The sequence below is a fragment of the Juglans microcarpa x Juglans regia genome, chromosome 4S (genome assembly GCF_004785595.1).
Source record: "Juglans microcarpa x Juglans regia isolate MS1-56 chromosome 4S, Jm3101_v1.0, whole genome shotgun sequence".
NCBI classification, from domain to species: domain Eukaryota; kingdom Viridiplantae; phylum Streptophyta; class Magnoliopsida; order Fagales; family Juglandaceae; genus Juglans; species Juglans microcarpa x Juglans regia.
The window spans coordinates 20,024,432-20,168,610 of record NC_054601.1 but is presented as its reverse complement, the minus strand read 5'-3'; the positions used below and the strand labels follow the sequence as shown (position 1 = coordinate 20,168,610).

Genomic DNA, 144,179 nt, shown 5'->3' with positions numbered 1-144,179 from the left:
GTTTTTAAACGTTTGAGGTTTCATTTGATCCGGCCACCGTGACTTTGTATTCATATGAAACTTTTATTGAAACATGTATTTAGCATTAATGAAAAGGTGTTTTTAATATTTGAATAGAAATGTAAGGAATATTGAATAATGAAAAGTACTTCCACCTTTTCCATTGAATAATGAAAAGTCAAGTGTATGTTCGACTAGTCATCGAACGGTGCCATTATAAATATATACAAAGAAAATAGATTCTCAAATAGATTAAGATATAAACCAACATAACGAATTCATAATTAAACTTGTCCAATAATATTGTAGAAACTGTTGATAAGGTCATGTTAATAAAAGATACAAGGAAATCATAATATGTTATGAAAAAATTTAAAAAGAACGAAATGCAGTACTATTTAGTTCTCTTAGCACAACTGATGCTATTACTACTCCTACGTACGATATTAATGTAGTACTATTTCAGACTAATCATTTCCTGAGAAAAGATGTAAACCTTTAATTCGGAAAAGTCAGCAAATATATATATATATATATATATATATATATATATCTGTAATGAATTATATATAAGTCTACCTACTATATGTAATATCTCATGATCAAAAGATGAATATAATGAAGAATATGAGCCTTAAGAATTTGAAAATATAAGTTTGGGTAACTAATGCAAAACAATCCAATTAAGCAATTGTAATACCGTTCCCACTACGGCCATGGCCGGTCCAATGAAAATATGAACCTTTATCTTAATTACCTGCGTGCACATACTTTTTTCCAACGTCTCGAGCGATATATATATAATATATATATATATATATATATACATATATATATATTTATATGCAGCCTTTTTCAGATCCTGACCTCGAAAAGAATTGATCATAATCGCTAGCTAGTAGACATCAACTGTAAATAATTAAAAGAAATTTAGAACTTTATTAGGTTAAATAGAATATATAAGCAATCTAATACAAAGAAGAAACCCTAGTGTAAGAGTTTTTACCCAATCTAATACAAGGATCACCACGAGTTAATTAGTGGCAAGAAACAAGCGCTGCGTCAGTCACAAAGGGTGTTATCCCATCCTTCTAAATTAAATTTGTGATAGATAATATGTCAGTGTGGAATGTACGTGGGTTAGGTACGTCAAAAAATCGTTTGTGTTAGCTGGTGAGGAAGTTTAATGTGGCTTTTAATTGTTGCGATCTCTGAACCCTTTTCAGATGTTAGTAAAATGGAGAGGATGACCAGGTTGCTGGGCTTATCAAAATATTGCACCAATGCGAAGTTGGGAGGTAAAGTATGGGTTTTTTGGAGTGTGGAGTATAAATTTGAAGTCTTGTGTATGTCTAACCAAATGATTACTGGGAGGGTAAGGAATGGTGCTGAGAATTTCCTGGTTACATTTGTTTATGCTAAATGTAACCAGTTGGAAAGAAGGGAGTTATGGGATAGCTTAAAGGAGGTTTGTATAAAGGGGCCCTGGATGGTAGTGGGGGATTTTAACATCTTTCGCGACGACATGGAGCGAGTTGGTGGGAATCCGAGGCCATTGAGCTCCATGGCTGAGTCTAATGAGTGTTTGGACTCCTGTGGGTTACTTGACCCCGCAGTGGAAGGTAGGTGTTTGTCTTGGTGTAATGTTCATGATGGGCGAACGTGAAGCTGGGCTCGTTTGGATCGAACACTCATAAACTCTTCATTTGGGATCTCTTATTTGTCTGCTTTTTTTGAATATTTGAAAAGGAAATGTTTGGACCATTCTCCTATGCTGATTCGGTTTAAGCGATCTGAGGTAAGTTATGGTCCTTGTCCTTTTAGATTTCAAAATATGTGGTGTAATCATGCTGGTTTTAAGCCTTTTGTTGAGGCGATTTGGTGTGAACTGGTGTTATCTGTTGGGCTTAACAAACTGTCGGAAAAACTAAGGAAAGTGAAGATTGAGCTGAGGACGTGGAATCAAAATACTTTTGGGCATGTGGGTCAGACCATCAAAGTGCAAGAGGAAAGATTAGAAATGTTAGTGTCAGCTACAAAATAGTTTTGATGCTGAAATAGAAAGTGATTATCTTATTACCAAAGCAGAGTTGGATATTTGGGAAAATAGAGAAGAAATCCGCACGTCACAATTGGCCAAGAAAAAGTGGTTGAAGGTGGGTGATCAAAATACTAAGTTTTTCCATGTTAGTGTGAATCATAAGAGGAAGAAATTTATTTCCCAAATTGTTCTAGATGATGGTACTACCTTGGGGACTCCGAAACTTATACATGAGGGGGCGACTAAGCATTTCCGAGAGTTCCTCTCTATGCCGTATATGGTGGAGCAAAGGCAATTATCCTCATTAATTGCAACGGAAATTTCTCATGAGGAAAATTTGGATCTTGTTCGGCCTCCAATGTGTGAGGAGGTGGCAGCAGCTGTGGCAACAATTTCGAAGGAGAGTTCACCTGGGCCAGATGGTTTTGGCTCTGCCTTTTATGTTCATCGCTAGGATTTTGTTAAAGAAGATGTCGTAGAGGTTGCGGGTGAATTCTTCTCGGGTAATCCTTTAACTCGTTTTTATACTGCATCTTATATTGTGCTAATTCCTAAGGTAGAGGACCCAAAAAGTTTTGATAAATTCAGACCAATCAGCCTATGCTCGGTGGTTTATAAAATTTTTTCAAAGATCTTGGTTAAACAGATGACTACTTTCCTTCCTCAATTGAATTCTTGCGCACAAGGGATCTTTGTTCCAGGTTGGAGTATTTTTGAGAATATCACGTTGGCTCAAGAAATGGTGCACTCTTTGAATAAGAAAGTGCAAGGTGGGAATGTGATGCTAAAGATCGATATGGCCAAGGTTTATGAACGTGTGGATTGGTCATTTTTGGAGAGTGTTCTAGCTAGCTTTGGTTTTTCCTCTTCAGTGTGTAGGCTGGTGACGAACTGTGTGAGGTCTCCTTGGTTTTCTATAATGATGAATGGGACTGATATGGGCTTCTTCCAACCAATCCGGGGCTTAAGGAAAGAGGATCCCCTCTTGCCGTACTTATTTATAATAATGGAAGAGGTTCTCTCTCGACTTTTACCGAAGGAGTTTGAGAGTGGTGGCATACGTTGTTTTTCTCATCTGGTGGGTGCACCATTGGTGTCACACCTTCTGTATGTAGATGATTTATTGATTTTTACAAATGGGGAAAGGAGATCAATGCGACGTTTGGTTCAAACGTTAGAAAAATATTCAAAGTGGTCGAGACAGCTTATAAATAAAGAAAAGTTGGCTTTTTTCTTCTCAAAACATATTACAGTGGCTAGACGGCAGAATTTGATGAGGTTAATTGGTTTTGTTGAGGGGAATTTCCCCATGACATATCTAGGTGTTTCACTAGTGTCTGGTCGGTTAACCTCGAGAGATTTAGAACCTCTAGTTCGGAAAATAAAAAATAAGATGATAGTTTGGAAGATGAGACTACTCTCTCAAGGTGCTTGGCTGGTATTACTTAGGCATGTTCTCTCTTGTATGACTACTCATCTCTTGGCAATTCTTCAGGTGCCAGTGGTAGTTATAAAAAAATTAAATTCGCACTTATCGACATTTCTTTGGGAAGAATTAAAAGGTAAACTAAAAAAGAAATGGTGTGCTTGGGATCAGGTATGCAAGCCGGTCGAGGAAGGTGGTTTGGGTTTAAGAAAATTTTCAGAGGCACAGAAATCGTTACATATGAAATTCGTATGGCATCTACTATCTGGCGATTCCATTTGGATGAGGTTTTTCCGTGCGAAATATTTAAGAAATGGACACGTGAGGCTAGCTGAAGCACGGCCCACGACATCCCAGTTTTGGAGGTCCATTATTTGCGTAATTCCAGAAGTGGTGGACAATGTGGTAGTGAAAGTAAGGAATGGTGTTTCTTCATTCTGGTTTGACAATTGGTTGGCTGAAGGTCCTCTATGTAGCAGGTATGAGGTTCTAAATGAGGGGATTAAAATCAAGGATGTATGGATTAACGGCGAGTGGGATAAAGATAAGTTAGTGGAGTTGGTTGGTATAGAACAAGCTAGCGTGATTATAAGGGAAATTATGGCTGGGAGAGATGGGTCGGACGTCTTAATATGGAGACCTATGGGAGATGGTTGTTTCTCGACGAGTAGTGCATGGGATTTAATTCGTATAAGGGGCGTTGAACTACTGGAGTTGGATTGGGTTTGGCATAAACTATTGGCAAAGAAAATCTCGATATGTATGTGGAAAGCTAGATTTGGCGCATTGCTGATTGATGTCTGAATTCAAGCTCTAGCTATACCCATGGTGTCACGGTGTGACTGTTGTGTGGTGGGTGAGGTAGAGTCAATTGATCATGTGTTGAGATTGGATAGTATCACCAATCAGGTATGGGACATGGCATCCGTAGCTCTGGGCGTCAGTTGTATGGAGGGTCGTTCTTGGTGGGGAATGGTCTAGGTGTGGTTTGGGTATGCCAAAAAAACTTCCCATTGTGGCACGCTACTTGGACTGCTACTGTCTATCATCACTTGGAGACTATGGATTAGGAGGTGTAAAGCAAGAATGGAGGGGGTGAAGGAGTCGGCAAGGGAGTTGTGGTTTGCTATTAAGGTATGGCTTAGGAATGTATCTTCTCTTTTGGCACATAGTTGGAAATTTCAGATTCTGACCAGGCAATTCTAAGGGCTCTTAAGGTGCCTTTTATCAACAGTCTGAGGAGGAGACTGTGTCTTATTACCTAGAAGAAACCAATAAATAGGTGGGTAAACTTGAATGTAGATGTTAGTTGCCGTGGTATTCCGGGAAATTGTGGTGGAGGGGGGGACTCATAAGGAACTCGAATGGGAGTTTTATGTCAGCTTTCTCGTCACATTTTGGTCATGGAACCCATAATGAAGCCTTAATTGTGGGGGTGGGTGTTTGTAAAGAGATGAGATATACACATGTAGAGTTAGAATGCGATTCTAGTTTGGTGGTTAAATGGCTAAAATGTCAAAGGTGTTCGACATGGTATTTATGGGATTTTTGGGAAAAACTACTAACTAGTTTACAAAGAATACAATTTACTATCGGCCATCAATTCCGAGAAGGTAATTTTCTGGCAGATGGCTTGGCTTGTTTAGGCGAGCAAGGTCTGAATATGAGATTTAATTCTTTCGCTTCTCTACCTTGGTTCGTAAAAGGCATGATTCGATTAGACAAGGTAGGACTCCCTAACATCCGTATCTAGTTCTTTTGATTTATTAGGCCTATTTAGTTTCATTATATTTAAGTTGTTAGGTATGATTAGTGTGTTTTATAGGCAAGATTAGTTTTGTGGTATTTTTGGTTCATTGTTTGGGGTAGCTGAATAGTCCTGGTGTCTTGCTTGTAATCACAGTAATCTTCTGCCATATGTGAAGATATATGAATAAACTTGGGACGGGGCTGATATTTGGGTGGCTACCGGTTTTTTTTTTTTCAAAAAATAAAAAATAAAAGAGAATAAACTGCCAAAATTTTTATATATTGACCAAATTAGAGTTCGGGAGTTTGAGTCAAAACATGATCTCCATTAGTAACAATTGTAAAATCCTAAACTGTTCGTAATCAAGACTATTTGAGAGTTATTGATCAATGACGTGCTATAATATAGATATGTTATGCAATATATATATATATATATGTATAATATCTAATTAATGGCCTATATATAATCAATGTTCGATCAATATGCGTATAATATATTAAAAGCAACAGCAATACATAGCAACAAGCTAGTTGTATTTGATGTTTCTTCGGAGACGATAGCTAGCCCTAGTTTTAGAGAGAGAGACTCATCTTTCTATATAGAAACCACCACCAAATCAAAATCTGGGTAGAGGAGCTGGGGAGGAGCTTCACTCTCCCTCCTCCCTCCATCATTCCTTTATCTCCTCTCTAGTTTTCTTCTTTCCTTTTCTTTTTTTGATTTTTTTTAGAGTTAAGTATGGCGGAAGCTGGTCAATCTGTTGCTCTTTGGCATCTGGCAACCACCACGTGCCCTACCGTAGGTTTTCCAAGGCGCCAATCCTTTAGACAGGCGAAGAATTTCTCTGAACGGTGTTACGTGTGAGCCACACACGCGGTCCAAAGTGGGCGCGTGAAATCTACGAGCCACCGCTAAGGGTGCTCGTCTGCTGCCAACGCAGCTTTTCTGGATTTAGGACCACCGGTTACTTCAGACCTAACTAACCGCTATACTCCCTATAATCTTATGTACCTATGTGTGTGTGTGTATATATATATATATATATATATATATGTTATATGCCTTTATCATATATTCTTAATATACCTATTTGTAATTAAATTCATGCATATACATTTATGTGTACTTGTGTGTGTCATGTATCACTTATTTAATTAGACATGTTATTGGATATTTATTTACAATATATATATATATGTGTGTGTGTGTGTGTGTGTGTGTGTGTTTTACTTGTGTGCTTGAAATAGATATAATTAAAAAGATATACAATTCTAAAAATGAAAAAAAGGATATTTATTATTATTATTATTATTATTATTATTATTATTATTATTTTACAAAGATATTTAGTGTCTATACCCATAAAGCATATAATATAAATTAAAGCACGTGTCCAATGATTATATAAAGATACAATATTCCATTAACCGTGTATACGATTACGATGCTCTCCGATGAACATAGCTATCCCCGTCTTCCGTATCTCACCACATGATCATAGCCAGTACTACTGCAAACAACATCATTCCATTAACAACATCGAATATATATTAAACAAATATTCCATGTACCGGCTATGATCAATGTTCATGTTAATGTAATAGTATGGTTAACTATAATATTCAAATATATTGATTAATATTTTTTAACCAATAGTACCTATATATACACACTACAAGAAAACTATTTATTAATTTGTGACTAGCTATTTTTCGTGAAAATGACTATCTCCTGCTAAATTAAATCTATTTTCGTCACAAATAATCTATCACAAATGTTTTTTTTTTTTTTTTTTTTTTGTAGTAGTAAATAGTCATATATAGGCCATTAATCCATCACAAATAATGTTGGCTGAGAGATATATAAGCTATTGATCTGTCGCAAATTGTCATTCTCATCATAAATAATCCGTATCAAAAAATCATATATATATATATATATATATATGTGTGTGTGTGGGGACACATAATGCTTTTGACATCTCTGCATAATGCTTTTGATCTGTCATAGTTTCTCATGTAGTGAGGGTCATCTAATTAGTATTATATATATATATACAATATATATATATATATATATATAATAGTATTATATAATATGCAGTCTTGTTATCTCCTAGAATTAATTTTTTTGTTGTCCTCAAAATTCTCAGATGTCTGAGCCAACCAGAGTGACAAAATGATATATATATATATATATATATATATATATATATATATATATATATATATATATATACCTTGCTTTTATAAGCAAGCAAGCAACCATTTACATGTGCCCACTGATTAGAGGTTGTCTGTTTCAGCTAGCTGGGGCCAATAGCCAATCGTAATTCAGGTGTTCTAAATACTTTTAAGCATTCCAATCTAAATGACAGTTTATTGATGTTTGCAAATAATAAAAAAATAAAATAAAAAATGAAAGAAATTATTGTTGTTTATAGTTTATATATTAAAAAGAAAAAAACTTTTGTCAAATTAAGATGTAATATTCGTTTAATTTCTCTATGAAAAATAATCATCATAGAATGAATTTAGATCCATAGAGAGAGTCACCTGTATGCAAGTACCGTGTTCTCTATTTGAAATAAGTGAATAATTTTAAAATTACTTGAAAATATAAATAGTCAATTTTTATTCTTTATTTTCTTCGTTTGGTTTCTCAATTCACCTTAATTCATCTCAACTTATCATTACAATTTTTTCAAATTTAAATATAAAATATAATAAACAATTCAACTTTTTCAAATTTCAAAATAATAATAATATTAAAAAATAATATTTTAATAATATTTTATCATCTCAACTCATCTCAACTCAGTTCAACATTCAAAGACAACAACAACAATTCCAGGAAAAAGATCCCCAGTCTCCACCACACTCGTACGTCCCTTTATTACATTTCCAGCTAACTCCATTAATTATCATTCATGCCTCTTACTTATCTGATTTATAATAATAACAACAACAACAACCATGATGTTGAAATGACATTGTAACTCATAGATCTATGTAATTCACTAAGGTAGTTACTAGTTACCTTCCTAAGTTTTTATCACATGATTGTTAGAAGAATAATTTGAGATACACTTTTAGAACGTGAAAGTTTCATGCATATTTTTTTTAATAAAAAGTAGAGTCTATTATTAAAAAATTAATTTTTTATGTGGTTCTCTCATATTTATCTAATTTTTTTTTTATAGAAAGTATACGAAAATTATACATCTTAAGAACGTAGAATTATGAAGAATAAATAGAAACAAAATTTAGCAATATGGTGACACTCTCGTGAAAGTATTTGTCTCATAAGTTAGAAATGGACAAAAAAAATTACGTGAATGAATTTGTGCACCAATAAATCCTATTTATAGACTCAATGGTTGGCAAATGACACAACCTTTTGACTAAATTAAAATGTTGTATCTCTTAACACTTCTTCAACTATCACTATAGAGAGGATGTCATTTCAAGTAACACATCGTTTGATAATTACACTTCTTAGAATTATAAAGACGGTATAAATTAGAATAATTATAAAAAAATAAAATAAAAACTCAATAAAAATAAATTTATTAAATTTTCGCTAACCGGTGTGTTGGCCCAAGTTCAAAAGGGGCTGAACTAAAGGAATAGTCTTGGCCCAACAGGTTTAGCTCTATGCGGATCCTACTATATATAAATTATAATGTACGTACACAATTTACAAAGGTGCAAATGAAATTATAATATGTCATGAATTAAATTATGCCCGAATTGCTTTGATGTAACAGCTTGGGAGACTTTGGCCAATTTCATGAAATTAAAAACGTTGGACGACAAAAAAGTTATACTTGAAGTTTACAATATTAGTATTAGAGCGGTGCAACTCAGGTCATTTTTTATAATTTTTTTATTTATAATTTTTTTATCATTTAAAAATATTTTTAAATATAAAAAATATATTAATATACTAATAGTCATTTTTTTAATTATTAAGTAAAGAAAAAAAAATTAAAAATATTAAAATACATGAGATATAAAAATGAGGAGGCAAGTTGAGTGAGCAAAATAGTATTTTTCTTAGTATTATATTTCAATAGAGAAATGATATTTACAGTTTTAAAATGATAAGTCTCGCGTACTCTCTTTTAAAAAAAATAAGTAAATTTAAGATCCATATAAAAAAAATATTATTTTTTAAATGGTAGACCTGTCATTCTTTTAAGGGGAGTACTTACACTCATTGAGTCTATGTATAGCATTACACGTTCCGATACGAAGTGGTTCATATTTTGGGAATATAACACAACTTAAGACACAGGGAAAAATCCAAAATTTAATTAGAGTCTAAGATTTAGGTTAAGATCATATATACAATGAATAAGGCACCTTATTTGGATTTAAATCCACATTCAAGATTCTCTTAAAAAATCTTAATATGAAAATATATAGTGGGAAACGATAGACATATAACACTTTTTCTTTTTCTTTTTAATGTGGCGTTTACTTGAATAATCATCACATATATAGATAAAAACACAACCAAAATTACCCATGAAACGATTGGTGCTAAAATTAAGATTATAGTACATTTCATTGTCCTCACAATAATTTGGAAATCTTTAAAATATGCGTATGATCCTCTTGGAAAAAATAAACTTATAATTAAAAAAGAGAAATATAATGTTTAGCGTTAAGCTGCAATCTATTTCGGTAGGGCTCGTTTGGTTGTGCCGAGTGTATTTTATATTTAGATATATTTTAACATCTAAACATTCAATTCTTAAATTACTAAATTCATCTTAATTTAAAACTTTTTTATATGTGAGACTCACAAATTTTTCAACTTAATACTTTTTTACATGTGAGACTCACAACCTTTTTTAACTTCTCATAAATATATCTAAACTCATATTAACATCCAAATACATCTAAATTCATCTTAGGTGAACTCCACACAACTTATTCTACCATCTCAACTCACTACTATTCATAGATAACTCAACTTAACTTAACATCCAAACGTAACTTTAAGTCTCCTTTTGTTTAGGGCAAAAAATGGCAGAAGTGGTAGTAAGAGGTAGACTCCCGACATGATTAATTATAGTAACACCCTTTCTGTTGAGAACTAAATTGGAGAGACCTAAATAGTAGAAAACCAATAAGTTAACTTTAAGGTCCCGTTTGAATTTAGAGATGAGTTGAGATAATTTTAGATGAGTTGAATAAAATATTGTTAGAATATTATTTTTAATATTATTATTATTTTAGATTTAAAAAAGTTGAATTGCTGATTATATTTTGTATGAAAATTTAAAAAAGTTGTAACGATGAGATAAGATGAGTTGATGAGAGTCTCGAATCCAAACAAGGCAATATATTTATAATAATCTTAATTAATACTTTAAACTAAAAAAACTTAAATGTTGTTGTTCAAACATCTTGACTCTTATATTTTCTAAGACATGTTAACAATTCACTCTTATCTGGTTAACTTAAACGTAACTTATTTCATGCAAATGAGTTGAGCTTATCTTTATATCTATTTTGATCCGATTAATATAATTTCATGTATAGTATAAAGATAATTGTATAAATAATTCACAACTACAACTAAATTCACGATGAATTATTTTATATTTTAGATGAATTATTTCATGTATGAAGTCTGGACTGCATTAGATCGAGTGAAGGGACCTCAGCCTCAGCCTGGCAGAAGAGGCAAGAGCAGTGTTTAACTGCAACCCCGCACGGTATCTCATCGGGACTTGCGTGTGGACCCGCCGCCGGTGCGGCTTCTGTTTCTACAGTAGTTGGACAGCTATTTCCATGGTTTAATTTATTGGGAGGGGCTAGGAACCGGTTCTGGTGTTGTACCTTTACACCCTCCAACGAAGTAATTGACACATCATCATTGTACGAAACAGTAAATGCAACCGGTCTCTCTCCCCCTCTCTCACCGAAAAACCTTGGATATTTTCTCGATCTCCCTCTCTTCAACCCGAACCGCAATTTCTCTGTCCTTCTCAATCCGAGAACGTCTAGGTCGTTGTTGATTCATTTTGGCCCGAGGGGCTAATCAGATCATTAATATTGGATTAATCAAATATTTTTTTTATTTTTAAATTTAACAAATATTATCTATATTTACTATACATTGAATTAACTAAATTATTTTCATTAAAACTATAAGTTACAATAAATTCATTCTTTCTTTAAAATATGAAAAGAACTATAACAAGTTTAAAAGTATTTTTTGAGATTATTATATTATAGATATGAAATTTTTATTCATATGAGATTTTACCATCTATATACATATGAGATTATTATATTATAAATTGTTAAATTGTGAAAATAAAAATGAATATGATTTGTTGGAAGTTATTGAAAATTATGAAAATAAAATAAAAAAATATAAATAATAAAAAATAATAATATTTTATTATTATAGAGAGTGTGATGACTAATCCAATATAAATTTCAAGTTTTGAATGATTAGCTAAAGGTGAAAAAGTTATATATTAGTCAAAATTTGAAGAATATGATGACCAATTCAATGCTAATGCTCTCAGACTGAGGTATGCAATGAGAGCCAAAATGCTGAAAATTTTTATAGATAAGTTAAAAATTAAATAAAATATTATTTTTATTTTAAATTTAAAAGAATTAAATTATTTATTATATTTTAAATAAAAATTTGAGAAAATTATAATAATTATATTAGATGAGTTGAGAGTTACAACTATCTTTATAAAAAAAATCTATACACTATATTAATATCTCACTTTTATCTTATTATATAAGATGAGATATATTTATTATTATTTAATAATTTTTATTAAATAATTCTTGGTGATATAAATATCATATCTTTTAAGTAATAAAATAAAAGTGAAATATGTATATCATTATTTATCTTTGTATTCAAAACCAGCATAAATGATCTTAAATAACTAAATAATCATCAGCAACTTTGTCATGGTTGGAGTTCGGCTTGAGAGAGAGAGAGGACCCAAGGTTTTTGGTTAGGTGACAGAATAATGATGTGTCAGCTGCTTATTGGAGGGGTCCTTACACTGGAATCGGTTTGAAGTTAACTCTTCTTTATTAACCTATTTTGTCTTTTCCTTGTATCATTTTTATTTTTATTTTCTTCAACTCCTTTATATAATGAGCAAATGGGGGCACCAGTGTTTTGACCTCGAAAACCCCGTTCGCCATTTAGCTCAGCAACAAAGTCTTCCATGGTTTTTTGGTGCCCATAAACTCCTCCACCAAATTCAAGGGCCAAAACTATTCCTAGAAGGCAATACGGGAAGAACCCATCTTTCTTTAGCTTCCTTGTTTCTTGATCTGATCTTTGTGTTGTAGTCAACTGTAGTTTAAGACTTTGAAGGTTGGTCCGCCGTGGTGGCCATGGCGGACTTTGTGAAACAAATCTTGGCAACGCCGATCCAATTAGCTGACCAAGTCGCCAAGGCCGCAGAAGAGGCCAGTTCGTTCAAGCAGGAGTGTGCGGAGATTAAATCCAAGACCGAGAAGCTTGCCGGGCTTCTCCGGCAGGCTGCCAGAGCCAGCTCCGATCTCTATGAGCGACCCACCCGGCGGATTATCGACGACACCGATCAAGTCCTCGAGAAGGCTCTATCCCTCGTGGTCAAGTGCCGCGTCAACGGCATCGTGAAGCGCGTTTTCACCATCATTCCCACCGCTGCCTTTCGCAAAATGTCCGCCCAGCTCGAGAATTCGATTGGGGACTTGTCTTGGCTGCTCCGCGTGTCAGCTCCGGCCGACGATAGCGGCGACGAGTACTTGGGTCTGCCTCCTATTGCAACAAACGAGCCAATTCTGTGTCTCATATGGGAACAGATTGCCTTTCTTTCTACGGGTTCGCTCGAGGACCGATCCGATGCGGCGGCTTCACTGGTTTCCCTTGCCCGGGACAATGATCGGTACGGGAAGCTGATCATTGAGGAAGGTGGGGTGGGACCCTTGTTAAAACTGATCAAAGAGGGCAAACAGGAAGGGCAAGAGAACGCTGCCCGGGCGATTGGGCTACTGGGACGCGACCCGGAAAGCGTCGACCACATGATCCTCGCGGGTGTATGTTCGGTGTTTGCGAAAATCCTCAAAGAAGGCCCCATGAAAGTCCAGGCGGTGGTGGCTTGGGCTGTTTCGGAGCTCGCGGCTAATTATCCCAAGTGCCAAGATCTTTTTGCCCAAAACAATGTAATTCGGTTGCTGGTGAGCCATCTCGCGTTTGAGACCGTTCAGGAGCACAGTAAGTATGCCATTACTAGCAACAGAGCAACATCCATCCACGCCGTTGTAATGGCAAGTAATAGTCCAAACGCCAAGAATATGAACAAGGCAGTTGACGAGGACGACAAACATTGGCAGAATCAAATTCCCCATCCCATGGGGAATAAGACCCCGAGTCAGATGCACAATGTGGTAACCAACACCATGGCCATGAGGTCTCAGCCCAAGCCACTCCAACCGCAAGGCAATGTTTCGACTCAAAACAACCACAACAATGCCACGAACAACAACCATAACAATGCGAAGCAGAATCACCAACTCCACCATCAGCATAACGTTTCTCTTTCAGGGGCTGCTCTTAATCTCAAGGGGAGGGAACTGGAAGACCCTGATACGAAGGCCGACATGAAGGCAATGGCTGCAAGAGCTCTTTGGCACCTTTGCAAAGGAAACTCATCCATCTGCCGCTCGATCACTGAATCGAGAGCATTGTTATGCTTCGCAGTTCTCCTAGAGAAAGGGCCCAAAGATGTCAAGTATAATTCCGCCATGGCATTGACGGAGATCACTGCGGTGGCTGAGAAAGATGCTGAATTGAGAAGATCTGCCTTCAAGCCCAATTCACCTGCCTGTAAAGCTGTTGTTGACCAGTTGCTAAAGATCATTGAGGAAGAAGATTCAGACCTCCTCATCCCATGTATCAAGGCTATTGGGAATTTGGCAAGGACATTCAGGGCAACAGAGACAAGGATGATCGGCCCCTTAGTGCAGCTTCTCGATGAGAGAGAAGCTGAGATATCCAAGGAGGCTGCAATTACTCTCACAAAATTTGCCTGCAAAGAAAACTATCTCCACCTAGATCACTCAAGGGCAATCATCAGTGCCGGAGGACCAAAGCATTTGGTCCAGCTGGTGTATTTTGGAGAACAAGTTGTTCAAATCTCAGCATTGCCACTCCTATGCTACATTGCACTGCATGTCCCAGACAGCGAGATACTTGCGCAGGCCGAGGTGCTCACCGTGCTTGAATGGGCTTCCAAACAATCGTACCTGACCCACAATGAAGCATTGGAGGTATTGTTAGAAGAAGCCATTAGCAGGTTGGAGCTTTATCAATCCAGACGTTCAAGGGCATTCCATTGATTCAATCAACAAAACCTGTAACTTCTTGTTGAAGAAGAAGAAGAACAAAAAAAAAAAAAAAAAGAATAATTTCCCAAAAGTTTTCTCATTTTGTTTTTTTTTTTTTTTTTGGGGGTCTGTAATCATTCTCATGGGGTGTACATACATTTAATTTTACTGCATTCTATAATTGTTAAGAAGCATTTTCAATCCTTTAGATTGCATTCTCTTGTTCCGTTTTTCGTTTCCTTCGGATTTATGTTTACCCACGAGGCACCCAAATTAATTGACATTAAGTTGGATGTTCTGGATTTTTGTATTATCCCCTACAATGATGTAAGAAAATCGAAGAGAGGTAAAACTCTGGGCCAAAACGTGAACCATGAAGGGTCTGGGTACTGTTTGCATATATCAAAGTATTTCCTCCCCATTTCCCCAGTGGTGTCGTCTTATAAAAGTTAGAACAACCTCAAATCGAGTAGTAAACTAATGCTAGGTGAACAGACTAATCTGTTTTCTTCGAACCTTCAACCTATTTGTCTTGTACTCAGAAACAGACACACTGTCAATCTAAAGAGGGATAACCAATCTAAAACCTGAAGCCCAAAAAGTGGGTTATGAGAAGTTTGGACACTTGGCATATCAGATACTCTGGGCGTTCTTTACTTTATATTTTAGGAGAATCACATTTAGCTGGTTTTAGCAGAAGTAGATATACTTGATTTGTTCAAAGTGGTTGCATTATTGGTTGGAAATAATTTTGCTGAGATGGAAGGAAATAATTTACGTTGAGATGGAACAGCAGGAAAAGAAAGGTGGTGGGGAAAAGATGTCTCAAAGGTTATTATCAAGACAGAGAGTGTTGGATTTGAAAGTACATCTATATAGAATATAGCATGCTTCAGAATGAGACCTTGAAATGGTACACACGGAGATTTTCAGCATCAGGGCTCAGGCATAATTCAAACTTGCTAAATATAGATTACATGTCCTTTGTTTTTTTCCCCTGGTATATTCAACCCAGATTCCACACTAAATGGTTCTTATCCTACATCCCATCCAGCAGGAAAAAAAAAAAAAAAACACATTTTGCAGCCAAAATCCATAAGTAGGTTTCTTTCTCTCTCTTTTAGGGAACTGGGAAAAAGAATGGTACAGCAACATGGCTATACAGTCCAGGAAAATAAAATGTAAAGGATCTGCAACGAATTCCTAGGTAGTGGTTAATATTCGTTTCTTTTCCCAGAGTTAAAAAGGGAACAAAGGAGAAGTTAGAACATCTAATCCAAGGAGGAGGGGCCGAGGGGTGTGTGAAGGATAAGAAATTAAAATTCTGGAAATGGAAATCCTTTCTATAAGATTGTGAGAACTGCCCAATTAGTGGTGATGTCCTACACATGGTGGAAGATTCTCCAATCGGTGGTGATGTGGCTGTGCTAAATGGTCATGATTACATCAAGTGAATCGTCTTCAAGATGATGTTGCAGATCGGATCTCCTTCGAGGATGATGATGTTGATTAGTGGCTAATATCCTCCTCCCTCGTCTACATCTAGCAAGATCTTATTTGGGCAAGCCTTGAGGGCAAATGACAAGGTAAACATACCTCAGCCAAATGTGTACTGCATAAACCTCGTCCAACTTTTAAGGTATGGCAGCATTATTCTCCCAAAAGCTGCATTCCATGATGACAATAATGGTGCTGAGACCCAGTGATAAAGTGGAGTATCTGTCATAGGAATCTGATATATGACTTTCCTGGTCCTCAGGACCCTGTAATCCTCCTGAACCAAATACTGCAGTAAATGAATTATGAAATACTTTAAGCAGCCATGTATCGTTATCAGACTACAGTGTGAAGCATTTCAACATACAATATAGTGAGTAGACAGAGATGTGCTGAGATCAGACTATGCCTTACCGATTCAAACCTTCTTCCTCTTTTCTTCTTCTTTTGCCTTCAAAGACAATGTCAACACCCTGATTATCCATCCTTGGCATCAAGAAAGCAATTTTTTTTTTTAACTGGTCTACTAATCAATCTTAAGACTTCTTTAGCAGGTCAACAAACGGGTGTTAGACTAATTCAACATAGACATTTAAAAGTGCAATCAACTTTAAATACACCCCTAGCATCTCTTCCTACAATATTTGACCAAATGGACATTTCATTCAGCTAGGTTTGCTAATTCAAGGAGCAAAGGCAGGAGATCCAAAAGGCATATGAAAGTGAAAAAAGAAAGTTAAGATTCAAGAACTCACCCTAGGTAGGATGCCCAAATGCCTCAACTTGGTCATATTACAGAGTTTGGACATTCTACCAGATATTACAGCAAAATTATTATTCAGAAATTATCATATTATTAAAAGTACATTTGACAAAATAATAGACAAGTAAATTTGTTGATAAAGATCAACCATCTATAAAACTTATTGGGAAGTAATCATCTTGCAGAAGAATCTATTTCGGCTTTTATCATCCTATGAGATAAATACCAATGCCCGAAATCAAACTTCGAAAACAATCAACATCATCTCCAAAAAATGCCACCCACAATACTAGTGATAACCTATTGCTTTTTTATGTTACAATTTGGGATTCCATTGTACCATCAATCCAATTCAGCTATATATCTTGATGATATGTTCACTTTTTCTGATCAGAGAGTAACATGCCTCCTCATTGATGCAAACATGAGAATTGAGACACGAATTGACAAGTCTAAGAAAGATTGATGCACCATTCATCCACAACTTGAATTGGGAGTTGTTGTCAGACCACCATATGGGAAAGCCTTGCTTAGCCCCACAAGTGCAGGCAGAGAGGACGATAGTTTGCAGGTTCTATACATGCAACTTATATAATTGAAACTAAAGTGGAACCATATGCTTTACAGAACTGAACTACCACGTGAAGCTCAATCTTGGCAGCTGATAGAGCTAACCAAACACATCACAAGAGCTCTGAGAGTTCACTCTCGTTATAACTAAGATATATCAAACTCTATGTAGAATGAAATAATTCCATATAAGATGATGGTGACATATTCATAATTCATCTTCCCAATGGACCAAGTCTAGTACCCCACCATCCGCATCCATTACCTTACAATTCTCATCCATTTTGTGTATAGTTAGGAGAATTCAAAGGATACATTCCCTATGAAATATGCAAACTTCATGAAAAAAAAAAAAGAGTAAAAATATATAATTGTGCTTAGTCAATTAAAGTAGTCACAAGGATATACAATCAATAAGAAGAAAATAATTTCTTATGTGATGATATGCAGAAACTGATCAAAGCCATTGAAGCAGCCTTGAAATAGCTCTTTAAGCTCTAATAATAAACCCTCATATAATGTAAGCGGGGGAAATCTGCAGCTCAGAGCAAAACGTGGCACTGATACATGATGAACCTGCACAAAACAGCATATCGATAGTCAAATTGTAGGGAAAGAAGTCATGCAGTAGAGTAAACATGTGAACAGTAAATAAGATAATGACATGGAATATTATTTATTCTAGCAGTCTCTGTCATCGGCTCAAAATGTTTTAATGTCACTGTAAAAGTTTGATCAGGTTCATAGTGACTGATTAATCCCTCTCACCACCCCTGCAGTGAAATTATAATTTCACTGGCTTTTCCGTATGTCTTTTGGTGGCATTCTACAATCAGTACATAACTCGCTTAATCAGTGGATTGATCAATGTCTTTTGGGTGTGAAGTGAAAGGAATGGAACATCCCTACTTTAGCACAGTATTAATACTAACTTTCTGCATTATCTGTAAAACTATCTATATGCAATCCACTGTTTTTAGCTAAAATACTACTGAAGAAAGTACATGACTTGCAAGAAAAGTGCTGCAAGCATAATTGGTACTAAAAGAAATAATATTGGAATGGTATACATACTAATGAGAACACAATAAACTATTTCGCAAGTTATAGAAGCTATGCGTTTGCCATTGACATCTGCACAAACAGTAGCATTGCATTCTCCAACTCCACTTCATGCACAATTGGTCCCTCTTTACGGTTTCGCTGGATATTGATGAAGAATTACTCTTCTAATCCAATTTCAGACCAATACCGACATTGATTTTAAAACTAACATCTCACCCACCATCCAAAGCATTGGGGAGAAAAGTAAAAGTTGAACACACAAATGATTACCATAAACAAAAGAATAACTAGAATAATTTAAAAAAACTCATAATAATACTTGAATCGAGCATTATAAGATCATGGCATTGATGTAAATATTAAATGAGGTAGAGATAGCAGTTTTGTTGACTGAAATGGGATGGAATCGCTTTCTTCTAAATATCTTTAATGGTTAAACCGCAGCAAATCTAAATACAATACAAATTAAAAGATGTTATAGGTATAGGCACCAGACTATCATTCATATCTTTCACAAATAAACATTATGAAAGAAAGGGTTTAAAACAAGTAGAAATGAGAGTTGATGGACATACTTAAGAATTGATATATTTATATATATATATTATATATATATATATATATTTTGATACAAGAATGCTGTCTTTATCTAATCTCTCTGTAACGCCCCATACCCAAGGGTTTGGAGAGTTAAATTCTGTCACCTACAATCATATCTCCCAAACACAAATATCATTCTCAAAGACTCCAAAATACGAAAACATAAATTCATCTACTTCAACTTAAAGCATAAATTTATCCACAAGATCATCAACATGAAAATCCAAGAAACACAATTCTGCGTTTTCACAATCTCTAGTAACCCCAATCAAAAATTTCAATTAATTATACAAATCTCAATATTCTAAAACAAGTAGAGAGCAGTTTTGTAGAGTGAAATGGTGGGATGGAATAGCTTTTTCCTAAATATATTTTTGGCCTAAATTGCAATATACCTAAATAAAATACTAATTAGAAGACAACGTAGGCATAGCCAAAACCACTAGACTATCCTTAAATCTCATATGATAACATTCAAAATTCAAATGAGAAGAAGTCTAATATAGAATCACGCATAGAAGATATGGAGCCTGATTATTCTGCAAAGAGATTATATGCCAACTTATCAGAATCTCAGCAAAAGTCATAGTGCTGATTGTTTTCCTTTTATTTTGCTATATGTTACCTTGTATAACGCACATTGTTGCCTTGTATATCTCAACATACTGTACACAAGTTTAATATATATACAATATGGCTCCCGCATTTTTCTGTATGGTGAGATTTCTCATTCCATTGATGTCTTACTTTCTTCTTGGTATTAGAGAATCCAAAATTGTGAGGAGGGCTCTCTCTCTGTTTTTTTTTTAACCTGCAAACATGTCTTCCACTTCGTTAAATGTTGGCAACTTTGTCACATTGAGACTCAAGTCTGAGATTTATCCTCTCTGGCGTGAGCAGGTTCTTGCTTTAGCAGAGAGTCAAGAGCTGGTTGCCTATCTTATGGATGGTGCTATTGCCCCTGCTGCTGTACTTCCAGTTTCAGAGGGTTCAACTTCTCAACCTGTGCCTAACCCAGAGTTCCAGAAATGGAAAACAATCGATCGCTTACTTAGAGGCTGGATCATTGGGACTTTATCTGAAGAAACTCTTGGAATTGTCATTGGGTTGGATACCTTGGCACAAGCATGGAATGCTCTCAAGGAAGCTTATGCTCAAACTTCTCAGGAGTGCCAGTTTCAACTCACACAACAACTTACCTACATGAAGAAAGATTCTGACATGTCCTTGAATGATTATCTCCGCAAATTCAAGGGTGTGTGTTAGCTTGTCTGCCATTGGTTACCCTGTTGCTGATAAAATCAAGGTGTTCTCTCTGCTCAATGGCTTAGGTGCGCGGTATGAGCCTTTCACAACTTCAAAGCTCAAACCTCCCATGCCGAGCTATGCTGAAGTTGTTCCTTATTGCAAAGCTATGAGACACGTATCAACTTGCACTCTCCTAAATCAGCAGCTTATACTGCATTTTATGGTCAAAGAAACAATTCAAAATTCAACAATAGGGGGCCTTGGCAATCAGGTGGTTTTTCATCAAAAGGTAAAGGGTTTTCTCCTACTAATCAAGCTATTGTGAAGCCAAATACTCAGGGTTCTGCTGCTGTGCCTACTAACAATCCTCATGAATCCAACCGTGATCTTCTATGTCAAATTTGTGACAAATGTGGGCATACTGCAATTCGTTGTTGGCAAAGCTTTAATCACTCAATTCAGCCTGACAATCTACCAAAGGCATTTGCAGCTCTCAACCTTGATTCAGAGGCCAATAATGATGAATGGTCTTCGGATACAGGAGCTTCTGCCCACATGACCTCTCATGAAGGTATTTTGCACAACTTACGTCCTTTTGTTGGATCTGATCATGTTCTAATAGGTAATGGTATTTTTTACACATTACACATATTGCTGATGCAACCATTGGTTCGGGTTCTTCAAAAATGGTTTTACCTGATGTCCTTTCATTTCCAAATTTAGAGAGACATCTTTTATCCATTGGTCAATTAACTACTGATTATCCAGTAAACTGTGAATTTTTTTATGAGGATTTTGTGATAAAGGACCAGGTGACACAAATGGTTCTAATGAAGGGCATCAAGCAGGGTAATTTCTATACCATTCGAGCTTCACCAACTGCCTTCTTCTCCACCAGATTTTGAGCAATGACAGAGGAATTATGGCATCAAAGGCTCGCGCATCCTCAAGTAGCTGTTGTAGCCAATCTTCGAAGTAATGGCCTTATTAAAGTTTTATCCAATAAGTTAGACACTACTATTTATGAAAGTTGTCAGTTAGGGAAGATGTCTAAACTCCCTTTCTCAGTTTCATCTTCTACTACTTTTAAACCTTTTGATAAGCTTCATATTGATTTATGGGGACTTGCTTCTGTTTCCTCAGTTAATCATTTTCGTTATTATGTTGTTATTGTGGATGACTTTACAAAATTTATTTGGCTCATTCTCTTAAAGCTAAAGTCTGAACTTTTTGCTCAATATTTTCTGTTTGAGAAATATGTGTCACGGCAGTTTGGCGAAACTATTAAAGTCGTGCAAATAGATGGAGGGGGAGAATTTAGAAATCATGCTTTTCTCACTCATTTGCAAAATTCTGGTATCATCAAGTGTCATGTCTTTATACACTTGAGCAGAATGAGACTGTCGAGAGGAGGCACCGAAATATTAGAGAATTGGGGCTTACCGTGATGATCCATGCCAATATTCCTAAGTGTTTTTTGGTCGAAGCATTCACTACAAGTGTGTTTTTAATTAACAGGTTTCCTACTGTTACACTTCAATGAGAGTCACCATACTATATGCTTTACCACAAAAAATCAAATTATGGATCATTACGTGTGCTGTGTTCAAGATGTTATCCATATGTGGGGGATAAAAAAAAGAAGCAAGTTTGATACTAAATCACTCCCTTGTGTATTTTTGAGATATAGTGATCGCCATAAGGGATATCGGTGTTACTATCCACCTACATGACGGTCTTTAATTTCACGCCATGTAGTAATTGATGAGGGAGTCATTCCATTTAAATCATCGGTCCAGAATCACCAACCACAGCCAGAATTTATGGTGACCACGTTTTAGGAGCTCGGTTCACAGAGTTCTTCTCTAAGTCCACTACATTCCACACCAGCCAATCAACAACAAGAGACTCCAACTCCAAATACTCCATTAAGCAAATCAATTATTTTATCTAATTTGTTATCTAGTGCAGAAAATTCAGACTTGACTCCCACACCAGATTTGGTGACCGAAACTCCAGTTCTCCTTGCTGAATTTGAGGCATTTTCCAACTCCAATTGAAGTCTCTCATGTTTCGGATGGTTATTCTACACCAGTCCAAATATGCCATTAATCTATTGGACCGTGCCTTGATGGATGAATTCAAACCAATCCCTACTCCAATGAATCCGAAATTCAAGACAATCCAGGACTCTGCTGCATATCATGATCCACATTGTTACTGTTCTTTAGTTGGTGCATTACAATATTGAACACTAATGCGACCTGACATTTCTTTTAGTGTTAATGATGTCTCATAGTTTATGCATGCCCCAACACAAGATCATTTCACCATGGTACGAAGGATTTTATGCTATGTTAAAGGGATTGTCAATCATGGCTTTCATATCCAAAATTCCAGCACACTGGATTTGTATGCCTTCTCATATGTTGATTGGGCTGGATGTCTACAAACAAGGCGTTCCACAATTGGTTTTTGCACCTATCTTGGTAGTAACATTATTTTTTGGAGTGCAAAAAAAAAAAAAAAAAAAAATGACTGTCTCATGCTCAAGCTCCGAAGCTGAATAGGCCATGGCACAAACTACTGCAAAGCTCACATGGATCACCTTTATTCTTTGTGATCTTCATGTTCCCTTACTGACACCGCCACTTTTATTTTGTGATAATTTAAGTTCCTTGTTCATGATTGTCAATCCAGTGTTTCATGCTCGCAGCAAACACATTGAACTAGACTATAACTATAATAGGGAACGAGTTTCTCTTGGTTTGTTGGTTACTCTTCATGTGTCAACCTTTTCTTAGATTGCGGATGTATTCACCAAGCCCCAAATTACAGTTGATTTAGAACAGTTCAAACACAAACTCTGCCTTGTTGCCACGCATAGTTTAAGGGGGGATGATAACATTTAAAATTCAAATGAAAAGAAGTCTGATATGGAATCACGCATAAAAGATATGGAGCCCGATTATTCTGCAAAGAGATTATATGCCAACTTATCAGAATCTCATCAAAAGTCATAGTGCTGATTTTCTCCTTTTATTTTGCTATCTGTTACTTTGTATAGCTCAACTTACTGTACACAAGTTTAATATATATACAATATGACTCCCACATTTTTCTGTGTGGTGAGATTTCTCATTCCATCGATATCTTACTTTTTTCTACATATACATAGAATGTTACAATAGAATAAAGGTTAAATACGGTAAAGAGAACAAATTTACTTTGTTAAATGGGATGGAGTAGCTTTTAATGTATTTGTACTTGCAAGTTTTACTTACATAATAATACGTGCTGACGTGTCAAGTTTTTATATGTTGAAAATTATCAAATTTGAAATTTAAAATTTGAATTTAAAAAGAAAACTGATAAAATAAGTCTTATAAATCAAATTGTAAATACATGTAACCCTACTTTGACTTTATACTCTTTATATGTAAAGAGTTTATAAGGACTATAAAGTAAAGAGTTTATACCTAATAAAAAGGGAATTGCCAGATACAAGAATTGAATTTTACGCTACAATAAGAACACTGCCTAGTTCAATTCACTCTCTAGGCTTTATAAGAAATAAATGAGGTAAAAAGATGAGTTTTATTGAATGAAATGTCATGAGTTATATTTCACCCAAATATATTTAAAGGCTAAACCACAAAATATTTAAAATACTATACAAATTCAAAGAAAAAAACTGCTCGGGCACCGTACATACATTTTTTTTTTGAAATAGCCGGTAGCTCCACACATAATGGCCCCGTCCCAAGTTTATTAATAAATCCTCACATATGACAGAGGAAAACCGTGAAAACAAACCAATAATTTGGGAGATTACAAACTCCCTCCCAAATCCAAATCAAAACAAAAAACAAATCTAGAAAAAATTAACAACGACCAAGCTATCAACAATCTGACCATATTAAATACAGGATTTGGATCTAAGATAAAAGCAACCAGACTTATCCAAATCTAATACTCATGGCACCCAGCCGTGGAAAGCCATCCGCCAAAGAATTAATCTCCCTATATACATGGCAAAAATTGTAATTAAGACCATCAAGGAGCTTCATCAATTCTTCCCAATAATCTTCCAAATACCAAATACCAAATACCACATCTTTTCTTTTTCATCCAACCAATCACAATCACCAAATCCATTTATATCTCAATATTATGAAGATCTAGAAATCTTGCTATCAGAATGCCTTGAAGTAAACTCAGAAACTCAGCAACATTATTGGATTGCATACCTGTGCTAATAGCAAAACCCGATATGAACTCCATTGGAGTCACGTATAACTCCTCCTACACTCGACGGTACCAGATTCCCCATGGAATTTTCATCCACGTTGAGCTTAAACCACCCATCTTTCGGCTTCATCCATCTCAACAACAAAACAAAAGATGATTTTTGCTTAACAGGAATATTAAACAAATTCAGAATTTCTTCATCCCTCTTAGACAAATTGATAGATGCTTTCATCTTTTCTCCTACAATAACCACCCAGTACTTTATGTAGTTCCACACTGACTGAACCGATTCCATCTTTCCCTCCATTCTAGCAGTACACCTCCGGGTCCATAATCTCTAGGTAATTATACTCGGCAAGAGACCAAATAATTGTCCACTTTGGGTTGTGTTTTTTGCACGTCGAAACCAACTCTCAATTCTTTCTCTCCAATTTCGGCCACCCAACATAGGTACAACAAGAGCTGAACAAACTATGCCCCAAATGTGTTCGGCAAAATTACCAAGTGCCAGAACATGATTCAAGTCCTTATATTCTCCAAGAGAACAGCAGTCACACTTAGAAACCAATGGAATCCCTACACATCTCACCCAATCATCAATTGACAAATTATTCCAAGCTTTCCACATCAATAAAGAAATTTTTTCTGGTAAAGCAAGGTGCCATAACCAGTTACTCCAAGAAATTTGTGGTGACCGAGCTCGGATACATTCCCATGCGGATTGAGTAGAGAAATTCCCTTGAGCATTTGGCAACCAAATAAGAACATCCTTCCCTTTCTTTACACTTCTCAATTCCTCTAGAATTTTTTCCGATTGTTCCAATCCTACAAGCTTGTCAAATAAATCAACATTCCACCCATATTCCTGCTTACAGTCCGCCAGCATAATATTCGGCATTTCTCTGTTTTCCTGGTTCTGAAAAAGATGACCATCCATTAACCATTTATCATGCCAAAACGAGAGATTCTCATCTCGCACCCTCCACTTAGACGAATTCAAGACATCCGGAAACACTTTCACTAACATCTTCCATAATTTTGAGCCTTTTGAGGAGTCCACACACGTTATGTGTTTTCTTCCAACATATTTAGCAATCAGGAATTTTGCCCAAACCGAATTACCTAGCACTAAATTCCATACTAATTTCATATGTAATGAAGACTGTACCTCATGGAAATTTCGGATCCCAATGCCCCCCTCAGCCACAGGTTTACATAGATCATCCCACTTCTTCCATTTCTTTTTAGGCTTCCCTTCTTTAACACCCTAGAAGAAAGTGCTCAATAAATTCTTAAGCTTGGCCAAGACCACCTTCGGCGTGTGAAGAATAGAAAGGCAATGTATACGGATACTTTGTAAAACATGTTCTACTAACAAGATTCTAGACCCATTAGAAAGGAGTCTTGCCTTCCACCCCTCTATCCGACTACGAACTTTAGTAATCAACCCCTCAAAATGATGCACAAGAAGCCTTCCCAAAATAATTGGGACACCCAAATAATTAATGGGGAAACCACCTTCACTAAAACTAGTAGTCCTTAAAAGAACTCTACGCCGAGATAGAGGAATTTTTTTAGAAAAAAAAAATGGAAGATTTCCTCTTGTTCACCTCTTGTCCCGACCATTCTCCATACTGATTAAGGATCTTAGCAATATTCTTAATAGTTGATTTACCTCCATTTGCAAAAATGACAATGTCAGCTGCATAAAAAAGATGTGAAATAATAGGCGCACGCCTTGGATGATAAAAAGGAACCACAACCCCGGAATGGATTTTTTGTTTTAGCATTCTAGACAGAATTTCCTCCACCAAAATAAATAAGTATGGCAATAGGGGATCACCCTGTCTCAAACCTCTGCCACCTTTAAAGAAGCCTTTCGGAACACCATTCATGACCACTGAAAACCATGGAGAACAAATGCATTGTAAGAATCCTGCAAACCGACTTCGAGAAACCAAAGGAGCAAAGAACATGCATAAGAAAGTCCCAATCAATGCTATCATAGGCTTTAGCCATATCGATCTTCATTACAACATTTTCCCCCTAGTAGGCTTATGTAACGCATGCATCATTTCTTGCATTAAGCTGATATTTTCAAAAATACTTCTACCCTTAAGAAACGCTCCTTGTTCTGGCGAAATGATGTAGCTAATATTGGGGACAAGCGATTGACTAGGATTTTAGAGCAAACCTTATACAATACCGAACAAAGACTTATCGGCCTGAACTTGTCAAAGCTATTCTGATTTGGAACTTTTGGAATAAGGACCAAGAAAGACACTGAATAAAACCTTGAGATTATAGCACCACTGAAAAACTCAACAATCGCCTCTACCACCTCCTTAGAAATAATATGCCAACATGAACGGTAGAACCCCGACCCAAATCCATTCGGACCAGGACTGCTATCTATCGAAATAGAAAAAATAGCATCCTTCACTTCTTGCTCATTCGGTACCCTGCATATCTCCACATTATCGGTATCAGATACTTCCTTGTTAACTAAACTAGCCAAGCTCGGTAAAGCATCCCTTGGTCTAGCATCCAAGAATTTTGTAAAATGAGACACAACACCATCATGAACTTGTTCTGGAGTGTTGAGAATAGAACCATCTTGAAGCTTCATCTCTTTTATTTCACTGTGATTTCGCTTATTGACTGCTTTGAAAAAACCAGCATTAGCTTCATCTTTACCATGCCAATTTTGTTTTGCTTGTTGAGCTAACCTTTGTTCCTCCCTATCCAACCATGTTTTCAGCTCCAACTGTGAAGTTATAAGATCCAATTCCTCAACCGAAGAATGAGACTCCTGTAGCTTCTTTTCTATTTCTTTTATACACAATTTCAGTCTATTAATATGTGCCTCTGTACTACCGAATACCTGTTTGTTCCATATCCGAAGTGCAGATTTAACTGATTTAAGCTTCACAGCCAGTCTGTCCATGGGAGCACCCCTCACTTCAACATTCCACACCTGAGAGACACTCAAAAAATAAATTATGAGTAGTCCACATTTGTTGAAATTTGAAAGATGGAAAACCATAGGACTCCTCCACTTCGACCAACTTAAATAATATTGGGGCATGGTCAGAAGAAGAACGAGGTAAATATTTAAGATAAGCACCATTAAACTGATTGCAACCCTCAGTATTCAGCAACACACGATTCAGACGAGTCCAAGAATGCGTGTAATTATTATGACCATTGCACCACGAGAAGGTTGCCCCACTAAACTGCATTTCCATTAATCCACAAGCATCAATGGTATTATTAAAATCATCCACAGCCACTTCATTTCTAGGCCTTCCCCCACGTCTTTCCATATCATTCCTAATAATATTGAAGTCGCCCACAACAATACAAGGCATATTATTAGTATTCAAGTCTTCTAAATAATTCTAGAGCCTTTGCCGTTCTTGATAGTTGCATTTAGCATATACAACAGTTACTAAAATAGTATGCAGATTTTCCAACGTACTAAATGTGATGAATTGGTCCCCCATATCATGCACAACAAAATTCACTTCCTGCTTCCACATTAACCATAATTTTCCACCCATATTTTCATTCGAAACACAATCATCAAAGTTAAGACGCTCTCGCCATACCTGAATACGGGAATAAGAAATCATAGGCTCAACAATCATAAGAACTTTCAGCTTCAATCTCCCAATTAACTTCTTCAATCTAATATTTGATGTGCCCAGTCCATGCACATTCCAATATAGATAGGAATTCATCATAAATCCAATCGAGAGGTTTTGCTTTTAACCCTGGTTGAACCCCATACTTTAAGACCCTTTTTCTTTATATTATCAGGCTTCTTATGCAAATCTGATTCCGAAAGGCATCCCTTTTCTTTCGCCAAATGCTGTGAGGTTTCATCTGATTCCAACTTAGAGCAGATTTGGATTTCACCTTTTTCTATTTCAAGAACATTCACCTCAATATTCATCATATCTGTGGGATTCCCATCTATCTCATGATTTTCCAAATGCACGTTCCTAATCAGAATCTCCGATGCTGTAGGAAAGATATGGTACATTTGCTGACTCCTCTAGAATATTAGCCACCATTCCTTGTGTTCCTGATATCTGTAAATTCTCAACAGCCAAGTTTTCAACCATCTTAGCCTAGTCTCCCATTTCTGAATTCTGCATGTCTTGAACGTCCCTTAGTTTTTTCTTCATGGGGGTATCTTCACCATCTATAACTTCAATTTCCTTAAGCAAAACATTCATATCTTCAACATGAATTTTCTCTAAGCCTCTATGCTTGACTGAATCCTTCATAAAATTCTCCAAACGGCTAGATTTACCCTTATGTAAAATCACGACTTGTGTATCTTGAGAGTTTTCTTTATCTTCTTGAGTCTTCTGCTGCTCTTTACGAACCCATTTATGATCTTTCTTCACATCCATTTTCGGAATCTGATCAACAACCTTGTTTTCAACCTTCCATTTACAAGTTTTAGAATTATGTTCTTGCATACTACATTTAACGCAATATGCCGGCAATGTTTCATACGCAACTTCTTGAATAAAACTATTCGGTTGTCTAGGCATACCAACCCATATAGCCATTAGCGGCTCCTTTGAAACATCCATATCAACACATACCCTAGCCCCTTCAGTTTGGGTAGCGCACCGTGTAGGATTATGCCTCTTCAAGTATTGTCCAATCGGAGCAACAATATTCCGCAAGAATGACTCCAGATAATAGTTCGGGGGGAGCCCGGGTAAATTAATCCAAACAGGAGCATACACTGGTTCTCGATCTTCCTTAAAATTAGTATTCCATCTAAAGACACGATATATCGCACCATCAATATTAGACGCTTCCCGGGTTAAAGCTTTGAAGAAATCTTCCTCATTAGTCATCCTTATGAAAACGTTTCTTGGCTTCAACATCGACGATACAACCGATTGTTTATTAAGACCCCATCTGGATTGAATGAATGCCCTTATAGCATCAAGGGAAGGTCTTTGTCTTAAAAACTTGAGAACAATCGAGTATCGGGAAGGCAACGCTGAGTTCTCAATTTCTTCTTTGGAAAACAAAACACACACTTCTCCATCCACGATTTTAGGTGCACGAATGGCCTAAGGAGTGTCCAGTATTAGGTCTACAAAAGAACGACCACGAACCCTAGCAGTGGGCCAGGGAAAATCGCCTCCAAATCGTCTGCAAATCAAGGCTTCACAAGTCTCGGATCTCGTTTATTAGAACTTCGTTCATCACCATGCATACATATATATATATACATACATATATATATATATATATATCCACATACTCACATATAGATATTACAAAAGGAAGATTTATTGCTAATAGAAATGAGAATTGATTGACACAAGAGTTGAAATCTATGCAACAACCAAGATACTACTTTTTACTTTGTAAGAATAAAACGAGGTAAAGAAAATATTTTTATTGAGTTAAATGGGATGGATTAATTTTTTTCAAAAATATTCGAGAGTAAATTGGAGTAATATCAAAATCTAAAACAAATTACAAGATTGGATAGGAATATGTGTTAGACTATCATGCACATGTCTTATATATAAGCATAGTCAAAGAAAATGTTTATCTTTAATAAAAATGCGAATTAACGAACACAAAAATTGGAATCAATGCTACAACAAGAACATTGCCTTTATCATTCCACTCTCTTGACTTTGTATAAACCTAATTTTGTTTAGTAAAATGGAATGGAGTAACCTTTTTCGAAATACATTTAAGGGATAAATCGCAACAATACCTAAATTGAACATAAAGTAAAAGGAGATAAAATCAACTTGAGACCAAACAATCATCCACATTTCTTACATATAAGCATCATAAAATAAAGGGTTTTTCCTTGATAGAAATGAGAATTGATGGACACAATAATTGAAATCTATGTTACAATTAAAACACTATCTTTCTCTACTCGCTTTCTCAACTTTGTAAAAACAAAATAGGGTAAAAATAACAGTTTGTCCTAAACTTTTTCTCTCATTTTTTCAAACCTAATAAAATATCTCAACTCAAATTCAAACAATTTTACTACTATTTACAAATTATTTCACTATTATTCACAGAATTCTAAGATACTCTAAGGGCTCGCTTGGATAAGGTGAGGTTTGGATAGTGAGTTGAAATGAGATAAGTTGAGATGAAAATTGAATAAAATATTATAAGAATATTAGTTTTTAATATTGTTATTGTTTTAAGATTTGAAAAAAGTTGAATTGTTTATTCTATTTTGTGTGAAAATTTGAAAAAATTGTAATAATTAAATGAAATGATATGAGATAAGTTGAGATCAACTCTGAATTCAAACGGGTTAAAGTATCCCAGGATTCTATGAATAGTGATGAAATGTTTTATTGAATTTTGGAAAATGAGAGAGAATGTTGAACAAAAATATTATAAAGTTAAAAAATTGTTTGAATATAATTTTTGTTCTGAAGTTTGTAAAAATTGTATTGATTTTTGTGTTTTGTTTTAAAGTTTGTAAAAATTGTATTGGTTTTGTGTTTGAATAATGATTAAATAATAATTAGATGAAAAAGTTGAAAATTTAAAATTAAAAAATGTTTTGTATTTGAGTGATCTTTTGGAATGAAATTGTGAGAAATTTTAAGAATTTTGAGAATTTTATATCGTATCTCTATGTTGAAACGTCCATCCAAGTGAGTCATAAGAAATGTCATGTTGAAATCCCTCTTTTACTATCATAAAATGTTAGGAAAAAAGTAAGAAAATGTCATAAGAGATGTTAGAGAATCATCATCTGAAATGTGTGGGATGTTGTACTAAGTTTTACAGGCATCACCTGCTTTCACAAGGTTAAGTGTACCATTTGATTGAGTTTTTTTTTTTTTTTTTCCACATGGATATTTCATATACCAAGAAACTAAAACGAAACTAGAAATCTAATTTAGGGTAGGTCAAAATACATGCAAAAACTTGAACAAAAGGCATGACATAACTCCATATGTTTAATAAAAAAATACATGTTTTCTAAGTACAAGTTTGAATATATAAAATGAAGTAAAATATAACCAGTTATGCTAATTGAGCTTATCGCTATTTCACTAAATAAAATTAATCAATTATGGCATCCATGCTAAATCTTTGTACAATTTCTTTCATAATGTAAACTGCCAAATAATCTCCAAGAAAGTCATCCTCCATTTTGTTTCGAAACCTTGTCTTAACGATGTTTATAGTCGAAAAAGCTCGTTTAGTAGTTACCATTGAAATTGTAAGTATTAAGATAAGTCGAATCATTCTATCAATCAGATTATAAGCATTACAATTTTTAGTAGATTTTACCATCTGACATAAATCAGAAACTGTAGACAAGTAATGTAGATCTGGATAAAAAGCCACATAGTGCTTTTAATGTTGCAACTAAAATTTTAAATGATATTTTTCTTGTTTAGTAAAGTCTTTTGAATAAAACTTATTTACAAGATCACATATATTGTTAATATTAAACGATTGATAAGGGTTTTTGGGATCCGAAGAAGAACTAAGCACAACAATCTTCATTGTCTTTTCACTAAATCTACTATTTAACTCTTGCAATTAAGAGTCTATAGTGGCAATGGATATTTCCACTCTATAATGATAGTTAAATATCATTTCTTGTAGATTACGATAATAGCGACTAATAGTAAAACGAGCATTTATATTAGGAATCTCAATTTTGTGACATTTACGAAATAACAACAGACTTTCAAATAATGTATTCCAACCATTGTCTCTCATCCTTAACATGCACAAGTTAATCAACCATTCTCGAATAAATCATTCCCTATCAACAAATTTTAAAACAGTAGTCTGTTTTTTAGTCATCACGAGCTTCATCAATAATAATACAAATTTTGTATCTCCAATATCACCAAGCATTGCATTTCAAACCTTTCTCGTAAAAGTAGACAAGATATCTTTCTGAATTTTGATGAGATATATTTAGCATTTGTGGGGCATTTTTCAAGACAACTTCATCAAGATCTTTTTTATATAAGGCTAAATGTTTCGACATTTCAATAAAATTACCTCGATTTTTGGAATTTAAGCTTTCATCCTGATCTCTAAGGGGATGAAAGCTTAATACTTAACTCAAAACTCAATAAATACTTAACTCAAACTATCTTACTACTATTCACAAATCATTTTAGTACTATTCACAAAATTCTCATGTCATCTAATTTTCCAAGCATCCTTTAAAAGCACATGTTTGAAAAGTGAGCTATCAAATAGCATTTGTCGAAACTTTAAGCCGAAATTGATTATTCAAAATTTGTTGTATTGTTTGTCGATGCATCACTTTGTCAATATGCTACGATTGGTTTATCAAATCTTCACAACCTTCGGTAGCAATATTATATGAAGAACTAAAGTCTTCACTCACATGACACAAAAATGCAAAATTTTCCATTGTTAACTTTTTTCCAATTGCGAAAACCATCAACCGAAAACGCATTTGAACCGTGGCATCCATTTGTTTTCTTGTTAGAAAGATAACATAGAAGACAAAACGCAACATCTTTTGTTGGTGAAATTGAAATCGAAGAGGATGGTTAGCTTTTTTAGAAAATAGATATTTTTTTCATATGAAATTGATATGGGTTAGATTTGATATATGCTTGCCTTTTTTCATTACGGTGATTTATATGATAATCTCATATTGGAGGATCTAAACCAAGATCATGTACTGATATGAACCTCCCCATGTTTCTACAGGCATCTCATAATTCTTCATTTTTAGTCACTAACTGATCCCACCAAATAATAGCATAATCAGTGAACTCAATCACCGCCAACTTCACTTTCTTCTCCTCAAAGTAATTATGACAATCAAACACTAACTCTATTTTTTTCTCCCGCTCTAGATAAATCTAAGGGTTAGTTCTACATTGGAAATATGGTCTTTTCATTTTGATGCTCCCAATATCTCTATCTATACCATCCCGATCCCCTAGGTTCCTCTCAAGTCCTCTTTCACGTCTAATTCTTCTATGTCTACCTGACCCAACTTCAGATGTTAGGTCTTTCTCATCCTCATCATCCTTTCATTCTCATACTCATTTTCAACTCTAGGCTCATGTTGCCTCCAGTCTCTCTCACCTTGTAGATTTCTAATCGTTGCTTCTTGATGATCCATTCTATTCCTCACTTCACCTAACATAAAGTTATACTTCTCAAACTGTTGTTGCATGGCTTGCAACATAAAGGATGAGTTATCTGTCATCTCCTTTGGTGATGAGTTATTCATATGAGATACCGTAATATGCTGCACAAAAAGAATGTTAGTGAAAAATCTCACACACTTCCCTACGTGTTTACACTCAAATAATGACAATTCACTCGCGTTTCACTCTTAATTGACTTTTTCTTCCCATAATAGTCTTACACTCTCTTGCCTTTTACCTCAAGAGTTTTTCCACTCAAGTTCTTTAAGAACTAGTTGAACTCAATCAAGACAATGCAACCTTGTTTTATCCCAAGTAGTAATTAGGTTCAAGAAACAAGAACAAGAGAAACACGGAAGGAATAAAATGACATGAAAATCAAGAAAATTATAGGAATGAAACAAGATACCAACTATATTGAAGTGTGCAGCCTCTTTGATGATAAGGCTCAAGAAAAAAAAATTTTGATTTCAACTTTTTTTTGGACGATTTTTTTTCTGAAGATTGTTTTTTTTCTTTTCTTTTTCACCAACTGATTTGATCACAATAAAAAGAATAAGCAATTGACAAAACCCTAACAAGAACTCAAAACCCTAGAATAAATAATATACGATAGTTTTTTTTTCTTGTTGTTTTTGCAACCCTAATCAAAGAACAACGTAACCATAATCAAAGAATACAGAAACCCTAGAAAACAATAAGAAATTCCGCAGCCCTAGGATGAGTAGGATACTTCTGCACTTTTGTTTTTGCAACCCAAAATAAAGAACAAGGTAACCCTAATCAAAGAATAAGGAAACCCTGGAAAACAATGAGAAATTTGGCAGCCCTAGGATGAAGGAAATTTCTGTACTTTTTTGTTTTGATAAGTAATGCAAGAATTAAAAGATAGAATACCTAATTGAAAACTGAGCTTTGAATACCAAATGATATGAACCCGTGGGAATGGAATCCCTTGAACACACAATCAATTTGAAAACTCACCCAAGAAAGCCAAAAATCAAGTCAATAGATGGAAAATCTAGACTTGTTGGGAACTCGTTTCAAGAACCTAGATTATATTAAAATCTAGACCCGTTGTATAACCTGTCTCAAGAACTCAGATTACAAGGAGGAATGCCACACAGTTATGATTTATCTTTGATAAGTTCAAAAGTTCAATCAAGAACAAGATGAGTAAACTCAACTCACAATGAAAATTCAATATTGTCTAAAGAGCTTGTGTTGGACAGCTACAAGGTATTTAAATACCTAAACCCCAATTAACCCTAGGCCAAAACAAGGCCTCTTTTATCCAAAATGCCTCTGGATGAATAGTATCGCGGTTACAGTAACTCTTGAAACCCTAGTTTAAGAAAATAAAATATATGTGGGCCAAACATCCTCAAGCTCGATTATTCTAGACTAATTCTTATAACTAATAAAATAAATCTTTTAAATGATTTAAACAAATTGAAAGTCTTCAATAACAATAGGCTCAAACAATAAATCTAAGTCATGTCTTCCACAGCTTGTATCAAATGGATCAAAATTGGTTCTCATTCTTTCAAGCCCATCATGAGTGTTGGGATCTTGCTAGCTTTATCTCAAGTGGATTGCACTAATCATTGCATTGCTTCCTTGATCTTCTTGGCTCTTAATTTTGTAATTGGTCCATCTGAAACTTGTAAATGATCTTTAAGACTAGACTCACTTTGGTTTCCATCATGTACTGATCTAGAAATATCAATTTCTTTAGGTTGAACTATGGTTATATTTGGAGAAAGTTGCATAGGACTTGAAGCATCAAACATTAATAGTAAAAGCAGGTGCAACTTGTGAAGTATCTACATCTTTTTTCTTGAAAAATGATTCAATAGTTTTTTGTTTGCCCATATCCTTAAGCCTAAATTCCTCAAAGTAAAATAAATAAAAACAACCCATTAACAAGAAATAGATAATGAAATACCAATCAATAATTACAATGAAATAGATGTTTTGAATGTTCTATTTGGCATAGGTTAATTAAATGAACAACAAGAATAATTAAATTAGGTAAAGACATGAGCATATTTAAAATAAAATTATATAACCATTCCTCGATAAATAATATTAAATAAAGACAAGAAATATCAATTCAAAAGTAATAACTCATTATAAAGATTTTGAGAATACAAACAAAATCTATAAAAAGAGTCTTGCCAACTAATAAAATATAGAAAAAAAAATATTTATATCATTCAATTACCGTACCTTTCATTTAGGAACCTGCGCAAGTAGAATTTCTTTGTATTCTTATTTATGATTGATTCACAATTGAAGATAATAAAATATTGAACAGTGAGTTCCTTATAGTAGAAAGGAGTGAGGCACAGAAAATCTAAAGACACGAATCTTGGTGCAAGAAAGTATAAAATGTAAGGGTTGGTTTGGTTACACAAAACAAACTATCTTATTTCATATAATCATTATAACTTTCTCAAACTCTTACATAAAATATAATAAATAATTTAATTTTTTCAAATATCAAAATAAAAATAATATTAAAAATTTATATTATAATAATATTTTATTTTATTTTTAACAAAATATCTCATATCATCTCATCTGAATTGCGTAACTAAACGGGACGCTAATCTTTCGTCTGCCTATTTTTAAAATTTTTTTTAAGTTGTATGTAAAAATTGGGCCCAATTGTATATCTCATTCTATATTCAGACATCCCACGTTCAAAACTTAGTGCCAACATGTCATGGTGGTTGCTTTTTATTGTGAAGACTTTGTGGTTATACCAATACCTACGTAACATATCATTTCACACATAAAGTTGATTACTTTCTGTCTAAAGAAGTTTTTTAATCAAATTTGTGGGAGGCCTTGGCCCACATATCTTTGTCAAGAAATGTAACTACTTGATGAGGTACCTTTATTTACATAGGGTATGCAAATATTTAGCCACTTGCATGCAATATATGGCGTAAGATTGCAATTTTGGAGATATTGGAATAGATTGAAGTTGACAATGAAAAGCTAAGGGGATTTAGAAATCAACAGAAATTAAAGTTTCTCCGCACATGTAATAGTACTATATACAATAGTTGCTCCAAAATCACTTTCATGTGATTTGATCTGTAATCCTTTTTCTCCATTATATTAATTGGGGGTGTAATCAGTCCGAATTGATTTAGTTTTAGAAAATTTTATAAGAAATTTAAAAACTAATACCGGACCGATTCACCCTCGAAATCGGAATTTCTGGTTTTTTCAATTTTTCAAATAAATAAAATCATACTCCAACAAAATTTTAATAAGTGATTCACCTATATCACTCATTTTATGTTGTGTTAATGTTATAATCATCTTATGTTATAAGATTAATACACATGATTAATAAAATTTTAAAATTTCACGTTATATTAATTAGCAATTTAACATATAATCTATAAAGGCTAAATTATCTTTGTTAAGTAAGATGAACTTGAGTAATTTTCTCTTAAATATATTTAAAGGCTAAATTAATAATATCGAACATAAATTAAAAGATAAAAGCAGTTTAGGCATTACACAATCATCCACATATCTAATATATAAGCATTATGAAAAAAAAACAATTTATCCCTAACAGAAACTGAAATTAATGGACCCAAGAATTGAAGTCTATGCTACTACAAAAATATTACCCTTGTTCGTTTGCTCTCTTGACTATGTAAGAACAAAATGAGATAAAGAGAGCGGTTTTGTTGAGTGAAATCAATGCTACTACAAAAGCACCACCTTTGTCGGTTTGCTCTCTCAACTTTGTAGGAATGCAATAAAGTATAGATAACAATTTTGTTGAGCCAAATGAAATGGAGTAACTTTATTTGAAATATATTTAAGGGTAAAATTTCAACAATGAATAATTCTACTCATCATCCCTTCACTACACACCACACATGATTTATTATCCTTTCATTTTTTTTCCTTAGCAAGTATGTGATGTAAGGATGATGAGTAGAAAAAACTCATGAATTAGTTTAGTAGGAATAAAACAAATAATAAAAAAAAATATGTGGTATGTGGTGCAGGATGATGTGTAGCAAAACCCTTTAACAATACCATAATACAACATAAGTAAAAGATAAAACCGGTTTAGACAACATATAGTCATCCACATATATCACATATAAGAATCATAAAAAATAGTTTATCCCAAACAAAAATGAAAATTGGTGGACACAAGATTTTATACTACAAAAAGAACACTTTCTTAATTTGTTCGCTCTCTCGGCTTTGTAGGAACAAAATGAGTTCAATAGAGCAATTTGTTTAACGAAATGGAATGAAGTAACTCTCTTCAAAATATAATATTTAAGGGTTAAATCGCAACAATACGTACATACAACTTAAGTTAAGAACTTCTAGTTTTTCCGATTTTTCAGATTAACAAAATCATACTCTAACAAAATTTTAGTAAGTGATTGACGTATATCCCTCATTTATGTTATATTAATGTTATAGTCATCTCATGTTATAAGATTAATAGACATGAATAATAAAATTTTAAGATTTGATGTTATTAATTAGCAATTTAACATATAATATATAAAATATAATATATAAAATCATATAAAAATCTAAATTATATATAATATATGTACCGGTCCAGCTCATCGGTTTCTCGATTTCTTTAAAGCCCTAATATTAATAATGACCTATTATATCATATTTATTATCAGATTTTTCCCTTTTTTATCACAACATTTTCTTTATTGACTTTTTTTTAATCGTTGATAAATACGAAACTACTATAGACTCACATATAAACTTGGTGGTGCTTCTAAAATGCCGATAAGGTAAATATTGTGATGCTTATTTAAAACTCAATTTATGATCGCAAATATTAGTGACTTTATTATTTTCATTTTAAAAATACCGAAAACAATTAGATCTAATCATAATTTTAGTAAGTTGGCGGTACCTCAGGTGTCGAGAAGAAATAGCTAGTGGCATTTATACAAAGAGTTGGCAACATTGTGCCGTTTAACGCAATTAATTTTCACAAATATCGGTGATGAGTTTTTCATGTTCAGGTGCTTGAGTAAATGTCGAAATATTTAAATTGTAACTTTCTAATATCAGCGTTGGTTTGCACCATTAAATAAACGCTAGGAATTGCGTATCAACATTTATTTAAATGTAACAACCGGGCTTTAAGCCCAGCCCGTAGGAGTCAACCCGTTCTTGAAGCCAGCCCACGTGCATGTTCTGAGGGACACGAACGACGCCGTTTTGGGTAAGTGATCCCTTTCTTTTCTCTTTTCCTTTCCTTCCGTCGGTTTCTTCTCCTTCCCTTTCTTCTTCTTCTTTCTTTCTCAACTGCCCTGCGTCCGAAAACTACTCCATTCCGTGTGCCTCGTTCCCACGCTAAGCCGGTTTGTGCAGTTTCTCCACAGAAATTTTCGTTCTCATCACATCTGCATTTTACTTGAATCACCCAGAATTTTTTTTCCTCTCTACAGTTTTCGGTTGGTGCTGCGATTTCCATGGATCTTCAAGCTCCTCGCCTGGTTACACGGTAGTTTCCTTTTTTTTTTTTTTTTTTTTTTTTTTTTTTTTTTTTTCTGTTTTTCTTCTTCCACCCATTGTTTTCTCTGTACCTCTTAGATGATTTTGTAGTTTTTTTTTTCTTTTCTTTCTTGGGTTTCGGCTGTGTGCAGTTTCGTGAGTTCCGAATATTGTCTTCATTGGGGCTATCCTTTGGAGTATTTGTTCATCTCTACTTTCGGCAATTAATCCGCCTACCCTTTAATATTACTCTTAATTTTATTCTTATACTTGCAATCACACATTCCATAAGCCATTGTGATTCTTCCCTTCGGTTTGTTCTATCACACACACACACACTTGGTTGGCCGTGCAACACACTTGATCATTTTTCCCTTTTGTGCAGACCATTAAATTCTTTCAATAGAAAATTTTGTGACTTTTATTGTGGGTTGATGTATTTTAATTGTTGGAGCAGTGGAGTGTGTTAGAATAAAGGATGTTGAGGAGTATAATCTTAAGTGTTTTGTGAGTCAATTTTGAAATATTATTTGAGACTTTTTGGTATAAAATGATGGATGTTTTGGAACTAGTTGTATTGAATTTTGTGTAAGTTTTGAATTGTTGAATGATTAGAGTATTGATGTGTGCACTGAAATTGTTTTATTCGAGGATTGGAAGTGAAGTTTGGGTTGGATTATATTTTAATTATTGGAGTTGCTGTGGTTGGTTTTGGGAATAATTATAGTTGGTTGGTGTTAATAGAAAGTGGTGGCTGTTTTGGGTTTTAAATGCGAATGATTTGAAGAGACAGTTGTTCGGGTTTAATTGTTAGATAGTTATGGAGCTGTGAGGGGACTGTTTTGATTTATTATTCAATAAATAGCTGTCTACTAGATTGGTTATTAAATGTTGGATATATGTTCTTTTTGTTTAGGTGGTGTTACTATTAGAGTTCCGGCTCAAGGTGTTGATAATACGAAGAAGTCAGGTAAGCGGGGTTCATATACTAGTTTTGCATAAAATAAATAAAAGGAGGTTGACTTTGAGAATAAATGTGTTTATTTTCTTTTGAAAGAGATGATCTGAAAACAACCTCAGATGTTTATTCTGCATATGCATAAATTCTATATAAGAGAAAGTGTTTTTCTGTCATGACTGGTGTAGACATGAGCTAATTTTGTATACTGTACTTCTGAACTATTTAAAAGAGCGAATAAGAAATTCTAAAAGTTTTGTTATGAACAAATGAGAATACTTTGTTTATGTTTATCTCGAACATGTGAAATGATCTGAAGTTTTTAGTGATTTGTTTTGATATGATGTGTCATCTGAAAATCTTGGCATGGAGTTCTAATTCTGTATATGTGTGTAACTGGATTTTTGATGAAATCCGTTCTGTTTCTGTTAAGGCCCAACCACGGGTATTATGGTGGTTTATAACCCTACCACGGGGTGAAACATGGAATATGGCCCAGCCACGGGTATAATGGTGATTTATAACCTTACCACGGGGGTGAAACATGGAATATGGCCCAGCCACGGGTATAATGGTGGTTTATAACCCTACCAAGGGGGTGAAACATGGAATATGGCCCAACCACGGGTATAATGGTGGTTTATAACCCTACCACGGGGGTTAAATATGGTATTGTCCCGATGTGATGCTAAGAGATGATTTAATTATAATATTTCAGTTTGGAAATGTCAACGGATGTTCTTTTTGGAATAAGTTTATTTTTCTGAAAATTTCGCTCTAAAGTTTTTGTACAAGTTTTGTTTTTGCATTCTGAAAGTAAATGTTTTGTTCGGCTTATGAAATGATATAAATGCTCATGTTTACATGCTGAAAGCAATTTTATTGAGTGAAATGAAATGATCTTTATCTGAAATATATTTAAGGGCTAAATCAGAATAATGTTTGAATAAAACATAAATTAAAAGATCAAATCATGTTAGACACAAACCAATCATCAACATATCTCACATATAAGTATTATAAAAGAGACTTCTTCTTAATAGAAATCGGAATTAATAGGCGTAAGAATTCAAGTCTATACTATAATAATAACAGTCGTCATTGGTTCGCGTTCTCAACTTTGTAAGAACACAATGAGGTAAAGAGAGGAGCTTTGTTAAGTGAGATGGATTGGAATAATTTTCTCTGAAATATATTAAAAGGCTAAATTAATAATATCTAACATAAATTAAAAGATAAACTCAGTTTAGGCATTACACAATCATCCACATATCTAATATATAAGCATTATGAAAAAAATTCAGTTTATCCCTAATAGAAACTGAAATTGATGAACTCAAGAATTAAAGTCTATGCTACTACAAAAACATTTCCCTTGTTCGTTCACTCTCTTGGCTATGTAAGAATAAAATGATATAAAGAGAATAGTTTTGTTGAGTGAAATCTATGCTACTACAAAAGCACTATTTTTGTCGGTCTACTTTGTCAACTTTATAGGAATGCAATAGGGTATTGTAACAGTTTTATTGAGTCAAATGAAATGGAGTAACTTTCTTCGAAATATATTTAAGGGTGAAATTTCAACAATGAATAATTCTACTCACCATCCCTTCACCACACTCTACACATGAGTTTTCAACAAGTACGTGATGTAAGGATGATGAGTAAAAAAAAACTCAATTAGTTTAATAGAAATAAAAAAAAATAAAAATAAAAACATGTGTGATCTGTGATGTAGGATGATGTGTAACAAAACCCTTTAATAATACCATAATACAACATAAGTTAAAAGATCAAACCGATTTAGACAACAAACAGTCATTCACATATATCACATATAAGAATCATAAAAAGAGTTTATCACAAACAAAAATGAAAATTGGTAGACACAAGATTTGAAGTCTATACGACAAAAAGGACAAAAAGGGTTAAATCGCAACAATACCTACATACAACTCGAGTTAAAAAATAAAATTGGTTTAGGCACTAGACAATCAATCAAATATCTCACAAGTTAAAAGATATTACAATTGGCAGATGTACCAAATTATTATACTTGCGTTTTAACTATAAACAATATGAAGAAAAGCGTTTATCTATGATAGAGATGAAATTTATTGGACATAAAAATTATAGTAGTTTATACAATAACAAAAACATTGTCTTCCTCTAGTCGCTCCCTCAGATTTTTAAGAGTAAAAGAACAATAACGTTGCTTTTCATAATTTTCTTTCTTGATTTTGTAGGAACCAAATGAGGTAAAATATAGAATAATTTTGATAGAATAAAAATGAGAATTGATGAATATAAGAATTAAGGTCTATACCACAACAATAACAGTACTATGTATATTGGTTCACTTTTTCAATTTTGTAGGAACAAAATGAGTTAAAGAGAAGAGTTTTGTTAAATGAAATAGAATAAAACAACTTACTTTGAAATATATTTAAGGCTTAAATCAGAAAACTACCAACATACAACACAAACTAAAATATAAAATCATGTTAGATACTAGACAATCATCAACATATCTCACATAGCAACATCATAGAAAAAAGAATTAATTACACTTTGCCTCTTGAACTTTCATTCAATTCACAATGTGCATTCGAAGCTAATAATTGCATCAAAGTGGACCATCGAACTTTCAAAACTTCCTAATCCCTCTCTTCTGCCTACTAGCAGCATTAAATCTAACAGAAATTCATTGCACGTGTTGCTCATATGCTAACATTCATTGCAAATATGTAATTTTCATCTAATTTATTATCATTAACTATATAAAATATAAAATAATATATACTATCAATTAAAAATAAATCATAAATATATTTCAAGGTAAAATCAAACAATATCAAAATACAATATAAATAGAAAGATATAATATGTAATGGCACCAGACTATCATCCACTTATCTTACATATAGACATTATAAAGGAAAGGGATTGTCCCTAATAAAAATAAGAATTAATGGACACAAAAATTGAAGTTTATGCAACAACTAGAAAACAAATACATTGTCTTTCTTCATTCACTCTTTTGACTTTGTAAGAATAAAATAAAGTATAAGCCGCAATTTGAATATATAGATAAGACACAAATCATCTCATATGAGTTTTATGGCTTATTTTATTTGTGTATCCAATCGCCCAAGCAACAAGTTTTAACTCATCTTTGTGTATTTGTACATTGTACATTAAGGTAACCAGATTATGAACTTTTGACCGGCCTCGATTTGAATGCATAGATAAGATACAAACCATCTCTTCTGAGTTATATGGCTTATTTTATCTATGTATCCAAACACTCAAGTAACAAGTTTTAACTCATCTCTATATATCTGTACACTGTACATTGATGTAAAGATCATGAACTTTTGACTGCCCTTCTGACAGCCCATTGTTCTCCTTCACACCTTCCTTTTTCCCTTTTTTTTTTTCCTCTTCGCGCAGATATTACTTAATTTTTTTAATATATTCATAACTATTACCCAATAATTAAAAAATAATTTTCAATCATTGGCAAGACTCACCACTTTATCAAATCTCCAAAAAATTAAAATCATCTCATCTCATTTCACTATCCAAACATACAAATTTTTACAAACAATCTCATCTCATCTTAATTCAAATATCTCATTACTATTTTAAAAAAATCTTATCTCATTTCATTTACGTAACCAAACCAGGCCTTAATGGTTATTTTTAGATAAATGAAAATGTGTGACTTTCTCCCCAAAATACAATACAAGAATTAAAGTCATAGGCATAAGAATCTCATTCACATATCACATATATATAACCATTACAAAAGAAAGTATATATTTATGCCAAATAAATTGGGAGTTGATGAAGACAAGAAGAATTGAAGTGAATGCTACAATTGGAATACTGACTTTTATTGTACACTATCTCGACTTTGTAACCAAAAGATGAAGTAAAAAGAGCATTTTTTTTTTTTTTTGAAAAGAATGAAGAATTTCATTAATGAGAAAGTATACAATACTTATCAAACTAAATAACAGACATAACTTCCTGTGGTTCATCCTCAATCCACACAGACTCATGTTCTAAATACAAGCCTATTTTTGCAACCTTATGAGCAGCCTAGTTACCACCTTTTTTTACAAAGCATTGCTTTCGGTCAATGTAAGCAGTCATTAGAAATTGAATATTATCCACCAATTCATCCTTCCAAGTGAGATCATTACTACTCTCATTAACCCCATCAATGACTAGCTTTGCATCACCCTCGAATTGCACCTTAACTATATTCAGCTCCTTGCATAGTTGAATGCCCGTAATGAGAGTATAACAGTCTGCAGAGAATACAGAATAGACATGCCTCCTTGGAGCAGACACCACAACCTCTACTTCACCTCTACTGTTCCTTACCACAATGCCAATGCCCATCCACCTCTTCTCAGAATCATAAGCAGTATCAAAATTTAATTTGTAGAAGGAATCAATAGGAGGCTTCCACCTAATGTCAATTGCCTGTCGAGTAGAGCTATCAACATTTGACAATAATCTCTTATGAGTACCATGAAGTACCTCGTGCAGATCTTAGTACTTGTTATTGAAAACAAAATAATTCCTTCTGGTCCACAACTTGTGAAGTATGACAGCAACCTGATCTAACAGCTCCTCATCCAGTCTGCTAAATAAATCTCCCCATAACAGTTTGAAGTCAAGATATTCTGAATTCCACTTCCTTAAAGGATTGTCCTTATCCCCCCCCCCCCCCCCCCCCCCCCCCCCCCCCCAAACATCCATTGATACATGACAAATCCATAAAACATGAATAATGGATTCCTCAGCCCTCAAGCAAATAGAACATAAGTCATCCTCAGCTACCTGTTTTTTCCTCAGTAATTGCTTTGTAGGTAATATTTCATTTAGTGCCTTCCAGAGAAACTGTTTAACCTTCCCTGGAATTTACGGCTGCCATAGCTTCCTATGATCATAATCCTCCCCATTGGATGACTCCCCTTTAGCCTGCTTTGACAACACACAATCCAGAAAATAGGCACTTCTTATTGTGAATATTTCCTTTGTATTTCTGACCTAAATCAGCTTATCATTGATAACCCTCATATAGAAAGGGATGCTGCAGATAAGCTTTGCCTCTTCTGAGTTGAAAACAGCTTCCACTAGCTCATTCTTCCACCTGCAGGTAACCCCATCAATTAACTCAGCAGCTGTAGAGTCTTCATTCGAATGATTTATAGGGGTCTGAACTTTATAAGGAATAAAGAGCAACAAAAGAGCAGTTTTGTTGAATGAAATAAGATGGAGTAACTTTTTCCTAAAGATATTTATAGTCTAATTAGTCACAGCTAGCAATACCTAAATAGAAGACAAATCAAAAGATAATATATACACAATTAAGTATCACATTATCATCCACATATCTTGCATGTAAGCATTATCATTAAAGGCAAGGGTTTGTGATCCCTAATAGAAATTGGGATTTATAGAAATGTGAATTGAATTCTAGGCAACAACAAAAATGCTGTCATTTTCTATTTGCTTTCTTGGTTTTGCGAGAACAAATTTTGGTGGAGAGTGTTATTTTTTCTTTTAATGAAATGAGATGGTGGAGCTTTCTAGCACCACGATATATTCTAAAGCTAAATCACAATAATAAACATAATAAACGTAAGGTTTTTCATAAAATAATTAATGTTTGAGAGAGTTAAAAATCATGACATTTCATACATATGTTTATGACATGCATGACATAGGAATATCTTCTTGTATCTTGACTTATTTGATTGTATTACATACTCAAACCCTGTGTCCAAAATTGTGCACCTATCCTACATTTCGTGGCCACAAAGGGAACCGTTGATAGTATCATAACATACTGTATTGGTAGTCTACGTTTAGGTTTGTGGCTTGCACATCCACTCATGAATTCATTTGTACCATGCATTTCTATGGTCATCTTCTTAATCTTAATCTTCTTTTACATTTGATCATATGAAAATTTATGTGTCTTATGCAACGTAAGTCCATGACATATATTATACATAAATAATTATAAAATTTAGAATTAACCACAATCATATATTATGATAAATTGCGTGATTGCAAATATCATGACATGTGTGGTACATGTAGTGCTACTCCAAATTCTCACTTCATAGCTCGTCACATATACGACGTAATGTACGTCACTAAATTTTCTAAAAAATGTTTCATAATATTCTATTTAATTAAATACATCTTATACAAAATAATTTAATAATTATTCCATTTTATACATAATTAATAAATACTAATGTCATATAAATATCCTTTGAGAGGCCCTCCAAATTCGATGCGGTGCAAGAATAGGATTTACATACTCTAATGAGAGGGTGACACATTTGCAACCTAGCATAATTACAATAGCAACGATTAAATCAAAAGTCTTAAAACATAGCCCACAATAAAGTAAGTTCAATATAAATCAAGCCTAACATAAAGTAAGTCCAAATAAAGCCCAACTCAACGCAAAGAAAACTAAGTCCAAAATATATTCAGCCATGGATTACAAATAAAGGCGATAACGTAATTGAGTTCAAGGTTGCATTTGTTTTTGCTTCCCATGACAAATTTTCATTGGAAAAAGGGAAAATCAAAACCATATTTGCCGGTCTCGTTTGTTTTTAAAGATAAGATGAGATGAGATGAGCTAAGATTAAACTTAAAAAATTAAATAAAATATTGTTAAAATATATTTTTTAATATTATTTTTGTTTTGAGATTTGAAAAAGTTGAATTGTTTATTTTATTTTGCGTGAGAATCTGAAAAAATTGTAATAATGAGATGAGAGATTTTCAAAATTTTAAATTTTAGTCTTAAAAGCAAACCAGGCGCTGATCATACTTTCATATATTTGAAGGCTAAGTAAGATGCGACAATACCTAAAAACTACAAAATAAAATCGGCTTAGGCAGTAGACAATCATCCATATACTCACATATAAATATTGTAAAAAAGTGGTTTATCCACGATAGAAGTGAGAATTGATGAACACAAAAATTGAATTAATAATACCCAAATAAATTTAAAGATTAAATAGGAATATATATGCATAAGACTGTGTTTAATGTTTAACATATCTTATATATAAGCATTACAAAATAAATGGCTTATGATCTTTAGTAGAAATGAGAATGAATGAATATAATAATTGAAATCTATGCTACAACAAGAACACTACTTTTATGATCTGTTTGCTAGCTCTCTCGACTTTATATGAACAAAACGACAAGTTAAAGAGAACAGTTTTGTTGAGTGAAATTGAATGAGGTAATTTTCTCCAATACATATTTAAAGGCTTAATCGTAACAATACCTAAATATAACAAAAATTAAATGATAAAATTGGGATTGTTTTCAATATATATATATATATATATATATATATATATATATATGATCTGTAGTTTGAACAACTATGTGGCTCTCAGTATATAATTTTTCGCTTGAGTTGATTAATTAGGATTCAAGTTATTACATGAATTCTAGGATTTAAGGTGTGATAGTTCAAGCCTCGTACAATATTTATAGGAGTCTTGTTAGGTACAAGTGATTTGACGCATCAAATTGCGCACCATATTGACAGGACTTTTTTTATTAAAAAGAAAAATAAAAGAAAAAAAAATTTTGAGAGAAGAAGAAGTTCTTCTGTTTCACAAAAATCATTTCCCTCTTTGATTCGCACCTTTTTATTAAATGGATGCTTTATATGTCAGCACTGGTAGGCGGGTTGGTGCGCAAACTCGCTTACAAGAAATTTTTTTCTATTTATAGACATAATTTCTTGGTCAGCATTAAATGCTTAATAAATAATTATATATAAGATATATTTTACATATTTATTTCTCTTACATTCCAGCTCTAAAATTTAGATAAAAATTTTAGAAAAATTAGAATCCAATTAATTAACTTACCATAAACTTTCATCATGAATATTGATCAAGGAAAGTGATAATCACAAAGTTAGCCAAAACGCCAATATGATAGTTCTCTTGTCCTTTTATTTGCATTCAAACTTAAGTAGACTTACACATCATGAATATTGATGTGTAAGTAGACTTCTGCTACCTTCAGTAGACAAGCCCTGGTGACTGGTTTGGCTCCAGTTTTGGTTGCAAGTGAAGTTCACGCTGTATTAAGCCCAATATATATATATATATGTATATGTATATATTTGGAGGGTTTACATTGCCTTTGCTTGTTCCAGGCATCGAGTTAGTAAGGCCTGCACTATGATATCAATAGCACAGATACAATGGTCTTGGTTGAATGTTCTTCTCCTTCGTCAGGCTTTTTGTCCCCTCCTTTTATTTTCTGAATCGTGTTAGGTTGATATTGCTTTAGAACATTAGAGCTTGTAGACTTATTGGTTGATGACAGAAAGAGGGTTTTTCAATATACTTAAACTTTAAGACCATTGCATCATTTGATAGTTGTCCCCTGTTATTAGTAGGCAATCCTGTGTGGATGTTGCTTCTGTTCAGAAGTAAGTTCTACGATTGGCTTCTGGCTCTTGATTGGTATTCCCTTTAGTTTGTGAAATCTTTTACCTTTATACATTTCTTCCATCTTATATTTCTTTTAATCGAACTCAACTCAAAATGGACATATGGTTTCTTTTTTACCTAAACTTGTTACCTTGAATATATGGGGATTTTAATCATGGTATGGGTTAGGATACTCTGGTTATACTGAATGCACAGGTCATTCAACAAGGTTAAAATATCAAGCTACGAAGTAATAACCAGGAGCAACAGGATTTCTTGACATGCAATGAGCAGGTGAAATTGCTGGACTCTGCACATGCAACATGGTTACATTACAGGTAAGAAAAAGTACTTCTCTAGCCTGGGCTTGGATTTTTCCAATACCGCTGAAACTTTTGGGAGGTGGCAATTTATTGGAGCTACATGTTATGTTCCAATTTTACGAGTTTATGAATTTTGGATTTAAGTTCATAGATTTCATTGGGAATCAATTTATGTCATTTGACATCAAATGAACAAATTGGGGCACTGGCTTTGCCAAAGATATTTTATTGAAGCAACCAAAATATGGCTGTCTCTGATCTTGTGTACTCGTTCTTTCTGTTGGAAAAAAAGGCCATCGCACTGCTGTGATTATGATCAAGTTAGTTTCTAACCAGAGGTTTGTTTTGTAAAAAATGCAGATATTCCATCTCCTAATACTTTATAATGGGTTTGTCATGCCATTGAGGTTGGTGTTGAAGTCGTGACTGTACGTGCCCCATTTGGTTGATAAACTCATATGAGTTTAACTCAGTTCAGTCTAATTTTAAACTAAATCTAACATTTAAATACTCAACTCTTAAATAAATAATTTTGGGTGTAGTCCTTATTCAAGGCCTCCCCATGCATGACTATGAAACGGAGCGTTTCACTTAATAAAAAGGATTCCGTTTCATCCCTCCCCCAAAGGAGCATTGTTACAACTCCCTCCCTCCTCCAAATTCTCCTTGTCCAAGCACTACTCAATGGTGGTCTCTCTCTCTCTCTCTCTCTCTCTCAAATCGGAGCCCAAATTACCCAAGTTTTCATTCTTGGCTTTCATTTCTTCAATTCCTTCAAAACCCACTTGGCTTTCCGCAGTTTCTTCAAAGCCCAGTTCATGTTTAGCAGCGAAATTGCCAAGCTTAAGAAATGGAAAAATGGACATACCCATTCTAAGAGAAATTTCTGTCGCCCTCCCCAGTTTGCCTTAGCACTGCTTCTACTGCTAATTATTTCTAGTATAAGGACTCCAAAACTATAAAAGTCGGCTTTCATGGTCAAATGACCACCCAAGGCATATTGTGGTGGTAAATAGCCACTACGGAAAGCAAATACAAGTTATGCATCTGGAAAAAGTCTAGTCAGCCCAAAGTCTCCAATTTTTGGGTTAATTTTTTTGTCCAGAAGTATATTACTAGCTTTAATTTCTCGGGAAAAGAGGAAGAAGATGCAAAGGAGGTGGAGATGGATGAGAGAAGAAAGAGTTGGAGGGTGTGAGAGAGAGAGAGCTATTGGAGAGATCTAAGCATTCTATCATTTGAGGCAAGAGGAATCGCCGGAGGTAAAATATGTTGTGGACCTTTTTGACATTTCAAACCAATTTGAGGAGTAAATGACCAAAAGTCCATTTGTCTGCATGCAGGCCTCCCAACGGGGACTGTACCTAGCAATGCTCTACTCAAATTATTAAATTTATCTTAACTCAAAAGTTTTTTACACGTAGGATCTATAACTTTTTTCAATTCAATATTTCTTTATATATGAGATTCACAATCTTTTTTAACTTCTCATAAATACATCTAAACTCATTTTAATATCTAAACACATTTAAACTTATCTTAAATAGATTCTACAAAATTTACTCTATCATCTCAACTCATTACTATTTATAAAAAATTCAACTCAACTTATCATGCAAACATAACATGTTACCCAAAAATATTCAGAATATTTTACTTTTTGCCGGATGCATCACTTTGACTTGTATTAGAAATCTTAATAGGTTCAATACTTGATCCCTATCCCTGCCGGAACTCCATTACACAACCAAATTAGTGCAGGCCGGTAATCCTTTTCGACTGTTCCTTCAGCTTTAGCATCTTTGACTTGGGCAACAAGCCGGGGTTGCAGACAGCAGTTGTCTCGTCTGTATTCTGGAGTTCTCCAGGTTTATCCGGCTGGACCCTTTGGTTACATAAAAGGACACATTAATCGACCGACTCCCCCACATTAACGTCAGCCCACGACTGGGTTGATCAGGACCGTTTTAACAAAGAAAGATTGTCAAGTTCTTTGCTTCCAGTTTTGTTTGTTTAATATATCATTAACATAAAACTTGAGGGAAACCAAAACCAACGTAAGCAGCCTCTTCCATTCCTCCAAAGGGCAGAGACACAGTTTCAAGAATTATGTGTGCTGGAACATCGTTCAGGTTATGGTTAGGATTTTTACTGTCCTCGTACACTACTATTTAAGATTTGATATATTTATTATTATTAAATGATCTTTTATCAGATGTAATAAACGTGTCATATCTTATATAATAAAATAAAAATAAGATGAAAGTATGGTGTATAATATTATTCATTCTTGCACATCTAGAAGTAACTTGAAGTAGTTTTAAGAACACGTGTCATCAAGTAAATGGACATGTTGTGGACTGGCAATGTCCTTGCTGTGTATTATGGCCAGCCCTGGCCTTAATTAACTTAGAATTGCGAGGGAGAGAGAATATTATAAATAGTTTAGAACACCCAGTAGATCACTAACTCGAGTATCTAAATTTGTAACCGTCCAAACCGACGAGAGGTCGGAAGAGATTAGGGTAATCAATAGAATAGAGAATCTCAATGTCAACCTTTCAGCAACACTAATCATTCCTTTTCTTCATATTCTGGCTTTTGCGCCAGAAGCATCTTTTGACCCCTCCTAAATAGCTGCAACCTTCAGACTACCAACACAGGAAAACATATGCCATCCAAGTATAAATTATATATATATATATATTTAAAATATTTTTAAATATTTAGAAAAAATTAATATACTAATAACTATTTCCTTAATTATTAAATAAAAAAATTAAAAAAATAAAAGAAAAAACATGAACAAAAAATTTAAAGGGCAAAATATCATTTTCCATAACAGTAAATAGAATTTGGCGGCGTGGCTGCATGTGCTGGCTTAGGTCCCAATTCTCCCCGGCTAACCAGTATTGTCAGGATCGACAACGTCACAACACCATGCCCCCTCACATACCCTATAACCTTCTATAAATGCACTTCTTCCTTCTGCCAACCTGTTTACAAATTCCTCCCACTCCAGCATAGGTTTTAAACTATTTTTTTTTTCCCAAATACCCAAGTTTTAGCATTCCAAGCTCTTTCCGTTTTCTATCCACAATGGCCTCCTTCAAACTTTCTATCATTCTGCTCTCTCTGTCTCTGCTCCAAATTCCATCGGGTAAGACGAATCTTGTTTAGCTTCTGCGTAGTTATATAAAGATCGGATCGAGCTTCTGAGATATAAAGTCCGAGTTAACACTAAATATATTATCAGGTCGTTTTCTTCTCTCTGTTTTTTAAGTTTGGTTACAACTGTTTGATGTTCTGGCAGGTGTGTATTCAGCAACATTCACGATAATAAACAAGTGCAGCTACACAGTTTGGCCGGGCATTCTATCTGGCGCAGGGACCTCACAGCTCTCCACCACAGGCTTCGCCCTCCAACCCGACGAATCCAACACACTCGATGTACCGACCTCGTGGTCAGGCCGTTTTTGGGGTCGAACACGTTGCGCTCAGGACCCCACCGGTAAATTCTCATGCGTCACGGGAGATTGCGGTTCCTCCACAATAGAATGTGCCGGTAGTGGAGCGGCGCCTCCAGCCACCTTGGCCGAGTTCACGCTGAATGGCGCCGGTGGGCTCGACTTCTACGACGTCAGCCTCGTGGACGGATACAACCTCGCCATGGCGGTTGTGCCCCAGGGTGGAACCGGAGGAAACTGTACATCGACGGGGTGCGTGGCGGACCTGAACGGTGCGTGTCCGACGGAGCTGAAAGTGATGAGCGGCGGTGAGGAGGGCGAGAGCGTGGCGTGCAAGAGCGCATGCGGGGCGTTCGGGGACCCGCAGTACTGCTGCAGTGGAGACTACGGGACGCCAGCAACATGCAAGCCTAGTTCTTACTCGGAGTTGTTCAAGGCTGCGTGCCCCCGCGCTTACAGCTACGCCTACGACGATGGTACCAGCACCTTCACCTGCGCATCTGCGAATTATGTAATCACTTTCTGCCCTTCACCATCCGCCAGGTATTTATTTGTTAATTTATACGATGTGTATTTAAAATTAAGGGGCTTTATTTGTAGTCCCGGATGAGATGCTCCTCACGTTGTATTTTTCCAATTAAAGAAATTGTTACTCTTATCATCTGCCATACAAATTAAGGTGGTATTTGTAATATTGGCGGTGTAATGCAGTGTCAAGTCCACGAATGGCGAATTTCCATCTGCTGTCGAAGTCTCAGCTGGCACACGTGAAGCATCGGCAAGGTTCATTGGCTGTTTCCTCGCAGTTATGGCGGTTATGGCAGCTGCTTGGACTCTGGCAGGACACTAATCAATTCTTTTCAGGCCCTACCTTGGAATTAGTAAAGTTACCTTTGTGGCCAGACTGAACCTTCGGCGGGACCTGGTGTAGGGCCTGAAGTTTTGGCGGAGAGAGAGAGAGAGAGAGAGAGAGAGAGGGTTGCAATTTTGGTACTATGTGTTGGGGGGTTAAAATTAGGATGTGGCCCAAAGGTTGGTCCTCATCGTTGGTCAGCTGCTGTTTTGTTTGGTCCGGTGTCTTTTCCCGACATCGAGAACCCAACTTTCAGATACATGCAGATGGATGATGGGGAGTTTTCATTCGGAGGAATGATAGACCGAAATTTTGTATACATATTTTGTATGGAATTTTGTTTTTATTTATTTTTATTTAATAGTTAAGAAAATGTTTTTTTAAGGAGGTTAAAAAATATTTAAAAAAAAAAACAATTTATGTGACCTAGAGGCTAGCACTGCCCGTTCATTTAGGGATACCCCCTATATCACCCTCATCTGTTCCGTCTTGTATTTGCATGTAATACAATAGTCATCTTTAAGCAATGTGAGATTTATTACTAAATCTCACATTAGTAAATCTCATATTGCTTAAAGATGACTATTGAATTACATTGGCTTCCTATATAAAGGTTAGTTTAGGAGGTCAAAACAATCCAAAATCTAAGATTTTGTTTGGAAATATAATTCATCTCAACTCATCATTACAACTTTTTCAAATTTCAGCACAAAATATAATAAACAATTCAACTTTTTCAAATCTCAAAACAATAATAATAATAAAAAATAATATTATAATAATATTTTATCAACTCAACTCAACTCACTTCAACATCCAAACGCACTCTAACTCTAATGAGTTTAATTTTTTTTTGTATTTATAAATTTAAATTATATTATAATTTTAGTCTAAAAAAATCTTTTTTGACAAAAAAATTTTTTTTTAGACCCAATATGTTGGCCTAGGTAGGAGGCGACGCGGATGAGGTTTTTTCCCCTGCCCACCCCAGCCCCTGCCTCCTGGGGGCGGGGGACAAGGGAAAAGACCCCACCCCTGCATGGTGCAGTGGGGTGCGAGGAAGGGTACCCCTGCCGTGCACCATGCGGGTATCGACCCTACTTTCATTTGTAAATACAGAAGATCAACACAAATATGGATCCAACTTTTATTTTGGAGATTTGAGAGCAATTGTTTAAGCATGTTATAATTTAATGACATAAATTTAATAAAAGAAAATTATATTCATCATCCATACACATCACACATCATTTTTTTTCTCTTATCAAATGTTTGATATATGGATGATGTGTAGAAAAATTCAATAAGTTTAAGAAGAATAAAATAAAATAAAAAATATAGTATGTAGTGTATGAAAATGATGAGTAGAAAAACTCTTTAATAAAAGAGATTTGCTAAGTACAAATGGTTTGGCGCACCAAACTGCCTTCCGACGACTTTTTTATTGAAAAGAAAAAAAAAATTTGAGAGACGAAAAGGTCTTCTGTCTCACAAAAATAGTTTCCGTCTTTAATTCGCACCGTTTCATTAAACGGATGTCTTACATGTCAGTATCAGTACGCAGTTTTATAAGCGAACTCGCTTGCATAGGGCTTGCATTCTCATGTTTTTCTTATTTCTAATTGCCACCGAATTTGGAGTGACTTTTTCTTTTCATACATTTAACTTTCTTCCTTTTTAAATCCGAAAATTCACTCAAAATTTCTGTTCTTTTGTTTGCTTTGTTTTTTCTTCGGCCATTTGCATGGTTAGATTTTTCTTTTATTTGATGGATATAAGTTGCCATTTTTTTTTTTAAAGGAAGCTCTTATATTCATTCCATTATAATAAATATGAGATACATGAATATGAGATACATGAAGGGAACTCGGAAAGAGTATCTTTTGTCAACAAGTAAGCTATCACATTGACATTTCTCAGAAACTTTCCACTTGACAAAACTTTTCAAACATTGCTTTGCTTCAGCCATATACATGCCAGCAGTACTTTTCCAAGCTTTTATTTTCACTCTTCAAAGCATTTAAGGATGGCCTTGGTATTCTAGTATTTTTTTTTCATTGCATGGTAGACAACCAGCCAAAATATACTTTGAAAAAATAAATGAAAAAAAAGGGATTAATTTGCATTCGTAGAACTCTCTCAATGCCAGCTTATAATACATATTAAGGTCTCGTTTGTTTTCGTAGATGAGATGAGATGAGTTGAGATTAAAGTTAAAAAATAGAATAAAATATTGTTAGAATATATTTTTTAATATTATTTTTATTTTAAAATTTAAAAAAGTAAATTGTTTATTTTATTTTTTATTAAAAATTAAAAAAATTATAATGATTAAATGAAATTAAATGAAATAAATTGAGATGTTTTTTTACAAATAAACGAAATCTAAGACTTTGTTTGGCTTCTTGTGTAAAACAAACGAGGTTTTACTCACCTGTGAACAGTATTACAAGCTGGCAGAAATCGACTACATCAAATCGATCGCTTTTCTTTTTTTCTTTTTTCTTTTAAATAAAAAGTAAAAGATCAAAACCTCGTCATTAACATCTGCAAGCTGCTGCTTCTATCTCTCCCATACATGCAGCATGCTGCATATCTTACAATTACATTGCAATTAACTTAGATCTCGTTTGTAAAATAATTTATGAATATTAATGAAATAATTTGAGATAAATATTTTATTATATTTTAAAAAATGATAAATAAAAAATTAAATAAAAATATTATTAAGTGAATATTGATAGAATATAATTTATTATTATTATTTTTGTTTTAAAATTTAAAAAAGTAATATTATTTTTTGTATTTTATTTGGAAGTTAAAGAAAGTTATAATGATTAGGTAATGATTAGATGATTACCACATCTTTGGTGTGTTCTGACTTAAATTAAATGTCATTCTTTTAGCCGGGTACTTAGACTATATGAATATAATGGTTTTGATACCTGGGTTATGAACTTCATAGATTATATGTACCTCTTAGGTGTCGTGTTTGAAACCTCGGTTTTCCTCGGCCACAAGTGAGGACAATCAATAAAATTTGGGATACCGTCCTCTTTTTTAAAAAAAAAAATTAGATGAAAAAGTTGAAGATTTGAAATTAAAAAATATTTGTATTTGAGTGATGTTTGTGAATGAATTTATGAAAAATTTTTAGGTAGATGAAATAAGATGGTTTACATTCCCAAACAAGCTCTAGAATTAACAGCCATTAATCTCGAATCAAGAACCCTAATAATCTTGCTGTTTTCCTTTCCTTTTCTTTCAATAATAACAGCAATCAATTAATTAAATTAGACTGCATGCATGCATGCCAACGTTTTATGCAAACCTCAATACTTTCCTTGTCTTTTTCCACCAGTTTTATATAATATGCCATGAGTACCTTAAAGATCTTTAACACAAAGCTTTGAACCATATATGCAAACATGACATACATACAAGTGATATTAATTGGTCTATATTATGCTTTCACATGATGATCTTAATCTAATTAATTAGTCCCCAGTTCATGCTGTATGTGTCGGATTTCACATCATCAACATGCATGCTGCAAGTATCCTTCAAATATGCAGATTCTCCATTTGTGACTACAAATCGTCTAACACATATGTATACCGTACTAGAAGATGAAATGCCTGTTTCAATGATGACTGCAGCCATCATATATATATCATGTAGTAATCCTGGCCATATATTTTGTGGATAAGATAATCATGATTATCATACATACATATATATATATATATATATATATATATATATATATATGCATGCTGTACTCATATTGCTGATGATCAGGCTAAGGCGCGCAGGACCATCCAGTACTAGAAGTAAAACAAGTACATCAATCGGGTTGGGTGGCCTTGAGCGTCGAAAGTTATAACATGATGTAGATATATAGTAACGTCAATTCATAAAACCTTACTTTTTATGAATGAGTAGCATCGCTTATTGTTACTGATAATACTGTATTTTGCAAATTTTTTTTTATTCATATTTTTTTAATATTTTTAAAAAATAAAAAAATATATCACTACACTTAAAATCACTTCTATAATCACTAAATAAAAATTAAAAAAAAATTCCAAGCACTCACCTAAAGCAGTAACCTTGAGACGGCAAAACAACTTTTTACTTTTATGAAATTTTTTACAAACTCAACACTTCCTTTGAAATATATAGTTGCTAATAGACAAGTTTTTTCTCCATTTTTACGTACAAGAGTATATATCCAAAGTAATTTGTCCAACCAATTTCTTCGACACATGCAATCCCACCATTGAATTCGAATATCTCGATGGGTCCGGCTGGTTTTGCTAGACAAGAGGATTCCAAAAGGATTATATTAGATATTGAGCAAGCAGATCAGTTTAATTTTGTAATATCTCAGCTCTTGTATATTATAAGAAGCTGATGGTGAATCATGGATATTGGATTCTACGTGTACACATTTCTTGAGAATGAAAAATTCTGATTTTTCAGAGCATAGATCCATACGGTACTGGAGACTACTTTACTAAGAAAGAGCTGTTATATTAATAAGTGCTTTACGTGGATTAACAATAGATGAATTTAATTAATGGAAGTTTTCATGATCAATTAATGTAGTCAACAAAGTTTCCCAAGTACTACTGCTGGGTGTCAGCTAGCTGGTAGCTAGCTTGCTTTACCTGATGATGATGATGAATTCGTTCTTAGCCAATATTCTACTTTACTGATGACCATTTCTTTTTTGAGAATCATGTAATATAGGCCGGCCAAAGTGCCTTTTTCTTGATCCCCAGCTACGTACGTAGACACCAGCTAGATACCTTACTCATGTCATCGACGGCTAGGGCAAAATCCTGACTATCTATCATCAGGTCATTATCTAGATCCTCACTCTGTACGTCCACAGCGGTGGATTTCCAACTCATCGCAAGTAACCTTATCATAGCTAGTAGAAGTACCGCACTTCAGCAATTAAGCTGCTAGCAAAGCTTTGATTCTGATCTCTCTCGATCATCTGGTATATATAATACGTACGTACGTAGGTGGTGGTGTTTTTTTAGCAAACATTACAAGAAAAAAGTCCTTTACGGATAATTTATAAATCGCTGTAAAAACAATCATTACAAATGGATATTATTTACAGTAATTTTTAACTCGCCGCACGTTTTTAACACCAAACTAGTGTTTCTATCCAGGACTTCAGTTCAAATATTTTTTGCAGCGATTGTTTTGATTTTAGTAGCGAATGTGTGTGTCGGAAAAGGTTTTAACTTGTTACGACGCTGTAATTTACGTCGAAATTGATTCTAGGGCGCCAAAACACGAAAATAGATAAATTTCCCCCTAAGTATTTTCCTCCCACGGCCTGTTCTTCTCCACTTCGACGAAACCCAAGAAATATGAAAACCCACTTCACCAAATACATTCCCAACACTTCCATCTCCTGTTTATGCTGACGGTCACTCCTGTTTGCAACGGACGGAATGCCACTTGAAGGTCTCACTGCCGAAACTCCTTCGTTCACCTTCGGAGTTCTATTTTCCCACGCCCTTCTCTAGCTCCCCCTATACTTTGATGCATGTGTCATGCATGCATGTTTTTTTAAGTCATGATTTGCAAAACCCATATCGAGACAATAATACTACTCTTTATAGTTTGTGGAGTTTGTTTATATATATGTACTAGATTGTATCATGTATTGATCTACATGCACATAAATGATGTGATCATCATGCGCATGATCAAAATCTTGTGCTTGAAAACAAAGAATTAGACATGCAGTTTTGTTAATGCGATAATCAAAAGGGCTAGGCTTTTGAATATTAAGAACAAAAGCACAAATTAAGAAGGTACACACACACACACACACACACACACACACACATATATATATATATATATATATATATATATATATATATATATATATACTTTCAACAAGTTAACCATATCAGCTTGATAAGTTAGAATATAAACTATAAAGCTAGCTAGCCATTCCAGCCATTTTGCTAGCTTTTCCTTCTCCTGCATGCATGTTTGTTTGCTCTTCCACCTCATGTACTACTTTACCTTTTCCTTTCCTTTGACCTTCTTTTCTTATCTTCTGTCATATACACACATATATGTATTATACATATCCTCCTATTCTTCCCATATATATTTTATCTCTCTCGTTATGCCAAACGTCCTTAATGTGATCAGACCCTCTTTTCATCATTAATTATATAATACAAACCCTTAATTTTGCCTTGAAAAACAAGTACTAACCCTCCCGAAAAAAGCTTAAGAAACAAGAGGTTTTCAAGGCCTAGCCTTTTTCACAAAGAATATTGTTTTTGCTATCAAAATTGCTGAAGTGGGGTGACGCAAATCTTAAAAAATAAATAAATAAATAAAAAGAACGGTCATATATATGGAAAATTGAACGATCACACGTAGAGAGAAAAAAAAAAAAGGAAAATTAATGGTGGAGAGGTCGATCGATGCTTATGGAAAAGCTATATAAAGTCATAAATGTTATCCATATGAGTACTTTACACGGCCATATACAGCATCAATTGTCATTGCGATGTTGATGGGAGTATAAGCTTTTGGAAGAGATAAAAAGTCTTGATAATAGGATCATCACTTTATCCATACGGACGTACTCACAAGTTACAACTAATTTAATGTGAACTTTTTGATATTTTTTTGTAGCTATCATCATCATCATTTTCTTGGATAAATTATCATTTATTGTATCATAATAAAATAACAAATTTCTACCACACGTTAAGTATTGTCGATCATTTTTATTAATTTGATCTTTAATTGTTGATGTAAATATTTGTTGATATATTCCTGTGAGCTAGGGGAGTAATCCCCAGGGCCGAACTCAGGGAGTAGGTTCAGCGCACAGGGCCCGAGGTGAAGGCTTGGGCTGAGCCGAGTCGGCCCAGGAGGCCTAGGAAGAGGAGCAATTGGGCATGACACATTGACAAGAGGACGAAAGGTAGGACAATCTGACACCACTTTAGGCAGACATTTAGGGACATTCATTGTCCCTAAACCCTGCATATGGACAATGTAAAAAGATGGACGTACCTAACCAGAACCACACCATACTGGGGCAGGCACGCCATGACAGTTGGTCACGCTGCATTTAATGTGTCCCAGGGCTCGGCACGCCACGACGTGCCCCCTGGGGCATCAGTAATGGTTGACTACTAGGTCTGGCAAGCCTGCAGCACAACAGGGAGTTGGTAGGGACACCTAACCCCAGTGCAAAGCTACACACCGACTACCTTCACCTTGGGAATCGCTCCGGCCAGGTATAAACACCCCTCCCTCAACCAGGGGAGGGGTTCACACTCTTGAATCCTCTAACTCTCATTCTCTTTGACTGAATATTTCTCTCTCTCTCCTTCCCAATCACTAACTTAAGCACCGGAGGTATAACAGCCCCTCATTCTCTATCTCAACAGGAACCAGGTCCGGAACTCAACATTGTGGAGTTGTCCATGCCGCGAAACACGTCGTCAACAGTGATGCCGTCTGTGGGATCTCTTTATGTATATTTCATCGAAATAAACCTTAAATTCGTTCGAGAGTTATCAATCCGGATGAACGGTTGATTGATAACTCTTGAATTGTTCAGAGTGAACAGTTTGAGATTGTAAGATCAATCTTGCAAACTATCCAACTGTATCTGTTAGCGTCCAACATTATGATTTTGGTAGAGTTATTTCTTCTTGTTCTCTGGATATGCAGTTTCGGTGATGGTGCCTCGACGTATTACTCGTCGGTACACACGACCAAATGAGCATATTGGAGAACTATAGGGAGATGTTGCCGAGATTTCGTTGGACGTGACAAATAATAGTTAATAGGTTGGCGACTATGATCTTTCAATCCCGAATGGGATAGGACCAACTACTCGATAAAAGGAAGAAATTGAATAATATGTTAGATACATGCAGCTTGCTCGTTGATGCCTTTGGATAGTCAATTAATGTGGGGTTTTATGTACTCAAATTCCAAATTTATATCATATATACATGATCATCAATATTGTATATATAGATTTGGAAGATTTACAGTTTATAACATGGCATTCATATTGAGATCGATCACTTAGGGGGACAGATCGACACATGAATGTCCCACTGAAAAACACTACAAGGTTCAACAATTTTGCCAGCGATTATGTATCGCTGGCTATACACAACAAATCGCTGGCATAAACATATCCCAGCTATTTTTAAATCGCTGGCAAGTCGCCAGTATTAACGCCCCACTTTAGATCAACTGCAACGGAAACCAAAACTCGCTGCCATATATTAATCTCCCGGTGAATTTTTTTTCGCTGCTAATTACAAATTAATCGCCGCGTATTCAATATAGGATTCTGTCATTAAACGCTGCGATAGATTATTAGCAGCGTTTACTATTCGCTACTAAAAATGATTTTCTCGCTGCCAAATATATTTGCCAGCCACTCCACAAAATCGCCGCAATGAGAAAATCGCCGTATATTACCATATAGCAACGATTAATTATAGCTGGTTTAGGGAATAAGCGGCGATTTTTTATATTTACAATATTATTCTGACTATTTCGCAGCGATATAATATTCGCTGCTATATACTATTATACGGCGAATTTTCACTCGCTGCGAATTGGTTTTCAAATCGGTAATATATGGCGACGATTTAATATATCGCCACCATATATTTAGAGGCAGCGAGTTTCCAAGATCGCTGGCAAATTAATTCTGGTATATAAATTTATTTGCGGCGAATATTTAGTCGCCGGTATTGATATTTAGTAGCGATTTGTACATCGCTGCGTTAGGAGATTTAAGTGTCAGTTTATAGCGGCGAGTAAAAATTCGCCGCTAAACCTGCATTCCGATTTTAAATTTCCTGGGCTTCATTTTCTTTCTAAGCCTGGTTTTTAGTTGTTCCTAAATGCACCATTCATAATCCAAACTCATTCATTCAAGTTGCTAATCAATATAACATGCAAAATAAATACATAAAGTTCCATCCAAGCCCATCAACAAAATCCAAACTCATATGTATTACAATGGAGTGGTGTATTAATGTATTCTCATATACAAACTGAGCTTTTATCCTTAATAATAAATAAGCATCACAATCATCCAAAGGATTAGTACCAAATCATTGGTTGCAGGAAGAATTACACTTGATCAATCAGGCCGTTACATGGGCACCAGACACAGCACAACAGAAGACATTAGGAAACCTGGCCAAGGTCATAGCTGAAAGATATCCACCATAACTCCACCCATACAACCCAATATGGCCAACTTTAGCAAGCCCTCGTTTAAATGTGGGGTGCAGCTCCAGTCAGCTGATCATCAGCATCAATCTGGCCAGCCTTGTATTTTAAAGAGCATTCATTAAGCCCACGTCGAGCAGTTCCTCTATTGTCCATCTGTACAAATGGTAAGAATATATAAAAATCATGAGCATTACGCCTATCAATTTTCCAAAATAAGTAGTATGATGTTGGATAAGACCTGCTCGAGAAGCAGGTAGAAGATAGCTTTTATCAATATGTTCGACAAAATGAGTGGAGCATCCACTATCCACTCCAGACTTATATTTGACACCTCAAACATGTTTGACACCTCAAAACATGTGAAGGAAAAGATACATGTGCAGACACCTACTTAAGCCTAAAAGTTCAAGTATATAGAAGGGAGCTGATCATGTATCAACCCTTTTACTTTAAAATTGTGCAACTCAACACTCACATATGTACCATAACAAGGTCAATAGACCTGGAAAGAAAAACAACTTAAACCAGAAAATCTATGGAAAATCTAGCTAATACTAGCGCTCTTTATTATATGATAGATAAAGCCGAAGGAAACTTTTAGAACTGAGCATTACAACAAAAATCTTAAAATTGACTGAAAAAACTAAAATCAAATATCAATCAACAAAAGCTAAATTCATCACGTCGATTCAACATTTGCAGTAGTTTTCCAGCCCAACTTTCTGCATCCGATGCTAAGCATGCAGAACACAATAATATATCACTACAAGAAAGGAAGTAGAACCCAACATACCTCATCAAATTCCATCTGAAAGAACAATCGTGCCCTGCTGCAGCAATGCCTCCAATCTTTCTAATTAAATTAAAAGTCCAGCTCCGTTGCTGTTGCTAAATAAAGAGCGGTAGTATACTTCATAGGCTCAACTGATCCATTCCCTACGACCTCCTCACATTTTCTTCCAAAATAGTTGGATGTTTGGGAAGCAGAAGGGAGAAAATCATCATCAGACGATAAAAGCTCCATTACTTGTTGTGTATAGAAACCAAAATACATATTAATACCTGCATGGTGTTCAGCTCTAGCAACCATCCCCTTTGAAGCTTTTGACATAACAAGGAAAGCCACTGCTACACATGACAACTGAAGTTTAATGAGAAACTAGATGATAATTTGTCAAGGAAGAGGCCCAATGGCACCCCCTTCCTCTTAAAAATGAAAAATAGTAGAATATGCATTAATGTGAGAAATATTAAAGGGAAATTGCAACGCCTTACAATAGCCGTCACAGTAACACTCCTACTTAGCAAACCATAACAAATTGTACATAAAATTATAGATTACCATGATTGCTATTCCAATCAATTTTATTATAATCCAATAATTCTCTATACACCCAAACCATAGCATCAATACACCACAATACGGTCCAACCCTCAAAGCCTTTTAATAAGCTGTACAGATTCCATTATGTTATTACACAAATGGTCAGCTCAATGAGAGAGAGAGAGAGAGAGAGAGAGAGTTCAGTGCAAAAGTAGTCATATTTACTAGAATTTCCAAAGCGACAAAGCTAGTTAAGAACCAAATGATTAACTGTAGAGGATCAATGTCATTTTACACGGGAAAAAAATAAAACACAAGTTGTAAGTAAACTTTTACAGAGCAGGGAAAAGGTGTCGGAACTTACTCTCTCTCTAGCCTTAAGCTTCTCTTCCAACACAAGTAATTCCAAGATCCTTCATCTCAAGGAAGCTTCTCAGAATGTCAGCCTTCTGTGTATCACATCTTACAAAAAAAAAAAAAAAAACCACTTATGTATAAAACCATCAATGAATTATTCATCGGTTTGGGAAACAAAGTTGCTAGAAATATATTTAACACTTCACTTGTACAAGTACATTTTATGGTGGATAACTCCAAATGATACTAACCTCATTTGCAGACCATGAGAGATCCAAGAGATCCCCGGTGTAGACATAGATCCAAGATTTATATAAATATATATAATACTATATATATATTTATATCATATAGCCCAGTGTCGTATAGAGTAAGTATAAAAACCACCCAAATGGAAAACACGTCGACACCCTTGACTCCTCATGCCTCCCCGGTGTCACAAAAAACCACCCAAAAAATGTGCCCTTTTATGAGAAGCCCCTTATGGGCCGGGGGAATCGTTACACTGAGTCTGTCGAACTGACTCAGTGAACGATGGGAAAGCCCTAAAGAAAGACTGCATCACTTTGTCATTTTCTATCTGATGCTCCCTCAGCTCCTGCATCTCTGTCCTCATTTCATCCAGCTGACTCTTGTAAGCTTCAGCATCCTTCTTATATTGCTCAGCATCCTTCTTATATTGTTCAGCATCTTTCTTGTGCTTTTCAGCCTCAGACATGTATTGTTGCATTTGAACTTTGTCACGTTGTCTACTTGACTCGGGGATGACCATTTCCCCAAGTCCCCGTGCATATCCAGGTCGATGGCCAAGAACCTCCCTAAAGACAGTCGATGCTGCCTCATCACTACGTTGCTCTGGTCCTAGGCCATCCAACCTACCTTGCATCTCCTTCTGCACATTGAGAAAGCAACGATTATTAACAAATAATCAGCTAGTGCTATATTAATGATTTTACTACCGTATAGAAAGAAACATAGATCCCAACGGCTGTTTCTGCACTACTCACATAAGTACTTTCTGTAGCATCTGTGACAAATGCATTCTTTTTCTTCGACCAACGTGTCTCTTTGTAGAAGTCGACCAAATTCTCATTCTCATTGTGCTGTCATGTGTATGAACCATTTGACATTTGAACAACAAAAGTTATGAGTAACCACCTTTAGTGATAGTAAAGTAATATTGTCACTAAAATCTCCAAGTAAAGTGCATTTTCACTATTCTATTGAAATGAAAAGACTGTTTTCCCTTAGACATACCTTTTGCTCAAGTAATCGGACGAATGATTTACGTCCTGATGTGTGATTAATGGCCTGCTTGTTTCGGTTCTCCCGATTTTGAGCTGAAATTTTCTGTCATACACAATAGGGAACAATTACTTATAATAGACAAACAGATTTTCCACCACAATATTTAGACATATTAAATATATACATATTATATGGTTGTATGTAAGAAAGACTATCTGTACCTTGAAGGCATCGTTGCCCCACCTTTCACACAACTTCACCCATACAATGGGTCCACCAGACTAGTTCCATTAGCCAATGCTTCTGCGTGGCTTCCATAGGATTCATAAATCTTGTGCAAGTCATGGTGGAAGGAGTTGAAGCGCTTACGTAAGGCCTTTGTCACCGTCAATCGGTGGTTTTCGCGATTCCAGTCCAACACAAAGTCACTCTACATAAGGCAGCATGCAAACAATCAATGTGTCATCTGGTTATTTAGGCGATGATTATACTACATAAACAACACCCCAAATAAGGACAATTAAATTTTTTACTTACCCGAACACGGTCAATGAGCTCCTCTTTAATCGCTGGTGGGACATCCGACCAACCCTTGTAACTCATGTCACAGTATTGTTTCACAATCCACGATACTCGTGTTGTGAACATAGAAGCGTGTTCACAACATGGGGCTGTCTCACCATCGTTTATCTTTAACTGCACTTTCCCGTTCTTCCTTAGCTTGTCAAAGAAAATGCATCTAGATGGCCCACGAGTTCGTCTCCTCTATTCTTGTGTTCCTTCGGTCTCCATTGGGGCATCTGCAGCTGTATTTTAAGGTGCAATATATTAGTATTTTAAAGTGTAATGTGGAATATTCAGACTTAATAACACATACAAACATCCAAATGCTTTCAAAATTAAAGTATTGGAAAAATGTGCACCAGTTTGTTCTCCAGTAGGTGATTGTTCCCCAGCAGTATTTGGTTGGGGTTCTTGAATATATTGTACCGCGTGAGTTGGCATAACGCATGGTGGGGGACTTGGGGCCTGTGTTGAGTCATCCGAGGAGGATTGATTACACTCCTCCGTGCTATGATATGAAGATAATTTCGCACCGCGTGGTCGACAGTGACGACCTGAGTATGGGATATAACGCCTTCCACCTCGAAGACCTCGAAGTCTGCCTCCACCTCTTGAACTAGGTCCCGGCTGATTACCTGCACGAGTACAAGTTAATAACATAGTGGGATAAAATTGATGCCCTAATTGATACAAAATAATCTCAATATGCACAGACAGGTTCGTAAACAAGCAAATTTATCTACCATTTTCAGTTACTTTTAGGTAGACTAACCCTTACACTATGAGACTTTAAATAGATAAACGAATAACTGAGAGTCGGCCGTATATATACCTTGATACGGCATAGTGCATCCCAGTTCACACAGCCTCCCAATATTGAACGTAACTTGAAGCAAATTAAATCACATGTTAGATACTATTTAATTTAGGTATAGATGTTGTAAAACTTGAATACTACTCTCAAGATTGTTTGCTACTTGCATAATAAGAAAATATGAGTTTGCATAATAAGTAGTTCGAGCCAGGTAAAATGATTTTCTTCATGGTAGTAAGAAAATAAATCAAAACATATATTTCACCCAAACACATATTGAACTATCTATATACACATACCAATTTCAAAGTCAATCTCATATTGTCAGATGTCTATATACCCATGGAAATTTCGAACAAGAATTCTAATATCTCAACCTTAAATGAACGAAGTTCCTGGGTTATATTTATAGGTCGCCAGACTCATCAGATGTTGTGTGCCCATCCTCATCTGAATGTTCCCCTCATTTGTTGATAGGTCCTCTTCATCTGAATATTCCCCCTCACTGGCCGCATTTCCAGACTCAGAAGTGATCATGTCATCATTAATAAAGCCTGTTGAATCTATGCATTGACCAACCGGATCCATGATTTCTCGTGCATCTACATGGCTAGGTAGTATATCAGGCCTATTCAGTTGAGTTGCCACTTGATCTGTGTTATCACACTGAACTGGTTCATAATAATATGATGGCTCATCTTCTTGATCGGCATCAGGAGTACTTGATTCTCCATCAAGTACTTCAAGAACTCTCGGCCATGGCGGAATGTTGTATACATTCCTATTTGCATAGTTCTGCACAACACCCCAATTCCCTTTCGCCCTTAAATCTCTTATGTAGAAACATTGATCAGCCTGACTCGCCAACACGAATGGTTCATCCTTATACCAAGTCCTGTTCATGTTGACACTAATCATATGGTCATCCACCCGCACCCCTCGTTTTCGATCACCAACATCAAACCAATCGCATTCAAACAGGTACACCCGACGCCACTCCATGTAGCGTAACTCTACAATATTATTAATAACTCCATAGAAGTCCAAATTATTTGTGGCCTCATCACCAGTTACCACCACTCCAGAATTTTGTGTACGACGGCGAAGTTCACGCTGTTTCGTATGAAACCTTTTTCCATGTATTATGCAAGCAGCATATGTTGCAACCCAACGGTCAGGCCCGCAAGCTAACGCGTACAGATCAGCGGACACATCAAGTGTATACGAGGTATGATGTTCCTGGATCTATATATTTAAAAAAGCAAATTTCATAACGTTTATTTTCGATTAGATCCAAATCATATAAAATGAAAGCTATAGCAGCACATCTTAGATAGGAATGGATAAGAACTTACACGTTGCTTAAACCAAGTTGGGAACTCAGTTTGGTGCATGCGCTCGATGCAATCTGGGTGTTGAACCTTACATTTCTCGTAGTGTTCCCTGCATTTGGTGCATCGAGGCGAAGCAACATATTGAAGTTAGATGGTATTGGGTTCATCCCAAATTGTATAGAATGAAAGATGATTTTTAAGTAGACTCGTTAATGCTTACTCTATATAAGGTCCAATCTCCGCACAATTATTGAGCACGTACCAGATGGCTGCCCTAAATAGTTTATCCTCTAATTGCACGTTCGAAGGCATACCCAAGGGACGAACTTTCTGGTTGAAAATTTTGAACCCATCTAACGTTTCCTCTTCGTCAGCATCAATGTTGCGGTCCGGTCGACTAAACCTCGTCTCAATATCTTTGAGATACATGGAGCAGAATGTCAAGCATTCGGTGTGAATGTAAGCCTCGGCTATTGAACCTTCTGGGCGGGCTTTATTCTTAACATACCGCTTGAATTTGCCGAGATACCTCTCAAATGGGTACATCCACCTATATTGTACTGGACCCCCAAGTCTGGCCTCACGGGGTAAATGGACAGCTAGGTGGACCATAACATCGAAAAAGGAAGGAAGGAATATCATCTCCAGTTTGCATAGAATGGTGACAACATCAGTTTGGAGTTGGGCCAGGCGGTTGACATCGAGTGTTCGAGCGCACAACTCTTTGAAGAAAGTACCAAGTTCAGTCAAAGCCAAGCCAATGTCACTTCTTAAATACCCCCCAGCAGCAATAGGGAGTAGTCTTTGGAGGAAAACGTGACAGTCATGGCTTTTCAACCCTGAGATTTTGCAGTCACGTCGAGATACACAGTTCGAGATATTGGAAGCGAACCCATCTGAAAATTTGATATCAGACAACCACTCACAAAATTTATTCCTTTGCTCGACGTTTAATGTGTACTGTGCATGTGGCATTGTTACACGATCACCATGCCATATCAAGTGTAATTCTTTTCTATAGCCCAAAAGCTCTAAGTCACGCCTTGAATTGATGTTATCCTTACTTTTCCCTGGACTGTTCATTAAAGTGAATAAGATGTTGTCGGCAATATTCTTCTCAATATGCATAACATCTAAATTATGCCGAAGTCGAAGTGTTGACCAATAAGGTAACACGAAGAATATGCTACACTTTGTCCAGTTCAGCTCTTCAGCAGTGCGTTTTTTCTTCCTATGAGATTTGCCAAACTGAACATCCCCAATCATCTGCAATTAATTTTGAATCTCTTCAGGACCAAATTCCCTTGGTGGCATGCGATGATCTTCTCTACTGTTGAACAACCATTTCTTCCTTCTCCATATGTGATCTGGGGTAAGAAACGACGATGTCCCATGTAACAATGTTTTCGGCCATATTTCAACCAATTAGAGTCTGTGTCTGCATTGCAAGATGGACAAGCCAATTTTCCCTTTGTTGACCAGCCAGACAGATTCCCGTAGGCAGGAAAATCGTTGATTGTCCACAATAAGGCAGCATGCAACATAAACGTCTCCTTAGTTGAGGCATCATATGTAGGTACCCCATCTACCCAAAATTCAAGCAGTTCATCGATCAACGGCTGCAAGTATACATCAATCTCATTCCCTGGTGACCTTGGGCCAGGAATAATCAGAGATGTTATGAAGAATTGGTCTTTCATGCATGACCACGGCGGCAAGTTATAGGGGACAAGGATCACTGGCCAAATGCTATGAGGTTTAGCCAAGTTGTTGAATGGAGTGAAGACATCACTTGCCAGACCGAGCCTAACATTGCGAGGATCTAAAGCGAACCAGTCATGATCTTCATCAAATTTCTTCCAGCACTCAGAGTCGGCCGGATGTCTCATACAACTATCTTCTTTCGTCTGTTGCTCTTTGTGCCATCGCATATCACCTGCTATCTTTGCAGACATGAAGAGACGCTGCAATCTTGGTTTCAAAGGAAAGTGACGCAACACTTTTTGAGGTACCGCGCGCTGTCCGTGTGTATTTGGTATCCACCTCGAAGCCTTACATACAGGGCATTCATTAAGAGCTGCATTTTCCTTCCAAAATAAGATGCAGTCGTTGGGGCACGCATGGATTTTGTGGTATTTGAAGCCCAAACCGCGCTCCAACGACCTTGACTCCTCATATAATTGTGGCAATAGGGCATCAGGAAAGGCAGACCTCAACAAATCAAGTAGAATGTCAAATGACTTAATTGACCACCCACTGATTGATTTGATGTGTAACAACTTGACCACGAATGACAGTTTTAAAAATTTTGTACACCCATCAAATAACGGACGTCGGGCATCCTCTAGTAGTTGCTGGAAAGATAATGAATCTACCGTCTCTCGTGGCCTGTTTGCCGCAGGAGTGCTATCTTGGGGCGCATCATCGAAGGTGCCTGCCCGGATGTCATCCAACATATCCTGCATGTCATCTATGTAATCGTCTTCTTGGTTGATATCATCATCAATATCTTCATCACTCATGTTCCATGTTGTATCCTCCTCCCGATGAAATATCCACTGCGTGTAATTTGGGTTGATCCATTTCATAAACAAATGAGTTTCCACCTCAAATATAAGCAGCCATAGATTGTTAAGGCATGCACGACATGGACACCGGATGCGATCCCTTCCACTTGCATGGTTTCGTGCTTGTGCGAGGAAATATTTAACGCCTTCGGCGTATGCAGGTGATACAAGCCTATCGGGGTCATTCATCCAACTTTTGTCCATCTGAAGCACGATATGGGAGGGGAAGAATAAAATAATTGAGGATGACATATCAAATAGAATGAGATGAACTACACAAAAAAGCTTGAAGATGTATTCAATATATTAATATTTCATGAATAACATGAGGGGCCAAGGTCTTATAAGTCGGTGACAAAGTTAGGGAATCACATCCAAATGATTATTAATTGGATCACCCTACGTACCAAGAGAGAGGGGAGAGAGAACTCTTTGGAGTACTGAAGATGTATTTATCTACGATGCTGACAGCTGGACACAGTAACGCTAGTTGTACGTGGGTCCCAAGTATATAGTGGTTCGGATGGTGGCTGTTACATGGTTCAGAATCTAGTGGCTCTTTGTCTCTATATATATGTTAGTGAAAATGGGACAAATACCAGTCCAAACTGACAAGGTTTTCGTCCATGATCATGATGTCAAGAACCAAAAATCAGTCTATTAAGTAATATCTAAACAGAATATGGGTAGAACCAAATATATATATATATATTAATTCATGAATTTAATATTTGTTTTTCATTAGTACTAATTAATTAGGAGGATGATCTCCTCATCATTTAGATATTTAATTGGTGAATTTTTTAATTAATCACTCACATGTGTATCACACAAGTACTCATCATGTGAAGTTAGATGGAGTAGAATATTAACGTGAAAACATAATCCATATATTCAATAGTGATTATATTTCATGCATTTCGATCATTTAATCCATATATACACACACCATATATGTTGCAAGATAATCCCCAATATTATCCCTTAGTATATCATGAATCTCAAAAGCAATTTGCGATAAGTGAGGGAAAAACAGAAAATAAATTAACTCGAAACGATATGAATGTAATTCGGGGGAAAATATTGAATTATGAGCTTTCTACAGAAAGAAATGAGAGGGCTGTGGACTAACAATCATCATGCATGTAAGAGATCATGCATAAACAATGGGGCTAACATGAAAAACAAACAGTAATAATAAGAAAAAAAATACTCCAATAGCATGATCATATTGGAAGTGCACTTAATTGCTCAATTAATATTTCAGAATGGACTTGGCTAATATTTAGGGAGTACTATATAATTGATACATATACCCAAATGGAAGATAAAATCTATTGTGGTGATATTTTTCTCCAAAAAAGAAGTCATTGTAAGCAAGTTATCAAACTCTCGAGAAGATAATGTATTGCGGAAGAACAGAGAGAAGTGTCGGGGGAAAGAAATCGGGGGAAAAACAAAATATTTTTAGGGGAATGGCGCCACTTACTATATTACGGCGAAATCGAGCGTTGCAACATGTTTTTTCTTTTACCGGCGAAATAAATCGCTGCTAAAAAGACTATTTTCGCTGCAACTCGATAAGTAACTTGATGAATCGGTTTTCTCAACGGAATTAAGCGGCGATTAAAAAATCGCCGCAAAAACTAGTCTAATGCGGCGTTCTGTTTTGCAACACTAGAAAAATCGCCGGAAAAACCCTTTTTTCTTGTAGTGTAAGATCAGACAAAATCTAAATTACTTTGTTTAATTTCCCATTTCTGCAGGTTCCTTTTCTATTTTTTTTTATTTTTTTTTATTTTTTGTTATCCTTTTTTTTTTTAGCAGAAAGTGTGCACGTTCTTTTTTTTGAAAAGAAACCTCAGTATATTATAAAAGTGTTTCATGTATACATCTTCTGTCAAAATCCAGACTATTAATTGACTATGAAGTTTGGAACTTCTTCTATCCAAACATGCATTTTCCTGATCTAAGTGTAAAGCAGCCTTGGCCAAATTGTGTGCAACAGAATTTTTTCCCCTATAATCAAACTGTAAAAACCAGTCCTTCCTAAGCTTAAAGACATTTCTAATATCATCTATCAAAGGACCAACAAGAGACAAAATTTCTTCATCGCTTTTCACAGCCATGATGACTGTCTTCGCATCCCCTTCAAAGATGACTTTCTGAATATTGAGATCATTACAAATCTGCATTGCCTTCCACAGAGCTATACTTTCTGCAACTTTCAGAGACTATACATTCATTCTACTATCACACACCCCAAGCAGTGCCTCTCCCTCTTCATTTCTACTGATTATCTCCATCCCCATTCTTCTATTCTTCAAGTCCAAGGATGCATCCCAATTAACCTTCACAAAATCTGCTGCAGGTCGAACCCATTTAGACTTATTAACAAGCACCATAGCCTGTTGATCTTTAGTAATAACCCTTCCATTTTCTTTCTTGAAATCCTCCAGTGTCTCAATGGCAGTGGATAACAGTCTTCTTGGGCATGTGAGTCTATTATAAAAAACAAAGGTGTTTCTTCTCAGCCAGACTTTCCTAAGGATAACAGCTGGCTCTTCTAACGTAGCTTTCTCGAGTACTTTCATCATCTTTCCCCGTAATGTTAGCAGATCAACACCCTCCCTCTTCCACTTGTGTATACCACTCAAGCCATTTGCCCATACATCGTTTGCTGCAGGGCATTTCCAAAGTGCATGTATAACCGATTCTTCATCTCTGAAACAGATAGGGCATAGAGGATTCTCAACAATTTTTCTATGGAACAAATTCCTCTTAGTAGGTAATAACTCATTTGCTGCCTTCCATAGGAAAAACTTGACCATATTTGGTACTTCTAGGTTCCAAATACACTTCCACCTGCTGTCCACTTGATTCTCCATAGAGTATTCCCCTTTTTACCCATTTTTCATTTGAAGATGCAAGAAGTATGCACTCCTAACAGTAAAAACCCCTTTCTTTGAAGGCCCCCAGGATGCCCTGTATTCTATCAAGTGGAATGCTTAGAATCTGTTCTACTACCTCTTTTTGAAACACAGCAGTAATCAAATCTTCATTCCATTCTTTTTTGTCTTCAAACAGCAGTTCATCAACTTTTGAATCTTCCCTGAGCACTGTGTTTGGTGGTTGCATTGAGAGTGAAAGAGTGGAGTTCAACCATTTATCACCCCAAATTTTTATCTTCTTTCCATCTCCAACCCTCCACCTTATACCTTCCTTAATAAGGTCTCTTGCACTCCATATACTCACTACAAGGTTCATCTATATCTATATATATATATATATATATGTTGGATAATTTATTTCATCACATCTTAATATAAGAGTCATCCCTATTCTTGATCATTAGTAGCATTAGGACTACATGCACTAAAACTAGTAAAAAGAGTTTTTTCTAGCACACATTTTGGTATATGAAGTCTGTTGTGGGTAAATGAGGCATTTTCTATCTACATTTGGGCAACAAAATTTGCCCAAGAGGATGAAAGAAAAAAGGCCCTAGCTAGCACAAATCCAATTTGAAGAGCACAGAAATATGCATTAATGTTCAGTCTATTATGAGAACATTCTGTACATTCTGTTATGAGAACAGGTACACTCCAAAAACAAGTAGGACTATAAAGTTGAGATTATCTATAATGTGTTTTGACTAATTAGTATAAGATGTATTGGCAAAATAGCAATTTTTTACTGGGTCATTCAATGTTCGAGTCATGGACATGAGTTCTGTGAAACACAAAATGCAGATATTGAACGCAAATTTCGTGAAAAGAAACCCTAATTACTGGTACATTTCACAACTGCACAGATAGAAATTAGTCTAGCAAAATCCAAACTCCTAATTTTGTAAAGAAACCCGCGCTTCAAATCGATTCATTACCAAACTCCAACTGAGTTGCAGCCATACCTGTGGTGACAGAAGGACCCACGCTATCCCTCAATTGAATCTCGACCAACCTCAGTTGGAAGCAGCTGACCCAAATCCCACAGATTCAAAGAGACGAATCGCACGGCTCCTAATCAGCTTCGGGGATACTATCTCGACCGTAGCTTCCGCGGGAGGAAAATGTGGTAAAGGAGCAAACTTTGGGTGGTTGGGCGAAAGTGGAGATGAAATCGTTGGGGGGACGTGGGTGGAGTAGCAGCTGATCTCTCGGAAAGGGAAATGGAGATGGAATATTGCGGAAGAACAGAGAGAAGTGTCGGGGGAAAGAAATCGGGGGGAAAAACAAAATATTTTTAGGGGAATGGCGCCACTTACTATATTACGGCGAAATCGAGCGTTGCAACATGTTTTTTCTTTTATCGGCGAAATAAATCGCTGCTAAAAAGACTATTTTCGCTACAACTCGATAAGTAACTTGATGAATCGGTTTTCTCAACGGAATTAAGCGGCGATTAAAAAATCACCGCAAAAACTAGTCTAATGCGGCGTTCTATTTTGCAACACTAGAAAAATCCCCGGAAAAACCCTTTTTTCTTGTAGTGAAAGTTTGTACGTACGTAGGAGAATCCGACCTAATTAAGGAGCAACGAACTTAATTGGATATGTAGAAGTTGCACATGATGCAAATCATGTCATGTGTTAGTACTCTATGATCACTAATTTGTATATATAAAGCATATTAATTCCCATAAAATTGAGACATTTGCATGATATAAGCGCACGCTGTGCCATTATTAATAATTCAGATATCAACCACATGGTTTTGTTCACTCCCATTGATCTACGTCTCTTTCTTTTTGGATTTTTTAAATAGCGACAGTACTTGTAATTCCGTTAGCTAAAGTTGATGCTATCAATCACAATATTATTATATATTAATTATCATGTATTAATCGGCAAAAACGAAGAAATTAGTACTATATGCATGCATGGTGTTCGTGCGATAACAAATAAAGATTCCTAGCTGATTAATACTTAAAATAGTTAATTTATTTATATAATATGGTTAGGTCCAAATTTATAAATTTAAAATATTCATATAAAAAAATATCTTGTTTTCTTTTATGGACTAAAATCCCCTATTTAATTGAGACTATATATATATATATATATATTATATATATATATATATCTAGCTTAGAGCTGTAAGATTATCGGTCCAGACCGAAAAAATCGACCAGATCAGACTGTACATCCCCTAATCTAGCTAGAGAGAAAGAGATACTTGTAGCGATGATGATCTAGTCGTATTAATGCAAGATTTTTATACGCTCTATGGAGATAAATCGAACCCCTCCAATCTCACCAAAATATATCATAGCCGGCCATAGAAATGAGTTGGAATATCCATCAATCCATGTCTCAAAAATATATATATATATATATATATATATATATATATTCACTCCATGCATGCTTATATTCAAAGAGTACCCCAAGTCGACCCATGTTGATCAGTACATATATAGTACATGATCAGTTAATAGCAATGATAATTTAATTAGTTTCACATGACTTTGCATGGATTATTCGAGACCGACCGGCAACCTCAAATAATGGTTAAGCTAAGATAACGTTGTCTTCTATCAACACTCCTCGTAACATGACTCAAGAAAATGTACACCACTCCTCGTAAGATACCGTACTGTCATGATCACCAACATGTCGACAAGATCGAGTGGCCGGTGCTGACCAACGGTCGGATTTGAGTTTTCTAACAATTAATGCAAGTGATGATCATCCCATTTTTAAAAGGAATTAATCCAAACGTAGTACATATGGTGAAAAAATTTGTTAATATATATGTATGATATCGAGTAAATGAATAGACAAAATTAACTATAGTTTGCAGTAAATAAATAAATAGATCGATTCCATGATCCCTCTAAATTTTAAATCATACATTCAATAAATTCTTTTTTTCATCGGGAGACCCGACGTTCCTAGTACTATTAAGTTAAAATACTTAATCCGTGATAAATAAATATATAGATTTCGTCACTCTATTTTTATAATATGGAATGTCATACACTACCTTTAACGTCGTTTATCGAATCATCATGGATGATAAAATTAGGAAGCTAATCTTACATTTTGCTTAACAAAAACAAAAGAAAAAAGTGCATGTAATTATTAGAAATTAATGCAATTTATTGTAGGGGAATATATATATATATATATATATATATATATATATATATATATATATATCATTGTGGTTAGAGACGGATACAAATTAAGTTACGATCCAAAATTGCCGCCCTAATATTTGGGTACCACTAGAGATGTGATTCTTTGCCAACTTGTGTGGCCGGGAGGGAACCACACATGACCAAGCAACACAAGAAACAAAACTACTTTACTTGATCTTTAAGATAAGAGTATGACTTCGATCCATTTTTTGTGGTTCTTTTGAATACCAACTTGTAGGATATTTTAACGGATGTAGCAAAAAATAAAACGATAGAATGCGAACCGAATGTGTACAACATAAAGGATATTTTGCATCCAACATAAAGTTAAAAAAGAAAAAAGAGAGAGACTCTGGGAAAAAAGAACACAAGCAAACAACCTTGAAAAACAAAAGGCTAATTCAGAATGAAACCAAGAATAAGTTATATTCTAAAGAAACAAAAACACACAAAAACTAAAGATTTATTTCAGGCTTCTAAATTTTGGTATTGTTTAATGAGAATTAATATTTAGTCTACACAAAATTCTTACACGAGAAAGTTTGCATACCATCAAATGAAAAATATAGTTTAATATGTGAAATGTAGTTTAATATGATCCATCAGATTGCAGAACTATTTTTATTATAAAATAGATCTAACATATTACATTAAGCAACATCAGTATATAAACTCTCTTGTATAAGATTTCCTTGTTAAATACATCTACTAACCAAAAAGAAATGATCTTGACATCCCCGTCATACCAGACATGATCCTGCGCTTTATATATGTAGTATAAAGGAAGCTAATAATTAGGAGTGTTAATATGTAACACGACCTATGAACCCAACACAACTATGGCACGAAATTAGCGGGTTTGGATTTGATATTAATGGGTTTGGGTAAAAACGGGTTGACCCGTTAATACACGATTTATTTAACGGGTCAACCCGCTTAACACGAAATCAACTCGTTTTGTCCCGTTTAGATTTTATTTCAAAATTAAAATTTTATAATTGTTAAGTTGTAATATTAGTATTTCTCAGTATGCTCATATTTTTAATTTTTTTTTTGTTTGAATTGTAATTTTAGACCTATGCTCATATTTTTTATTGTATAATTTGAAATATTAGTTTTATTATATATTAAAATTTGAAAAATATTGATATATATATTTTTAAGATATTGTTGCTACTAATAAATATAAATTTTAATATTTATGTGAAATTATGTTAATCAGGTCAAATGAGTTATGCATGTTAATTCAACGTACCCAGTTACATAAAACAGATTTAAATGGATTGTGTTGTGTTAACTAATTTTTAATTAAGTATTAAACGGGAGACACGACACAACCCGTTATCTAAATGGGTTGGGTTAAGATTTGAAAATTTGACACATTTAGCTTAACGGGTTGAGTTCAGGTTGATCTATATAGTCGAATGTTCATGACTTGACACGATACGAACACGATCCAAAAACACGATTTGCCACCCTACTAATAATAACATGTCACATGCAAGTTCCCATTTTATTCTAAGGCAACACGGGAAGATATATAAAGGTTATATGTTAAGCGTTTCATTATCAAAACTCAGGAAAAAAGAAATTTCCCACGATTTGGGAGGAAAAATATGGTTATAGAGAGACAGCTATATATTGCTATTACAAATACAAAATCCTGCAATCTTGTCGTATGTGCCAATTACAACTGGATTTTTAAAACCGGGCAGATACCCGTCCAAGTAAACCAGATTACAACCCGGGCAGGCATCCGATTTTAGAACCGGATTGTAACAGGTAACCAATTTTAACTCCACTTTTTTTTAACTCCATTTTTTTTTAACTCTAGTTTTTGTACAAAAACGATGTCATTTTGAAATACAAATTCTGTTAAAAAAAAAAAACACTTGATTACGGATAACCGGATCCGGATCCACCTGGATGTCCGAATTCCGGACTAGACCGGAAAAAAATCCAGTCCAAATGCACACCCCTACAGTATTGTAATTAATTCAATCATCTATTTGTGTATATTCCAGAGAGTGAAACTTGGATACATTCACCAAAACGATGCAGGTTTATGATCAATGACATCCTACATTAATCATTTTGAAAGCGAGAAGCTCTCATCCTTTATAATAATTCCAAACAGTCCAAATTAGAACATTTCCTAGTCATTTTGATGTACAGGCCTAGATACGACTTGAACTTTCAGTTTCATAAATATATATATATATCCATGACTGGAAGCTTAGCAACACACTGAGTGCAGGGAAATAATTATTTACATTTCGTAACAGAAAAGAATTGAAGGCAGCCAAGACATGTTCATATATTCACCATGGAAGTGACATGTTCTATAACATACATATAGTTTAATTGATCCACTTAGTATCTGATAGCTTTAGCCTTTTGATATTGTCGTGCACCCATCCTGTGGGTGGAGAATAGTCTTTGTTTAATCATGGACGGCTAGCTGTATATATCTAAAAGCTTTTTGGTTTCTAACTTTGATGCCTATATGAAGATGAGGAGAATCTTCTTCTCCAAAAGTGTACGCAACCCCCCACCCCCATTTTTATGTCCCTATATAACATAACCAATATAAATTACATCAATCAGAAGCAGTATCTGTTTGCTTTCGTTTCCAATTGGCAAACACCAAATCAGCGAGGACCCCACAAGTGTGAAAAGGGGAAAAAAAAGAACAAAACAGTGTAATTGGAAGGTGTCTGTAATGGGAAATTTCAAAAGTTAGACTAGAGTTGACGAAAGAAGTTCATACTAAAGGGCTAGCAGGGATCTTTATCATAGCTGGGCCAGGGAACCTTTGCCATGTGAATGAACGCTTGATGACGTTTGTTTTAATTGTCTCAAAAAACTTGTCCAATGAATCGCCTCTTTTAGGACTGAAAAATATAAAGCTGCTTTCTTCAGAAACAGACTCTGAAATTCCATAAAGAAAGTGTAGTATGAATGACATCAAATTAATAAATGTTAAAAGAAGACAAACTTGACATGAATAAGAGTTCCATGTTTGCAAGTGTTCATGCATTACGCAATGCAACTAGTGCCCTTTCTGTCAATCAAATGAAGGAAACTTAGCTATCTAGACATCTCCAGGTAATTAGAAATTGTAAGCAACCAAATTTGGAAGGAAAGAGGCATCCACCAGATAGATAGATAGATAGATAGATAGATGTGGAAGCTGTGCGAGTGTCATGCACTCTCAAAAGTGGGACCCACAAATGACTATCACAGGCATCAGAAAGTACTTGAAACAAACGCACTTTATAGCAATTTGAAAATATAAAATCACCTCAACCTCATTTGATGATTATCCTCTCTCTTTAATGGTGGAAATCCAATCGAGTTAGATACTTTAGAGACATCAAACTTCTTTTAAACTTACCAGTCACTTGCAAATATGACATCAAAAGAACTAGAGATATTTGATATACCTTCTTGATTCCAATGCAATGTCATAGAGTTCACTATTGTAGCACCAAATGCTCCAGATCAGTTTCTATGTCACGCTGAATATCTGGATGTCAAGGAACAAGCAATCTGAATCCTGATAAAAACAAGAAAGGAGAACGAACAAAAAGGGACGAAACTGAGGGGAGGCAGGTTGCTTGTAGCTAGAAATATTATTGCACAATGCGTGTTGTCAATTTGAGAAGAGCAAAAAAGCAAGAAAAGAAAAAAATAAAAACTAAAGGAGGAGATGTTACTGACAACAGCTTGATAACAGATATATTGGAAAAACAGAGCTAGGAGCATTTGTGAGTTGAGGCAGTCCATGCCCACCCACAGACCAACTCTTGAGCAGGCCTGAGTCTATTCTAGGACCACTATTTAAAATCAGGCCCAAACAACTTATAAGCTTAACAGTTTCCTGTCCAGAAAACTCGCGTCATTCATGATTCTCCTCTAACAAACCCCTTAAGCAGACACAAACAAGCCACAGTGCCTCACACAGAAAGTACTTTTCCTACACCAGCATCAAAATTTCCCACCAGGACAATAGCCTTCCCATGTGTACCCAAGTTTTCCTACCCAGTCATTCTATCTGTCTAGGCAATTTGTGTAATTAGTCCACAGCTAAGTTGAAAGAAATGTTTCGAAGATATTCTCTAGACTTCGAAAGAATTACATAGTAGACAATAACAACACCTATTAACCCAAAAATGCCATTAGACTAGATAAAATAATCAGAATTTCCCCCTGCAAAAACCAGTAGCATGACAAAACCAAAAGGGTAAAATAAATAAACCCATGGGTGAAGATAATCCCATGACCAAAAATAAAGGATACAATCAACTCCATGAGGATTTCCATCCCTTATTATAATTTGTGACACCTCAGTAATGGCTGCAATAACCAGATCCAAACGTCAATCTCTCTTTTATGCCTGGAAAATTAGGGAAACTGCAGATGAGTTTGAAAGAAAAAATACACTAAAATGTTCAAAAAACATGCAAGCAACTGACAGAAAATGTGTATAGATTCATCACTGATGCATACGTCTTGCTATTGGCTGCATGACCATAATTAAGCTAAAAATTGCTGCGATATCATTTTATAAACCATAACATGTCTGCATGTGACGAGCAAAATAAGCAAGGGTATCTTCTGAAGGCCAATCACCTGTACAAGAATTGTCAAAATTATAAATACGAATTGAAAGCATTATTTTAAGTACAAATAATGAAAAGAAAAATATAACAACCGTAACAAAAATAAAGTCAATGACCGAGTATATCAGTGGATGTTATCAAGCAAAACCCATGGTAGCATAAGTAATGAAACTTGTGGAGTTAAACAGAGCTGGAAAGACTATGAAGAATCAAAGCTAGGAAGATTTCAGAGTAAATTCCACTATACTTGTATTGTATTTACATTTCTGCACCAATGGCAAAGATAAATACAATTCCTATTCTGCTGCTGCTGCAGCTTCTTCTTCTTTTGGTTAAGATACTATTAATACAGGAATAAATACACTCACAGAAGTGGGCAACCGTCCACTATGACCCCTCCAACCGTTGGACAAGAAGCCAGTGGACATCCATCTGAATCACTGCCCCACCAGTTGAGACCAATATGTTCCATCCCAAAACAAAAGTATAATAATACTCCCATGAAGGCTAATCCAGCATCAAGTGCCCCGGATAGCACATAGTTGTGGCGGCTCCACCACTCACGGTAGTATCTGTAAGCAATAAAGCCCGACGTGAAACCAATAAGAATCCAGCTGGTGTAATTGACAGCAGTGGCAGGGGGCATGTTCAATGTTGCCCCTAAGAGCACAGGCATAGTGATGAGTCTAATCCACTGTCTGTCAGGGAAGGCCTTGTGTGCGAGCCAAACTAGGACAGGAGCTATAGCGCCAGCCAGAAAAAACCAGTTGATGGCAGAGTAGTGCCCAAGATCTCCAAAAATTCTTCGAGTTCCAATCAGGCCCCATATAACAGAAGCATCATAGAATACATGATCGCCTGGCAAGTCCATGGGCTGCCAGCTGGAAGCAATTTCCTGTCACATATGTTTGGAATGCTATCCATAAGCCACCATGCTGTTCCTAAATGCACCAATGCTGCTACTACAGTACCTACAACCTGAAAAAGAATTGTTGCTATTGTGATTAAGGGATCAGAAAGACGATCATAAATCTTACTGTACAGTAATTGATGAAACACTTCCATTTCTATCTGGGAAATAGAATGCACAGGATCGTTACCTGCACCACAAACATGAATCTTGGAGGAATCTTCATATAATGACCAAGCTTGAAGTCTTCCAGAAAGGTGATTCCCTGTTTCACACTTATGTTGCCATACACTTTGAAGCATATGTTGGCAACAGGATATCCTGGATATAGATACCCGATAATATACTCTGTGATCACATTCAAGGTCAGCATCTGCTCCCAAGTGAAAGATTTAATCGTGTTAGAAGACTAATAACTGTATGCAGGAGATTTTGTTCTCTCAAACAAGAATTAAAACAATGCATGTCATGCTCATAAGTTTACATTTAGTATGAGTGCATGGACCACAGTCAAACATTTTCATGACTTTTAGATACACTTGATGATAGAATGATAAACCACCCCCAAGCCTGCACTTAAATGTGAAATGTGCTTGAGGGAGAGTGCATATTGTCCAGAGACGTACCTGATTTGTTGTGGCCTTGATGACTCCAACAGGAAGAGTGAAAAATAAGGCAATACAGCATGCTAGCAAGACGCCCCACCATGGCAATTGGAGTTGATCGTTGTAGTACTGGCAAGTAAATATGGTCACCACAATGTTGATCACAAGGATGCACATGAACCACCCTTGAGGAACTTGCTTATATTTTCTCATGAGCTTTGCGTGCACATCCATCTTCTTCTCTTGGATGGCAGACTTGCTTAGCTGCCACATTTCCCTACATCCTTTAACTTGTAAGTGCAACATACTGAATATAATTCGATGTAAATGCTAGTTCATCGTTGCCTCTCTTTGATTGCACAACGTTGACGTGAAAATTAGAGGTAGCTTGAGTTACAAGAAGAAAAAAATAAATTTAACTTTATTGACTGGAACCAATACTTGAAAGTGGTTAACATGACATAATTATGCCATTTTCTTGAAGATAATTATGAGTTGACTCCTGGTATAGATGGGTACTTACTTTCTACGAAACAATTTAAGAAGGGCCATATGGCACATACATGTACAGACGTGCATGCATTTAGTCTTCAATTGTACAGACAACCTGACGGGTTGTGCAACACCCGGTCTTAAAATCCCGAGGATTGGGGCGAATTTGACTTTAGGCCAGCTGGCCCATGATTTATGTAAAATATTCTATGGACAATTCCATTTGGAAAAGCCCACATTTATGGTGGAATGAAATTTTATGAGACCATATATTATAATTATGTCGAATTTATAAGATTCTATTATTATTTTGAAATTACTTTCAATTCAGCCAATTTTAAACTAATCCGATCATCCAAATCATCTGGCTACTTAAAATTCATTCAAACTCCACTTGCAGACTCTCTCTCATATCTCAGTCAAACCCCTGCAGCCCTCTCAATTTCAAACTCCTACCCACGTCTGCCGAAAAACCAAATTCTCTCCCTCATTTCTTATTTACATCCAGGTCATTGGGTAAAACTACACCAGTTACACTCCTATTTCAAACTGACCTCTAGAGTTCTCTATCCCTCCCTCTCCTTCTCTGCCTCTCTCTCTACAGTCCCCACTCTAAAAATCACGCTTACCATGACATCCATGTTATTGAAAGCTCTCACTCTCTCTCTCTCTCTCTCTCTGACTTCTACCTAACCACCCATCATAGATGCCAAAGACTGCTCGCACTCTTATCTTTAAAAAGTGTTCATGCACAAAACTCTCTAACTTTCCCATATTAAGTTCTCATTCCTTCTCTCACACAATCTTCCCTCCCATTGCCCCTATTTTTCTACCAACCACATAGACTATGTGTCTGTGTGTGTGTACCCTAGATAACTCATGATCATCATCTCTGTATCACCAAAAAACCAAATCCAGTTCATGCACACCAGCTCTCATAGCTCCACCACAGCCTCCTCTGCACCACCATGAAGACCAGGTGTGCTCGGTTATTCCTCCTCCCTCTTCTCTTTTTCTCCTTTGTTTTTTTTTCTCTCTAGCCCAACTTTCCTCCTAGGAGTGGCAATACATAACACGACCCATAAATCCGACACGAAAATGACACAAAATTAGTCTAGGTTTTATATAAATGGGTTTTGGTCAATAAGGGTTGACCCAAAAAGACAATTCATAAACAGGCCAATTGCGGGTCAATCAGAGAAACCAGCAATCAACATGTATAACACGAATAAATTTATTTTTAATATTAATATTAATATTAGTATTTGACTTGGGGCATGTTTGGCAAACATGAGAATTTCCAAAACTCTCAAAATTTCTCATAACTTCATTCCCAAACATTACTCAAATATAAAACACTTTTCAATTTCAAATTTTCAACTTTTTCATCTAATCATTACTCAAACACAAAAATCAATACAACTTTTACAAACTTCAAAACAAAACATAAAAATCAATACAACTTTTACAACCTTCAAAACAATATTAAAAAATCACATTCAAACAATTTTTTAACTTTACCTATTCACTTTCACAAACTCCAATACAATACTTATTTTTAAAAATATCATTATTCAATTTTTTCTCTCTCTTTTCCCAAAACACAATAAAATATATTTACTCAAACCATTTGATTGCTATTTAGAAAATTTTGAGATACTTTAAGCATCCAAACATGCCCTTAATATCTCAAACTATTGAGCTTTTTTTGTTAATATGTAATTTTATTTTATGAAAATATTAATTTTCTTATATATTATTGGTTTGGGTTTGGATATTGATAATAATTTTTTTTTATCATGAATCTAGTTGTAATTGTAAATGATTTTATATAGGTCCCCTTTTATTATATATTAAATTATATTAATTGGATTAAAAAATATATATACAAGTCAACTCAACACATTTATATGAAACAAGTTGAACAGGTTAAATGGGTCGTGTCCAGAATTATTAAACAGTTAAGTGGGTCATGTCATGTAACCCATTATTTATTGGGTCGTGCTAGGGTTTTAGGGTCTGATCCGTTTAATTAAACGGGCCGTGTTCATGTTAACCCATATAGTCTAATACTTATGACTTAACACGATACGAACACGACCCGCGAACATGAATTGCCACCCCTATTTCCTCCTTTATACTCACGGCATTCTCCCTTTTTTCTCTCTTTTCAGCAACCAGGTGCCACCTGATGCTGCCAACAGAAGCCCAGCTCCATCTCAGCTTGCACAAAACTGCCACCAGCCTCTCTCCATGCAGGACATCAACTTGCGCCACCCTCCAATAGCTTCCTATCACATATAACTAGGGGTGCTACCCACCCTAAACATGCAAGTAGCAGCCTCACCTGGCCCCACTTGGGCAGGGTGGCTATTTTCCACTCTAACCACCTGCCCCTGCGAACCATGGGCAGATTTTGCAGGACACCGTCCAGCCTCCAATATCCAAATGCCAAATGCACATCCAAACCCAACAAAACCAAACAAAAAATTCATGGATAAAAAAGGAAAACACAGATCCAAAAAGATCTGTGCATGGACTGGCCATGGGTCTGCACAGATACCCACAGTGCAGAACTATATAATAGTTAACTGTGGTGTAAGGGTATTAAAGATGCTCCATTTTAACTTCAAATCATGGCAGGCTAATGTAATTTAAGATATCAGTTATGGGTGTTAAGAAGAAAACTATTTTGAAGTTTATTTATATGTACATCATGTCAAGAGTAGTCTATTTTGAAATTAGATCATGGGAAGATAACTTGTTATGGTGCTCTATTTATATTAGATTATGTGACAATATTTGTCTAGTATGTCATATGGTTTGATATTAAAATTTACGGAAAATATTTGTCTTGTATTTCTTGTACTGTGTTAAGAGTTGGATAGGCATCACAGGTAGGTATGTAAACGAGTCAAGCTCAAGCAAGTAATGGCTGGTCAAGATTTGTTCATTTAGACTGCGTTTGGATGTTGAGCTGAGTTGAGTTCTTTATGAATAGTAGTGAGTTGAGATGGTAGAGTAAGTTTTTTGGAGTCCACCTAAAATGAGTTTAAATGTGTTTGGATGATAAGATGAGTTTAGATATATTTATGGGAAGTTGAAAAAGATTGTGGGTCCTATGTGTAAAGAAGTGGTGAATTGAAAAAGGTTATGGGTCCCACGTGTAAAGAGGTTTTGAGTTGAGATGAGTTTAATAATTTGAGAATTGGGTGTTTGGATGTTAAACTTAGCTTAAGGCTTCGTTTGAATGCTAAACTCTTCTCAACTCATCATTACAACTTTTTAAATTCCAACACAAAATATAATAAATAATTCAATTTTTTCAAATCTCAAAATAATAATAATATTAAAAAATAATATTCTAACAATATTTTATCATCTCAACTCAACTCAACTCAACTCAATTCAACATCTAAACGCAGCCTAAAATTAAACTGAACTAAATTGAACTCAAATGAGTTTAACAACCAAACGAGGCCTTAACTTTCATTCAAACAAGAGTCGAGTTCAAGTTTATCATGAAGTTACATTTTATGATCACAAACAACTCATTCATTATTCGAGCGAGCTCGAGCTCAAGCTTGATCACAAGTTATTTAATTGACAAAATGGAATTTTTATAGTACACTATAATTTTATCTACAAATTTTAACAAACACACTTTTAGTCGTATATAATTTTATACATACATATACATATATCAACAACTATATTGAATATTCATTACGATTCAAGCAACATACATAGTATTAGGAACATGATTTTGTCTAATAATTTTAAATACTTAAGATATTCTTACTATAAAGTTAAAGATAATCCTAAAAAAATAATAAATATGAAGTTATTCGTCTTAATACGAGCCGATAAGGGTTGAGTCGAGTTTTATATGAGTTGTATCGTTTAATAATCGATCATAATTTTCAGTTCACAAATGGCTTATTTAATAAATGAATTGAGTCGAACTTGAGTTTGATCGAACATAACTGGAACAACTTGTCAAGTAGCCTTGTTCATTTATAGCCCTACTCACCAAGTTCCTTTTAGCTGAAATTCCACTATTTAATTTAGATAATAAAAGTTTGGTTAGATAAGTGACACAATATATGCATGCTAGATGATTGTTGACATGCATAATTTTATGAGAAGCAAAGAGGTAAATAGCATGATCATACCTTCACATATATAGTAAACAATGCTGTTAAATTATTATGCTAAGTATGACCCCTTTATGAATCACCTTTTTATGTACCAAGCTATGAGATGCTGTAAGTTGTTTATGAATGCACATGTTGTTATGCCATAGTATATGTGTCTAAGATCTTGCCATGTTCTCTTCTATATTCACATGATTGTTGCATCTCATGTGCACCTCTCATATGCCATAAAAAGTATAAGAAAGATAAGATACAAGTTAAAGGACATGAACAAATGATTAAGATTCTAAGTTGGTTATAGTAGTTCAAGTGTGCTCCACCATAGTTTCAACAAGTTATGAGAAATTTAGCAATAGCACCTATGGCCACAGGCTGTGTGACCAGTGCACCCTACACACAAGGCTTAATGTGTGTCGGCCACAAGAATAGTGAAAGACAATTTATTAAGACGTGCATGAACATGTCAATAGCTTACCATGCACCTTATGTCATACCATATGCCAAACATATTAGTTGTTAAATAATTTTGTATATGTTTCATGTTATTTTATGTTATTTTATTTATATGCCAAAACTCATGTATGAACATTTTTCCAAGAAAAACCAAGTTAAGTTTTGTTTTTTTTTTTTATAAGTAAGAAACTTTATTTATCGAATGAAACTAGGCAAAGCCCATGTACACAGGAAGTATACAAAAGAGACCTAATTACATTCTAGAAAGCTGAAAAGAAAACAAAAACTCATGAGCATTCCCTCCCTTGAGTACAATAGCAGAAAACCACTGAACCAAAGAAGACACAAAAAAACTCCAGATGCACAAATGAATCATCCTCCACACCACTGCCAGTTGAGAACTATAATGATGCCTATTCCAACATGCTAGAAGATCCACCAGACTCTTTAGCATAACCCAACTCAACCCAGCTCTACTAAGAATACCAACCCATAACTCCCTAGTCACCCTCACAATGTAAAAGTAAATGATCAATCAATTCACCATTTTTCTTACACATGAAACACCACTCCATTACAATCATACCATGTTTCCTTAAATTATCAACTGTCAAAATCTTTCCAAGAGCAGCTGTCCAAGTAAAAAAAGCAACTTTACACGGCATAGAAACTCTCCAAATGCTCTTCCTCATAAATGAGATATGTTGTTGAACAGTCAACACCTTATAATATGATTTAATAGAAAACTTGTTGCTCCCCATATGTTTCCACAACATTCGATCTCTCCCATTTCCTCCTAGTTTCAGAGAATACAAAAAGCGGAAAAAACCTGCAATCTCATCAATTTCCCAATCCTAAGCATTTCTAGTGAAGATCACATTCCAATGCACAGTCCCATTAGCAAGACAACACCTCTGAGACAGCAGCCTGCTAATTTTTAACCAATCTGAAGACAACCAGATAAACAGTATAAAGAGCTCTCTCACCACACCATTCATCAAGCCAAAAAGGGATTCTTGCTCCCTCTCCAACCTCAAACTTAAGATGTTTTTAAAAAATGTTCCGCCCCTTTCTAATAAATTTCCATAGGCACACACCATAAGACCCCTACCCTCCTTAGAACATCATCCCCCCAATCACTTCCATACTTCCGATCAATAAGCTCTCTCCACAACGAATCCCCTTCCAAATGATACCTCCACAACCACTTTCCTAATAATGCTTTATTAAAAATATTCAAATTTCACACCCCCAAACCTCCATACACAATCGGACAGCTCACCCTTTGCCAACTCACAAGATGAAATTTATTCTCCTCCCCATGCCACCCCACAAAAATGCTCTAAACAATTTTTCAAACCGGTTTGCCACACCCACCAGTAATGGGAATAACAAAAGATACTATGTAGGAAGATTGGAAATGGTACTTTTGATAACCCTCTCCCCCCTTTTGATAGATATAATCATATAGCCGCTTCCAACCCGACAATCTTTTCTCAACCTTCTCTACAACACCATCCCAAATATTCTTTGCTTTGAAAGACGCCCCCAATGGAAGCCCAAGATATTTCATTGGAAGGGAAGCAACTTTGCAACCCAAAAAATCTACAAGAAAGTTAATATTCTCCACATCGCCCACCGGAACCAATTCCAACTTTCCCAAGTTCACCTTGAGGCCCAATACAGCTTCAAAACACAATAGTACAGCCCTTAAAGCTTGAATATGTCCACTGTCAGCATCACAAAAAATAAGAGTCTCATTCGCAAACAATAAATGGGAAATGGAAAAAGCACCGTTACTATTATTTCCCACCGAAAAACCAGCAAGAAATCCCCCCCCCCAACTGCAGCCTCCACCATACGACTCAACGCCTCCATAACTATAACAAAAAGAAAAGGGGATAACGGATCTCCTTGTCTCAAACCCCTCGAACTCTGAAAAAAACCACAAGAGTTGCCATTAACTAAACAGAAAACCAAGCGGTTGAAACACTGTTTAACCCATCCACACCACCTATCCTCAAAGCCGCACCTTCTCAGCATATAAAAAAGAAAGTCCCAACACACGTGGTCATATACCTTTTCCATATCCAACTTGCAAAGAACCCCCAGAATACCTTATCTCATACGGCTATCCAAACACTCATTCGCAATCAGAACTAAATCCAATATTTGCCTACTGCGAATAAAAGCATTTTGAGGTTTAGAAATAATTTTATCCATCACCATACTCATACAATTAGCTAACACCTTCAAAATAATTTTATAAATCCCACCTATTGAACTAATAGGAAGGAAAATTTTCAACTCATAAGCACTAGCTATATTCGGAATAGGAGCAATAAAAGTAGCATTTAGGGACTTCTCAAACTTATGACAACGGTGAAAATCATGGAAAACCCGCATCACTTCTTCCTTCATTATATCCCAACACTCTTGAAAAAAAGCCATAGAAAAGCCATCCAAACCTGGAGCTTTATCTTTACACACACCTCTCACCATTTGATGCACCTCAAATTCTTCAAACAACCACTCCAACCAACTTACCGCATCAACATCCAGCTTGTCGAAATTCAGGCCATCAAGCTTAGGACACCACTCCGCCATCGAAATTCAGTGGAGAATATTGAGGATGGGTGGAGGTGGGCTTTTACGGGCATGTATGGGCCTAATGCGGATAGTGAAAGAAGTTTTTTGTGGGAGGAACTGGCAGGTTTGTATTACTTACGGGATTTACCATGGTGTTTGTGTGGGGATTTTAATATTGTCCGGTTTCCTAGTGAGAGGGCAGGGGCATCTACTTCAACTGGGGCTATGGAAGACTTTTTGGAGCTGATTTTTTATCTGAAACTCATTGACCTTCCTTTGGTAGGGGGTGTATACTTGGTCTAACAGTAGAGGGGTGGTCAAGGGTGGATATATGCAACAATGTCGTGTCGTGTCGTGTTATGTTTACTGTATGATGTGCAATTCATTGAGTCTTTGACTCATTTTGTTGGTTTTAGGGTTTTAACTGCCCGGGTGAAGAGAACAAGGAAGATGAACAACCAGGTCAGGCTTGGACAACCAAATCTGGCATCCATGAATAAATGTGAAACACATAGATTACTTTATTAAATAAATATGTTACTTTTTTTAATTTTGTTTTCAAGATACTCTGTTATATTTAATTCTATAACTCTTATAAAATGTAATAGTTTTTCTTTTCGTGGATCTCTCACGGTGTGATATCACATTTTACTGGCATCCCTAACCTACAAGAACATGGTGTTACAGTTACCACAAAGCATTATTTTTTGGAAAAAGAGTAGAAGTCACTAGTTGGTGTGCAAGTCTGGGGACAAATGAGCATCATTTATCTGTGATGTACAATATGCAACTAAGTGATGCCCATCTAACCGCAACCAAGAAAATGTGAGTTACAATTATCTGAAATTTACAATGAAACCAAGTGCCGCCCATCTAACCAAAATCAGAGAAAGTGAGTTACAGGTTTCAAACAAGCAATTCAACCAGAAAAGTTTGGTTTACCTTCCTTGGAAGAGGAACACATGAACAACAGTGGCAGCAAGGCAGGCAAAATTGATACCATAGCATATAGCAAAGAAGGTGCTGAGATAGAGACGGCCTTTATGCTCATATGCATCAATGTCAAGGCGAAAGTTGGAATCTATTATAGCTGAGATATTGTAGCTTTGGCCACTAGAAGTGAAAAGCCCATCTGAGAATATGGGAAACGTCTTGGCTTTATAGATATTAAGCCAATAAGCTGTGGGGGTAATAACATACATGACGAGCACAAAACCAGCAGCAATGTTGGCAGTAGCAAACCATGGACTGGCAAGTGGACTTCCAAGGTAAGCCGATATACTGGACCAATCAAAACCCAAAGCACCAATGCCAAGACCGTGAAGTCCTGAGCCTAGCTGTTGGGCAAGGATGGAAGTAGGGAAAACCCAACAAATCCAGGAAATGGACGTTAACATTGGGAATAGGTAGCCTGGAAAGACATAGTAAGCGAAGGAGCAGAAGAAGGCGATGAGGAAGAATTGATTCCGTGTTAACCCATCCTTGGGCCTCTTCTCTCTCTCGTGTAACGCCCTGTGAATTCATAATACATACGTCAAAGATGGCATCACTGACTACAGCAACTTCGAACTGTAAAAAATAGATGATAACAAACAATAACAGTTTTAATCAGAAATTATATTCAGACAGAGCCAGAACTTCTTATTCTCCAAATGGGATTGGGAGGTACAATCTATTATCCCATTTCATGTCAGGAAAAAAAACTGCATTGATAAATCTACCTTTTTGGTGAAATGTTTCATCTTTATATAGTTTCTCCTTACAATTTTCCAAAATGTAAACAAAATCTTCATTTATTAAAGAGATTATAAACAGAATCAACTCACATCTAAGGAGTTCAAATCCACTTGTATCAAGCAGCAATCAGAATAAAACATTCCCACAACTCATTTGAGAATTTTAAGAGATGCAGTGACCGATTCCTTTTTTTGTATAATTTATAAAAATAAATAGATTGTAGGTTAAACGTGCTGAGTTTTTCTAAAAGCTCACCAACTATAGGAAGATGAATTTTAATTCTAATGAGGCCAAATTCAATTTTTTTTTTCATTTATATATACAATTAACAATATTTATAAATGATTTTTTTTTTAAATGATGACCATGGGACCATGGTCCTTATGTTAAATTAGTCAAGAAATATTAGGTTGTCTATGTTAAATTTTGATAAAAAAGAAATATCATGAATAGAAAGAAAATTATGAAAAATTAATTTATAAATAACTCATTTGTTAACAGTTATAAAAAATTATAAATATCAAGTGTTAAGATGACATCGTTGACTACAAAATTATTTTTTATTATAAAATAAATACCATACAAAAATTTCTTATAATTGTCGACTTAAACATTTAAAGTTTACAACTTTGACTGCTAAAATAATAAAGTTTTGGAGTTAAATGAGAATCTATGAGCTCATTCATGAGATATAATTTAGATTGTACACTTTAACTCCAATTTTTCACTTTCTACATATAGCTGGGGTTTGGGCCACTAGATGTTTTGATAAATACCTTGGTTTGTCACCAATTGTTGGAAGGGATCATATGAGGACTTTCAAAGGGATTTCAAATAGAGTTTGGGGAAGAATCAAGAACTGGAAATCAATTTTCTATCCTAGGCAGGAAAAGAGGTTCTACCTAAGGCCGTGATTCAAGTAATTCCAACTTATTGTACAAGCAATTTCCTACTCCCAAAGGCATTGTGCTCTCAAATAAATAGGATGATGCAGAGGTTTTACCGGGTGCATCAGGATAATGAACAGAGAATTCATTGGATGAGTTGGGATAAGTTGGGAGGAACAAAGAAAACTAGTGATCTAGGGTTCCGAGATCTTATAAGCTTCAACAGAGCTTTGTTAGCCAAACAATTGTGGAGAATAGTTGTTCAAGGAAGAATATTCGTTGAGACCAAAGCTAGATGGTTTGTCTTTTGATGCAATTGATCGAGAAAGTGCAGCATGGATGGAGAGAGTTTTTGAAGAAGAAGAAGTGCTTGATGTTGTCAAAGGAATGGCTAAAGACAAGGCTCCAGGTCCGGATGGGTTTTCTATGGCTTTTTTCCAAGCATTTTGCGACATTGTGAAGGAAGACATTATGAAGGTGGGGGCAGCAAATATGCGGGATTTCAGGCCAATTAGTTTGGTTAATGGGGTTTACAAGATAATTTCTAAGGTGCTGGCCAATCGGATGAGTGCGGTAATGGGAAGAATTATATTGAAGTCAAAAAATGCTTTTGTGAGAGGAAAAATATTAGATTCAGTTTTAACGGCTAATGAATGTTGGGATCACAGAATTAAAATGGGCGAATCTGGAGTTTTGGTTAAATTGGATATGGAAAAGGCGCTTGATCATGTTTGCTGGGATTTTCTATTGTATTTACTTGGTCGATATGGTTTTGATGAGAGGTTGTGTATGTGGATAAAGCATTGTATTTCTACGCCAAGATTCTCCATTTTGGTGAATGGTACCCTGTTGGTTTCTTTAATAGTTCACGTGGTTTGAGACAAGGAGATCCAATATCTCTTTCTCTTTATTCTTGTCATGGATGCATTGAGTAGAATGATTGAAGCAGCGGTGGGAGGTAGCTTTTTGTCGGGTTTTGAAGTGGGCTGTGATTCTCAGAGTAGTGTGATTGTTTCTCATCTACTTTTCGTCGACGACACATTAATTTTCATTGAAGCCAATCAAGAACAACTTTGGTCCTTAAGAGCTCTTTTGTTATGTTTTGAAGCTGTGTTGGGATTGAGAATTAACTTAACCAAGTCTGAAATAGTACCCGTGGGCTCAGTGTCAAATATTTCAGATCTGGCTAATATTTTGGGGTGTAAAATATCGTCGCTGCCTATGACGTATCTTGGTCTTCCCATGGCTGCCTTGCATAAATCTGTTTTGATTTGGGAAGGAGTGATTGAGAAGACTGAGAGAAGGTTAGCCAGCTGGAAAAAATTATATTTGTCTATAGGGGGTAGAATCACTTTAATCTTTTTTTTTTTTTTTTTATAGGTAAAAAGAAGTTTTATTGATCCACATAAATAGGCAAAGCCCGAGTACACAGGAAGTATACAAGAAAGAGCCTAATTACAAACTACGTGCTACTGATAGTAGCGTACAAAACATTAAGGCTCATTCCATCCCATACAATAGAAGAGGCCCAGAGCAGCACAGTATGAAAGAAGAAATCCCTAAAACCGTCCGGAGAGCGTTACTTATCCTCAAAGCAGCGACCATTTCTTTCATAAATCTGTTTCGATTTGGGAAGGAGTGATTGAGAAGACTGAGAGGAGGTTAGCCAGCAGGAAAAAATTATATTTGTCTATAGGGGGTAGAATCACTTTAATCAAGAGTACGCTGTCCAATCTTCCAACATATTTCCTCTCTCTCTGTCCTTTACCGATTGGGGTTTCTATGAAAATTCAAAACATTCATATGAATTTCTAGTGGGGAGATAAAGGGGAGGAAAAGAAATATTTGATGAGTTGGGATAAGGTATGTCAACCAATTTCAAATGGTGGTTTGGGTGTGCGTAACTTGAAGCTTTTTAATAAAGCTCTTTGTTGGAAATGGTTATGGAGATATCATTTAGAAAGAGATGCAATATGGAAAAATGTGATAGATGTTAAATATGGGGGTATGTGGGGTAGTTGGTGTTCAAATGAAGTAAAAGGAGCTTACGGGATGGGATTATGGAAGTCAATTCAAATGGGTTGGGGGGAGTTTGTTAAACATGTCAAATTTAAGGTGGGGGATGGATCAAGAATTCACTTTTGGCATGATAATTGGTGTGGAGAGTGAACTCTCAAGAATAAATGTCCTTCGCTTTTTCAGATTGCAAGGCAGCAAGATGCAACTGTGGCTGACTCATTCTCTTTTTTGAATAATAGCATTCAATGGACTGTTGACTTCGTGAGAAATGTAAATGACTGGGAAGTTAATGTAATTTCAGATTTTCTCAGCAGATTATATGAGTTGAAGATTGTCCAAGGAAGTGTAGACAGATTGTTGTGGATTCGTGAAAGAAATTTCAGATTCTCAGTACACTCCTATTATAATGCTTTAACCTGCCAAGGTGAATGTGACTACCCCCGGAAAATTATTTGGAAAGTTAAAGTGCCGAGTAAGGTAGCTTTCTTCTGTAGGCTGGTGTCTCGTGATAAAATTCTGACTACAGAAAATCTAAGAAAGCGTGGTCTTTGTATTGTTGATTCGTGTTCTATGTGCAAGAAAGATGGCGAATCAGTCAATCACTTGTTTCTCCATTGTGGGTTGGCTAATAGTTTGTGGAATGTCATTTTTGGAAGGATGGGTATTTCTTGGGTGATGCCAAAGCATGTGGTGAATTTACTAGCTTGTTGGAGGTATGCTGGGCAGAGTCTACCTATTGCAGCCATTTGGAAAATGATTCCTTCGTGCTTGATGTGGTGTTTATGGCTAGAAAGGAATGGGAGACGATTCTGAAGACAAAGAACGATCGATGGTAGAAATTAGGGAATTTTTCTTTAAAACTCTATGTCTATGGACTAAGGCTAATGTAATGAACGGTGATGATGTGTCAGAGTTAATCTAGTCTTTTCTATCTCTTCGGTCGCTGTGTGTAGGTATTTCCTCTTGTATACTTCTTGTGTACTCGGGTTATGCCTATTCATGGTAATAAAATTCTTATTAATTATCAAAAAAAAAAAAATTGTGGAGAATGGTGCAGCACCCTTCTTCCTTGTCAGCTAACATTCTCAGAGCTAAGTATTTCCCAAATGGAGAGACATGAAAGAGGCAACACTAAGCAGGAATGCTTCATATGCTTAGAAGAGTATTTAGCCAGTACGTGACCTTTTCTATGAAGAGTTATTTTGGAGGGTAGGATATGGTAAGAGTATTCAAATTTGGAAAGAAAAATGGCTTCCAGAACATTCTACCTACTCTACTTGGTCTCCAGTTACTGTTTTGGATAGAAATGCAAAGGTGGAAGAGTAGATTGATCAAGATAAGGGGGGATGGAGTTTAGACCTAATAAAGAAAATTATCAACCAAGAGGATACAAAAGCCATTCTAAACCTCTCTTTAAGTCCTCAAAACAGAGATAATAAACAAATATGGAGATGTAAAGCTAATGGAGATTTTTCAATAAGGAGTGCCAATCACCTTCAAAAGAAGATCTTTAGCAAAACAGGTGGGAGTCCTTCAGATTCTTGTGATAGAGATTGAAATTGGTATGTAGTATGGAACTCAAATGTTCCCAATGTTGTTAAAAATTTATGTAGAAGGCTTGTAATGATATCTGATTCAACTCGATCTAATCTATGTAGGAAGTTGCCACAAAATTCTATGTGCCCGATACATGAGTTTGAGGAAGAAACCACAAAACATATCTTATGGGAGTTACCCTCAGCAAAAGATGCATGAGAACTATACTGTAAAACAATCCAGAAGAGCAGAATAGAAAGGATAAGTTTCCAGGATGCCTGTTTTAATCTAGTGGACATACCAGAATCAGAATAAGCTGAATTGCTGATAGTTATGCTAGGACCTTATGGTTACGTAGAAACAACTATATTTTCAGAAATAACTTTCAGCATCCTCCATCTCTACTGTTTCATGCAAAGGAGTCACTAAACGAGCATCAGGCAGTCAAACAGAAAGTTCGTGATGAGAGGAAACTACCAAGAGAGTCTATACAATGTTGGCAGCCACCTGGGATGGGTTAAGTGAAAGCAAATAGGGATATAGCTCTGGACCAGAAACAAAGAGAATTGGAGTTATAATTCCGGATGATCATGGTGAGGTGCTAGCATCCATGCAGATAACAAGAAAAGTTTATCTTTCACCAAAGATTGCTGAAGTATGGGGAGCATACATGGCTGTCCAATTCTGTTTAGAGCTAGGCTTTCTCAGAGTGGAATTTGAGGGTGATGCAAAGCAGGTGGTGGACTCTATACATAAGAAAGCTGAAGATCTTAGCAATAGTGGACATACTGTAATGGACACCAAAAGTTTATTAGGAAGGCTGGAGCTTTGGAAGACAAGTCATGTTAAACGAGTGGCTAACCAAGTTGAACAATGTCTAGCTGATTAGAGTTGAATTCGAGTTATAATGGATGCACAACAGCCTATTGTAACTGTTGCTTATATTCCTTATTTTCAACGAAATTTCATTTTATGAAAAAAAAAAAAACAAAAACAAACAAACAAACAAACTTTGACCAACGGGACTCTCTGCATAATGATGATTGTCGGATAAGACATAAAGAAATTTGATCGAGCGATCAGAAACATACCTGAATAGCGAGACTTGCACGAGATTTTGGGGCCACCACATGGCAGCGGGCTCCACCAAGTAACGCCGGAACAGCCCGGCCCACCCGAACCCCAGCACCTGCGTCGTTATAACGACGAGAAACGCCACCAGGAACGTCATATTCTTTTTGTAGAATATCTTGACGGCGCTAACGAGGTGAATCGCGTACACGTTACCCGCCCCGGAGTTGGCGAAGATCGTGATCAGCACGTGCTCCTTCACGTTGAACGGGCCGGGATTCAGCGTGAACTCCCACCATCGCCCCCTGAAGAACACTCGGTCTGTAATCGTCGAGGCCATCAAGTGGCCGAGCGGGACCACCGCGATCTGAGCCGAGATCGACGTGATTGACAAAGGCTCCCTCCGATACCAGTAGAACTGGTTGAGGAAGGAGAGAAGGACGCATGCTAGTGTTCCGAGAATCCACGTCCTGAAGGTGAAACTCGGGAGAGAGGGTTCGTCGGTGACCGGAACCGTGAGAGCTACCTGCTCGATCGGAGAGTTCTCAACGCCGGAACCATCCTTCGTTAAGCCCGAATCGGAGGCTTGAGGTTGGAAGGTCTGATTCTTCTGGACTGTGAAAGAGTTGGCGGTTAGCTCAGCTTTTGGAGCGTTGGAAAGATGAAGAGAAAGCTATAGAAAGCAGTGGAAACATAGAAAGGAAATCAAGAGAGAAAAAAAAAGAGAGTGGAAATGGAAATTCTTACTGAGAGGAGCTTCGATTTCTTGATCTCTGTTCATCTTCCTGACCCACTGAATCTTAAAAACGTGGGCTTTTCCCGAGGTCCACGCGTTAATTATCTAATCTGTGTCACACCCATACTTATATTCTTGATACAGAGTTCTATCATATTTTATTATTTTTCTTAGTAGAAATTAAAAATTTAAAAGTTCACTTGACGTCAAAAATTCATAAATTTCGGACATTTTTCTTTTTAAATATTCAGAAAATATTTGAAATTTTGGTATAAATTATGTGCTTACTCAATTCAGATGAGATAATATAAGATATTTTATTAAAAATAAAATAAAATATTATTTTTATTTTTGAATTTAAAAAAGATAAATTATTTATTATATTTTATATAAAAGTTAAAATTATAATAATTATATAAGATAAGATGAAATGAGATAGTTTAGTTTTGTGTAACCAAATCAGTCAATTGAGATGGAATTGTAATTAAGTTTTATTCATTTAATTTTTGTTTGAATGTAAGTTAGGTCAAATTTTTTGTAGTTCGAATTTTATGAATTATTTTGATAAAATAAATTATTTAAATTATATTTTATGATTTTATGTATCTATTTTAACTTTTTACTAACATCTTTATAAAATTTATGTATATATAAATGATTATATTTATAAGGATAGAAGTATGATTTCCTCTAATTTTTTTAAATATTAAAAATATTTTTTTATAAATATAAAAATAATACCATATAATAAATAATAAACATGAAAATTATTCAAATACGAATGAACAAGTTTGATACTAATTCGGAATTGAATTGCATCTTTTTAATAATGAATCAAAATCTATTATTTACCAAATATAACTCATTCAATAAACGAATTGAACTAAATTTAATATTTCATCAAGTTGATATTGAGTGATTTGTCGGAGTAATCTTATTTATTAACAACACTAGTAGTATTTAATAAAAACACAATTTTAAAAATATTTGAACTGAGTTGAGTTGAATTAAATTGAAATGATAAAATATTATTAGAATATTATTTTTTAATATTATTATTATTTTAATATTTGAAAAAATTAATTAATTTATTATATTTTATGTTAAAATTTAAAAAAAATATATAATAATAAGTTGAGATAGATTTAATAACCAAACGTATCCTAAAAAGAAAAACTTCTAAAGCAAGCAAATCATATATAAATAAAATGCGAAACAAAATTTGGCCAAGAGGAAGAGGTGATCCGGCAGTGGTGATTTTTTTAAGAAAAATGGGCAAGTGTTATTTTTTTAAATAATTACGTAAGGATTTTTTTAATAAATTTGTGATTAATATTTTTTGTAAAAAAATATTTAAGGAGTTTAACAAAATATTTAAGAAAAAAATTTTAATTGTTCGATGAGATCCTTGGAGGCTGTATCAGGTTTTTATTTTTTATTTTATTTTATTTTATTTTTAAAGAGAAACACTCTCCCAAGTCTCACCGAATTTGTCAACGATTTTTTCTATCGAATTTTATTTTAATTTTTTTTCTTTAATAGTTAATGAAGTATTTTTTAATTAATTTATAATTTTTTAAAAAAGATATTTAAAATGATTTAAAAAACATTTAAAGACAAAAAACAGAAAGATAATTTTACGTTTTGCGTTATCCATTCGATTCTCATTTTTCAAAATTCTCAATATTCAATACCGTATGATATAGAAATATTTTCAGTCCATTTTATTTTATTATTATAATTTTGTAAATTTTTATTTAAAATATAAAAAATAATTCAATATTTTTAAATTTAAAAATAATAATAATATTTAAAAATAATATTTTATTAAATACGTTTAAAATTATCTCATCTTAAACTACCTCACCCGTCTCCCTCGTCAGCCGCCCCCAATCAATAGTTTTGAAAGGATTTATTAATTTTTAAGTCTTAGGCAAAATGATTGCATGTAAAGTTGATGTCATGGATGATGGAGGAAAATTGTGACAGCTGGGACCACGCAAGCTGAACGAAATGGTGGAACGCTTGCTGGCTACAGTGGGGGCCATTGACTTCCTAAACATCTGGAATTTCTCCGCCGCCACAGAAATTTCAAAAATACTTGTCGGAACCGCTGGTGGAACCGGCTGCTTCCAATCGGCGCCTCCATTAAATAAAATTTTCATTTTTTTCTTTCTACCTCTCTCTTCATTTCGTTTCTTTTCTCTCTATCAATATTATCTTCTGTTGTAATTCTCCCCTTTTTTTTTAATCAAGTTCGAGTATTTGTATACGAATATAGATTGAACGGCTAGTTTATTTAAAAAAATCACTAACAACTAGATATTTATCTTTAATTAAAGATGGAGATGTAAATAGGCTTTTTTCTTCAATACAATTTTCTTGACATTGCTTTTATTCTCATGCTCTGGGTTGTCACCTGTAAAAAACTTTCTTCTCTTGATTGAAAAATAGATGCTATTAAGTCTGGGTTTGATGAAGGACTTCTTGTGTTTCATTTTTCTTCTCTTGTTCAGTGCTCCTAATGGAAGGAAGTGAACCCACATTATTTTCAAAATAGTTGAGAAATACTGGAAATGTTACTTGGGGTGGCATTTCAGCCCACCATTTTGCATCAATTATTGCTCATTCAAGTACTTTTCAACTTGCTAACTTGTTATTAATAATGCTTAACAAAACAAAAACAATTAAAGAATAAAATTACATGAGAAAAACAAAAACCAATGCCTAGACGAGAGAAGATCTGCTGCAACTGGGTGAAGTTGGGGTTTTGATGGAGACATTGAGAGTCAGGTTGCGAGAGAGAGTTGAGAAAAAAAAATTAAGAGAGAGAAAAGAAAGGTTGAGAGAGAGAGACAGAGAGAGAGAGTTGCTTGCGATAAATGCACGGGCCAGTATACAAAGAAGGAAGAAAAATAACTTATCCAGAAAAACTATAGAGGTCTGATTACGATGAGCTTTATTTCTTTCTTTTTGTTTTTTTCTTTTTATTTTTGTCTTTTTTATTATATTTTGTTCTACATAAACTGTCAGATATAGCCCGATTACCACCCGATTGCATATCTCAATTGTATCTAGCAAAACTCTAGAAATTTTAATCTTGGCAAGCGGAGTGAATTTAGGGCAGAGATTTTTTTGTATGAGTACGAAGAATGATATCACCCAATATATTTTATAATACATATTTTAAAATAAATAAATTTTTATAAAGTGATATTATTTTTATAAAATATTTTATAAAAATACTATTTATTTTAATATATATATAAATATATATATATATATATATATATATATATATAATCCGAATCTATTTCTTAAGAGGAAACAAAAAACACAAGCGTTACCCAAATATCGTCTTGAATGTTAGAGATAAAATTAATTAAAAAACTTTACTCTATTATCATTATCAATTTTGAGTTTGTAATATGTTCCAAATAAAATTAAACTAAGAATTTGATTTGATTATTGTTACTATTAGGTATCAACGTATTTGATTCTTAAAATTATTAGGAGATTTGTACCATCTCATCCCTCTAGTTTTCTGATAAAGAAATACTCATGCTTGTCAACCTAACCCAACAACTATAGCTTTTTGTTTCAACCCAATCCAATTTGCGGTCGGGAGGTTTTTATTCCCACCCGTTTTGATTCTTGAAGTGAGCTAAGAACAAAACAAATCATTTAACATTAGGTTAGAGTATAGACAGCAAGAATGGTAATATATGACACGATGTGTTAATTCAAAATAAATATAACACTAAATAATAGAATTTGTGTTTAATATAAATGATTTTTCATGGGTTTAAACAAGTTGATTCTATAAGATACGATTACTAAACATGTCAATTACAGGTCAAAATGTGTAACCAATATTTAACAAAATAATAGGGTTTGGTATCATGAATCTAGTTGAACTTATGAAATATTTATATATTTATTATTGTATTATACATGAAGTTGTATTAATTGTATCAAAATAAATATGCAAGTTAATCTCGTTCATATTGTTAACACCTAAAATCGGCACAACAGGCCGAAATGAGAGAAATAATTATTATCGGCCCGCTATGGCTATCTTGGCCTCGATCAGTGTTATGTGGAGCTCCCGATGGTGGTCCGATGCGGTTGTATAGTGTTCGTGCGCACTTCCATTACAGTGAGTAGTAAATAAGTATAAAGAAAATAAATAGAGAAAAACATACAGATTTATGTAGTTTAGCACTAGGCCTACGTCCACAGAGATTTGGGGAGGGGAGAGTCCACTATAATATGTTTATTTTACAGTCTCTCATTATCGCTATACAATGGAGATTAGAGCTCTATTTCTAGTGGAGCACTTGCTGCTAGAGTCCCTCTCGTGAGATCGAAGTAGGTGAAGGAGAAGAACAAGTCTCCGAGGAGAAGCCTGGCCAAAAGTTTATGAAGTTGTATGGTTCCCCTCTTTTATCTTCTGTCCCCTCCTTTATGTCACATCACCTCTCATTTATGTCTCCTCCCCTCTTTTCCTCCTAACATCTTGACACCATTCTCAGCCTTTTGTCTCTTTCTTTTTCCTTTTTCACTTCCTTCCTGATGAGATCCCCCTCGTGCTGGGCCTTGAAAACCAGAAAACCACTTTGAGCTTGATATTTTATTCCTTCCTCATATGAAACGGGTTAAACTAATTGAAATTGGTCTCATATTAGTCTAATAAAAGTTAATTATTAAATAAAATATGTGGGTTGTGTCGTGCTACCAATTATTTATATAGATCGTATTAAGATTTTAGAATTTTGTCTGTTAATTAAGTTGTGTTCAAATTGACCCATATGATCAAATACTTGTAACTCAACTCAATACAAATAATATACACCAATACAAATTGTCACCCCTAAATTATACACTTCACCTGTTACTATTATGTTTAATGGAACAACCCGGTTGTGTTTTTGTTTTTAACAAACACGTATTTGGATCGGCTCGGAAACGGATGTGCCACTCTTTCCGGGTCGGGTTTTGGAGATTTTGAACAATCCCTCATTCTCTCTCTCCCAGTCTCCCTCCTCCCTTTTTCCTTTCAATTTCTGTTGTATTGAAGTTGCATCATTGCACCATTCTCATCCTTTTCATTGAAAAGCATGAGAAAGGAGTGGCTGCATAATACTTATATTTTGTATCAAACACGGCTGATTGCTCAACGACATTGCCACCCGCAATGCAGAACAAAGTCAGAAAAACAATATTCATAGTAATGATACGTAACTTCCACTATATTTATTGTACTTTACATTTCTACCAGATGATAAAGATCAATAAATTCTTCTTCTTCTTCTTCTTCTTCTTTTCCTCCTATGTTCAGATAATATTAAAACAGGAAAAAAAAAAAAATCACTCACAGAACTGGGCAGCCGTTCACTATGACCCCTTTGGCTGTTGGACAAGAAGCCAGCGGACATCCGTCGGGCTCACTGCCCCACCAGTTGAGACTGATATGTTCCATCCCAAAACACAAGTATAACAATACTCCCATGAAGGCTAATCCGGCATCAAGTGCCCCGGATAGCACGTAGTTGTGGCGGCTCCACCACTCACGGTAATACCTGTAAGCAATAAAGCCCGAGATGAAACCAATAAGAATCCAGCTGGTGTAATTGACAGCAGTGGCAGGGGGCATGTTCACTGTTGCCCCTAAGAGCACAGGCATAGTGATGAGTCTAATCCACTGTTTGTGGGGGAAGGCCTTGAGTGCAAGCCAAACTAGGACTGGAGCTATAGCCCCAGCTACAAAAAACCAGTTGATGAGAGCGTAGTGCCCAAGATCTCCAAAAATTCTTCGAGGCCCAATCAGACCCCATACGACAGAAGCATCATAGAATACATGATCACCCGGACAAGTCCATGGGCTGCCGGCTGGAAGCAATTCCCTGTCACATATGTTTGGAATGCTGTCCATAAGCCACCATGCCGTCCCTAAATGCACCAATGCTGCTACTAAAGTACCTACCACCTGAAAAGAATCACTGATGTGATTAAGGGATCAGACCGATGATTATAAATTTTATTGTATCGAGATTGATGAAACACTTTTCCATTTCTATCTAGGAAGTGGGATGCACAGGATAGTTACCTGCGCCACGAACATTGATCTCGGAGGAATCTTCATGTAATGACCAAGCTTGAAGTCTTCCAGAAAGGTGATCCCCTGTTTCATACTTATGTAGCCATAAACTTTAAAGCACATGTTGGCAACAGGATACCCAGGATATAGAAACCCAATAATATACTCTGTGATCACATTCAAGGATGGCATCTGCTCCCAAGTGAAAGATTTACTCCTGTTAGAAGACTAGTAACTGCATGCAGGAGATATAGTTCTCTTTTGCACAAGGATTAAAACAGTGCATGTCATGCTCACAAGTTTACATTAGGAAGAGTTCATAGACCACAGTTTAACTTTTTCATGAGCTTCATCTAGACTTGATTATAGGAAATGAATAGAAAGATAAAACCACCCCCAAGTCAGCACTCAAATATGAAATATGCTTGTGAGAGTTTACATAGTCAAAGTAAATGCACAGTTTGTGAAACGTGTCCAGACACGTACCTGATTTGTTGTGGCATTGATGACTCCAACAGGAAGAGTGAAAAATAGGGCAATACAGCATGCTAGCAAGACGCCCCACCATGGCAATTGGAGTTGATCGTTATAGTACTGGCAAATAAATATGGTCACCACAATGTTGATCAAAAGGATGCATATGAACCACCATTGAGGAACTTGCTTATATTTTCTCATGAGCTTTGTGTGCACATCCATATTCTTTTCTTGGAGAGCAGACTTGCTTAGCTGCCACATTTCCCTATATCCTTGAAATTGTGAGTGCAACATACTGTATATAATTCAATGCACACCTAGTTCACCTCCTGCCTCATTGATTGCACAATATTTATGTAAAAATTAGAGGCAGTTTGACTTACAAGCAGAAAACTTTAAATTCAACTTTATTGAGGACTGTGAGTTCATACTTGAAAGTGGTTAACATAACATACTCAATGCAGTTCTCTTGTAGATAATACGAGGCGATTCCTGGTATAGATGGTACTGACTTTCTAGGAAACAATTTAAGAAGGCCCATATGGCTCATACATGTACAGAGCTGCTTGTACGTTGCACTGGGTACTCTCAGAAGACTTCATTACTATTTCTTATTTTATTATTATTTTTCACCTACTTTTTATTACTATTAATTACTTTTCACTACTATTCAATATTCTATTATTACATTTTCACTATTATTCACAAACATTCTCAAACACTTTCACTATTCAAACGTCTTAGATGTTCAAGATAATAGTACCACATTCACTAATATTTGTTCTTCTACTGAAAAATAGCCTTTCGAGGACATCCAAGTCTTCATTTCCCCTGGATGTTACGTACGCAGACAACCTGAAGGATTGCCACTAAGCATCAGTTTTTGGCAAAAGAGTAGAAGTCTCTAATTGGTGTGCAAGTCTTGGACATCTGAGCAACAATTATCTGTAATGTATAAAATGCAACTAAGTGATGTCCCCATCTAACCACAATCGAGGAAATGTGAGCTACAATTATCTATAATTTACAATGTGCAACCAACTGAGGCCATCTAACCACAATCAAAGAAAGTGAGTTACAGGTTTTAAACAAACAATTCAAGCAGAAAAGTTTGGTTTACCTTCCATGGAAGAGGAACACATGAACAACAGTGGCAGCAAGGCAGGCAAAACTGATACCATAGTATATAGCAAAGAAGGTGCATAGATAGAGACGGCCTTTATGCTCATATGCATCAATATCAAGGCGAAAGTTGGAATCTATTATAGCTGAGATATTGTAGCTTTGGCCACTAGAAGTGAAAAGCCCTTCTGAGAATATGGGAAACGTCTTGGCTTTATAGATATCAAGCCAATAAGCTGTGGGGGTAATAACATACGTGACGAGCACAAAACCAGCAGCAATGTTGGCAGTAGCAAACCATGGACTGGCAAGTGGACTTCCAAGGTAAGCCGATATACTGGACCAATCAAAACCCAAAGCACCAATGCCAAGACCGTGAAGTCCTGAGCCTAGCTGTTGGGCAAGGATGGAAGTAGGGAATACCCAACAAATCCAGGAAATAGACGTTAACATCGGGAATAGGTAGCCTGGAAAGACATAGTAAGCGAAGGAGCAGAAGAAGGCGATGAGGAAGAACTGATTCCGTGTTAACCCCTCCTTAGGCCTCTTCTCTTTCTCGTGTAACGCCCTGTGAATTCATAATACATGCAAGATGACATCTTTGACTATAACAACGGCTAAGTACTATATAAAAAAAAAAAATGAAAAAAACAGTTGCTTTATTAATAAAAAAATCTAGAATTATTCTAAGTATGGGAAAAAGGACAAAAAAAAAAAGAATGGCGTGTAGATGTTAAATAGAATTATTCTTGTAAAAAACTATAGATAACACGATTGACTAAAAAATTAATTTTATCATAAAATAGAGTAATACTATTTGAAAGTGTTCATAGCACATACCATACCATCCACCTTATATAATTTGATTTTTCTATAATTTTCCGGTTTAACGTTTGTAAGTTTGACCGCTAAAGCCTAAAATAATAAATTTCGGTTGCAAAACGAGAATCCACGACCACGTGCATGAGTGATGAGATATAACTTAAGATTGCAAATCTCAACTCAATTTTTTTACTTTTATGATGAGACATACGGAAACTTGGTCGAACGATCAGAGAACATGCCTGAATAGCGAGACTTGCACGAGATTTTGGGGCCACCACATGGCAGCGGGCTCCACCAAGTACCGCCGGAACAGCCCGGCCCACCCGAACCCCAACACCTGCGTCGTTATAACGACAAGCAACGCCACGAGGAACGACATACTCCTTTTATAGAAAATCTTGACGGCGCTAACTATGTGAATCGCGTACACGTTACCCGCCCCGGAGTTGGCGAAGATCGTGATCAGCACGTGCTCCTTCACGTTGAACGGACCGGGATTCAGCGTGAACTCCCACCGTCGCCCCTTGAAGAACACTCGGTCTGTCATCGTAGAGGCCATCAGGTGACCGAGCGGGACGACCGCGATCTGAGCCGAGATCGAAGTGATTGACAGAGGCTCTCTCCGGTACCAGAAGAACTGGTTGAGGAAGGAGAGGAGGACGCATGCTAGTGTTCCGAGAATCCACGTCCGGAAGGTGAAACTAGGGAGAGAGGGGTCGTCGGTGACCGCAACCGTGAGAGCTACCTGCTCTACGGGAGAGTTCTCGACGTGAGAATCATCTTCCGGTAAAACCGAATCGGAGGATTTTGGTCGGTTGGTCTGCTTCTTCTGAACTGTGAATAAGTGAAAGAGTTGGCGCTTAGCTCAGCGTATGGAAAACAGAGGAACCATCGAAATGAAATGGAAACCAAGAGAAGAAACGAGAATCATAATGGAAAATCTTACTGAGAGGAGCCTCGATTTCTTGAACACTGCTCATGATCTTCAGCCCCGAGGCCCACGTTTGTCAATTTAGATTCCAGGAATCTACTTTTTATTTCTAGATTCATATTGAATATGGTAACGTGTTAAAGACTTAAAAAGGTTGATGTCACGGGTGATGGAAGCCACCAGTATAACTAATAATTCGGGCCATTCCAGGGCCCCTTGAGTTTCCAAACAGATGGATTTTCTTCGTTGCCACGTAGACTTTTTGATGTATCTGGACCGGATTTAACGTAGGGTACATTTTTAAAGATTTTTCTACTCAGAATGAACAGAAAAAAAAGGAGTAAAAATATTAGAAAATAAAACGTGCAAATCTCATAGATTTTTTTTAAAAAGCAAATATTAAATAAATTTAAAATTCAAGGAAAAAAAACAACCATTTATTAATAAATCATACTATTTTTTTAAAAAAAATGCTAGACTTGCATATTTAAATAAAAAAAATTCTAGACATGAGTCTCACACCTTGCACACCACTGAAAAATATATGATTTTACTTTTTTATCCTTATATTTCATATTGAATTTGTGAGATTTCTGTGTAGCACAACTCATTTTAAAAACATATCTAGTATTACTCTAATTATATTCAGTATTTTTAATTAATTATTTTATGCATACATCATTAGAGCATAATAAATAATAGTATGGAGACAATTTAACTATAATTATTGGTTTTAATTATTTATCTTTTGCATACATCATTAGAGTATCATAAATAGCATGGAGACAATTTTCGTTCAAAATGAATATGACATTGATTTACAGAATCTCATTCTCAGCAAAGGCAAGGTGGTGGAAAAGTAACACATCATTGCGGCAAGGCCGCCGGCACATTGGGGGAGAAGCGTATTAAAGTGTGTTGGAATAGAATTTTAGGCCAGCTAATGAGCTTCCAAAAGTCAATAAATTTGAATTTTCTAAAGGTTGAATTGAAAGAGAAAACGTTATCTTCAAATAAGGCATCCCATCAAATAATTCATGTTAAGATTAACAAATTCAATTCATAGATGTCTATCATTCTACCTCTTCTTCTAGTGGCAACTTGATCACCAGCACCAACAAGACAACAAGATATTAAGTAAAAAGTCAAGGATAGGGATATCTGAGTTTTGCTACGTACAGTTACTTTTACATAATCTTTGCTCACTCTACTAATGTGATTGACCAAAATAGTTATTTTATATTAAAAAAATGACGTAATCAATCAAATTAATGAAGTGCATAAAAAAATACGCAAAAGTGATCTAACCAACAACTGTTAATCCATCTAAAGATAAAATCTCTCAAACAATTAGAACGAGCAACTGAGACTTTCCACGACAGTGACGACAACACGGGGACTTCCCTTGGAATACAATCCGATTTGAGCCCTCCTGCTTTCGGAAGCCTGTAAAATGCAACTCCGGAAGAGTCGAAGAAAATGAAGTTTTTTTACAGGTTCCCCATGCTTGGACGATAAGACCATTGTTGCAAGCTGAGGCAGCATCAATGTACAGGAATAACCTAGTGACCCAGGAAGTAACTGTTATCTTAGATCGTTCAACTCATACTATAGGACTACATCAATCCCTTTCGTGACAGGTTAGCAGCCAATGAGCAGTTTTTTTCCACAAGGGCAAAAGATTCAACCAGGGAAACTCCTGCATCAAAACAAAGATTTTAAATTTAAACCTCTATTCTGGTCTTAAATTGGGGGCTGGATTTTGTTCAGCATATGTTTGCTCTGTAATACAAATTGCTTCTAGTAATATCAAAAAGAAAATCTTGTCACCCACATCTAAAGAGCAATTAATGAGCAAATAATTTTTCTTTTCCCATGAGAACTAGTCATTTAGCAGTAGGAAACAAGCGCTTGCACTAGAACCAACCTCATTAAATGGCCAATTTCATGAACTTTGCTACAAAGAGGCCACTAGTTTGTGATGTCAAAGGGTCAAAGCGCAAGGTCTTTGGTATCCGCCCGCTATTGCAAGGCCAATTTTTGGCATCCTCCACCTCCCGCAGCTCTAAAAGATGCAAATATATATGGATCAGTACAATATAAGAAAAATGGAAATTGTAATGACTGATGAGGTTCTGCTCTTCACTTCAAAACGAATGGATAAAACAGCATCCACCAAATTTTCAAGAGACAATATTATTGTTTAAATTTCCTAGCTGATCATTTCCTGAGTATTTTAAGATAGCCTCCTAATTCTCACCCTAGAAACACGTGGGTTTGAGAACAGATGGCAGTAATAGCTTACCAAGAAAAGTAAAGAGTAATTTAATGGGAATTATATCCGCAACTATTAGCTTACTCTACATGACTCAAAACCACCATGACAGATCTGAACTGTTTGACTACAAAATGGCATTAAGGCCCTGTTTGGATTTAGAAGTGTTTCATTTCATCTCATCTCATCATTACAACTTTTCCAAATTCTCACACAAAATATAATAAACAATTCAACTTTTTCAAATCCTAATTCAATTTTTTCAAATCTCATAACAATTATAATATTAAAAAAATAATATTCTAACAATATTTTTTTTTTCATCTTTCATTTAAAACTATCTCATCTCACATATGAATCCAAACCAGCCCTAAGTGTTTCAGACAAGCTCCATCGTTTGTCATACAAATAGCAGGCAAGAGTCTCCAAATATTTTATATGCTAGTAATTAAAATTCAAAACCAAATTTAGAGAATAAGGTTCAGAGCAAAAAACCCTACCAGCAGAAGCATGTTCCTTGAGAAACTGCTCTACGACATCTTCGTTTTGAGCAACTGTTAAACTAATTTATAGAAAAGGACAAAAAGTAGAAATTAGAAGACCCAAATATGACATAAAATGTGGCTGTTTGTGTTTCAAGATCCATAAGAACTGTTAGTGGAAAGCACCTGCAAGTGCTGTAGACCAGGGATCCCCCAACTTTTAGCAGGTTAAAACCATTGCTCAGAAGTCTCAACTGCAATTGAGGAAAAACATATTTTATAGAAAAAGAAAGGTCATGTTAAAATTTAACTACGGCTATAGCAGGGCTTCAAAGCAAATCTTCATCCCATAAGATACATAATTGAAAAACTAAAATGGCAAGGGAGCAATATTCTGTCATTAGCATATCACTTCAGCAAATGCCAATTGTATCTTCCAAATGAAATTCCAAAACAGAAGTAATATTTTCAGCAAAGACTGCATAATGGATCAGAAACCTGAAGAGCAGTCAAGCTATCAGTTCTTTCTGCATCCAAAACACGGCGCTGAAAAGTTGTCCAACCCCATTGTTCAAATTTTTGAATATGTCTAATTGACCCATCATGAGTGCACTCTGCATCCACAAGGACCTGAAGTTAAAACCAACAGCCATTAGAATTTGCAAGGAATAAAGATTCATAACTCAGAAAAATCCAACTGACTTAACTGCACAATTTACCTTGTCATAGCCCCGCCTTGAAACCTCACATTCACAAGCAGGTTGATATAATTCACTTCTAGTGAGCCCAACCACTCCAGAATGCCGCCCATAAAATATAAGTTCTTGATTTTGAGTCCCCCGGACCAACTGTGAAGAAATGGTTTTCATAACTTTATTTGCTTTTTTTCTTTCTTTATATGGTCTTCTAGATGTCCACTCCCTGAATGCATCTCCCTTTCCTTCCACAGCACTTTTGCCTGTTCAATACTAGACGGAATGATAACGCATCAAAAGCTGGTAGATGATTACTTTCACATGTCAAATCTTAAGCAGGAAGACATTTAAGTTACAAGTAAATGTATCAGAACTATTTTCCAGATTGATTACATGATTTTGAATCTGAATGAAACATCACAGGAAGGAGGGCAAATGTTGTTCCATCAGCAACAAAGAGTCGGCATCGATCACCCAGAGCATATTTCTGTAGCAAAGTTCTACAAGCTGCCATACGTTGGCTTGCAACATCAACTCCAGTTAGAGATCCCGATTTGCCAAGAATATCTGCTATCATACACAGTTTAGCACCTGAAGACACAAGATACATGAGAAAACTTGAATCAGATGATCGATCTTAAAGGCCCTTGTTGCCTTGTTTATCAAGTTAATCATCTAACAGGAGGGTAGATAATAGAAAGTTTCCTGTTCAACCACAATTTATGGCATATAAAGGAAAATATAACATTTGGGACATCAATTTACTGGATTATACCATTACCCCCCCCCCCCCCCCCCCCCCCCCCCCAAAAAAAAAAAAAAAAAGTTTCTAAGTCAGAGGTCAGCACAATATTTTGATACTGAGCAGTCCCAAACAAAAATCTGGTGACAACAATGTTTGATCACCATTAACAATAACAGCACAGAGACAAAATTGTTCTATCGCTGAAGCTGCAAAATATGAAATCCCCATGTTGCTGTAGCCAGATATACATGTTAAATTAGATTGAAGTAAGCATTAGCCTGTCTAAATGAGGATGCATAGTAACATACCAGGGGCAGCACAGAGATCAAGGACATGATCTCCTGCTGAAACATCTAGTGCTCTGACGGCAGCTCCAGAGGCCGCATCAATTCCGTACATCTGAATGCCAATCCAAAGTAAATAACAAAGAATGCTATTAGAAAGCTTCATAAACTGAAACTAAAATCACACACGTTTGATGGTCAAGTACCCCCAGAAAGCCAAATGACGCCAAACAAACAAAAAAGTTGAAAATGAAAATCAGATTCTTAGCCTCGACTAAGAATCTGAAAAAAATAAATCCCAATTACCAAGAAAAACGAAGTAAAGGAAGACAACTGAATGGGATCTGTATAATCATGTCCTTCCGAAAGTGTAAAATGAATATAATATTCTAGAAAAAGAGGGCAAACGAAGACAAGGTTTGCTAGACATTGCAGACGAGTTAACATGTCAACGGCAGATATAAAAGCAGCGCCCCTTAATATTTTATGCGCTCACCTTTCCTTCTCGGTACGCCCTTGAGCTAGCAATCTGAATATCAGGCGGAAGAGAATAGAACCCAGGTAACCAACCCACTTTCTCAAGCTTGCATTTCATCTCATCTTCAATCTCTTCAACAAAATCTTCACAACTAGGTTTCAACCTACACAAAATAATGACAATGAATGAAAACAAAAATCATAATATAAACATAAAAGTAAACATCCAGAAGTCGCAGACAAAAAATAAATAAATACAGTAAGTTCCATTGGTGGCAGTATATCAAGCTTTGCTTTGTTTTGGGCAAAATTAAATTCTGCGAAGCACCTTAACATCGACGAAAATGAATGAAATTGGTGATATAGCGAGTACCTTACGTAACGAGGGGTCGAATCGCTTGCAGTGTACATCGAAGGATCAAGCCCATTTGCCAGGAGAAAATCAAGGAACGCGTCCGGCAACGGCAATCTTGAACTTTCTTCCATGAAATAGGAGGTCGCACTGTCAGAACAACCTCAAGTGGGAGACGGGGGAGGAGAAATACGGTTTTGTCCCAAAAACGACTTCGTTTGAGATTTTTTTTTTTTTAACCGGAAGGGCCGGGTTAGAGCTTTTTGGGTCTTGGGACTGGGCTGAGTCCTGGGAGCCTCGGACTTTTTGGATCATGACAGCCTCACTGCCGGGCGCCGCCTTCTATAAATTCCTACTATGATTGTGTTTTTTGTATGAGTTTTGCTATTCATACACTTCACACATTAAACATTATAATTTTATTTATTTATTTTTATTTTATTCTTCTTAAAATAATTAAATTCTTCTATTCATCGTTCATAAACTACACATTTAATAAGAAAAAAATTAAAAAAATAATAAAAAAGGTGGTGTGTGATATATGAGGCTTATGAATAGAATTTTTCTTCTTGTATCCTCATTCATTAATTAAAGTTGTTCAGAAACAGTCTCTGAAGTCTAAGGCTGCGTTTGAATATTGAACTGAATTGAGTTGAGATGATAAAATATTATTAAAATATTATTTTTTAATATTATTATTATTTTTAGATTTAAAAAAAATTAAATTATTTATTATATTTTGTATTGTAATTTGAAAAAATTATAACGATGAATTAAGATAGATTTTGAAACCAAATAAAGCCTGAACAAAATCGGCCGTCCTGACTTTGAAGAACAGTGTTGAAGGAGTAGGTTCGACAATGGAAAAACAAGAGGAAGATGTTAATCGAAGAAGAATGAGTAGGGTGGAGGCATTTCTAGATTTATTTCCGATTGGTATTCGCTTCATTCCCACAGATCAAGAGTTGGCCTGTCATTACTTGATCAACAAAGTCTTGAATAAGCCTATGCACCCCAACATAATCCATGAACTCGATATCTACAACTACAATCCCAACCAACTTGCCGGTATGCATGTTCTTTGTTTTTTCGGATTTGCTTCATTTATTCTACGAAGAATGTTAGATATATTGATGGATTGTGTAAGTATTGCGCACTTCTTTTTAAAAGAGCGAGATATACTATTAAAAAATTAATTTTTTCACGTAATCTTATATTTATTTATTTTTTTAAAAGGAGTGTTGTCCTGATCTATAACTATAAATATCATTTCTCGGTTTATTACATGCTAGCTAGCTAATATGTTGATAATGGTCGACGTACAAAGATGTATTGCAAACCAGGAGAAGAGAAAGTAATGTACTTCTTCAGTCGACTAGTTCGAAAGAATCAAAACGCAAAACGTTCGAGTCGTGCTGCTGCCGGTGACAAATATTGGAAGACAACGAGAGGAGATCGTCCCATCCCAAAAAAGAGTTCAACAATTGGATATGCAAAATCACTTGTCTATTATCAAGGGAAACCCTCCAAATAACCTAATTATTTAATGCAAGAGTTTATTATTAACAAGAACCTCATTCTTCCAACTACATCAAGTAGCACTCCACCTCCCATCAAGGTACGTAGGTACGTACGTATCAAATTATTTTTTTTTAGAAATTAAATAGAAATGTTGCCTAAGATTAATGCCCCTAATATTATAATAATATTATTATTTTTTCTTTTACTTTTAAGTTTTTTTATTAGTTTTTAGAATTGATCTTTTAGAATAGATAAATAATATTTCATGCATCTTATCCGGTCCTAAGATTATTAAATATTAATGCCCCTAATATTATTTGCATCCACGTAGTATTCATTATTTATTAAAGTTCTATCTAATATAAAACTCAATTTGCTAGATATATATATATATATATATATATATATATATGCAAATCAAACCATGCCACGTTTGAGACGACATCATTTTACAAAAAGAATTTTGCCCATAATGTCTACATATAGTTCTATAGGATTATTCATACAAGCTCATACAGTTATATTTAAAAAAATTAAAATTATAATAATATCTTTTTTAAAATGATTTTTTTTTCTTTTTACTTCCATTCATCAACGGGATTGTACACGCAGTCCCTACTCAGAACTGCAAATAAAATTTTTTTAATATTATTTACCTCCCAAATATTAGAATATATTATTCATTAACTAATTATTAAAACAAATTACGTACAAAAACCAATGGTTCGGAGGTTCAATAATAAGATATGTTCATGTTTCTGTGCAGTTGGATGATTGGGTTCTCTGCAAGGTGTATGAGAAGGTGCAAAAAGTAGGAAACAGAAATCATGAGCAACATACTCCATCAAACGCTACCATTTCCAGTGAAGGATGCGTGATCCCATTTCCCACATCGCCACCGAATCAACTTCCTCCCCTCCTTAATAGTTTTGTTCCACTTCAGATGAGCAATACAGCACCTGATCAGACGTTTCAATTTGTACAAAGCTCAACATTTGCGATTATCTAAATTCCAACCATACCAGACCTGATTTCTTTGACAATGGATTCCCTGCTCAACCTTTGTCTATGAGCAATGGCGGATCTGCAGTACTTGATGGGAGTGTTGGAGGGTCGTTGGCGAACGACTGTTCAATGATTTCAGATCAGGACATGAATCTATCCTATACTTTTCCTAACGAAGAAGGCTTTATTCCATTCCCCACATCACTGCCTAGTCAACTTCCTCCCCGCATTAACAGTTTTGATCCAACAACTCATCATGAGATGAGGAATACAGCACTTCAGTTTCACTCCGGTGGACAAAGCTCAACATATGGTCATGATGATCTTATTCTCAACAATACCATACCCGAGTTTTCTGATCGTGGATTCACTTCACAGCTCAACCTTTGTCTTTGTGCGATGACTGGTCTTCTTCACTTAATGGGAGTGTTAATGAAGGGTCGTCGTTGAAGAATGATTGTCTCATGATTCAAGAGGATATCACCATGGCAAAAATCCTTGAAATTCTAGAACTACAGGATTTGGATTTTTCATCATTTCCCAGAGAAGGGTGCCCAGACACTGCATCATGACTTTATACTCATGTGCCCGATGGCAATATTATGCCATCTGAATCTCTTGCTTGTCCATGAGATCCAACTCAATATGTCAGTCTGAGTACTCATGAAAGCAACTATATTGTTGATGTTGTGTTTCGCGGGCCTGGGCAAATTCACACCCCCGGTACCGCGATGTGAATTATTTGGAACCCCCGACAGTGTTCTGGTGCAGCTGTACGGTGGTGTTTCGTACGTCCATGGCGGTGAATAGAAAATAAAGGCTGTGAAAGTAAAAAGAGACAACACAAGATTTATATAGTTCGGCAATATGCCTATGTTCATGGAGTTTGGGGAGGGAAGTCTCCAATATAATATATATCAGTTTACAATCACTCATGAATCCTCATATCTCACTTTATATAAAAGGTCGGAGCTCTTCTTGTTGAGGGCGATGTCTTCCTTGAATAGTTGCTTGAAGAAGAAGATCTCACTAAGGGAGAGCCCGGTCCCTCCCCCTTATCCTCTGACACTTTTTTTCCCTCTCACATCTCTCGTTCCCTTCTTATCCTGGCCATCCTGATATGTACAGCCCTCATGTCTCACTCATGTCCCTTATTGTTTCTTCATGGTCCCCCTTTTGTCCTTAGTAAAGGCTTGGTGGGCTGGGCATTAGTTTTATGGGCTATGGGTATTTTTTCCCATAGTTTTTGAGGGGAAAAAGTCCTCGAATGTGATATTTGTTTAAGAAAAATGCCATTTGAACCGAGAACCCCTATCAACAGAATCCATCGATTGTTTTTTTTTTTAATTTTTTTTTTACTTACTGGTTAAGGAAATGACTATTAGTTATGGTTGCCTAGAAATTCAACCAGGTTTGAGGCCTATTCATAACGCTGCTAAAGCAACCATATGGAAGTGGGTCATTGGCTGCATAAGCTTTAGTTCATGATCCTAAACCCAATTCAGACCATTCCAAAGCCTAAAACTATTATCTTAGATTTTGCTGTGGTTGGGTTCACTAACTGCTGCCGAAGATCAGGAAAAGGAATTTTTTATTTTATGTAATAGAGTTTTTTTTCTTTTTTTTTTTTTTTTCCTTCCATTATGTAATAGATATAGTTTTATTAATAATAAGAAGGCATTATCCAAGAATAGGTAGACATACAAAGCTAGAAAGTGCATAAAAATCAAGCTATAAAATATGACTAACTCATATTAAAAATAAAATTAGAATTTTAATTTTAATTAGAATTCTTTATTTTTATGACCTCTGATTTAAAAATATAATATGACCTGTACATCAATAAAATATGTTGAAAATTTTGATAACAGAAAATATATAAAAAAGTTTAGAATAAATACGATTTAATTATTTTTGAAAGTTTAGATGGATAATCTAATGTGAAATTTAATTTTGACCTAGATATTAGCCAAAGTTTGGCTAATTGAATAGCCAAGCTGATGTTAATGCTCTTAGAATCATTGTAGCTCTTAAGATGTTAGGGGTCATTCTAGCTCAATGATCTTTCTCATGATCTCTTGGACATGGAACAAACATTTATGTTGAAATTTGAGCACTAAAATGGGTCTCCTAATTATCTGATCATATCAACTCAACCCTGATTTAGATATTAATATGAGATAAAATGCGTTGAAATAATTTGTGAATAGTAAGAAGATGATTTGTAAATAATAATTAAATGATTTGAATTAAAATATTTTATGAGATTTTGGGAAAGCAGAGAAAAAATTAAATAAAAATTGAATAAAATTAAAATATTGTTAGAATATAATTTTTAATATAATTTTTGTTTTAGAATTTGAAAAAGTTAAATTGTTTTTTATGTTTTGTTTGGAAGTTTGGAAAAATTGTAATAATTAGATGAAAAAATTAAAAATTGAAAATTTAAAAGTTTTTATATTTGTAGTGTTTTGATATTAAGATGAGATGTAATAAGATGAAGTGGAAGCAACTCTCTATCCAAACCAAGCCTATATTTCAAATCTTTTAATGTAAACCGACTCTCTCCTGGTAAACTAAAGAAGGCTATCAGCCCCATTGGAGATACTACAGACTCTGGGATGACAGTACCATTCAATTGCTGGCTTTTTTCAACTTGGACGTAAACTGGTTCTTCTGAATTTGGCAGAAACTAAGGCCATGTTTGGTTTGGAGAAATTTTACAAATTATGTTTTAGTTTTCAAAAAATTTCAAAATGTTAAACCAAGCATCTTTGAATCTAAAAAAAATACACTATAGTATATAATTTTTAAGGAAATCCACGATGCACGTTAGAAACTATATATCATGTTGTTAAGACTCCGTAAAAGTAAAACCACACAAATAGCAAGCCCTTAGAGCATAATACTAAGTAATACAAAGTAGCCATCAATACATCAAACTAGTCTACATAGGTTTTCTTTTTCTTTTAATACGTCGATATAACAACTCTAGGTAAATAAAAATGGGAACCATGTAATCAGATTAAAAAATTAAAAGATCATAACAATTCCAAGAAAGCAGTTTAAACCAGCTGACTCAGCCTCTTCAAGGAAGGGCAAAGGGAAGAAAGAAGAGAGGAAGGGGAACAAGGGTAAGACAGAGAGTGATAGGCAGCTGTTTATCTCTTTACACACCTATTTGATCACAAGATTGAGCAATTCATATGTCCTTTGCTCTTCTTTGACTTCTGCTTGGAAGGTTGAAGAACAACCCTAATGGCCGCATCAAAGACTGCCTTCACATTCTGCAAGTTACAATTCCGTAAATGAATTAAAAGCCATTGGCATCATAAAAAACATGAATGCTGTCGAAAAAAGATATATTTATGCCTGCTGTGTTTTTGAACTGCATTCGATATACGCAGGTGCACCAATCAGCTTCCTCAGCTCTTCTCCCTTGAAGTAGAAAAATAGTTTTTAAAGTAGTTAGAAATAAAAAACAAAAAAAAAACTGCCAAGCGAAATAATTGAGCAATCTATCATCAGAATATACAAAGCAAAAGTCTTTACTTGAGCAGTATAAATGGGCACTGCACCGGGATGGTCAATACAGAACTGGTTATCATCCCGAAGATCTGGTCCACAGTAAATTGCAAAACAGTAAGGAGTTTTCATAATTTTAAAACTCATTACATAAACTTAGGAGCAATCTGGTAAAGAAAACAGTACTGAAATGAGCACTGTACATAATCATTTTTTAATAAGAAACAATGAGAAATCACAATACATATGCACATGCACAAACATTAATGTACATTCAAAGCCTTTCCCAAGCTTATGCAGCAATAATTCCAGTCTTTTGTGTATTTTATTCACGTAAAAAGTTGAATAATACCACTTTACATATAGAAATTCCAACATATATAGACACACACACAGATATCTGATAAGTATGCTCAATATAAGTTTATACTCAAAGAACTGTTAAAAGCACTCACAGCAAGATGTCAACACGAATCTTAATCATGGTAGAGTTCAATGAACATACAAGTACCTTCAAATTTATTAATTACATAACATAGCTATTCAAAATACTATCATGGTATGACCTACAAAAACATTTGAGAAGAAATAACACTGATGCATATATTTTTTTTTTATAAGTAAATTGATCCATAACTGATCAGCAAAACTACTGCTAATGTCACTTAAGCCGTTTCTTAAAGAAGAAAAAATAAATTAATGCCACTTGAGCTTAATAAGTGCATACGGCATTGAAATTGGACAAAAGATAGATGGTTCAAAGCCGTAGGAATTACAACAGACCGTAATCACATCAGACATGTTTAACAAGAACGTTGAGTCGAACTTAAAGACCGAAATAAATAAACAAATATCTGAGGAGAAAATTCCCTCTGCAGAAGCAAGAAGGTAAGGACAGCAGCTAATATAGCTACATCAATTTTTTTGGCATGCAACGTCACCATGGGCAGGTCCTTCGTGCCCACTATTGGGGAGTAAACCACCAATATATGAACCTGACCACTAGAACCATGTGTCATATAATCCGATGGATCTCCTGGTGCAAAATTGAACCCAGACTGTTTTTGTCTACAACATATAGCACATCGATTGCCACATTATAGGAAAGAAAATCCGTACCAAGCTTTGTTCCAACAAGAACTATTGGGACACCAGGTGCATAATGCTTCAACTCCGGAATCCACTATAAGAGAATCCAGTGAAAGCAGAATTTGTCAGAACATTAAAAATTTCTCATCTCAAAGGTATTCTTTGCTTTTTTAAAAAATAGAAAAAAAAAAAAAAAAAGAACCAGTCCAATAAAATTCTCACCTTCTTAGAAACATTTTCAAAACTGGCCTTACTAATGAGAGAAAAGGCCAGAATGAAAACATCTGCTCCACGATAACTCAGAGGTCTTAACCTATTATAGTCCTCCTGTCCTGTTTTACAAGTATTAAATTCAGACTTAGTAAATATAGACTTATAGACAGAAGATGGTGACTTTTGCAAACCTACCAGCAGTATCCCACAACCCCAGGTTAACAGTGCTCCCATTGACAACCACGTTTGCACTGAAATTGTCGAAAACAGTAGGCACATAATCCTGTTTCCCACAAAATGTAAATAGTTATAAAGGTCCCCGCATTGCATTAAATCAACACCCCAAACTTTATAACATGTGCATGAATACAAAATTGGCGAAATGAAATTGGCGAAATGATATTGCAGATGTACTTCAATTTGTTTGGCAGGGTGAACATAATAAAGAAATACATCAAAATTGAAAATTCATAAAAAGGACATGCATTTGAAATGAGTACATAAGATTTCAAATATTCTTATCCAGACCACAACTTTTAATGAACAGACAAATTCTAAATCCAGATCAAAACCATGCAAACCAAATCTTAAAGAAATTCATTACTCACTTCCAACTTGAAAGCCACATATAAGAAAGATAACATCTTTGACTAATTAAGCCAAACGTTGGCATAAATGAAATAATCATATACCAACAAGTCAATGCCTTTACCTAGTTGAGCTGAGGATAGATAATACATGAACCACAAACTCTCATTTTGATTTGCACTCCGCCCCCTACGTATAAACCATTTTTAACCAAATTTAACCTCTTTATTTTCTTTTCTCTCATTCTTGTTTTCCAAATAAACCAATGACGGCATAAAAACCAATCAAATTTCGTTTCTAATCATATTTCCCGCAGTAGAACACGAAACTAAACACAAAGAATGAAAGAAAAAATAACCTAACACAATCATGGCCCCACAATTATACGACGGAACGAAGATACAAAGAGTCGGGACTCACCGTGGGGAAGGTATTGCTGGTATAGGAAATAAGCAAGCAAGTTTTACCCACAGCTCCGTCACCGACCGTGACGCACTTAATAAACCTCGAAGCGCTCATTTTCTTTCAGTAATTTAATTACAATTATAAATATTATATGTGAGCCTCAGATCTTTCACCTGAGGACCTGATCACACGGATACACACACGACACACCACCTTAATCTGGAACCTCTACTGCGTCTTCTTGTTCTTGTTCTTCAATCACAAGTATGTACGGAAAAAGAAACAGAGAAATTTTCAAGACAACCCTAAAACAATGAACAAATTATCCTAAATTTAGAAATGCAAAGAACAATTAAAAGAAAAGCACCGTGTGAAATGAAGGGGGGGAGTGGAGGATTCGGAGCCCCAACCCTAGAAATGGGGGGAAATGGGGGGATTTTGGTTGAAACAACTGAGAGAGAGAGAAATAGAAAGACCCATTAGAATTGATGGCCGGGAAATAATGCCGTTGAAGCGTTCGTTTGAGCGCCAATCTTGGCCAACAAACTACTCACTACCCCAACCCTCGCGCCAAAGGCTTTTCTTTTCTAAATTTTAATTTATTATTTCCTTTTTGAGTCATGCTATATGCCACGAGATCCTCACTCTCTCTCTCTCATGCGATTTAAGTAATATCATTTCATTATAATAATTTTTAAAATTTTTTATATAAATTATAATAAATAATTTAATTTTTTTAAATTTTAAAATAATAATAATTTAAAAAAATAATATTTTATTTAACTTTTAACTTTTATATCAACTCATTTCATTTTAACTCATTGTGATTTTTAACACACGCATGAATTATTTTAACACGATATTTGTAAATACAATTTTGTGCAATATTATACATATAATATATGTGTGGTGCTACTTTGTCACCTGCATATGTCCATTCTGTGTGCCGTCTAAAGTAAATTATACTTTTTTTTCTTACTTTTATTTCAAATATTTTTTAAACATATTTAAATATTTTTTAAAAAAATAAAAAAATATAAATACATTAATAGTCATTTTTTTAATCATTAAAAAAAAAAATAAAAAAAAAATAAATATGTGAAAGGTTAAAATAAGAGGATAAATTAAGGAGGCATAATAATATTATTCATAATATATTAACACGTCAACTGTAAAAAGGGAAAAACCATTGGCTGCCATTTTAATTTTTGAGAAATGGTCAGAAATTTCTATTAAGAAACTCTAGTATCACTCAAGGTGCTATCATCAGTTGTCCATCATTGGGAGGTTTCAATCAGTATTCGCATCGAAATTGGATTTTATCTGAACATTAGGATTTATTTCAAAAATAAGAATCTTTTATCAAGACAAAATAATGAATTTTTTGCCTCATTTTCTAAGGCCTGGTTTGGATAGTGAAACCATCTCAATTTATCTTATCTTATCTAATCATTATAATTTTTTCAAACTTTCAAATAAAATACAATAAATAATTTAACTTTTCAAATCTCAAAATAAAAATAATCTTTTATTCAACTTTCATCACATCTCATATCATATCAACTCTCTATCTCAACTTTGAACAATATTTTAGCCTTACGGCTACATGACGAATCAAAAGGAAGTTGAGACTTCGGAAACCATGTAGCAGTTTTTAACCAGCTACCTTATGGGATGATACTTTAGTGAAAATAGATGCGAGAAGCCGAAAAGAGCAAGCTGATGAAGTTCTTATCCATTGGCAGAGAATGACTCCTTGAGGACAAGGGTGTTGATAAGGAAGAAACAATGTTATAGAACTGAACATTGCAAGATGACCAAGGGACATGATATGTAAGGAGAGTTGATGTTTGGAACTCCTAAAAGATACTCAAGAATTCCTCAGCAATTATTTTAAGTTCCAATATAGTAAACAAGAGAAAAAGGAATTGATCTGTTTCAAAGGCTAGCATCGCACACCGACTGCACAAACTTCTTTTTACTTGATGGATAAGAGCATTCTCATCCGGTGCCTTAAACTATCTCTAAAATTCAGGGGAAAAATATTTTGGGGAAGCTAAAAAATTCCCTCCCATCCCATTCCCTAAATTAGGGATTTCATTTAGGGGAGCTACAGTGGTTCTCCAAATATAGTACATCCCCAATTGCCCATCCTCTTCTTTTTTTGTTGTTGGTCCCGCGTGTTTCTCTCTCTCCACTCTCGATTGCCCTCTCTCTCCACTCTCGATTGCCCTCATTTGTGGAGGCACTCTCTCGCACCGTTTGCCACTATTGACGATGGCTTCTCTTCATCGACCTGAATATATGTAAGTTATCTCTTTCTCTCTCGCATATTCCCTCTTCTTCTCTCCATGGCTGGACTCTGTCCTCTCTTGCACAAATCGAACACATTGAGCTTCTCTCCCATGGTTGAATCTAATATATTTTCGAGTTTAAATATTATTGTATTTATCACTTTGACCACTAAAATTCAAGAACCCTAGATTTAAATTAGTACTATAGGATTTGAATGTTCATGGATCTGTAACCCATATTCACGGCAACTTTGATACATGTATCTGCTATGGTTTTCATGTGTTACCTGTTCAACTTCTTGGTTGTATGTATCTTGATTTGTTTGGCCATTGAAATTAGAGAACCCTGCATTTTATTTGGTGCTCTAGGGTTTGAATGGATAATGGATCTATGATCATTCACGGCACACTCAATGTATGTATCTGCCATGGGTGGATCTGAAACATTGCTCTTATATGTTTGAGGAAATTGTTTGTTCTTTGAGAAAATTTGAGGAATTTCGAGTATTTTTTGCATGTTGGCTTTTTGTATGATTCAGGTCACACTAAAATTTGAATTTTCCATGGTTGAATGTTGGACTTGTATTCAGTTTGGACTTGTTGTATTTGGGCACTCAATACTATTATTGTCAACATAAATTTGGGCATCTATGTTTGGATTTGGATAATTGGTTTTTGTTCATCTTACACCTCACTTTGATTGGCTTTGTTTGGGTTGGCTTTCTTTAGCTTCAGTTATCATCCAATTAGTCACATTGTTTAGAAAATGGAGATATATAAGTTAATGGAAGTTCTTGAGTTTAAAGAATTTTGATTAAGTTGTCAAAAAAACTGTGAATAAGTTCATTTTTTCCTATTCTTTCCTTCACCCGATTTTGTTATTATTTTAATATATAGCACATTGAAATCTGAATCTGCCATGGTTGAATGTTGTGGAATCGCACAATTTGGACTTGTTGGTTGTATGTATTTGAGCACTCAAAATGGAAGATTCAGATTAAAAAATTTGCTACTCTAGTTTGGATTTGGATAATTGTTTTTTTTTTCTTCTTACGCCTCACTTTGATTGGCTTTGAATGTGTTGGTTTTGTTTAGCTTCAGTTATCACTTTGGTTTACTCACCTTATTTAGAAAATTGAAATAAATAAGTTAATGGAACTAATTAAGTTTAAATGATTTTGATTAACTTGTTAAAAAATAGTCGACTGAGTTCATTTTGAATTGTTCTTTCCTTCACCAGATTTTCATATTATTCAGACTATTCTTTCATGATTTGAATCATTAGTCTCTTTGTGTATCTTTGGACTTGTGCTCTAATGTATATGCCATGGTTGAATCTGAGACATTGCACCAATTGGTTTGTGAAAATTGTATGCTTTTTCAGTAAATTATATCTAGGTTATTGTGGTATTTTGTTGGTTGTATGCATGTTTGATCTTTATATGATGCAGGGCACACTGAAATCCAAATCTACTATTATTGAATGTTGTGGAATTGCAGAGTTTGGATTTGTTGGTTGCATGTGTTTGTTGGTATGAGCAAATTGATATTATCTTGCTGTTAATTGATTTGGTGGTATCTTTGCTATTGTTCCCATGTATTGAGTTGTTGTTGCTTGAATTACCTAGTTTGGACTAAATTAGCTACTTTCTAGTTTCTGTTTTTATGTTCTTATTCATTTTGCATGCTGCTTAGTATTGGATTTTCCTTCTCTAACTCCTCAGTTGTGAATTAGTCTGTGTTGTTGGGACATTTGTAGTGTTTGATACTGATAAATAATTATTTCTCGTGGTGGGGAGGGGGGGGCTACATATCTACTGTTAGGCCGTGATGATAGTGTTAGTGGGGGTTAATTCATAAGTGTTAGTGGGACCCCATCGATATAGTGGGGTAATCCTCACCCTGATGGTCATATTCCAGTTTGTGATAGTTTTCACAAAAGGCAACTAGGGTTTGGGTAAGATCATTTGATGTTGAGCTCCTGTCTCATACATGATGTAAATTCTATAAACCATTCTGAGCCACATTCAAAATATACAAGTGTTAAGAGAAGCTGATGAGAATGCTCTTATTTTCTATTTTGCAAACTGATTTTATTATTGGATTTAAGTTCCCTAACCCTTTGGCTGTGATGATGAGAAAATCTTCATGGAGACATTTGACACTTTGGCACACACCTCCATGGCATGGTAATCCAGATGCCCAATAGATAGTGGCAACCGGTTGTTGCAGCCATACGAGAGAGGGTGCCAAGTGTGGTCATATGTTACCATAGGATTCCTGAGCCGGCTATCAAAATCACTTACAAATATTGCTCTTAATTGTCTAACATGTGTACCATATTTCTGTGTCTACAACTTTTTAGAGATGGATTCACAAGAGCATGGAAATATGTTTTTCACCAGCTTCCTGACTCAAGAGCCTGAATTTGACCACATTTATGGTGATCAAGGTGAACAATCTTCCGTGACTTTGGATGACTCTCCACCCCCACCCCAAGTAGAGCCTCCCTCTAAAAAAAAAAAAATCAGCCAGAGGTGCAAACTTCACCCTCGAATAAGACAAGTTACTTGTCTCCGCATGGTTGAATAGTAGCGTTGATGCCATCCAGGGAACGGACAAAAAATACGCCCAACTTTGAGAAAAAATTAGTCAATACTTCAATGAGTATAAAAAAAGTACAAATGAATGGAGTGTTGGGTCCTTAATACATTGGTGGGCAGTCATTCAAAATGTGACGAACAAATTTTGTGTTAAACTCGCCCAAGTTGAAGGGTTGAATCAAAGTGGCATGACTAATCAATACAAGTTATAAGCATTCACTTTTATATTATTGTTGCACTTATTTATAATATTTATGCGTTATGTTTCATTTATCTTTAGTGAGTGGTTAATTATTTGATTTTATGCTTGAATTGGAAGTTTGAAAAAGCGAATATCATGTACCAATCGCTTGAGAAAACATCTTTTCAGTTCGAGCATTATTGGTAGCTGTTGAAGGACCAACCGAAATAGATTCAGCGTTGCACAAAGGACGGGATGAAGCAAAGGTCAATGTTGTCTCTGACATATTCGCATACCTCAGCAGTTGCACCTGATCTACTTATGGATTCAATTGGTAGTACAGAGGTCAAGAATGTTGTGAATAATGATGTCATCGAATTGGATATGCCAATGGGAAGACAAGCTGAGAAAAGAAAATGTAAAACCCAAGGTAGACCATCAGATGAGCTTGCGGAGCTAAGCAAGCGTAAGTACACTCTCCTGGAGGAGTCATGTGCTCAGGAGAAAGAATTTTTTCGGTTCAAGGCCGAGAAGATGACATATGATCGAGAAAATGAAGGAAATAAAATTAGACAAGAGGACGAGAGACTGAAGTTGGAAGTGGAGAAACTAGAAATCACCCAGTGGGAGAGAGAGGAGCGAGTAATGTTGCTTAATGTGAGTATGTTGCTTGGAGTTCAATGGGTATATTTCCAGCAACTTCAAAGGGAGATCTTGACGAGACACAATGCATCAGAAAATTGATTTTGATTTTTTTTTTTGTAACATTTTTATTCAGTATTCAGACATTTGTATAACTTGCTTGAGTGTTGAGATTGATGTTTAGGGTTATTGTTAAATATTTGGCACATTTGTTGTATTTTATAATTTGTACGTTAGCAAGTATTTATTGAGGCAGTTTAAAAATATGGTTGCCCAATTTTGAGTCTAACATGGATAAATATTGCTTGATTATGTTCGACATTATAAATGTTTAAACTATTACAGATAATGAAAATATTACAGTAACAATTAAGAAAACATGCTTTTTAGAATGAATATTGTGGAAACTGAAATACATAGTCGCTACTAATGAGAAGATAGAGAATCCAACAGAAAATGCTCTTCTATTATTGGAAATAAATCTGTCATTGATATTCAATTAAATCTGCTTGTAATTGATGATGTGCCGAGTTCACAGTTTTAAATTTCGTACCGTACTGGCCGGTACGGTCGAAATTTTTCGTTTTGACCGTTCGGCCGGTACAGGTACTATACCTGTTCCGTACCGGCCAAAATACCAACCATACCGGCCGGTACCGGTCACACCGGCCTAAATTTTGGCCTATACCGGCCTATATTTCGGCCAGTACCGGCCGATATTTCGGCCTGTGTTTTTCTTTTTTTTTCGTTCTTTCAAACTACAAACTTATTTTTTAACCCTCAATTCAGACTAGACTATTTATAATTTATATATATATGTATTTGTATATAATTTATTTATATATAGACTATTATTTTAGAATATAATTTTTATATATATTTATATATATAATTTATTTATAGATCGATTATCCCGAAACGTTATCCCGAAACGCTATCCCGAAACGGTACCGGTACCGAAATATTTCGTTCCAGTGCCTTGACCGGTACGGTATCCGGTACGGTATTCAAAACATTGGCCGAGTTGTCTCTAATTTCATGATGACGTTGAATGAAGTTGATAAATTCACTAATTGGATTGTGCGACAGTTCTGGAATATCATCATCAACTTGATCATACTCTATGTTTGGACCCTGACTATCATCACGCTCGTCCTCAATGATCATGTTATGTAGAATAACACATTTTTTCCTTATATTTGTTAACTCCTTGACTTTGAAAATTCGGAAAGGCCTACGAACGATTGCAAATCGTTGTTTAAGTACGCTGAATGCACGCTCGACATATTTTCTTGTGGATTCTTGTACTGCGGCAAAATTTTTCTTCTTATTTCTTTGGGGTGATGAAATCGTCTTCACAAACATTGACCGCTTGGGATAAATATCATCTACAAGGTAGTATCTAAGGGTGTCAAATCGTGTTAATAGGTCGTGTTCGTGTCGTGTCAAGGTATGTACATCACATTTAATAGGTCAACACGAACACGACCCGTTAAGGATTTCGTGTCAAAATTTGAAACCCGAACACGGCACGGTAAGATAACGGGTTGACACAACACGATCCGTTAATGAATAAGAAATAAATTGACACGATGCAACACGACACGACTTGTTCCATTTCAACATATTTACGTTAATGAGTTGAACAGACACGATACGACATGACACGACTCGTTTGACTTAATTGATTTTATATAAATATTTAAATATAAATAATATCTATAAAAAATAAAAAACTAACTACAAGTCTAAAATTACAATCCAAACAAATATGATCCACACAACTTGTAATAATTCATTATTAAAATTACATCCTAAATATAATAAACAAAACATACAATGTAAATATATTCATATTACAATCCCAAATATAATAAAAAGTTAAAAACACAAATCTAAACAAATTTAGAACTTAAAGAAGGAAGTTTAGCATGCTCCTTGCCCTTTAGGTCTAAGGGTATAAAGGTAAATTTAATTTCTTAATGGGTCATAATGGGTTGACCCGTTAGTGACCCGTTAAGCAATCGTATCTTAACGGGTCAACCCGTTTTGACCCGAATCTGTTAAGGCCAAACCCTAACCCACGATTATCGTGTCATATTCGTAATGGGTTAACGGGTCGTGTCACATATTGCCACCTCTAGTAGTATCTCATAGTGTAGTCATTGCCATTAATTGTGTAATTGATTGGAAGAGTACGTCCTTGGGCAAGTTTCGTGAAAATAAAAGATATCTCTAACACATTAATATCGTTATGTCAATGTGAACCAGGTATAAAAAAAGTGCATGACATATCCAAAGATCATATGAAACAACTGCTTCTAAAATAATAGTTGGTTCACAAAAGTGGCTCGAGTACATACATTTCCAGGCAGCGAGATAATTTTTTCACTTCCAATGCATGCAATTAATGCTTCCCAGCATTCCTGGAAATCTCCATTGTTCACCAACTGCAAGTAATCGACCAATATCATTGGCATTTAGAGACTGTAAATATTCATCTGAAAAACAGTTACAATTGTCTTGCAGAGTTTTTTAAGGCTCTCCATTGTGGTGCTTTTTCCAATACATATGTATTCATTCATAAAATCTCTAGTAACCCCATACGCCAGCATTCTAAGTATTGTGGTTATCTTTTGCATAAAAGATAAACCGAGTCTTCTGGCATTATCTCTTCTTTAGACGAAATATGGCTCTTAAGTCTCTATCTCATTTAAAATACGGAGAAATAGGGGTCAACTCATTTGGAATCTCCTTCAAGATAGATTCGAGGGATATGCTGGATTTTCTGCGAAATAGTCGCAGAAAAAGCGCTCGTGCCCTTGAATATGATCACGCCGAAAAAACTTACGACGTTGGCAATTGCCACGATGCCTCGATGACTCTCCATCGACCTTGACATTAAGAACATCATCCAACTCATCTTCAGAGGACAAATATGTGAGCAATTTGTGAAAAAAAGAACGTGCCATTTGATAAAGGGAGTTGGAGATAAGAGAGAATGTTGAATTTCGGTTCTTAGATCAAATGAGACTTGAGTTTCTGAGAATGTGAATGCAAGCAGAAGACGTATTTATAGAGGAAAAAGTTACCGTTACATATAAGATAATAAATGTTACCGTTGGAAAAAAGACAAAAAAAATTACCGTTGGAGAAATGACAAAATTTTATCATCAATACGCAGATAGGTATTACTGTTAGAGAAATTGAAAAAAATATTATCGTTATATGAAAATGAAAAAAATGTTACCGTTAGACAAATACAAATCAAATATTACTGAAATATATGCAGACAAACTCATATTAAAAAAATACCAATGCGTTGAAAAATATACATTAAAAAAATATTATTTTTAATACTGATGTTGATTGAAAAATAATACTATATCTAGAAAAAAAATCGTATATGTATTTATAAAATTATTAGAATGTGATATTTGAAAATGAGATAATAAGACAAAAAAGTTAGTGATAAAAAATGGAAATAGAAATGAGAGAAAAAAGTAATAAAGAAATAATAGAAGAATATTATTTTAATAGAATAAAGAAATGATACGGAATGAGATGTAAAAAGTTATTTTAAGATGAGTAAAATTTAAGATAAAATTATAGGGAGTGTTATTTTTAGCTAAAATTTAGGAAACCGAATGAAAATACTCTAACAAGTAAGAATAAAAATAAATTGGTGTACGGTCACATTTATTCCTTGTGATTTCCATATAGGCTTGCAATGAAGTCATAGCTTATTGCTTACAGATTAAATAGGATCGTCGCCCACCTAATCTCCCTCGGGGGATTATACAACACCAAACTGCTGGCACCAACTTCCAGCTACTTCAGACTCGCTAAAAGAAACACAAGGAAAGATCTCTAAATTGAAACTCGGATGCCGAAGGACTAACTGACTAATGAATTATGAATACACAGAAATGAATTATTAAACATGCTACACTTAAAATTACAAATTGGTAAAGCTCTTGCCGACGGACTTTAGGAAGACCAGGAGTACAAATAGAAAAATTGCACACAGCTGAGACCAAAAGCAGCTTCAGATATTGAGTCAGGACTTACAAAATGCACGGAGTGTTTCATCCAGGGCCTTTCTATCATAATCACCGGTAAAAACACAATTGCCTAGAGGACCTTTTAAAAGTATCAGCCTCAGTAGCCCATCAGCTACCTTCTTATCAACCTGCCATACCAAAAGGACAGAGGCATTAAAGATGAGACAACCCAATCTCAGCTGCAATTTATAATGGCGGCCTCACTATCTTACCGCCATAACAGACTTGAACATTTCCACAGTCATGGTGTTGGGAGGAGTAGTAGGCAACTTAGCCTGCTGTAGAATGTCGCGGGCTCGCTTCACAATAGAATCATCAATCCAACCAAGACGATATGACATGTCAACAGCCATGACCTGAAAATTGGAAAATAACCTCCTTTAACATTAATGTGGGACATAGGAAGAGCAATGCCTGGTAAGGAGAGAGCAAAATACCGTGCCAGCAGCAACAGCTTCTCCATGGAGCCACTGTCCATAGCCAAACCCAGTTTCTATTGCCTAGAAAGATGTGGCACATTACGAGAAAGGCTTAAAAAAAGGACCTACTTCTGATGGGAAAATACAGAATACATTGATCATACAACGGCCTAATTACATATACATCTCAAATAATAATAATAATCATTATTATAAACTTAGTCTTACGTTCAAACTGTAAAAGGTATACTGATAAACTTTACAAGCTGGAATCCACATGTTAATATTAGTTGCACATTTGCACAGAGGAGAGACAGGAGGCCAAGCAGGCAATTCCCTAGGGTGACTCCAACCAAAGCTTTATAGAACACAATAACCCAAAACATACAAATAATTATATAAGATCTCACCCAAGCAAGCAGACAACATAAAATGCGGTCAATGATTAGCACAAGAAACATCCACATCAAAATCACTCAATCATAAGCTAAAATAATTCCCTCTACTACTTTTCGGATTCCATTAAAATTGATAAAGAAGACCAGAGTAATTTAACGAGTATGATACCCCAGAATACTTAATTAAGCCAACATCAGAGAGATCAATTTAAAAGAAAAATGTCAGTGGATTGACCATTTTTGGGCATCTACGGTTTCTGCAGACATCTTTTTTTTTTGACGCAATTCTATAACGTCAGGTTGGTTAAAGATTTTGTAGCCAACAATGGTTAAATTGGATGCTGGTGAGAGTGCCTGAGGCAGAGGTGAACTGGCCCAACAAATCGCCAACAACAACAGCATGTGCATGATTGGTATCCAACCCTCAAGTTCTACTCCATCTAAGAAATATCATCAACATCGACAGAGTACAAAAGCAAGATTAGTTTGTCTCACTTGATAAAATCCCCTGAAAAAATGCATACTACTTTGAAAAAACTTTACATCTTTTATCAATCCACTCCAGTGAAATGCAGTGGCGCAACTCTGCCAACTCATAGTTATTAGAGTTACAGATTAGTTGAGTCAAAACAAATGCTCACACAAACTAGAATTGCTAAGCACAAAGCTTGCAGTTGTGCAAGCTAGAATAAATACTATTATTAACCAATAACTCACATGGCCAAATGTATGTCCCAAGTTCAGTGTTGCCCTCAGTCCACTTTCCTTCTCATCTAGGGACACGACCTCGGCCTTGTTTTCACATGACCGTTTTATAGCATAAGTCAGTGCACTGGGATCCCTGCAATGAACTAACCCATTATATTCATACATGATTGTTCTCTATAAAGAGAGTAAAAGACATAATAATTGCACAAATGAGTAAGCATGTCTAAAAAATTAAAAATACAAAAAGTAGCCTGCAATATGCAGAGAAAAGAGAGCATAAGCCAAAATGCACTATAAAGCTACACTAGAACAAAATTAAAATAAAACATAAACATTCCAAAGGCCTTTAAAGAACCACCAATATTCAGAATGCCTTTTTGAACAAGTTTTTCCAATGTTTCATGTCCCACGAGATGTTTTATTTTCATGAAAATACTCAAACAGGTCATTGTCATAGGTTGGACGTTTTTTCCCTTATTGTATTTGTACCTAGCCATTAATGCCTGCATATTCTTCTCCTGCCACTCAAAAAATTCAGCATCCATGATAAGCCCATATTTTATAACCTCAGCAAGCCCCGATGCCAGTTCCCTATCAGGCAACGTGTTCAATGTGTCTGTGTCTATAAGTACACATTGAGGTTGGTAAAAGGCTCCAATCAAGTTCTTCCCAAGGCGATGGTTTATCCCAGTTTTGCCACCAACAGAGGAATCCACCTGAAAAAAAAATAATAATACCATTAAAAATATACAATAATGAAGGAATTAAAAACATTAATGTGAATACTTGAGGGGGCTAAAAATAAATTAAAGAATTTGACAGACCTGAGCCATCACTGTTGTAGGAATCTGAATGAAATTAACACCACGGAGAAAGGACGCAGCAGCAAAGCCACACATGTCACCAATCACGCCACCTCCAAGGGCAATAAATGTACAACGTCGGTCCAATCGTGACTCAATGGCCTTGTCAAAGATTTTCATAAGAGTATCCTATTGGATAAAATATGCAATTAATTGATTTGATTAATGGAACATCCATTACACCCAAACACAAAAGTCAATTTCAAACCTCAAAATACTAACCATCTGCTTGTATTTTTCGCCATCTGGTAAAATAACACTCTCAACTGATACATTTGGGTTTCCCTTAGTTAAAGCTTCAACAACCTTATTCAGGTAGAGGGGTGCTACTGTGTCGTTAGTGACCACAAGAACTCTCTTCCCATGAACATGCCTATGACATAACAGTCAACTGATTATTGACAAATCTGCAATTAAAAAAATGCAAGCTTTTCTAAATATTAAAGCAAGTTGGGTCCGTCAACTGATTTTGCATTCACTGCACGAAAACTTCTAAAAATGCACTATAAAATTTCTAAAGAACTTCCAAAGAGAGCATAAGCCAAAATACACTATAACATTGTAATATAGTATTAGATGCTACCTTTTTTTTTTCAGAATAGAAGGATCTTTTGGTTCTATGAAAATCCCAAATAATAATTCAAACCAAAGTAACAAATTCAAGAAGCATTAACGCGTGTTCGACCTAATTCATAGTGATTCCACACATGATATTAACCAATTCGCTAAGACATAACGAGACTTCATTTTTTTTCTTCCTTTTGTCTTGGTTTGTTGCACTTGTAGCTGGAAAGCAGAACGCAGGAATGTAACACGAAGATTGAAGGAAACTATTAAATCAAGTATTTTCTCAAAATAGACATCATTCAATAGAAATAAGTATAATCATGGAGTACAATTTGATTAATTGAAATACCTCTGCAGAAGGTGAGGTTGATCAAGAAGTCCCGATCCGATGTAAATCGGGTAGCTGCGGTCGCCCAAATCGACGTCCACAGTTGTTGGAGCTATAGGATCTTTCTTAGCCACTGATTGGTCCATAACCTCAGCCAAACTAGCGCGTATCCTCGCCGACCTCGCTCCTCGTTTCGCACTCGTCACCGAACCCCCTCCCCGGCTCAAACTCAACTCGGTCGAACCCGGAGAAACAAACGAAGACCGGAGGGAGACCGTGTTAAGAGGGTTCTGAACGCGAAGGAAGAAGTCGGCCGAGTCGTTGGGTTTAGGGAAAGCGGAGCCCCCGGTTGGTTTGGATGAGACGGAAACAGAGAACGGATTCGTGGTTGCTGCCATGGGCTCTGTTCCGGGCTCGAGTTAGAGGTTGATGGGAGAGAGAGAGAAGAGTTAAGTATGCGCTCGTTCGTCCGGGTGAGGTGGGATTTTTGTGAAAAAAAGAGAGGGTAGGTGAAGCGGGCGATTGGTTAAGGACGCTCGGACGCGGACCTACTTGTCCTCTTCCAGGGGAGTCACCTGTCGGCCGTCGTCTTCTTCCTCCCCCCAAGATCCAACTTCCAACCAACCTCCCATGAATAGACTTGGAAAGTTTGATAGCATCTGCAGTTCTTCCCTTACCAAAATGTCAGTTGTGTTGCAAGTGGTACAGACGTGAGATCGAGTTGGAGCTTATCGGGCATCTTCTAATTATATTTTGGATATTAGTTAATGACGTCTGTGCAATTAACGTTAGATATACAGATGAATTTTCATTCCACATGCATTTTGGGGGGGAAAAAAAAAATCAACTATAAACAATTTGATGTTTTTATATGGATCTCTATTTTTTTTTTTTTAAAGATCTTCTACTAAGCTTTGATATCCTAAATTATAAATTAGTTTTCTTTAATAAAATTTATCTATGTAGTTTATATGCACATATATTAATGATTACATTCATAATAATTCAAGCAATGCGGATTTATTAAGAACATAACATTCTATTATATTTTTAAATACTAGCTTAGAATCACATGTGCAATGGACGTGATTGATCCCCACAAGAAGAAAAATGCTCTCTACCCTTGCGACCATCATGAAAGACAAAGTACTCGTCACCTTGACAAGCATCGTGAAGGAGCTTGATGATCGCCACCTCTATAAGCATTGTGGAGTGGGAAAGTGGTCATCTCCCAAGCAAGCACAATGGAAAACAAAAGCGGTTGCCACCTCTACAAGGATCGGGGCAAGAAAATTGCTTACCACCTCGGCGAGCAATGTAAAGAGCGAAAGTGATTACCCTTAGACGAGCAACATGGAGAGCAAGAAGAGAAGTAAAGTGCTCGTCACCCTGGCGAGAATGAGGCAAAATGTCAGTACCCCAAGCTGGCACCATGGGAAGTAAAGTGCCCACCACTCATGTGCACCCCGCAGGGGCAAAAGTTCTCGTCACCTCGACAAGCACTTTGGATGAAGCACAATGCTCCTCACCTTGGCGAGCGTTGTAAAGGAGTATGAAGCCCACCACCTTAACTTGTGGACAGGGAAAGTGGTCACCCTCGAAGCTAGCACCATGGAGAGGAAACGTGCTCACTATCCAGAAAAGCATCATAGGACTAAAAGTGTTCACCAACTAGGCTATCACCATGAAGGAACATAGAGCTTGCCACCTCAACGAGCACCACAAGAGGTAAAATTCTTGTCCCCCAAGCGAGCATGTGAGGAACAAAAGAGCTCGTACCCCACATGAGTTAAGGTGCTTGCCACCTAGGCATGCACTATGGGAGACGAACAACTCAGCAAGGTGGTGAGCACCGTGAAAGAACATGAAGCTCACCACCTTGGCAAGCAATATGGAAAAGGAAAGTGCACACCGTTTAGGTGGGTAGAATGGAGAACAAAAGTATTCGCCACTGAGTACCAGGAGAGGTTTAAGTGCTTGACCCTAAGCGAACACCATGGAGAGCAAAAGTGTTCGCCACCACGGAAGCTAAAGTGCTCTCCACCGCAGCGAGCAACATGAAAATGAAAAGTACTCTCTACCTAGGTGAGCATAATGGGAGGCAAAGTGCTCGTACGGTCGTACCTCAAGTGTGCACTACAGAAAGCAAAGTACTTTCCACCAAGGCAAGCACCACGGGAAAAAAATCACTCATCACCTCGACAAGCATTGTGGAGTACTCGCCTCTGAGTGTGGTGCCCCATTCCTCGGTAAAGAACCTGCCAAGTATCAGTGGTGCCAAGGGTGCCAGCCGATTGATAATGCCCTAGATATAGATCGGTAATAGACGTGTAATTTTCGCAAGGAACGCACATGTAAGCAAAATATACATGTATATGTGTATCGCATCAAAATAAGTAAAGGTTTAATCAAAGACTAAGACCTGGTTTGAATAGCAAAGTCATTCCATCTCATCTCAATATTCAAACACCACAAACACAAACATTTTTCAATTTCAAGTCTTCAATTTTTTTATCTAATTATTACAACTTCCTCAAACTTTCAAACAAAATTCAAAAAATAATTCAATTTTTTTTTTTAAATCTCAAAACAAAAATTATATTAAAAAAATTATATTCTAATAATATGTTTACTTTATAATATTTTTATTCAACTTTTTCTCTCTCATATTTCAAAATCTCATAAAACATATTAACTCAAACATTTTACTACCATTCACAAACAATTTCATCTCACTTTTCAAACGAGGCCTAGCTATTTGTACCAGAGGTCTAAACCGGAAACAAGGTTTATCCATTAAACATGAATATCCACATGTTATTGTCACTTCCTAAATAATATTACACAGCACCAACTATTCATTGCTTACATTCAAGTACAAAAACCAGACATGATTTTTCTCCTAACTAAATAATTCATCTCTAAAAATACAAACAACTATTAATGGAGATAGGCCTCCGACATTATCACTTGAGCAGGGTCGATCCTTCTTCCTCGGGTACCTCTTCTAGTGCTATGTCTATATCAAAATCTATAGTTTTGATGAACGAAACTATATGTAAGTTAAACAATTATAACAAAATTACTAATGAGAGATAATGCAAATGTGGATGCAATGCACTGATTCATGTAAAAGATCTGTTAACACATATTTATGCGTGAGAGGAATCAATCTCTAAGCAGTAACACATGTATTAATAGTTATAGTGAGAAACAACCCTCTGAATAAGACACAAGTATATAAGTATGGCAATGAATCACCTTCTGAGCAAATTTCAAGTATACATATTTATCATCGAGGCGTTGAACGACCCTCTTATCAAACACGTGAAACTCATCATATTTCATCATATAAATCCAACAAGGAATCACTCCACCGTTCGACTTGATGAATTACTCAACCAGGCCAACATGCAAACTGATTTCCTAGTTTCAAATCATTCGACATAGGGAATCACTCCACCCGGTCACACACACCAAAACACATATGATCAATCCGGAGAATCTCTTTACCCATCTATCAAGTGAGGTCAATACTAAAACGTTCCATCCCGACCATCACAGGAACTCTCTCTACCCGTATGAAACTCATGGCAATATGTATTAGGAATGGCATGAAGACTCATCTACCCGTCCATGATGATTAACATTCAGTAAGATTCACGCACTCGAAAATCACATCACCATCAATCCTAGCCATTCAAACTCAGCATCTCAAAATCACAATGTAAAGATAATGCATAAACATAATGAAGAAGAAGTATATTATTTTCCTGAAAAATAAATGAGAAAGTTACAGAATATGTAAAGCTAAATCTTACAACATACCCAGAACATTTACCTCACATTCTCGATAGTATCTTATTAGCTAACCTACCTCAACATTATTTAAAAAACTACAGTGACGCTAACCCTACTCCTCCTATCACTCCCTTTGAAGCAACTTGCTTTCTTTGAAGAATTCGACTCCAAAGAAGCTCTAACACCCATAATCTCAAAAGTGAGATTTTGTCCCTTATCCAATCCCTTTTATAGGGCGGGAGCATCAGGTGTCATCCTGACATACTCCTGACTCCTAGCATGCTTAAATAAGAGCTCTTTAATCTCTGTCGTCTATCTATAAGATGACAAAGACAGACTGATGGGACAAGATACACACGTTCTTGTGACTTGCCTTAGGTCCAATATGCAGTCCCTCCCGAAATAAGGGTCTTTCACGTGTCGCTAGACTATACATTTAAGTTCAGAAAATATGACCAGTAGAGTCCTAATCATTTTTTTCCCATACTCATTCCATATTTGACCTTTCAAGTGGAGTATGGGCCCTTATGTATGACACCTTCTGAGAATTTTAGTATTATCTCGGAAAGCCCTTACATCCGTATGGGTCTTTTCCTTGACCGTTGTCTACCTTATGCCCGTAACTCGCCCTTCACCTAAGCTACCAACCTTTTCAGCTCTTTGTTCTCACCTTTATAAGATTAGTACCTTTTCTTACTTGGCTAGTTTAGGGTGAGAAGTCCTTTGTTTCACCTTGTGGTGAGGTTTGTCAGCCAGGCTTTTTATATAGTGCATCTCGCCTAGCTAGACTAATGGCACTTTGCTGGCTTCACTGCCTCATTTTCCAGATTCTCAATTAAATGCTCACTTCTTTGCCTTTCCTTTATCTTCGGAAGGTGGTATGTTTCATTCCGTTAGCACAGTCCTCACACTAAGGCGAGCACCATGGAGAGCAAAAACACTCACTGCCCAAGAGAGCACCATGGGTCAATTTGGACCCACGCTGATGTTGTGGTCCATCCCTAAGCTTATTTGGACCCACGCTGATGTTGTGGTCCATTCCCCAGTTGATCTAGATGCACGATGATGTCGTGGTCCATTTCTAAGTAGATGTGGACCCCAAATAGTATCATGGGTCTATACATGGGTTGATATTGACACAAGGCCCTATTATTGCCATGGATTTCCGCACTGTCGAATGCTTCTTCCTGCCTGTTTATGAATAGCAACCATCACCACCTCTCACCCTCGGCATTCTCAACCATTTCTTCATGACGCAACATTACTACTCTCATATGCTTTTGATTGAGCTAATCATGGGCCATTGGTTCTCATGCTTGAGTGATGCTTTCAGGTGTGAAAAGGAAGGGAAAATAAGCACCAATATTTTTTATGTTGGAGGAAACAATAAATGATAAATTAAAATTATTGTTGCCCCGAATTTTAGAGTAGTACTATATATAATTGTGGATTTAAATAAGTATACCTTATGCTTCACCATGAGCAAATGGGTTGCTGACCTCCTCTGCCGCTCCTTGAAAGCCCTATCCAAGAATGGTAAACCACTTCCAAGCTGGCCCTTTCTACGTAGTTAGAATGCCATGCACATGCCTTTTTTGAGACCGTATATAAGTCCAGATGGACCTTAATTCTCTCTATATGGACCTTTATGATTATCTTAAGGGAGAAGGGTGGCTTTTATTCTTCAGCTCCAAAAAAGCCATAAGCTTGATTTGCATAACTTTGAGCTACTCAATCTATATAGAGGTACATCCTCATCTACTTTGTGGAGGTTATTTCAACAATTTCACTTTTATGTTTCTGTTTAGAGAAATAAATATTACAAGGAAAAATTACACGACACACTTTTGCTTAATAAATATGTGATTTATCCTTTTTGTCCTTCTATTTAAACACACACACATTTAAACATTGAGATAAAAAGACCAAAATAACAAATCACATGTTGATTAGGTGAATGTGTGCAGTGTAAGGCCTCTATGTTGAGTTTCTCTTTTATTTATTTTGAAAAATACTATATAGAAGGCTTACATTACACACTTCCGCCTAACCAATATGCCAGCCTTACACACATATTTAATGCTTAAATATGTGTGTTTAAATAGAACAAAAAAAAAGTACAAATCACATATTAGTTAGGTGTGCAAAGCTTCCTTATATAGTATTTCTCATTTATCTTTTGTTGAGATTAGGTAAAGTCTATATCCATTGTTCTCTGCTTTCAACTCCCCCCCGTTGCGACCCTCCTCCCCCGTTCAACCGAAGTTATGTGGTCTCGCATTGCTCGATGGATTAACCTTTAGCATATATGGTCTCTTCCCAATGTTTTGGAAAAATAGACCACTTCAACAGCTATAACTCACTTTGAGATTACCTCATTCGGATATTTGGAGTATTTTAGATAGTGAGAGAGGGAAAAAGTTGAACAAAAATATTTAAAATTAAGAAATTTTTTGAATATAATTTTTGGATATAATTTTTGTTTTGAAGTTTATAAAAATTATATTGATTTTTGTTTTTAAGTAATAATTAGATAATTATTAGATGAAAAAATTGAAAAAATTTTTGTATTTAAGTAATATTTGAGAATGAAATTATGAGAATTTTGAGAATTCTCATAGTGTCCAAACATACCTTACACAATAAATTAGAGGAGATGATCTGTAAATACTAATGAAATTGTTTGTGAATAATAGTGAAATAGATTGAATTAGTATATTTTATGGAGTTTTGGGAAATGAGAGTGAAAAAGTTGAATAAAAATATTATAATATTAAAATAATATTAATATATATTTTTATTTAAAAAATTTGAATTATTTTTTGTATTTTATTTAGAAGTTTGTAAGAGTTGTAATGATTAGATAAAAAAGTTAAAAATTTGAAATTGAAAAATCTTTGTATTTATGATATTTATATATATATTAAGATAAGATATGATGAAATGAGATAAGTTAAGAGAACGTTAGTATCCAAACTAGGCCTGAGAACCACCAATCCAGACCAAATTACCAAGATGGCCTTGAGTAACGCCCTATTCTATTGATGAAAACATGAGATTAGACCACTTTGGTGACTTCAAATTTTTTTTTTTTTTTCCTTATAGGACAATTATAAGTTTTCAATCCGACCTTTTATATCTTAAAATGCTTATATAGTAAAAATTATTTGCCAAGAAAATGGATTATAATCGATCATTTAATAACTAACCCTCTTTTAAATTTAGTAGTTAAAAAATATAAGGAAATAAGTGCATGATTGAGGCTTAAAAAGTAATATTTAACAGTCTAAAATCTATTCTAAAAAAAAATAATATGTTTAGTAAATTTATAAAAGTATTTCGTACCTATTTTTTTAAAAATAGTACTAATTGTTTAAAAGTTAGATAATGCTACATTTTTTAAAAATCACCGTAATTAATTTTAAGGTCTCGTTTGTTTTCAGAAAACATCACATCTCATCTCACCTTATCATTACAATTTTTTTAAATCCCCACACAAAATAAAATAAACAATTCAACTTTTTTAAATCTCAAAACAAAAATAATATTAAAAAATATATTCTAACAATATTTTATTCAACTTTTTAACTTTAATCTCAACTCATCTCTAAAAACAAACGAACCCTAAAAATACTTTAGACATGTTTATCAAGATTTGAGGAGTAATCAAGTTTTAATAATAGAGTATATAGTGTTATTTGAAACTTTTACAGCATGCATCATTTACATAATATAATTTGATTTGTAAAATTTAAAATTTATCTAACAAATTAAATTATATTATGTGAATTATGTGTAGTGTAATGACTTTTAAATAGAATTATTCTTTTAATAAAAACCTACGATTAAAAAATCTATTATAAAAGATTGTATTTCTTCATGATCTCGAGTAGTTACGAAAAAGACTTATTAGAGCACTGATATTGGACTAGCTAAACGTTAGTGAAATCTAAAATATAACCAAGTTTTATATAAATGACTTGCATTGGACTAGCTAAAAACTTTTAACTTAGACTTTGAATTACAATAACTCTAAATAAATTTTCAAAGTTGAAAAGTTGCTATTCACCTATCAAACTTATATTTTATTCATAAATAATCAACAAAGTTTTATTAAATTCTTTTAAAACTTTCATTAGTAAACAATGCTATATTATAGCCAGATTTTTCAGGAAACATTTTTTTATAAATAAGACTATATTATGTTAGATAATTAGGTTGATATAAAAAATAATTGAGAAATAATAATTTTAAATAAAAATTAAATTATTAATTAATATATAGAGTGTCTTTATAAAATATAAAAAATTATTATTAAAATATATAATATTATATTATTATTTTGACTTTAAAATTAATAAATATTAATATCTTCAATAATTTTAACTTTAACTAAAATTTTAACTTTTAAATATCGTTTGGATTCGAAGATGAGTTAAGATGGGTTGTGAATAGTAATGAGATTTGTGAGTTAAAATTGATGAATAATAATGAATAGTAGTGAGATGAGTTGAGATGAGTTGAAATAACTTGAGATGACTTGCGAATACAAACTAAACCTAATTTTAGACTTTGATTGGACTATTGCCAACGTTCTTCCCGGTCCGCGCAGATACAGCGAAAGATTCGGAAGAATAACGAATTTTATTAACCTGAAAACGCCGTTCGTAATATGATAATATCCGAGATTTGGCTATTTAAAAAAGTAGTTTTTATTTAACTATAAGCTTATTTCTTTTGCGAACAATCTCATTTACAAATCAGTCTCCAAGCCACGGAGTAACGACTTTTCCCAAAAGGTGAATTGCTTTCCTCTCTCTGCCTATTTAGGGTTCTGAATCTGGGTGTAGAATGTAAACATTCTCTCACTTTTTCAATGCATGGCGTTTTTTAATTATGAGTTGGTTTGCTAAAAAATCTAAATTGGGCATAATATAATCAATTTGTACTGAACTATACATTATGTTTTGGTTTTTGCTGATTATTATTGTTTGTGGGCTTACATTAGGTTTTTTGTGTGAGCATGAATGCAGTTTCGAGTGTTCTCTGTGTTGTTGGTGGGGTCTTATTTGTAGAGATTGTATTTGGTAACCCATGTTCTAAAGCACACGGTTTTAATGCAATATTTTTCTTCGTTAATCTTTTGAGGAATTGGTGGTTTTATTTTATATGAGCCGTACAAATTGGAGGGATTGCATTGCATGGAATGTGATATCCAGTTTTGGGTTTCTTAGGGAGCTTTTAGAAAAGGTGTAATGCTTAATATAACAATAATATTACTAAACATAATATAACAATAATGATAGCTGAAATTTTCATGAATG

At 35.3% G+C, this 144,179-nt stretch overlaps 10 protein-coding genes across 12 annotated transcripts; 2 read left to right on the top strand and 8 right to left on the bottom strand.

Annotated features, from left to right (window-relative positions):
* Positions 1 to 12,359: 12,359 nt before the first annotated feature.
* LOC121262478 lies at positions 12,360 to 14,797 on the top strand. The gene has a single exon (XM_041164964.1). It carries the CDS (start codon positions 12,618 to 12,620, stop codon positions 14,604 to 14,606), a length of 1,989 nt encoding a protein of 662 aa, XP_041020898.1. The 5' UTR covers positions 12,360 to 12,617; the 3' UTR covers positions 14,607 to 14,797.
* A 13,927-nt stretch (positions 14,798 to 28,724) lies between these two features.
* LOC121262111 lies at positions 28,725 to 29,471 on the bottom strand. Its single transcript, XM_041164528.1, has one exon. The coding sequence runs from the start codon at positions 29,469 to 29,471 to the stop codon at positions 28,725 to 28,727; it is 747 nt and encodes a 248-aa protein (XP_041020462.1).
* A 19,415-nt stretch (positions 29,472 to 48,886) lies between these two features.
* Positions 48,887 to 53,789, top strand: LOC121262477 (thaumatin-like protein 1b). The gene is made up of 5 exons (XM_041164963.1): positions 48,887 to 49,123; positions 49,469 to 49,489; positions 50,824 to 50,846; positions 52,414 to 53,118; positions 53,287 to 53,789. Exons 1-5 carry the CDS (start codon positions 49,109 to 49,111, stop codon positions 53,423 to 53,425), a joined length of 903 nt encoding a protein of 300 aa, XP_041020897.1. The 5' UTR covers positions 48,887 to 49,108; the 3' UTR covers positions 53,426 to 53,789.
* A 15,821-nt stretch (positions 53,790 to 69,610) lies between these two features.
* Positions 69,611 to 71,119, bottom strand: LOC121262110. Its single transcript, XM_041164527.1, has one exon. The coding sequence runs from the start codon at positions 71,117 to 71,119 to the stop codon at positions 69,611 to 69,613; it is 1,509 nt and encodes a 502-aa protein (XP_041020461.1).
* A 2,030-nt stretch (positions 71,120 to 73,149) lies between these two features.
* LOC121262109 lies at positions 73,150 to 73,746 on the bottom strand. The gene has a single exon (XM_041164526.1). The coding sequence runs from the start codon at positions 73,744 to 73,746 to the stop codon at positions 73,150 to 73,152; it is 597 nt and encodes a 198-aa protein (XP_041020460.1).
* Positions 73,747 to 81,900: 8,154 nt separating this feature from the next.
* Positions 81,901 to 99,021, bottom strand: LOC121262476 (oligopeptide transporter 7-like). Its single transcript, XM_041164962.1, is given in 7 exon segments — positions 81,901 to 82,542; positions 82,545 to 82,662; positions 82,785 to 82,967; positions 83,221 to 83,476; positions 91,833 to 92,402; positions 98,161 to 98,755; positions 98,888 to 99,021. Coding segments are annotated over 7 exon segments (2,250 nt in total). The 5' UTR covers positions 98,922 to 99,021; the 3' UTR covers positions 81,901 to 82,048.
* A 5,062-nt stretch (positions 99,022 to 104,083) lies between these two features.
* LOC121262475 (oligopeptide transporter 7-like) lies at positions 104,084 to 108,504 on the bottom strand. Its single transcript, XM_041164961.1, has 6 exons — positions 108,347 to 108,504; positions 107,640 to 108,234; positions 106,574 to 107,143; positions 105,463 to 105,718; positions 104,986 to 105,168; positions 104,084 to 104,865 (listed from the first exon to the last, which is right to left on the bottom strand). The coding sequence occupies exons 1-6, from the start codon at positions 108,378 to 108,380 to the stop codon at positions 104,251 to 104,253; spliced, it is 2,253 nt and encodes a 750-aa protein (XP_041020895.1). The 5' UTR covers positions 108,381 to 108,504; the 3' UTR covers positions 104,084 to 104,250.
* Positions 108,505 to 109,923: 1,419 nt separating this feature from the next.
* Positions 109,924 to 113,820, bottom strand: LOC121262474 (rRNA (cytosine-C(5))-methyltransferase NOP2C). 2 transcript variants are annotated; one of them, XM_041164959.1, is made up of 10 exons: positions 113,663 to 113,820; positions 113,309 to 113,453; positions 112,837 to 112,939; positions 112,177 to 112,374; positions 111,808 to 112,046; positions 111,587 to 111,718; positions 111,275 to 111,342; positions 111,107 to 111,168; positions 110,259 to 110,396; positions 109,924 to 110,030 (listed from the first exon to the last, which is right to left on the bottom strand). In XM_041164959.1, the coding sequence occupies exons 1-9, from the start codon at positions 113,773 to 113,775 to the stop codon at positions 110,263 to 110,265; spliced, it is 1,194 nt and encodes a 397-aa protein (XP_041020893.1). In that variant the 5' UTR covers positions 113,776 to 113,820; the 3' UTR covers positions 109,924 to 110,030; positions 110,259 to 110,262. The 2 variants fall into 2 exon arrangements, with proteins under 2 accessions (XP_041020893.1, XP_041020894.1); XM_041164960.1 differs by having other exon boundaries at positions 112,837 to 112,927.
* Positions 113,821 to 119,167: 5,347 nt separating this feature from the next.
* Positions 119,168 to 122,610, bottom strand: LOC121262472 (rac-like GTP-binding protein RHO1). Of its 2 annotated transcripts, XM_041164956.1 has the most exons (8): positions 122,355 to 122,610; positions 122,003 to 122,239; positions 121,190 to 121,277; positions 121,004 to 121,113; positions 120,812 to 120,875; positions 119,720 to 119,784; positions 119,540 to 119,605; positions 119,168 to 119,454 (listed from the first exon to the last, which is right to left on the bottom strand). In XM_041164956.1, exons 2-8 carry the CDS (start codon positions 122,099 to 122,101, stop codon positions 119,353 to 119,355), a joined length of 594 nt encoding a protein of 197 aa, XP_041020890.1. In that variant the 5' UTR covers positions 122,102 to 122,239; positions 122,355 to 122,610; the 3' UTR covers positions 119,168 to 119,352. The 2 variants fall into 2 exon arrangements, with proteins under 2 accessions (XP_041020890.1, XP_041020889.1); XM_041164955.1 differs by having other exon boundaries at positions 122,003 to 122,610.
* An 8,995-nt stretch (positions 122,611 to 131,605) lies between these two features.
* LOC121262469 (3-dehydroquinate synthase, chloroplastic-like) lies at positions 131,606 to 135,778 on the bottom strand. The gene is made up of 8 exons (XM_041164953.1): positions 135,076 to 135,778; positions 134,382 to 134,532; positions 134,121 to 134,288; positions 133,786 to 134,012; positions 133,306 to 133,429; positions 132,209 to 132,271; positions 131,984 to 132,127; positions 131,606 to 131,899 (listed from the first exon to the last, which is right to left on the bottom strand). Exons 1-8 carry the CDS (start codon positions 135,450 to 135,452, stop codon positions 131,768 to 131,770), a joined length of 1,386 nt encoding a protein of 461 aa, XP_041020887.1. The 5' UTR covers positions 135,453 to 135,778; the 3' UTR covers positions 131,606 to 131,767.
* Between the last annotated feature and the right edge of the window lie 8,401 nt (positions 135,779 to 144,179).

Bases quoted from the DNA above. Each gene is read 5' to 3' on its own strand.
- LOC121262109 (XM_041164526.1), bottom strand. From the start codon at position 73,746: ATGGTCAAGTTTTTCCTATGGAAGGCAGCAAATGAGTTATTACCTACT.
- LOC121262474 (XM_041164959.1), bottom strand. From the start codon at position 113,775: ATGGAAGAAAGTTCAAGATTGCCGTTGCCGGACGCGTTCCTTGATTTT. The intron at 113,454-113,662 runs GTACTCGCTATA...TATTTTGTGTAG, and splicing joins TCGACCCCTCGTTACGTAAG to GTTGAAACCTAGTTGTGAAG. The intron at 112,940-113,308 runs GTGAGCGCATAA...TATTTACTTTGG, and splicing joins GGGCGTACCGAGAAGGAAAG to ATTGGCATTCAGATGTACGG.
- LOC121262477 (XM_041164963.1), top strand. The intron at 49,490-50,823 runs TATAATGGGTTT...GTTCAATACTTG, and splicing joins TATTCCATCTCCTAATACTT to ATCCCTATCCCTGCCGGAAC. The intron at 50,847-52,413 runs ATTACACAACCA...ACTGTTTGATGT, and splicing joins CCTATCCCTGCCGGAACTCC to TCTGGCAGGTGTGTATTCAG.
- LOC121262475 (XM_041164961.1), bottom strand. From the start codon at position 108,380: ATGAGCAGTGTTCAAGAAATCGAGGCTCCTCTCA. The intron at 107,144-107,639 runs GCATGTTCTCTG...ATGAATTCACAG, and splicing joins GTGCAAGTCTCGCTATTCAG to GGCGTTACACGAGAAAGAGA. The intron at 105,169-105,462 runs GTACGTGTCTGG...ACTTGGGAGCAG, and splicing joins TCAATGCCACAACAAATCAG to ATGCCATCCTTGAATGTGAT.
- LOC121262111 (XM_041164528.1), bottom strand. From the start codon at position 29,471: ATGACTAATGAGGAAGATTTCTTCAAAGCTTTAACCCGGGAAGCGTCT.
- LOC121262478 (XM_041164964.1), top strand. From the start codon at position 12,618: ATGGCGGACTTTGTGAAACAAATCTTGGCAACGCCGATCCAATTAGCT.
- LOC121262110 (XM_041164527.1), bottom strand. From the start codon at position 71,119: ATGGACAAAAGTTGGATGAATGACCCCGATAGGCTTGTATCACCTGCA.
- LOC121262472 (XM_041164955.1), bottom strand. From the start codon at position 122,101: ATGAGCGCTTCGAGGTTTATTAAGTGCGTCACGGTCGGTGACGGAGCT. The intron at 119,785-120,811 runs GTACGGATTTTC...ACTGTGGACCAG, and splicing joins TCTTGTTGGAACAAAGCTTG to ATCTTCGGGATGATAACCAG. The intron at 119,606-119,719 runs GTAAAGACTTTT...TTCTACTTCAAG, and splicing joins TGCCCATTTATACTGCTCAA to GGAGAAGAGCTGAGGAAGCT.
- LOC121262469 (XM_041164953.1), bottom strand. From the start codon at position 135,452: ATGGCAGCAACCACGAATCCGTTCTCTGTTTCCGTCTCATCCAAACCA. The intron at 133,430-133,785 runs GTACAAATACAA...AGTTCATTGCAG, and splicing joins ATGCAGGCATTAATGGCTAG to GGATCCCAGTGCACTGACTT. The intron at 132,128-132,208 runs GTATTTTGCTCT...TCCAATTTTCAG, and splicing joins AAGCTGTTGCTGCTGGCACG to GTCATGGCTGTTGACATGTC.